A 137,846-nucleotide genomic window follows, 5' to 3' on the forward strand; every position below is an offset into this window, starting at 1 on the left:
GGTGGTTTTTCTATATATGAAGACTTAGCAAATGAATTTTCGATACTTTTCCAAAGGAGATTTCTTCCTTGCTCTTGCCACCTTTTCCAGCGGTGTTCTGCTGTCTGTGGAGCTCAGGTGGGGGGGGACACCTGTGTTTGTGGAACCGGCAGTCCACATCTCTGAGGCCACAGACTGTCCTCGGAAGCGCACGGGAGCCAGCAGAGTTTTGCCTCGGTGAGGTCATTGCAGTGCCACACGCTCTGCCCTTCTCTTCGTGCAGAGAACTTGGGAATGGGGATGTCACCCCTCTCCATCTCCGAGAGCTGCAGTTCTCCATCTGATCGTCCTCGTCCTCTCCTGTCTGGAGGAAGGGGGCCTGGCTTCTCAGGCACATTGTTGAATTCCCGTACTCCCCCCTCTTCGTCCCACCCTACCGTGATAGTAGGTTAGCCCGAACCCCAAGTAACTGTCTATATTAGACACCCCCAGCCAGTTTCTGGCTGCTTGTCTTTGCTGCGATGTTCTTTTTTACAAGAAGGAAAGAAACAATTCTTGCTATTTTTTTTCATAATTTACTATTTATGATGTATTTAAGTGTTTTATTCAGGACACAGTTCTGTACGGGGTGGGAGGGGATATTCGAGGGAGGCTGGGTCTTAGGGGAGGAAATGGGGAATCAACATTTTTATGAAATGTCACTATTTGCCTCTACTTTGTATTGTTCAGAAATGGCAAATGCAATATAAGTGATAAATGTCTGATTTTAATGTATTAAACTTTCATCCGTTGTTTAGACCTCTCGTTTCCTCCTGGTTCTTTTTCACATGCCATCTGCTCTGCCTTCCTACCCACCACCCGGGCTCAGTTTTGTTTTCATCGCTCTGAACAAAACGCTGCATCCTTTCCATTCCCCTTGCTCTGGCTCCAGCCTAACTCAGGCTGAGAGAAATGGTTTCATTCCCTTCCAGCCACCCCCTTCATCTGAACTGAAACACACAGGAAAAGCTGTGCATGAATATGAAAGGGATTGCTGTAGGCCTGTTGCCTTGGTTGCAAGCCACTGTAACAGGGATTTGGGGGCCCAAAGCTCCAGAGGAAAGGAGAGGAACTGTGGGAAATGCAAGCTGGAGATTGGTTGGCCCTCGGACTCTCTCCCTTCCTGCCTTGGCCCTGGGGTCTCCCTCTGAGAAAGGCAGAGAGACTGCTTCCCTCACCTGTTTCTTACGTGAGGTTACAGTTAGGCGCTTTTACTGTGATGGGAACTAGACTGAAGGGGATGGGGCAGGGCTCGGTCTAAGGCTTGTGGGTGGGGGAACTTTGGAGAGAAGGTAATACTGCTCCTTTGCATACCACTCTTTCTTGTTAAGGTCATTCTGCAAATATCTGTGCAGCAGCTAATGCGCAATGCACTGGGCAGTCAAAACAAGTGATTGACTTTCAAGAGTTCACAGTGTCCAGGAGGAGTGTGTGTGACACGTCTGCCAAACGACGTGTTAGATGTGATCCAGTTAAAGGTTTCAGTTCTCTGAAAGAGTGATGCAGAACATAAAGGCGGAGGAAAATTCAAGGTTGCCGTGGGTGGAGGTGTTGGGGAAAGTTGCACTTGAGCAGGAGAGGTTTGGATAGAGTGGTCTGTTTTAAAGAACAAGGCGGAGCCCACATGAGCACTATGGTGGGGGGAGACCTGCGTGCAAAGTTGATCAAAGTGGATAGAAAAGGCCGAGGGGTTAGGCTACAATAAACTCAGTGTATGGCGATGTGGGTCCAGGATGCTGGTGGCATCAATTAGAGGCTAGGAGAGAACAGACGGTAATAAGCAAACAACTTGATAGGATGTCACTGGAGTGGGAGGAATTGGGGCTCTTTGAGTGTTGACTTTGAGCCACAGGCTGAGCCCTGCCTTAGGCTGGAGAAGGAGAAAGCTTCTTCCCTAATAGGAATTGAATCTGAACATGTTTTAGGCATAAATGGCCTTTCTGCTATCCTTGCCTTGTCATTCCCTCTTCAGTGTACTCACTCGTGCAGGGGCTGAGTGCAGTCGACACCCTCATGGTCAGAGGGCGCCTCTAGTGGTGAGAAGCAGCTACTACTTGTTCTGCAGCTCCCCAGCAATCTGCCCATGCAAGCAGTGCCTGTAAATTAAAACTTACGTAACTGAAAGTTAGGGAAATCAAAATGATAGGATAAGAAAGCTGGAAATCCTGGCCTAATGTTTTAAGCATGTCCATCTCAGCTATTCTGAAAGTTCCTCACCACAGTTGGCGTCTCCATTCTTTAAGCGGAGATTTGCCGGTTAAAATAGTAGATTCCAGGTGAAGCTGTGTATTCTTTAGTTTTTCAAGGACACAAGCAGGCCAATATTGGCTGTAAAATTATTTTTTAAAAGTCCTTTGTCAAGCATCTGCTTGCTGTTCCTGAGCTGTCCCTCCCCCCCTTTTTTTCCACTTTTTACTATAGATATTTCCAAACTAAAAGTAAGGTAGTATCGTAAACGACCGTGTACCCATCACCCAGCTTCAATCATCACGAATAAGGCCAGTCTGTCTCATGTATACTTTCTACCCACCCCCCTTCTCTCTCTGCCTCCAAAGAACTAAGTTAAAATAAATCCCAGACATAATATCCTTTCATCCATAAATACTTCAACATATAACTCAAGAGATAACATTATAACACCTTAAAAAATTAATAATTCCTTAATACCAAATATCCAGTTAGTGGGCAAAGTTAGCCAGCTGCCTAATGAATTTTTACAAACACTACGCGCAACATAGCGACATCTCCGTCAAGGGCGAACTGCATATCCAACGATGGTCCCATAGGATTGTCAGGGAGCTGAAACAGTCCTGTCATCTACTGCATCAGAGCTGTCATTGTAGCGGGACGCATTACTCACGTGTTTGTGGTGAGTCCGGCATAAACACACCTGCACTGCCAACTGTATAAAAGGATAGCACATACAATTATGTCCAGTCCGTGATACTCGATAAGCAACTGTATTACTGGTTTATGTATTTACTACACCTTTGTTGTTTTAGAATGAACTCTGCTGACTGAAAATAAGTTGGCTATAAAACAGTATGCCAGGTTCTGTCATCAGTAGCCTCACATCTCATGTTTACTGCGCCTCTCGATCCCATTGTATTCTCTGGTGCCTGATTTCATCTCGTGTTGCTTTGTACGGTGACACACTGTACAGGCTTGTAGCCCAGGAGCGGTAGGCTGTCCCGTACAGCCTAGGTGTGCAGTAGGCAACACCATCTAGCTGTGTGTACGTGCCCTCTGACGTTCACACGGCGAAATCGCCTAAGGATGCAATTCTCAGAACGTATCCCCGTGACATAACTAGTGGTTTTGTTGTTGTTGTGTTTTACCCCATTCTTGCACTCCAAGTTTTTGCCCCAACCACCCGACCAAAGCATCTTTTATTAAGATCGCTGATGCCCTCCATGTTGCTAATTATATCGGTTCTCATCTTACTTGGCAGTGCCAGCAGCATCTGTCAGTATGTTACTCCCTCCTCTTTGAAACATTTTTTTCACTTCGCTTCTGGGGCGCTACTTTCTCGCTATTGTTCTTATCACGCTGTGCTGCTCCCTTTCCATCCTCTTTTCTGGTTAATCCTCTTCTCGCTAACATCTAAATACTGAAGTGGTCCAAGGCTCAGTCATACAACCCCTTCTTTTAGTCTACATTCACTAGGTAGTTTTTTAAAGTCCTTAGTGGCCTTAAGACCCTGTATAATTTGTCCAACTGCCCTGTCCCCTCAGGATCTAAATGCCATGTAAGTGTCACAAAATGTCTTATCTGCAGCCCAGACCTTGTTTTCTGAACTGCAAGCTCATATCCACCTGCTTACTTGACATCTCCATCCAGGTGTCTAACAGGCATCTTAAACCTACCATGTCCAAAGCTAAATGTCTGGTACCTGCCCCTTCAAACCCATCTTGGGAAAGAGTGACTCCATTCTTCCAGTTCCTTGGCACCAACTCTGATGTCTTAACATGCCTTTCCCTTACATCCTCCATCAAATCCATTGGCAAATTCTGTCAGTTCTATGCCTTATGATATACTCGAAATCCAACCACATGTCACCATTTTCAGCTCCTGTTACCACCCTAGAACAAGCCACCATCATTTCGTGCTGATTACGGAAGTAGTCTCCTACCTGATCTAGCTCCCTCCGCTCTTTTCCCCCCACAGTCTGTTCTCAATGCAGCAGCCAGAGCGACCCTGTTAAAACATTAAGTCAGATCCTGTCACTCTTCTTGAAAACTTTCCAGCAGCTCTTTATCTCACTCAGAGTCCTAGAAATGATGTATGAGGCTGTACATGATCCAACCTCTTTACTCCCTTTGCCTGTCTGGCCTCCTCTCGCTCGCCCTCTCCCTCTACTCCAGCCTTTACTGGTCTCCTTGTTCTTAAAGTACAGTCCTGCCTCAGGGCATTTGCACTTGTTCTTTCCCCCAGGTAACCTTCAGGTTTCTGCTCAGACGTAAGCTTTCCTTAATATCCTGTTGATATAAAAAAGGAACCACACTCACCCTGGTTTCTTTTTTCCACAGGGCTTACCATTACTTGACTTAGTGATTTATTGTCTGCCTTTTCCCAGAGAATGTAAACTCCATGAGGGCAGGACTTTGTTTTGTTCCCTTGCAAGTACCCAGGACAGTGCCTGACCCACAGATAAATGAATGGTTTTAGTTACTGCTTTTTTTAAATTTTTTATTAGAGAGCACTTGTTTTACTGAAATGTGACCCAATCAGATTTCATCTTTTGTGTGCATTGTTGCAACTCGCATATCTCCTAATTAAAAAGCTTCTGAGATAGTAGTTCTAACAAGACATCTTCTCTATTTAAAGACCTAGTTCTCCATTCTGTAGGTTGAATCAAATCAATCTTATAGGACTTAATTTTCACTATCTCATTTTTTTTTAACGTCCATTATATTTTGTATTCTTGGCAATATCTCCATGGACTTTTAAAAGTGTAGTAACTAAAAACTGGTCACAATCTATTAAATGACTAAAGCTGAGACAGTGACACCTCCCTGCATAGATATCATAGATCATGTTTTCCCAGAACAGTAATGATGGTTTTCATTCAGTTGGGTTGAATGTTTATCTTCATGTACTTATATATTTAGCATACTAGCTTGTAATTATCCCTGATGTTCAACTTATCTATGGAGTTGCTTTACCTGATTAACCTAGAGCATTTTTTTGTTGAATTTTGTATTTTACGAAATACTCTTCTCTTGACCTGAGTTTAGCTATTTGTGCTGATTTCTGTTTTATGCATTAATATAGCTACACATGCTTTCTTTTATTACTATTGCCCGATATATTGTTTTTTCCTATTTTTATCTTTTGTCTCTTAGTTTGGCATAGCTCTAGTTATATTGGGTAGCTGTTTTTTCTTTTATTAAAACATCGAATTCTTGTTTTAAAAATATTTTGGTTATGTTTGAACTTGGCACTATTTTTTCTGTGCTTTCTTATTTTGTTTCCACTTGCCTATATATAGTTATATTGATGGTTTTTCCCCCTTTAGTGATATGGATATTTTACTTACACAATCTCTAATGGTTACCAATAACTTTTGAACATATCCATTGAAACGTGACCAACATCTAGGTAATATCTACGATACTCCTTTCCCCTGTCTCCAAGTTTGGAGTTCTGTAGCCATGCTTCCCTCCAAGACAGACGCCTGGAATTTCCAGTTTTGCGCGTGCGTGTGTGTGTGTGTGTGTGTGTGTGTGTGTGTGTGTAGTAGAAGGTAATCGAAAGTATTTTTAAAGGTTATTCTCTTTTAACAAACCAAAATGGTTTACTAGTTTTGTCTCCCGTTCTTTGGGAGATTAGTTAAAATCATTGTTTTGTCAAACTTTTTCTGGGCTTCTACCGTATTTCAGTACAGATATTGCGCTCAGGAAGCGCAGCTATCGACACCTTTCCTGCCCTAATTAAATGGGACAGATACACAAGTAAATGCAATTCAGAGAACTAAGGGCTCAGTTAGATGAACAAAACGCTGTGGCAAAGAGAGGGAGCAGAGAAAAGTTATCCCACCACCTTTTGAAAATGACGGCGCTGGAGCCGATGCATCCACAACACTTTCAAAGGCTCCTCCCCAGCTTCTCTTAGATCCCGTCAGCTGAGAACTCCACCAGAGAACTTGAATGGCCTGCAAGGTGAAGAAGGGACCCTCCTTTCTTGGATTCCTTCGGTTCCCTCGCCCCCAACGTCCTTTTATTTCGGCTGCGCCTACAACTCCCAGAATGCAACGCAGAGGACGTAGGCGGAACCAGCTGGCAGAACCGAGGTCTGTGATTGGCGAAGAGCGCTGGGCCAATCGGGGTAGTTGTTGTTTGGCGGTCCCGGAGAACCTGTCCCGGAGAGTGGAGAGTGGCAAGATGGTGTTGGAAAGCACTATGGTTTGGTGAGTAACTATCTCGGGGCCCCGTGAGAGGCGGCAGTGGGTCGGGCGCGCGTGTCGCGCGGAGGCCGGGCGGGCCTGGGGTGGGAGTGGGGGTTGATGCGAGAAATGCGGCCTTGGGCCGGGGAGAAAGGAGCCCCAAGGACTCCCTGAGTCATCCCGGGGCCGGGAGAGGACAGGCCCGGGGTACCCAGGTTACCCTTCACCCCGCGGACAGTCACTGGCCGGCCGACCCCTGCTGCCTGTCTCTGTTCCAGCGCCGTCTTCTCTAGACCAGCCCCAGGTTTGTGTTTAACCCGAGTCCTGCTTCCCGGACTCAGCGTGGCAGTCTCTGCCCTCCTCGCCCCTTCTCACCATAATAGATGTTAAGCAGAGAGGTGATAAATCCCTTCCCGGCCCATTCACTCGTCTCTAACTCTGTGACCTTCCCCTGTGTCGTCTTCAAAGATACTATGTACAGAGTGCTTTCTGTTGTGAGGCACTAATTTGCTTTATCTCACTTAAACCTTACAACACTTGAAGGTAAACAGCGCTTCACTTTACAGACGAGAATACGTTTTCAGTGGCTTACCCAAAGTCACACAGCTACTTAAGCGGTGGGGCCTAGATTTAAACCCAGGACTCTGGCTTATCTGGTGAGCTGGCCTGACGTCCTCAGTCTCAGACTTGAGCTGAGTGTCTATTATGAGTTGGATTAGAAGCTGAGGACACAGACTTGCAAGGTTTCAAGAGTTTCTTCTAAGTGTGAGCATAGAATATAATACGGAATAGGACACAAACACACAAATCGCCAGTGGGAGGGAACAGGGTTTTCTTTTGGGGGAGGGTAGCATTGCCCGGGAAAATACAAGTATAGGCTGCCCAGCTAAATTTGAATTTCAGGTCAATGATACTTTTGAATATAAAGATGGTTATACCTATGCCCCAAATATTGCACAGGACGTACTTGTACGAAAATGTTATTTGTTATGTATCTGAAATTCAAATTTAACTGGGAGTGCTGTATTTTTGGTTGCTAAATCTGGCGATCTCTGGGAGACAGCATCTTAGTGGAGAAAGGGGGACAGGGTTTGGAATCCAAAAACCTGTTTTTAGGTACTTACCAGCTGCGTGTTCTTGAGAATGTGGAAAATCTACGTAGAAAATGGGAACAATAATAATATCCACTTACCTTATAGTACAGGTGGGTAAAATATATGTGATGGTTCTCTGTCAGCTGTATAGCACTGTGCATATGTTAGTCGCTGTGGTACGTGAGGAGTCCTCAAGAAGAATTTAGAGGGGGCTTGAAGGGACTTAGACAAATGTTGGGAAGGAGAAGCCTTTACAGTTAGGAGGAACGGGGTAAAGCTGCTGAGATGTAAATGCTCAGGGACTAGGAAATTGACTAGTGTGACTTCATTATAAGGTTGTTGGTTTAAGTTTAAGACGTTCCTATTTTTTGGAAACGTAGGTGGGACCAGGTAGAAGACCACAAATGTGAAGTTGAGGGTGGTTGGACTCTGCCCCGTACCCTTCAGCAGAACTTTTGAAAAACTTCTGAGAGTGATGGAGGCAGAGCTGCATACAAAATAGTGTTTAATAATATTGATCTGGTTTGGCATAGGAGGGAAGATTGGCCCAGAGGGATAGGTTGGTGGCCTACTGTGATAGCCTGGCACAGAATAATGATGACAGCCGCTCCTTTTTTCTGTGGGGCCTCATGCTTTGCTTTCCTCAGGATTCTCAGGAGTTGATTGAAAATTGCAACTATTTGACTATTGTTGGGCTGTTTGAGTCAGACTCCCAGCCAGAGAACTCCAGGCATCTGTATTCTTTTTTAAAATGAAGGCGTTATAGAATAGCTGGATAATATGCTAAGCCCTTATTTTGATATGAATTTTTGTTGGGAAAAAAATTACATACTGTTGTGCAAAAGTAGTCACCAGAAATACATATATTAGTCCGTTCATATAAAGTTCAAAATCGGGGAAATAAAACAATGTGTTGTAAGGATGCATCCATAGGTGTTACAGTGCCTGTGTTTTTAACACCATCCCCACTACCGTCTCCCTCCCAGTGGTTCTGACACAGGGCAGAGGGGGAGAACTACTGCCATGCTCTCCATTGTCGGTCTCCCCATCTCTCAAGCACCCTTTGTTATGACACATGATTTTGTCATATGTGCCTTTCCTCCAGCCCTCCCTCGTCCATCTGCTGGTCTTGCCCATGATCCACACTTTTTGGATCCTCAAAGCCTCCATTGTTTTTCATATTTGGACTCACCCAGGTATTTGAAGCTACAGAGGCAGTTACTTCCCTGCTGGGGGAATAATCTGAACAATGTGTCAGGGACAAAGGAATAATAGTGAATGGTCAGTAGAGCGAGCCCTAGATTGAGTGGCCACTGTTAGGACCAGCCTGTTTCATGCTTACCGTCAGGCATTGTGCTGGCTTTCCATGCGTTTAATCCTCACAGCAGTCCCATAGGGTACGTGCCGTAAAAGCCGTTTTAGGGATGACACAACTGCACCTTAGAGAAATGAAGTTGCTTCCTCAGGATCATAGAATGAGCACTTGAACCTGTGCCTGGACACTGCCCTTTCCTCCCTTTTCTGCTTTGCCTTCCAGAAGCTTCTTAATTAGCGCTCTTCATCATTTTAGGTTTGTAGTTACTGGCAGGCAAAGGATACTAAAGAAGAAAATTGCCGCCCGAGCCCATATTTTGCTTGCCCTATAAATGAGATGTCTTATCTAGGACACGGTTTCCTTCCAGCATCAGCTGGAATCGTTGCTTGTTAGAGTTCGGAGGGCCCTCAGGTCATCAGGAATTGATGCTGTCCCGGGCCCTGTGTGACTGCTTCCCTCACCTGCCTTCTTTTGGTCTCTGGGACGCCGGAGCTTGTATTTCGTATCATGTGGCTCCATGTAGACTGTGAAAAGTTGCAGGGAAAGAAGAGGTCAGACCTCAGATCCATGAAACCGTTTTTTGCAGTTCAGTCCAGCTGACGAAGCAGGTGCTTTCCTGCACTCGATGCTCCCAAGTGTGTGGTTTTATAAATAGTTTTAAGTTGCCTCCTTCTTCGTTTCCTACCTTTGGAATGCTCCCCTTTTAATCGCGGACATAGAACCCATGGCAATGTTTAATAACCCTTACATGCACCTTATAAAAGCTGATTGAGGTACCTCAGTAGATCGCAACCTTGGGTGCTTATCAGAATCACTGGTGGAGTGGAGATTTAAACTCTTTTGCCTTCTTTGGTCATTTTGGTCATCCAGTCTGAGGTAGGGCTTGGTCATCTGTATATTTAAAAAAGAAAAACAAAAGTCTCAGATGATTCTGAGTTCCACAGAGACTGAGAGCCGCTTACACCCACAGTGCCCCCTCAGGAGAGGTGTGGAAGGTGGTGGGGGTCGGTGGGGGTCCCCGGAACTGGAGAGAATGCCTCGGACCCTCCACAACGTGCCTTCTCTGTCCTTCACTCCTAATCTGACAGCGTGGACAACAGTGAGTACATGCGCAACGGGGACTTCTTACCCACACGGCTGCAGGCCCAGCAGGACGCCGTCAACATAGTGTGTCACTCCAAGACCCGCAGCAACCCGGAGAACAACGTGGGCCTGATCACACTGGCCAAGTACGGGTGCCGGGGGGCGGGGCCTGAGCGGGTGGGCGGGGCCTTGGCAGGTGGGCGGGGCTTCCCCACGTGACCCGCTCTGGCTTTTGTCCGTCACTTTCCTAGGCTGCCTTCTTCACTTTTCAGTGTAAATATAAAGTGTAACTGTTTTTAAGATTCAGCTGAAGTTAATACAGTTATGAAGCTAAATCTGGGGTAAAATTTCACGGTGTATTTTAAAGTCAATGAAAAAAGATTTGGGGTCAGAGCCCCAGAGCTTCTATCGCACATCCTTTGCCCCAAAAATGTTGCTTTAGGAATTGGTAATGCTCAAATGAGTAACCGCCCATCCTAGTGTGTTAGCTGGAAAACAGGGCTAGAAATGGGGAGGGTGGGCGAGTCGAGTCCCACTGTTGTGGACGATTTTTGGCCTTGTGAGCAAGACAGTGGGAGAGGAGTGAAGGGGACAGGGGAGGAAGAGGGCCTGTGTCGTACAAAATTAAGCACCCCTTAGTTCTGGGCCTCACGTCTGCTAAACACCAGATGGTTTTTTACAGGTTCCCTGAGAGATAATTGGATATGACACTGTATAAGGTGGACCACGTAATGATTCTGTCATATGTATATACATATGTACACCCCGGGTTGGAACTGCGCCGGTCCACTTATACGCAGGTTTTTTCCATAAATATATAGTCAGTCAGCCCTCCGTATCCCCGGGTTTCTCATCCACGGACTCAAACAGTCATGGGTCGAGAGTGGTATTTTCCATCCGTCTTCGGGAATCCCAGATCTGGAGGGCGGGCTATGTGCATTGTTCTAGGCCATTTGAGCATCCGAGGATTTTGGTGGGTGCGGGAGTCATGGAAGCCATCCCCCACAGACACTGAGGGGCTGCAGTTAAGGTTTTGAGGAGTCAAAGATTATACACGGACTTGGACTGCACTGGGGGGTCAGCGCCCCTAACCCGTGTTGTTCAAGGGTCAGCTGTATTGTGAAATGATGAGCACAGGACGTTTAGTTACGTCCACATCTCACATAGTTACTTGTTTCTCCTGTGATGAGAGGAATTGTAAGATCTCTCTAAACACTGACGTTTGGTTAAGAAAAACAGAGATTACAGTTATGCTCCAAGTCTCTAAAGAAAAGATGCATCCTGACCTGACGTCTCAGAAATGCTTTCCCCACATCGCAGTGATTGTGAGGTGCTGACCACACTCACCCCTGACACCGGCCGCATCCTGTCCAAGCTCCACACGGTGCAGCCCAAGGGCAAGATCACCTTCTGCACCGGCATCCGCGTGGCCCACGTGAGTCCTGGGTCCCTGGGATTGTTCCTTCAGGGCCTGAGGGTCCGCCTCCAGCACCTTTCGTTTCTCCTCTGGACTCCAGCTAGAACCAGAACCAGGGCAGAGAGGACAGAGAGAAAGGAGTGGAAAGGAGGTGGTGGGGTGAAGCCCAGGTTGGGTGAGGATTGTGAAGGGAGGCCCCTAGAATGCAGAGGGAGCCCCCCTTCCTCGCCCACAGCCAGCGGGAGGGCGGAGGAGGGTTAGGCAGTGTGTGAGCGTGGTGGTGGGCTGGAAGCTCATGGAAACCGGGGCAAAGCAGAGCGACGGCACAGAGTGTGGGGCCTCTGGCTGACGCCGGCCCGTCTTCCTCCTGCACAGCTGGCGCTGAAGCACCGACAGGGCAAGAACCACAAAATGCGCATCATCGCCTTTGTGGGGAGCCCCGTGGAGGACCACGAGAAGGATGTGAGTCCGGCGGCGCGCGTGGGGACGGGGCCCCCGAGCCATAGGATTGCCCGGTGGAGGCGGTGGGTTCCTGCCTTGGGGGAAAGGGGACCCGGGGAGGTCAGCTGACTTCTGTGAGGTGTGTCATCCCTGTGGGTTGGAAGAGCTTTCCTCAGCTTTCTCCCCTTCTTCCCAGCTGGTGAAACTGGCTAAACGCCTCAAGAAGGAGAAAGTAAATGTTGACATTATCAATTTTGGGGAAGAGGTGAGTAAGGATTGGGTGGGGGCACGGATTGGTTATGGGCAGAGAGCAGTCCTTACGCAGAGGGCAGCCTGCACCTCAGGGGAGGCTGCAGACGAGGACCGAGGGCAGAGAATGGGGAGCGCGCGGCAGGACAGCCCTGTGTTCCTCCCTCCCCCAGGAGGTGAACACAGAAAAGCTGACAGCCTTTGTGAACACCTTGAATGGCAAAGATGGAACCGGCTCCCATCTGGTGACAGTGCCTCCTGGGCCCAGCCTGGCTGATGCCCTCATCAGCTCTCCAATTCTGGCTGGTGAAGGTGGTGCCATGCTGGGTCTTGGTGCCAGTGACTTTGAATTTGGAGTGGATCCCAGTGCCGATCCTGAGCTGGCCCTGGTGAGCAAACGTTGACCTCAGGTGGGGCCCAAGGGACTTGCTTTGTCCTCTGCTGACATACGCACGCGCCACATAGCCTCTCAAGAGCTAGGCAGCCCTCAGCACCCTTGCCCACCTTCCCAGACCCCCTGTGGTCCCTCTGCCCCATAATTCTGTCTGATCTCTAGGGCACCAGTGCCAGACTCTTGTTCGCTTCTCCTGATCAATCCCCAGGCTTCTTGCAGGTCCTTCCTTTTGTCCTGCGTCACCTCCCGGGCCCCTGCCCCATATCCGTACAGCAGACGCTGTCCCCTGTGCTCCTTTGCTCCCCTCAGTGGACTTCCCCAGGACTGAGGGGGGGAGCATGGCCGACCTCGCCCTGCCCTTTGCCAGGCCCTTCGCGTTTCCATGGAAGAGCAGCGGCAGCGGCAGGAGGAGGAGGCACGACGCGCAGCTGCAGCCTCTGCCGCCGAGGCCGGCATTGCTGCGACTGGCACTGAAGGTGATGGGGTGGAGTCTGGGGTCCCAGGATTGCAGGGTGCTCGCTCAGTGGCAGTGGGGCATCTGCAGTGTGGGGATAGGGGCTGAGGGTATGGCTGGGGCGGAGGGGGGTCTGTGGAACATGGCAGCAGTTCTGCCCTGCCGCCCTCTCCCTTTCCCAGACTCAGATGACGCCCTGCTAAAGATGACGATCAGCCAGCAGGAGTTTGGCCGCCCCGGGCTCCCGGACCTCAGCAGTATGACTGAGGAAGAGCAGATTGCTTATGCCATGCAGATGTCCCTACAGGGTGCCGGTGAGTCGGGCCTGGGGGGCCGTGCTCGGGCCCGGGGCCTGGGCTGGGGAGTGGCTCTCAACAGCCTGACCTCTTCTCCTCAGAGTTCGGCCAGGCAGAGTCAGCCGACATTGACGCCAGCTCAGCCATGGACACGTCTGAGCCCGCCAAGGTGAGGGCCGCTTAACAGCCCCTGGTGTTCAGACCTCAGCCCTCGGCCTGGGACGTTCGTCTCCCAGGTCCATAGATGAGCTCGGAGGAGCAGAAGGAAACAGACACCGGGGTGTGTTTCTTGTATGTAAACCTTGCAAAGGCAGCAGAAAGCTCATGGTCAGAGTTGGGGAAGTGTCCTAGTTTCTGTCATCTTCCTCGCTGGTGGGAGCCGTCTGGACAGTCTGTAGGCTGTCATCCTCCCGGGAAAGTGGAAAGAGGGTCTAGGAAAAAGGAAACAGGAGCGGGTGTCTGGTAGAGGAAACCTGGATGTGATGGCATCTGTTTCTACCCTCTGAGCTCAGGAAGCAAAGCTCTCAGGCGTCTTCCTGCCTGGTCAGTAATCAGTGTTTGCGTTCGCACCGTACGTAGGCACTGGGTGTTTCCTGAGTCCTTCCTGCCCTTGGCTGGGGTGCCCCAAGCCTGGACAGTCAGGTGGAGAGGGCCTCAGGCAGCCGTACGCGCACGGCTCTCACGCTCGCTCGCCCGAGCTGACATTGCCCTTTTTCAGGAGGAGGATGATTATGATGTGATGCAGGACCCCGAATTCCTTCAGAGTGTCCTGGAGAACCTTCCAGGCGTGGATCCCAACAATGAAGCCATTCGAAATGCCATGGGCTCCCTGGCCTCCCAGGCCCCCAAGGATGGCAAGAAGGATAAGAAGGAGGAGGAGAAGAAATGAGACTGGAGGGGGAGGGGGAGGACAGCTGAGCCTGCTCGGGCCGCCTGGGCAGGCGGGACGTGGGGAGATATGGTGTCTGTAACCATTAGCGCTAAATAAAGCTTGGCAACTTTGGGTTTTTTGTTTTGTTTTGTTTTGTTTTTGTTTTTTGCTTTTTTGATTCAAATGGTGGCTTTGTGTGAGAGAGGAGTACATGGCGTGAAGGACAGAATCCCCCGTTGAGTTCTCTGTGTCTCCAGGACCTGGGCTCTGAATGCTGACTTGCTTACCTTCCCCTTCTCCATCGCCATCTCCATCACCACAGTCCCATCTCCATCACCGTCTCCATCACCACAGTCCCTCACATTTCTCCTGCCCGGGGGCTATTTTACTTTGGCCTTAAGAGGAGCTTTGCTGAGAGTCACTGTGTTAGGCACTAGGGCCATAGAGGTGACTAGAAAACGGCTGGCCTTTGGGGACTCAGAGGCCATGCCAGGGCCAGCACGTAAAGGAGCGATGGCACACGCCTGCTAAGTACCCAGAGGCGTGAGCAAGGGCCAAGGCTCACAGCCTCTGAGAAGCCTCCTGGAGGTGATATTTGAGCCCTCAAATGGCGAAAAGCTCATCAGCTGACAAGGAAGAGATGGGGGTCCTTCCAGCCAATAGGAACAGTATGTGCAGATGGTTTGGAGGAACTGAGTGGCAGGAGACATGAGCAGGCAGCAGTCACCACCGATCAGGGATCCTCCAGGCCCTACTGACAAAGTGGGGTATGGAGCCTCAGAATAAACATGGTGCTTCTCCTTGGAGCACCAAATTTAGAGGAAGATTTTTGTAGGTTGTGGAGTAAATATAATTCTCCCCTTACCATATTTAAAGAGGTAAATAACATTTGGCACTTAACCTATATGAAAATCATGAAGCACAAACAAAATGAACCTATTGAAATCACAAATGTAATGACAATGTTTTCCTGCCATATGCGGATACCTCCACTTCCTCCCCAGAGAACTCGCACCCTGAATTTTGTTTATGGTTTTGTTCCTTCCCAGTTTGCTCATACATGTACAGATTCCTGACAGAAATATGATGAGTTTTGCTTGTTTTTTGAGCTTTATAAAAAAATAGTTTTATTCTGTGAGACTTCTGGGACTTGCTTTTTTTTTTAAGAATTTATTGGCGAAGGGGAACAGGGCTTTATTGAGGAACAGTGTGTACTTCCAGGCCTTTTTCCAAGTCGTTGTCCTTTTAGTCTTAGTTGCAGGGGGCGCTGCCCACCATCCCTTGCGGGAGTTGAGGAATTGAACCGGCAACTTTGTGGTTGAGAGCCCACTGGCCCATGTGGGAATCGAACCAGCAGCCTTCGGAGTTAGGAGCACGGAGCTCCCAATGCCTGAGCCACCGGGCCGGCCCCAGGACTTGCTTTTTTTTAACAAACGTTTCATTTCTGAGCTTCATCAAAGTTGTGACATGTAGGTGTTCTGTGGTCGCGTAGCATTGCCCTCTGTGACTAGGCTACAATCCGCATTTCCCCATTGATGGCCATTTGCTTCGTGCCAGCTACTTTTCTATTATCAACAGGGTTGCAGTGGAGTTTTTTGTTTGTTTCTTTACATCTCTCTTGATACACCTGTGCAAGAGTTTCTTTAGCAGGCTTTACAGGATCATGCCACGTTGCTTTACAAAGTGGTCACACCCGTTTGCCCTCCTGCGGTATAAGAATTCCTACTACCACATCCTTTCCAACCCTCAGTATTAAGTAAGGCTCCTTATTCCTGCTCTTCTAGTGAGAATGAAAGGGTAACTGTGTGGTCTTGACCTGCATGTCCTTCCTGATTACTGATGAGAGTCATCTTCTTTTCATGTATTTTTAAGCAGGTCTTGGTATTTCCGTTTTTGTGAAATGTCTCTTCATGTCTTTTTGTCCGTATTTCTATTGGGTTGTCTCTTTATTGATATTCTGTACGAGTTCTTATTGTTGATACTACGTCCTTATTGGTTCTATATGCTGTAAACATGTTCTCCCCGTTTGTGACTTGTCTTTTCACCTTCTAAAAGGTGTCCTTTAGTGAATGAAATTCTTAAAGTCAAATTTCTCAATATTTCCTGTCAAGGTTAGTGATTCTTGTGTCCAGCAAATTCTTCCAGAGGTCAGAAAGATACTCTGTTTTCGTTTTAAAGTTTTATGGTTTTGTCTTTCTGTAATGGAAAAACTCAGACTTTTCCTTTGTGAGTAGGGAAAATCCCAGTTCTCCCCCCTGTTTCTCTCCCGTGGGTCCCTTGTACCACTCACACAGAACACTTCACTTCTGACACTTTTGGTCACCAAAAAGGATACAGGTGAGTATCCAGATGCAGAGATGCGTAGGGCAAGGTATGGGGGAAGGGGGCGGAGCTTCCATGAAATCTCGGGGCCCACTCGCCCCCACCTCCATGTGTTCACCAACCTGCAGCGCGTACTTTTGGGATTTTAGGGAGACTTCCTCACACAGGCATGATCAATTATTAACTCCATTTCCAGCCCTGCTCCCCTCTGGAGAATGGGGTGGGAGGAGCTGAATATTCCAAGCTTCCAATCATGGTCTTTCAGCCCCAGCCAGGAGCCCACCCAGAGTCACTTCATTAGGATAAAGATTCTTCTAGTGCTCTCATCATTTAGGAAATTACAAGGGTTTTGGGAGCTCTGTGCCAGGAACCGGGGGCAGACACCGATACGTATATTTTCTATTATCACACACTTTCACGTAGAAATTCCTTATTCTATCTAGAAGTGACTTTTACGTACACTGAGATACAGATTCAATCTCAACTTTTTAATACGGAAAACCATTTGTTAAAGCACTGTTTACTGAGAAAGGTGCCTTTTCTGCACTGTTACTTCTGCCTGGGCCAAGGTTCTGTGAATTTCATTTCAAATATCCCAAAGCCCGAATGTAAACAAGGTTCCCCAGAAGGAAGCTAGAAACCTACTTGGGGCTTCCATTATCTGGGTTGATGAATTTGTAGATCCTTGTGTCCAAATTTTTTAGGACACTAGTATATATTATTTTAATCAAATATTACTTGAAAGAAGTGGCCCATCCTTTGGGCTTGGGAATCTTTTGTAGGTGTTGGTTATAAAGAGAGTGGTCACTTTGGCTTTCCTGGGCCAGGATGTGGTTTCCCCAGCAAAATCAAGTTGTGGCAGAGCTTGTCCATCAAGTAATGACGGGACCTGTGTCCCAGTCTTCTGGTCCCCTGCATGCCAACTGGGTGACTTCAGTGTTCAGGAGGGTGACTCAGCCAGTGGCTTGGCCTCTTCCAGTTCAAGTCGTCACCACAGTTCACTCTGTCACACTCACAGCCACACCCTGGATCCCGTCCATCCTTAAATGCTCCCTGCTGAAGTCAAATACTTGGCTGTAGGCCCCTGTCTTCTCCGCTCTCCCCTTTGGATAGTCCCTGTACACTTTGCAAGAGTAACTGTGAAGAAATGTGTGTACAGTCAGGCGCTACCAATGTTTCGGGCAACAACAGACCACATTTACAGGGGTGGTGCCAGGAGGTCACCATGAAAAATTCCTGTTGCCTGTGACACTGTCGTCTTTGTGATGTCATAGTGCAACGAATTCCTTTCATGTGTGTGGTGACGCCAGTGTAAACAGACCTGCTGCGCTGCCCGTCATATAAAAGTACAGCACATACAATTATGTACAGTACCTACTACTTGAAAATGATAATAAACAACTCTTACTGGTTTACGTATTTACTATACATACTATACTGTTTATTGTTATTTTAGAATGAACTCTATCTACTTATACAAAAAAGTTGGCTATAAAACAGTATGCCACGCTATGTCATCAGTAGCCTCACATCTCATGTTTACTGTGCCTTTTGATCCCATTGTATTCTCTGGTGCCTGATTTCATCTCATGTTGCTTTGTACGGTGACATAATGTACAGGCTTGTAGCCCAGGAGCGGTAGGCTGTCCCACACAGCCTAGGTGTGCAGTAGGCGACACCATCTAGCTGTGTGTACGTGCACGCTGTGATGGTCGAACGACAAAATTGCCTACTGACGCATTTCTCAGAACGCACCCATGTCGTTAAGTAGCGAGTAACAGTGGTCTCAGGGCAATTCCAAATTAGGAACTTAAATAACCAGAGACGTGGTAAAGACTTATCTATAAGCATGTTGAAAAAAATGGGAAACAACCTAATATCAATTATGTTACATTACTAGGGAATAATACACTCTCGACAAATTTATTTTAGAAAACACTTCATGACGTTGGATATCTGATTGTAATATCAGCCAATGCTTACATACAATATGTGCCAGGGACCGTTCTAAATGCTTTCCATGTTTTAGATCATTTAGTTTTCACAACAACCCTGTGAGGTAGCTGGAACATTATTAATCCTATTTTATAAATAAGGGAACTGAAACCCAGAAATGCAAGGTAGCTTATTCTATGATGACTGTTCTGACAATGTGATCCGTGAACCCCTGGAGGGTTCAGGGGGGTTGTGAAGTTCAAACTATTTTTATAATAATACTGTGACGTTATTTGTCTCTTGCACTGTGTTGTCGCTTGGACTGACACAAAAGCCGTGGGGATAGAAGTGTTGGTGCCTTAGCACAAATCCGAGGCCGTGGCACCAAACCATACTAGTGGTCATTGTGTGCTCGAACCCTATGTGCACATGGTTTTAAAAAAAACTGGCCTTGACGAAGCAGTTAAACATTAATTTTATTAAATCTCAACCCTCGAGCATACATCTTTAACATTTTCTGAGCTGAAGTGGGAAATACACACAGAGCACTTTTGCTGCGTCCTGGGCCCAAGGATTGTCTTGAGGAAAAGCACTTGGGCAACTGAGTTGTGAGAGGAACTAGCTACTGTTCTCACAAAACATTTTTACTTAAAAGAACAACTGCCAGACAAACTATGGTTATCCAGATTTGGGTGTTTGGAATTTTTTCCTCAGATTTTATTTTATATTCCAATGTCATATTTTGACCAATACTTGTGAGGTCTTCTTCTGCTCTTCCTGAGAATCGAACAGAGTTAAAATAGGAATAAAATAATAAAGCCATTATCGGATAAGTAAGGAGAGACAAATGAATTAAGACTGTTACGATAATACAAAAGATGAGGTATTGTTTGAAGTATGCTCTTAATGCACCTCAGAGCAGTGAGAGAAAAGTTACGTCCTATCCTGAGAGAACAAATTTGACGCAAAATAAACTATTGTAATTGAAAACACTTGAGAGTAATCCAAGGTGCGTTTTTCTAATAGATTCCATTAGAACACCTAAAAATCACTGGGGATTCAGCCAGATGTCACTTCTGGTTCTAAGAGACATACTGATTCAGTGCTTCTTGGTCAGGGTAATTAATCTGCATTTTAAGTCATCATCTCAGGTAAAAGTGACATAAAATATTTCAATGATCACACTTCATTTTCATATTATATAAGAGAGGAATGGACAATTTATACACTTTTAACAGTTGCTTTTACTGAATATAGAGACCTCTATGAAATGTTATTATAGGTAAAGTAAATAATACTAACAATTAATAAATACAAAATTCCTACATTTAAAAAAAAAAGAAATTATAGCTCATCAGAAACAAAATAAATTTCATTTTGAAGGGTGTTTGTATTGGGTGTAGAATCTTAAATGGCAGTTACAGATGTCAGTTCACTGTCTTTTGGCTTCAAGACTTTTAACAAAGCTACAGTAATCAAGACGGTCTCGTGCTGGCATCAGGATAGACAAACAGATCAATAGAACAGAATAGAGAGCCCAGGTATACACCCACACATATTCAGTCAATTGACTTTTGAAAAGATGCTAAGGCAATTCAATGAGGAAAGAAAAGATTTGTCAACAAGTGGTGCTGGCACAGCTGGATAAACATCTGGAAAAAGTGAACCTCAACCACTACCTGATAGCATATACAAAAATTAATTAAAGATAGATCACAAGTTTGAACATAAATGCTAAAACTATAAAGACCTAAGAAAAAAACATACATTTCTTAGAAAACAAAAAGCACTAATCATAAAAGAAAAAAAAGATAAATTGTGCTTCATCAAAATTAAAACTTTCTGGTCATCAAAAGTGGGTAGAGAGTGAAAGTATGTCTCCCTCCCATTTCCACCAATCACTTCATTCCCCTCTTTAAAGATCATAGTTCCTTGTGTATCCTTCTCAAAATATTCTTTGCATTGGGGCGGCCAGAAGGCTCAGTTGGTTAGAGCACTAGTTCTTAACGACTAGGTTGCCGGTTCAATTCCCACCGTGGGATGGTGGGCTGTGCCCCCTGCAACTAAGATTGAAAACGGTGACTGGACTTGGAGCTGAGCTGTGCCCTCCACAACTAGATTGAAGGACAATGACTGATGGGTCTTGGAAAAACCCAATATTCCCCAATAAAAAATTTAAAAACTAATAAAATAATCCATTAATTAAAAAAAAACATGCCTTGCATTAAGAAGCACATTCATTCTTTTATAAACACACATGGTAATGTACCATGCCTATTGCTTTCATCTAGCTTGCTTTCTTAAATTTGATTTGTAAAATGCTTTGCCAAGTAATATATACTGTTTTAAAAGTGAAAGACTTTCTGCACTCTTGCTTCTACTTCTAGAAGCAATCAATGTTAATTGCTTTAGCGAATTCTTCCTGTATTTATTCTTTGTTGTGAAGTAATAAACTTTTATGGCTATTTCTTATTTTTTCAATTTTAGCCACCATCAATACTTTTTACAATAGGAGATTAGGATTTAGTGCTGTAAACACTCCACATGCAACACTTTTCCCTCTTCCAGGAGCAGACAGACCATCATTTTTGAATGAATGAGTATTTATTTGTGTTTATAATTATGACTATGTAAATTTTGTTCACAGTTAAAGCCGTATGAGTTTGAGGGTTAAATTTGCCTCTGCTGCACATTTTTGTTTTTCCTGGAATGTATAAGTGCCTTGGGGTTGTCTTGTGTTGTTTGTATTCCCTCTGCCTGAGGTGCAAGCCTCCTCTCAAATTGTTCCAACGCAGGAGGTAGCGTGCTGACCTCATGCAATGGGCCGATGCCAAGTTGTCTTGGTACCCTACACCTTCATCCAGGGGACCCCTTTGTTTCCTAGATACCATGTTTTGATTTTCCCTGGCTTCATGCTCTGTTTTAGCGGAATTCATCATCCAGCAACTTCCTGAGGAAGAGAGCACAGAAATGAAATTTCTTGTGTTTGCATGCCTAAAAACATCTTTGCAGACTATAGAATTCTAGGTTTAAAATAATGGTTTTTAGAGCTTCGAAGGCATTGCCCCTTTGTTTTCTAGTTTTCCAGGGTGTTAAGAGGAAATCCAGTGCCATTCTGAGTATGCTCCTGAGTACTCTTTGCATGCAACCTAGTTTTTTCTCTGGGAGCCTTTAGAAGTTCCGCTTAATAGTTACTCTGAAATTTCACGATAGACCTTCGAGGGTGTGATTTTCAAAAAATTTTTGTTTCTTTGTTGTTTTTAAATGTACTGTGTTGGGCATTTAATGGCCCCTATCATTCTGGAAACTCGTGTCCTTCAGTTCAGGAAAATGTTATTGAATTATTTCTTTAATAATTTTCCCACCAACTACTTTATTCTTTCTTTCCAGGACTCCTATTAGTTAGATATTCTATCTCCTAGATTGAACCTCTGAATTTCTTATATTTATTTCTTATTTTCCATTTCTTTGTAGTTTTATTCTACCCTGCAGGATATTTTCTCAACTTTATCTTAGAATCCTTTTATTAAATTAGTTACTTCTCTTTCCACACTTTAAATTTCCAAGAAGTCTGTTATTTTCTGAATGTTCCTTTAGAAAATAGCATCTTATTCTTGTATTGTGGGTACGATACCTTCTCTTATTTTTCTGGGGAAATTAATTGCAGTTTTTTGCGCATTTTCTTTTGTCTCTTTCATTATCTGTTACCGTCTATGTTCCTTTTCTTTGGCTTCTGTCTTTTATGTTTGGGTCTGATGCTCCTTGGCTGCTCTTCCTCCTTAAGTGTGAGATCCAAACGACTTTACTCGACAGACAAAAGAGCCCAACTCTCCAACAACGGTGGCCCCTATCGTCTTCATCAGCCCATATCCGATGAGAAATTGGACAAAGGGAATGAAGAGTTACAGACACAGAGGTGTTTGTTCTGAAATGCTTTCTTATTCCCCCTCCCTCATTCTTAGGAAGGCAAGTGAAGGCTATACCCCAAGTAAGAAGACTGGGGGTGCCTGCAAGGAACAGAGATGGGCGTCTCACTCCCATCTGCATGTTTCTTAGGAGGTAGAATTATTGTCCCAATGTTGCCAGAGAGCACCAGCAAAGCCCTGGGAGAGAGTTCCGGAAGAACTTAACCCCAGTTTCCCGGTGTTTGGGAGCTATATATGAACACAGGGGAGTGTATGTTGCTGGTTCGGTGAACGGGGCATGTTGCAGGTTGGCTGGAGCCAGGATGGCAGTGTCAAGCAATGGTAAGCATGTGGCAGTTTCCCATAGACCAAGAGGACATCGTGGAAAGTACTGGGCTTGACCCATCTGGATGGGACCCTGCCCAGGAGGCCCTGCAGGGAAAGAACACCCTACTGGTGAGATACCATGGGCTAGAAACTCAGGCTACTGTGCATGACGTCAGCATTGCAAACACCGGAGAACCGTGAGGTGTGGAGGGCCCTGTAAGTCTCCTCAGATATGACCCCTCCCAAGAAAAGCCATCAGTTAGGCACCTGTCCGACAGAAGGCACTCACAGCCCCAGTGGTATAAAACTTGACCCCTTTTTCGTTCTCCCACCATTTCAACCCTGGAAAACCAAGAGGCAGGGGGTGGGCCGGGGAGGAGGGTGAAAGAAGAATGAAGAAACAGGCCCTTTGCCACTGCCGGTCTCTGTGCTGTGGGTCTGGCATGAGCTTCTCGCCTGGGTTGGACTCGATTTCCCATATTCCTTGTAGGTTTGCTCTCTCGCTCTGGTTGACCAAAGCCTCCCGTTTTCTTTGAGAGCATTGTCCTGGTTCCATGGCTTATTGGCCTGTGGCAGTGAGGGAGACCACAGACCGAGGGGACGGCCAGGCATCTCCCCAAACAAAGGAAGAGATGTGTGTGCCTCTGGATTTGGGGCAAGGGCGAAGCTGCAGTGACCTTTAAATGAAGCAGTGTTCTCATAGGCTGAGAGTAAACAGGGATCTGTGTAAAGAGGTTCATATCACGTCTCGACGGTGAAGCAAACGTTGTGCAGAATGCTGTGTCCAGAAACATGTGATCTGAAGCTCCGCAGGTGGCCTGGAAATCAAGGTTTCTCTGTGTCAGTGAGACTTGGATCCTTTAGGCAAAAGGAGAACAATTCATTCTTATAGATGTGATTTCCAACAGCAACGCTTCTTACCGTCTGAGAACAAAATGTCTCAGTGTGTAAGAAAGCAGTAGCCACAGAAGAGGGTTGTCGCGAATGTTGCAGCTACAGGCCTTGGGAGAAACAGCGTTTCTTGTTAACGTTACTGGTTTTCCGTGTCTGTGATCCCAGCCTGATGAATGGCAAGGCAGAATTCTTCCTTAGTCAGAGCTCAGTTTCACTTTCTTGCGCTGTGCGGAAGACAGTATTTTTGAGCATTGGTGGGGAGCTGTGACCTGTAAGGATGACCTGGCCAGGCCATTTCCCCGCCATTCCCTAATGTCAGTATCTTTTGGTCAGATTCTCCAAAGCAAACATATTCCTGTCTCCCACCTGGAGAGTATTGTTCCGATGGCAAGTGTTCTGGGGATTGAGTTGGAGGGAAAGGGGGGGAGGGGCTTTCAGAAGTTAGCATGCAAATGTTATTTTAGTCTTCCTGTTTTTAGGATAATATTTCTGCCCTCTCTGAAGCATAAACCTCCAGTTGTCTGCGATGGTGGAGGAGGGGCAGTCACAGAGCTGCGTGGGGTGGAGCAGGGGACCTGAGACACAAGCCTTCTTAAACAGCTCTTCAAATAATTCTCCTGATTTTCACCGCACGCTCATCCTCCCTTTTGGAGGAACCTGGGGTAGTTGATCCCTGGACATCATGGGGGGTCTACAGTGTAAGTGGCTTGTTTCTCAGCTTTTCCAACTGACTAGAATAGTTAGGAAAACTGGTACCATCTATTACAGCTAAATATACATATCCCCTGTAACTTCGCTCTATACTTAAGAAAAATTAGTGCACCTGTCCATCGAAATACAGGTACAAGAATGTTTGAAGTAGTTTCATTCACAACAGCCGAACACTACATACAACCAAAATGTCCATCAACATTACAATGGGTAATTGTGGCTTATTCATAAAACGGAATTCTACATGGCAATAAAACAGAATAACCTATTGCTAGAACATGACTGGACTTCGCCAACAAAATGTAGAGAGAAAGAAGCTAGCTATAAAAAATTATACACAGCCAGACCTGGGAGACACTCTGGGTTTGTTTCCAGACCACCATAATCCAGCGAGTCCTCATCTTTTTGCTGGTGGAGGCTCTTGTCTTCAATTTGTAAAAAACGAAACATCTGTGAAGCAACAATAAAACAAAGCGCAATGATGAGGTGTGCCTGTATTGTACGCTTTCATTTATCTGACCTTTGAGAACCGGCAAAATGAATCAGCGGGGATAGAAGCAGAATAGCAGTAACTATTGCCTGGGAAAGGCTATGAGGGAGCTTGTGGCGAGCTAGAAATGTACACACACACACGCACACTCACACTCACACTCATGGAGCAGTACTTTCTGATTACACCACTCACCACCTCTCCTTGTTGCTGCCATCTACTGCCCCCACTCTGTCACGCTCTCCTACACTACTCCAATTATAATTCTTGACTTCAAAATCTTTGTCAATGAGCCCTCCAACCCCACGGCTTCTCAGCCCTTGATCTCCCCTAGTCGGCTCCTTTCCCCAGAATGCCTATATCCTGCCTTCTCTCTCCTCCAACCTCCAGCTCCTGGTCATCCTCACTCTTGTTTCTTACACTGCGACAAGAGAAGCAACTGGAGAGACCTTCCACTGCTCCAGTCCCGTGCACTTACTGCCTCTGCTCCTGCTAATATGGGGGCACTATCGCTGTCCTTCCCTTTGTGAACGAGACCTCATCCCTCACCTTCGGAAGCACTTGGCTCCAGGAACATTTCTCTACTTCTCTGTTGCAACATCCGTTTTTCCCTCTCTCCAGGACCTTTCCTACAAACACACTGCAATTTCTTCATCTTGAAATTGTCCTTTCCTGAGCCCTCTTGCCCCTCCAGTCCCACCCCCTTTTTCTCCTTGCCTCCTTTGAAAGTATTGTCTCTAGTCGGTTTCCTTCTGCGCCCTCCCACCCGCATTCTTTTGAATGTGCTACATGCAAGGTTTTGTCACTGCCAATCCACCAAATCTGTCCTCATCATGGCCTCCATTTTGCTTAATCCATTGATCAGCTCCCAGGCTTCATCTTAATTGATCTTTTAAGGGCATCTGACAGTCTGTCATCCTTTCCCCTCCTTGAAACATTTTTAGCTTCAAGGATACACCTGTACTCTCCTGGTTCCCTTCTTCCTCTCTGCTATTTATTCTCAATCTCCTTTCCTGGGTTCTCTCACCTCCCTGACTTTTCAGCTTTGGAGTTCCCCGTGGCTCAGTCCTTGGACTTTTCCTCTTTTCTATCCTCATACGTTCCCTTGGTGATCTCATCCATTCTCACCTGGATTTTATGTTCTGTCTGTAAGCTGATGACACCCGAATGTAAATATCCACTTAGATGTGTAACATGGCTGAACATGACTGAAACTGAGCTGCTGACCTGATGCCACAGGCTGCTTCTCCTGCAGTCTCCCGAGCTCAGGAAATGACAACATCATTCTCCGGCTTCCTCAGGCCCCAAGCTTTTGAGTTTCTTTCTTTTTCTCATACCCCACATCCAACCCCTTTAAAAGATTTGTCAGGCCACTGTGCTATTTGTCTCCTTCCCATCCCACTCTGAGAAAAAAGCCGAAGTCCTTCCAATAGCCCCCAAAGTATTTCAGGACCTGACCTGCTCCTCCACGCCCTTACCTCTGCAGAATACATCCTACCTCAATGCCTTATATTTGCTCTCTCTTCTTGGAACGCTCTCATCCCAGATAGTTGCATGGCTCACTCACCAGCTTTCAGCCTTTACTTAAATGCCACCTACTCAGAAAGGCTTTCACTGTCCACCCTACCTGAAATTGCAACCCTCACCACACTTCCTGGCCTCCTTTCCAGCTTTATGTTTTCACATTTTAAAAAAAAATTAATAGATTTTATTTCTTAGAGCAGTTTTAGGTTTGTAGGAAAATTGAGCAGAAATTACAAAGAATCCTCATATACTTCCCTCTATTATTAACATCTTGTATTAGTATGGTACTTATTACAATTAATCAACCAATATTGATACATTATTATTAACTGAAGTCCATAGTTTAAATTAGGGCTTTTGACAAATGCGTAATATTGTGTATCCACCATCAGAGTATCATCTGGAATAGTCTCACTGTCCTAAAAATCCCCTGTGCTCTACCTGTTCATTCCTCCCTCCAACTTGGCAACCACTTATCTTTTCACTCTCCATAGTTTTGCCTTCTCCAGAATCAGATACTTGGAACCGTACAGCATACAGCCCTTTCAGGTTGGCTTCTTTCACTTGACAACGTGAATGTCAAGTTCCTCCATCTTTCCGTGGCATCATAATCCTCCTTTATTTTTCTCCCCTTGGCAATGATCATTTCTAACATATTTCCATATATTTTACGCATTTCTCATGTGTATTGTTTGTCTTTTCCACAGGAACGTATGTTTGTGTGCTTTGTTCACTTGCTGTGTTCCCAGTGCCTACAATAGTGTTTCTCATAGATGGTACTCAAGAAATACTAGAATTATTTCTTAAATGAATGCAGACTGCATCTAACTGAAGAACAAATTTCTATCCAGACACTCCCTGGCAAGGGAATCTGTGCAAAACAGTGTTTAGCTTTCTGGATCCTTAGAATTTCAACTCCACTGCCTTTGACCTTGGATAAGTCACCTAACTTAACCTGTCTGTGCCGGCCGCAGTTTCCTGAGTAAAATGGAGACAGTAATAGCACCTCCCTCACAGGGTTGTGATAAGGCTGAAATGAGTTTATATACGTGAAGTTCTTATAAGAGGTCCTACACGTGTACGTGAGCAGTAATTATTATTCCGCACAGAAAGACTCAGAGGTGGGAATGGGATGCCGGTTAGCTGCTCGGAGATGGAAGAGCTGGACTGCAGGCGACCTGGAGAAAAAAGGAGGCGGAGTGTGTATGCGGGGTTACTGATCCCATTTGCCCATCACTTTACAAAGCACTTTTACATTCTAAACACTTTTAATCCTAAAAAAAAAAAAAAAAAAAAAAAAAAGATTATGTCGGGTGGATACTATAATCCCCACTTTCCCCACGAGAAAAGCGGTTCAGAGCGACTTGCCCGATAGAACCACATGGTAAGTGGTGGCTCCAAGATTCCCATCCAGAAACTCCGATTCACGACCTACGCAGACTCAGCGCGGGCGGGAGCGTCCTGGGTCCAGGGGTCCAGCGACCCTTGGCGCCGGATAACAGAACGATTCTTAATAACCACGCCCCGGCTGGGGGCGACTGTGCGTGCGGCCGGCCGCGGAAGCTCGCCCGCCGGCTGGAGTGTGCGCGAGGTGGCACCGCGGGCTCCCAGGCGGATTCTCCCAGTGCGTGCGGATCAGAGAATCGAGGAAACTCTTTTACGGAGCATCCCTCCCCTTCCCCCGCCTCTAGGGGGCGGGGCAACAAAGCGCGGGAAAACCGGCCTGGACTCCACCCCTACCCCGTGCTGGGGAAAGGGAAAGAGGGCTCGTCAATGGGAAGTGTGTGTGTGTGTGTGTGTGTGCGCGCGCGTTCCCTAGTCTCTCCCTCTCCCCACCCACTTCCCCGTGTTTAGGAAGCCTACCAACATGCCGCTTTAAGATCCTTTTGGAAATGGCCCAGGCCACGCCAGCACTCCAACGTCACCTCTCCCCCACTTCCGGCCTGCGAGCCCGTCCCGGGCTTCAGGTGCAGGTCCCTTCCACACTCCAAAACTCGCCCCGCTCCAAGCCCTCCCGCAGAGGGAGGAGCAATGGGTGACGCCATCGCCCGGGAGCTGGCCCGCGCAAGGACCCCATCCATCTAGATGATATGGTGATGTAGACAGTAGGAAAACCGCGAGGAAATGGTCAACCAAGTGACGTCATGTTTTGGGTGACGTCCCATTTTGTAATTTCTGCACGGCATGACTGACATTGGGGTTTAGTTTCAGAAAGCGCAACGGAGCTACACATCCGGGGTCCCTTCAGGGTCGAAGGGGTTCTCTTCAAAGTATTCACCAAACAGAAACTGAGCGTTCCTGAAATTTGCATAAGTGAACGGCAGGCTTCAAGGATCACGGCCAATAGGGAGTGGGGGGGCGGAGATGCACCTGGAAAGTCACCGCCTCCAATGGGAAAACAGGGAATCAGATTGGCTTCTTCCTAAACGACAGTAGCGGTAGCTAATCGCTTTTGAGATGCACAGATGGGCAGGTGGGCCCTGGCACAACCAATGGCGAAAGGCATCTTCAGAAGGACCAGGTTCCTTGCCCAATGAGGCTGGGGAGACTGTGAGGGGCTAGTTCCGAGCGGCAGTACTTAAGGCCAACCTAGTGCGGCGCTGGGAGGGGCGCAGTATTGAAAGACGGGGTGATTGGCCAATGGCGAGTACGAAAGCGGGCAGCCCAGACCGGGAACGCGGAGGGAGCTAAGGGAGGGGGAGGCTAAACGGGAGAGAAGCAGGAAGTAGCGGCGGCCGTGGGGAGGGCGGCGGCGGCGGCGGCGGCGGCAGCGGCTGGAGCAAGGGAGAGACCGCCAGGGCTCGGCCCGCACTAGGAGCCAAACAAGTAAGCGTGCCTGGGGTAAATACCCGCCCCTGGCCCCGCCCCCGGGGGGGCGGGTAAATACCCCCGCCCCTCCCCCACTTGGTCAACTACCCCCTTCTCCGCGCCGCCCCCCTGGGGCGGCTTCTAAGAAGGCCCGGACACCGCCTCCATTCCTTGGGGCGGATGGGCGAAACTCCCAGCCTGTTGAAAGCACAGCCCCTAGCCGGGTAAACGTGGAGGGAGGGTTGGGGTCTCCAAGTCCTGGCGCCCCTAGCCCAAGAGGCGTCCGAAGCGCGGCCTGGGGGCTAGAGGCTGCGGGATGTCGCGACCTAAAATGGTGTCGGTGTCCGGGGTGGGGGCGGGGGACCTGGGCAGGCCGGAGCAGAGCCTGCACCCCGAATGAGAGCGGGTCAGCGTCCGGGCCCCGGCAGGACTCTGGCTCGCGCCTCGCGCCTCTCCCGCTCACTCCACAGTCTCGAGGAAGCCCCGGGCGTCCCTGGGAGGAGGAGGCTGGGCTACGCAGGGAGGCGAGGGGAGGAGGTCGGAGTTGGGACGGACCCCGGCCGGAGAGCTGCGAGTCTCGTGAAGACCGTGCCCTCCCCACTGCTCGCTTTCCACGCGCCTCCCCCACTCTGTGTGGTCCTGGGCCCGGAGGTGCTGCGCGGTAGCTCCCCAAGGGCTTGGCCTGGCCGAGGCCTGTCCTTCTGTTCGCTCTCGGGTGTGACCGAGAGAAGCGCCCCAAGCCTCAGTTTCCCCTCTAGCTTCTCCTATGTACACCCCGCCCCTTCCCCGCAACCCCGGATGAGCTCCCGGCGCCGGCCCTCGGCAGATGGCAGGGACTTAATTCCGCCCGTTGCCCCGCTTGGCCGCAGTCTAATCGCCCCCAGCCGTCGGCCCTTCGCCCTCCTCTGCGCAGCAGGCCCCGGCCGAGAAAGGGCAGTGGAGCCCCCATCCAACCCGGGCCAGGTCACCCTCTTCCTGTTCAACCCCTTCCTTTGGCTTTTGGGGAAGAACAGAGGGAAAGGGGGGGCTGGAGCTGAAGAGACAGGGCGCAGCAGCCGCAGAAAGGCCTGGGCCAGGGGTGGGGGAAGCCTCTTGGCCTTGAGTTCCTCTGCTTGGACTACTGTCTGCCCCTGGCTATCGGATGACCTCTAAGTCACTTGGACGCCAAAGGGGGAGTTGCTCCAGTGCAGCGAGTTTGCAGATGTTTTCTCATCGTCTGCACTGATCTGTGCGCCACCAGCCCACTTTCCTGCGGCCCTGAGTGGAATGTAGCTCAGGCCTGTCCAGGTCGGGAGAGAGCCAGGCAGAGAAGGGCCTAGTGATCCATCCAGGCAGAGTCGAGAGGTGGAGGGCTTTGTTTAAACCCAGAGCCTGCAGAATTGGGGTGGGGGTGGGGGTTGAGAGGAGGACTGCCCTTTCTTCCTCTATTTGGTACCCTCTCCACCCCCCACCTTGGTCCCAGCAATGCCAGCTGCCACCTGCTGGGACTATCTCCAGTTACAGTTTAAGGCTGGAAATGGGTGAGAGAACTGGCCCTGGGAAATGGCTTGCAACCTGGGCAGGGAACGTGTAAAAGCAGAGACTTCTTCAGTTGCTTCTTCCTAGATATAGAAACACTTGTGGGGGAAACTGGTAGGGAACAGACCTGGGTCCCCCACAAACCTTAGGCTGGCCTTCTTGTTGGCTTAGGACACATAAGTCTTGTGGGAGGTTTTTTTCCCCCTTTTGTACTGGGCCAGGTTGGGGTTGGGTGAGACTTCCTGGGCTACTGTTGCCAAAGGAAAATTAAGAGGGTAAGAAGTGTGAGTTAGGGGAGAAAGGGGTAAGGGGCTTGGCTTTTCCCCATTGTAGCAGCTGTGCTGGATAAGCTTGTACCCTGGAGTTTTAGCCCTGAGAGAGCAAGGTGGGGAGGGAGGAGGGGCTGGCTTCTCCTGAAGGACGGGGGAGGGCCAGGCACTCTGGGGAAGGCAGGTGAGGGAGCACCAGGTGTTTGTGACAGGAGAGGCCGAGGCTGGGGCCCTTGTGACTGGACTGTCGGCACGGTTTTCCTCTCCGTCTCTTCTCTTTGTCTCTTTCTGTCCCTGTGTCTTATTCTATCTTGGTCTCTTGGCAGTTTCCCTGAGTCCACTTCTCTCTGTTAACCAAGCTGGATTTCCAGGTACCAAATGATGACCCCCAAGTACCCCAGACTTGACCTTACAATGACCACTGACTCGTGTCTCTGACGCCAACCCTCGATTTCCAGTGCTCGTTTCTTCCCAGCCCTTCCTCAAGCGTGTTTATCCTAGCTGTGATTAGTTGTATTCTGGGTTCTGACTCTCACGGTTACAATTTCATATTATGCTCAGAATAACCCTCTGATATATGGATTACTTGCCCCCTCTTTCATTCAGACAGCAAAAGTACGGCAATGGAGTAACTTGCTTATCCAGCAGGCCATTGGAAAAACGAACAAGAATCATTTCTTGTGTCTCGGCTTAAGTCACAGACCCTTTGTACACATGGTTTTCAGATCTGAGCTCCCCCCACCCCGAAGATCCATGAAGAATCTGAATGGATCCCGTGGGCCATGAATGAGCCCATCCTCCTCCGTAATTGGAGGATTGATTCATTGATTGATTGATTTTGTGCTGGGCACAGGAGGGGCTGAGGTGGCTTCACCCAAGATACTGAACTTCCTTTGCCTCTGTTCCCCTTATCGTGTCTGTTTCTGAGAAGTCTTCTTTCCTCTGCTCTCGCTGCATCTTGGGGTCTCCCCTGGAATGTGCTGTGCACGCTGCCTGGTTTGCAGTCTTAGGGTTTGGCAAACCAAGCGCCTTCACCACCTCTAGGATTGGTGCGATGGTGGAGGTGTACCCGAGTCGGGGTGTGCTTGGCTTCTGACGGGGTACATACGGAGACCCTGAGCAGGGCTCCCGCTCCCAGAGGTTTCAGTTTCTCCCTGTTGCTGTTTTCATCAGGTCTGGGACCTGCCGCCATGGGAGACATGAAGACCCCTGATTTTGACGACCTCCTTGCTGCCTTTGACATCCCCGACATTGATGCAAATGAAGCCATCCACTCTGGGCCAGAAGAAAACGAGGGGCCGGGAGGCTCAGGGAAGCCAGAGCCCAGTGTAGAGGGTGCCTCTGGAGAAGCTACAGCAGCAGCTGCCGTGGATGGCCCTGGGGTTCCAGGCCAGGCCTCTGACCATGGCCTGCCACCAGCGGACATTTCAGCGGTCAGTGTCATTGTCAAGAACACTGTGTGTCCTGAGCAGCCCGAGTCAGGAGGGGAAGGGGCCCGGGCCGGGGGGGTGACTAAGGAAGGACCTGTGGGGCCTCGGCTGATGCAAAATGGTTTTGGGGGCCCTGAGCCATCCCTTCCAGGAACGCCCCACTCTCCAGCTCCTCCCAGTGGGGGTACCTGGAAAGAAAAAGCCATGGAAGACAAAGGTCCCTTGGACCTGTTTGCTCATTTTGGGTCTGAGCCAGAGGAGCACCCCGACCCCCTGCCTCCCTCTGCGCCCTCCCCACCTCGGGAAGGGGCCATGACCCCACCTCCTTTCCCCTCCCCCTTTGATCTGGCCCGGGAGAATGGCGCAGCCCTGCTGCCGCCCGGCCCTCCTGCACCGCTGGGCGCCTTGAAGCAGGGCAGCTGCAGCCCCATTCACCCCCAGGGCCCCGTCCAGCCCTGCTCAGGCTCTAGCCCTGAGGCCGCGGGCATCCCTGCCAGCACCTCGCCTCCCCGGGTTGCTGGGGTGTCCTTCTTCAAACAGTCTCCAGGGCACCAGAGCCCTGTTGCCTCCCCAAAAGTGCCCAGCTGTCAGCCCCTAAAGGAAGAAGAGGACGAGGGCCCAGTGGACAAGTCTCCCCCCGGAAGTCCCCAGAGTCCCTCGAGTGGAGCCGAGGCTGCCGACGAGGACAGCAATGACTCCCCTGCCTCCTCCAGCTCCTCGCGGCCCCTCAAGGTGCGCATCAAGACCATTAAGACGTCCTGCGGGAACATTACAAGGACTGTGACCCGCGTCCCCTCAGACCCTGAGCCCCCTGCCCCCTTGGCCGAGGGGACCTTCCTGGCTGAGGCCAGCCTCCTAAAGCTGTCCCCTGCCACCCCAGCCCCTGAGGCTCCAAAGGTGGTGAGTGTCCAGCTGGGTGACGGCACGAGGCTGAAAGGCACCGTGCTCCCTGTGGCCACCATCCAGAACGCCAGCACTGCCATGCTGATGGCAGCCAGCGTGGCCCGCAAAGCCGTGGTTCTGCCCGGGGGCCCTGCTACCAGCCCAAAGACCATGGCTAAGAACGTGCTAGGTCTGGTGCCCCAAGCCCTGCCCAAGGCTGAGGGGCGGGCAGGGCTGGGGCCGGGGGGACAGAAGGTGAACGGCGCCTCGGTGGTGATGGTGCAGCCTTCCAAGCCGGCCACCGCGCCAGCCGCAGGGGCCGGCACCGTGATCTCGCGGACACAGTCCAGCCTGGTGGAGGCCTTCAACAAGATCCTCAACAGCAAGAACCTGCTGCCCGCCTACCGGCCCAACCTGAGCCCCCCGGCGGAGGCCGGCCTGGCCCTGCCTCCCACGGGCTACCGCTGCCTGGAGTGTGGGGACGCCTTCTCGCTGGAGAAGAGCCTGGCGCGGCACTACGACCGCAGGAGCATGCGCATCGAGGTCACCTGCAACCACTGCGCCCGCCGCCTGGTCTTCTTCAACAAGTGCAGCCTGTTGCTGCACGCCCGGGAGCACAAGGACAAGGGGCTCGTCATGCAGTGCTCGCACCTGGTCATGCGGCCCGTGGCCCTGGACCAGATGGTGGGCCAGCCGGACATCACGCCCCTGCTGGCTGTGCCCCCTGCCCTTGGACCTCCGGCCTTGCCCGCCTTGGGCAAGGGTGAGGGCGCCGTCACCTCCCCCGCCATCACTACAGTCGCTGCTGAGGCCCCTGTGCTGCCGCTGTCGGCCGAGCCGCCCGCTGCCCCTGCCACCTCCACTTACACATGCTTTCGCTGCCTGGAGTGCAAGGAGCAGTGCCGGGACAAGGCTGGCATGGCCGCCCACTTCCAGCAGCTTGGGGCCCCTGGCCCTGGGACCACTAGCAATGTGAGTTCCCTTTCAGCACCTTCCCTGGGGAGGGAACAGCCGGGTGCCATGGGGATAAGATCTAGGAAGGTGTGCGGGGCTTGGATCGGAGACGCAGTGGGGGACGGGCCACTCCATCGCCTCACCTGGTGTCAACCCCCTCCCTATAGGTGTGCCCGACCTGCCCCATGATGCTCCCCAACCGCTGCAGCTTCAGCGCCCACCAGCGCATGCACAGGAACCGGCCCCCCCACGTCTGCCCCGAGTGTGGGGGCAACTTCCTGCAAGCCAACTTCCAGACCCACCTCCGGGAAGCCTGCCTGCATTTCTCTCGCCGTGTGGGATACAGGTCCCCGCACCTCTCCTCCCATGTGTCCCCATACTCCCCCATGTGCTGGCTGGTGTCGTGCTTCCTGGCACCAGCCCCTTCGCTGGCCTCTCGAGAGCCCCGTCGCTCCTGCTCAGCCGCAGCCCGAGCTCGGCCTGTGTGTGCCCCATGCAGTGGGGAGAGGGCCCTGGAGCTGCAGCTCTGCCTCCGCAGGCCTCCTGGGACACGGGGTCTCCGCAGCCCCTCCTGTCTCCACTTTGCTGGGCTCTGCCCTGGGCCCGGGGAGGCGCGTGTGGTGGGGGGCGTGGAGGTGCCCTGGCTCATCACAGCGTCTCCCTGTCCTCTAGGTGTCCCAGCTGTGCGGTGGTATTTGGGGGTGTGAACTCCATCAAGTCCCACATCCAGACGTCTCACTGCGAGGTTTTCCACAAGTGCCCCATCTGCCCCATGGCCTTCAAATCTGCACCCAGCGCCCACGCCCACCTCTACACGCAGCACCCCAGCTTCCACACGCAGCAGGCCAAGTGAGCTGGGAGGGTACAGGAAGGTGCGGGCAGGGGGAGGGCCAGGCCGGCGGGGCGCCTGCACTGTCCTCTGCACCTGCAGGATGATTTACAAGTGTGCCATGTGTGACACGGTCTTCACGCACAAGCCCCTCCTCTCCTCACACTTCGACCAGCACTTGCTGCCCCAGCGCGTCAGCGTCTTCAAGTGCCCATCTTGTCCTCTGCTTTTTGCCCAAAAAAAGACGATGCTGGAACATCTCAAGGTACAGGAGGAAAGGGACAGATGTGGGCGCTCCGCGGCGCTGACCTGCTGCAGGGGTCACGGAACTTTCTGGAAGTGGGGGCGGGGGAGACGAGAACTTAGGCACAGCCAGAACCCCCCACAGCCGTCCCTGTCTCCCTTTCACAGAACACCCACCAGTCGGGGCGCTTGGGGGAAGAGACTGCTGCGAAAGGGGCCGGGGGTGCCCTTGTGACCCCCAAGACTGAGCCAGAGGAGCTGGCTGTGTCCCGGGGAGGAGCAGCACCCGCCACGGAGGAGTCGTCTTCCTCCTCAGAAGAGGAGGAGCCCCCCAGCTCCCCGGAGCCCCCTCGTCCAAGCAAGCGGCCCCGACGGGACCTGGGCAGCAAAGGCACCAAGGGTGGGGGTGGGGGCCCTGGGGGCTGGACCTGTGGCCTCTGTCACTCCTGGTTCCCCGAGCGTGACGAGTATGTGTCTCACATGAAGAAGGAGCATAGCAAGGTGAGCAAGGAGGGCTGGACGGCCACCCTTGGGTTGTCCTGTGGCAGTGGGGCCGGGTCCCGAGCTGGCTCTGAGTGTCCCCACCATGCTCTTCTAGTCAGTGAAAAAGTTCCCCTGTCGCCTGTGTGAGCGCTCCTTCTGCTCCGCGCCCAGCCTGAGACGCCACGTCAGGGTCAACCATGAGGGGATCAAGCGAGTTTACCCCTGCAGGTAACCCCTCTCCCTCACCCTTTCCTCTTTCTGCCCAGCAGGTGGCTGCCACCCCCTAAGTATCTTTCCACCTGCCTCTTGGCTGAGTGGACTGAAGGCTGAGCTCTCCCTGTGCCCTGATGGGCCCCTCCTCTCAGCCAGCGGTGTGGTCCTTGGGCTGTGCCCTTGGCGCCCACGTGCCCACTCTCTCCCTCTAGGTATTGCACAGAGGGAAAACGCACCTTCAGCAGCCGTCTGATCCTGGAGAAACACGTCCAGGTCCGGCACGGCCTGCCGCTCGGGGCCCAGTCCCCTGGCCGGGGGAGTATTGTGGTTCGGGGTCCCGGTGCCAGAGCCCAGGTAGGCAGAAACCCACCCTGCTGGGTTAGGGCCATAGGAGCGGGAGCTGTAGGGCTGCAGACTGGCCTCCAGACGCTGGGTGGGGTGCCAGGATCAGTAGGGGTGAGGGGGAGGCCCAGTTCGTCCCTCTATTCTCCAGGGACCAGGACGGAAGCGCCGCCAGTCCTCTGACTCTTGCAGTGAGGAGCCTGACAGCACAACACCTCCAGCCAAGCCCCCCAGGGCCGGATCCGGGTCGGGAGGCCCCCTGCGCCACCGGAGTGGCAGCTCGGTGGAGCAGAGCCTCATGGTGGGGTTGAGGGTGGATGGCGGGACCCAGCAGTGCCTAGACTGTGGCCTGTGCTTTGCCTCTCCTGGCTCCCTGAGCCGGCACCGCTTCATTAGCCACAAGAAAAAACGGGGTGTGGGCAGTGCCAGTGCCCTGGGCCTGGGGGATGGGGAGGAAGAGGCACCCCCTCCATTGAGATCTGACCCAGAGGGTGGAGATTCACCCTTGCCTGTTTCTGGAGGCCCGCTGACCTGTAAGGTCTGTGGCAAGAGCTGTGACAGCCCTCTCAACCTCAAGACCCATTTCCGCACACATGGCATGGCCTTCATCAGGGCTCGGCAAGGGGGCACTGGGGACAACTAGGCCCCAGGCTGGACTGCTCGGCCTTCTCCCTCTTTTCGGGGAGTCTGGGTCACTGCTGCTGCCTGGTCTCCAGGCTGGGAGTTTGTTCTAATTCACGTTTGTTCAACTCCTCTCCTCGTAACCCCAGACGACAGACTTGAGCATTATAGTTATTTGCAGTCCCCACTTTGGGTTTGGCCCTTGGGTCCTAGTAGAGTGGGCCCTCATTCCTTTCTTAACCCAACACTAATTATGCTCCTGCTGCAGACCCCCATGTGGGACCGGGGTGGGGGGACGGGTCCAGGGAAAGACCAGTGCTGGGGCAGTCGGGACACGCTCATCAACCCCCGCCGGCAGATTCGGGCCTGGCCCTGCACCCCCCCTCATTCCCTGGCACTCCAGCCTCCTGCCCCTGCAGTGCCTTTCATGTGTCCTTTTTTTCCACAGAAATCGGGGGGTGGGGGGGTTGGTAGGGATGAGTCCTGTCAAGGGGGACCCAGAGAGAGGAGGGACAGGCTCTCAGGAATCCTTTATTCTTGTAGTAATACTAACTGGGGGAAATGGGAGAGAGAAAACCAGACCATTAAAACTGCTCGTGGTTTAATCCCCATTCAGGCTCTTCTTTTTATGTGACTTGGACAGGTGGACTTGATGGAGGGGGTAAGAAGCAAAACTGGGGCAGCCCTTCTCTGGGAAGAGGTGGTTCTGACCGACGGCAGGGGAACAGCAACCTTCCATTTCCTTCTGTGGGGTGCCTTTTGTGTCCCGGACAGAAGTATCTGTTCACTCATCCCCTCCCCACCCCCAAACACAACTCAGAAATAACACAGATGGCTAACTAAGGACTTTATTTCAAACAAATTAAAAAATTGAGAGCTATTTCCCTGGGTGTGGGGAAGGGACCAGGGCGAGGAACTCCCCGTGGCTAGGCCAATACCCTCGCGTACTGCAGGGGCTGTGCCAGCTCCCTTCCTGGCCCGCGATGGGGACCCTAGGCCAGAGCCCACCACCAAGGGGAGCTCAGACTAGGGGTCAGTCCCTGGGAGGGGACACTGGGGCAGCAGCATGGCCAAGGTGAACCACAGGATCGAGTCTTAAGTACCAAGAACCACTCCCCCCTTCCTGGGACCCAGATGAATTAGTAAGAGGACGGCCCGTGGAGAGAACCTCTGGGACCCTGGCGAGGAGAAAGGCCCGTGTCCTCACGTGTATCCCGTGTTCTCTGGAGGGCGGTGAGCCTGGAGTCTGTCAGGTGGTAAGACTGACACGGGGGACAGGGAGGCCCCCTGAACCCCACGGCTGGCTCCCCCAACCCTTGGCAAGCTCGACAGTTACCACATGATCCTCTGTCCTTGCCTTCCATTTCCGATGGGTGGATGGGTAGGTGGGGGGTTTCCTGGTTTGGGCCTTCCCAGGGAGGGTCCCCAAATGTCCCACGGCTCTGGGGCCGAGGAGAGTCACATGATGCCGTTGGTGAGATACTGGAAGCCGTCATAGAGTTTGGTGGTGATAGAGCGCATGCTGCCGTCCACCATCTGCTCCACCAGCAGCTGCAGCTGCTCCTCAGTCATGCTCATGTGGAACCTCTCTTTGAGGTTGCGGATGGTGCTAGAGCCGTGGAAGCAAGGAAGCTGAGAACCTGGGGGCGGCAGTGAGGGCAGAGGGTCATGGGGGAAAGGAGGAGGGCAGTGGGGACAGCCACTGCAAATACAGCCAAGGGGTCCAAAGAACCCGGGCCCGCCCACCTGAGACCCGAGCAGTTCTGCTTGGCAGAGGAGGGAGAGCTGGCAGGACGCCCTGTCTTGAGCCCCTCTAGGTGAGGGCACGAGGGGAGTGGGCAGGGCCAACACCACTCCCCCAGGAAGGACTGAGGGCCCGGAGGGAAGGCCCAGAGGACGACGTAGGGAATGGGCCCTGAGCTGGCACTTATCTGGCTGCAGGCTCTGCCTATGCTAGGTCTGACACTCACAGATGACCTGGGCCACCGTCATCACGGGGCCAGACGCGGTTGCTGGGGATGCTCCTGAGCAACGGCGACAACCTGTGGGGTGGGGGCGAGGATGGGGGGAGGAGGAGACTGGCAGCTCCGATGGGTGTGCGCGACCTTAGGAGAGGGATAGGGACATGGGCCCAGAGGGCAGGAGAGGAGCGGCCTGGACAGGCGGCAGGCGGCAAGGCCGTGAGGAAACCGCAGTGAGTAGACACGGGGGAGAGAGACGCAGGAGATGCTGCTCAGCTCAGCAGGAGGGGCGGGTATGGGACAGGCACGGGGCCTGAGGACAGGGCCACTGAAGTTCAAAGCCCAGTGGGGGTGAACGTGGTGACGACACACCTGAGTTGGTAAAGAGCTGAGCAATGGGAGGAGACAGCAACTTAGAGTTGGACAACGGATGGGGGAGAGGAAGGGACCAGGTGGCTGGAGATGGGGCTGTTCTTTCGAGTGCGCCTAGGAAGTCGTTTGTGGGGCCTCTGCCCCCTGCTCCAGGACCTAGCTCAGTCGGGAGGAATGTCCCTGGATCAGAGCTGAAAACCGTCTGGGAACCTCCTCCCCCCCAAGTCTTGAGGTGGAAGGAGCTTCCTGGAAGTTCCATGCCCCAGGGCCCCATCCTAAGTGGGAATCCTGAGGCACTCGGCCACGCCCACCCCAGCCCCAGGCCACGCCCAGCCCCACCTTGCTGCATGATCTCCACGATCTGCACCACCTTGTCCATGTGTTTCCGGGCCGCGATCAGCCCCTGCAGCATCAGCATCTTGTAGTAGTTGAACATGTCGCCATCCAGGCCCCCCATGACCTGGGCGGGGAGGAGAGAGTGGGGGTGTGAGGGGCCCAGAGCTCCCTCCATCGGCCACTTCCCCCGACTCACCGCCCCCCTCCCGTGGCAGAGGGAACACAGGCGGCAGCTCTGGCCTGACTCACGTCCACAAACTCTGTGGTCAGCTTGAAGGCGGACGTCTCAAAGCCCAGGTTTCGGGGGGAGCTGGACAGGATGAAGCCGAAGTCGATGTGGATGATGTGGCCTTCTGCGTCCAGAAGGATATTCCCGTTGTGCCTGAGCAGGGGGCAGAGCACAGGGCGAGGCCCCAGTGAGTCTGACCGAGGCGCGGCCCACGACACCAGGCAGGGGAGCCCCCGCCACGGTCCTGCTGCCTACAACTCTGGGTCCAACCACCTAGGGCCTAACGCCAGCAGCAGAAAGGGAATCAAAGTAAATGCTAGCACAGGCTGTGGGGTCTGAAATCCCTACTATTAACAAAAAAATAGTTGAAGATTATCTCAATTTCCCCAAAATTGTCCTTCTGGCACCCAGACTGATCCCAACCTAGTAGAAAACCCGGACGCCAGGGAAGGAGGCCTCTGAGGTCACAGGCCGAGCAACTGGCTCAGCACCTCCTTACCAGGTTTGATCTGTGGCTTCTATCAGCCCGTGCAGATCAGGCCCCCGGGACCAGAGCAGCAGGCTGGGAGACGTTTCAATGTAAAACACTGTGGGGGCTTCCAGGTTTAAGTTTTAACTATTCGGTAAAGTCACGTCAGGCAACAACTGTCAGGCGCAGTTACCAGTTACCACGGGCCAGCTGCAGGGAGAATGAAGGGAGCCGGCCTTTGTGAGGCCGCATGAATGGCCAGTGGGAGGAGAACAATGACCGTGCTAGCAGCGAGCCTGGCCCATTCAGCACAACCACAGCCTCAGCTTCAACAGCGGCTTTGTTAGGCTCAGCGCTCTCGGTCTGCAGGCCACCTTCTCGGGGGTTGGTCTGACTGGCCAGAGACGGGGGGCAGGAGAAGCAGTGCCCCCGAGTCCTTCCACCTCTGCGAAAGCATTATGAAGTTAGCCCCAAAGGCGCAATCCTGAGAGTCAGGAAGGTTCTGGATGTCCCAATCTGAATTCTCCTTGTACAGGTGAGGGGATAGGCCCTGAGAGAAGAACTTACTTGTCCAAAGTCCCAAGGCCAGTGAGGGCAGTAGGTCTTTTTTCTTAACTGCTGGAGAAGGTTCGGGACTCCTTCCACTGGCTGATTCCATTCCTGTCTTGACTACACCTATCGTCTTTTGAGTTATTATGCAAGTTTTACCCGCTGCCTGTCAACCCTCTCCCCGCTCCCTTTAGAGGATGGACCCTGAGCTTCCAAACCTCTTCACTTCCTAAAGGAAAGCCCAGAGGCCAGACTAGCACCTGCCTCCTTGCCCCGTTTACTCAGTCCTGGGGCTCATCTCCAGGCTCTTTAGGCCCTGGATTCAAAACCCTGACTCTCCAGGGACAAAGTGCACAAGCAAATTCCTCATAAATAACGACCTTTCCCTTCCGCCCGCAAATGCTGAGCCTCCAGTGGCTTCACCTGTGGGGCTGACCAGGTGGGATGAGGGCAGGTTCTTAAAGCTCCCTGACCCTCGGCTGCGTCATGAGGACACAGCTGCCTGACAGGGTTTTCAGCTGGTTTCAGGGTAAGAATGCCAGGCCATGGCATGCACCTAACAGATGCTAGATTCCTGACAAGCTGCTGGTAGCCAGCTCTCACAGTGCCACCACATCACCGGGAGCCCTGGCCACCGCAGTTCTGCTTTCCCAGGGCAGAGGCGCAGCCCAGAGGCACGTCCGGGATAGTGAGCCTGAGGGGCTGTCTGGGTGTAATTATCTTTGTATCATATGCCGTTCACCTGTATGCGAAGCTGGGCCTCCAAGGTCATGTGATTTTGGAAATGACAGCTCTGGGCAAAGCAACAGATACTTAAAAGTTCTGCAAATTGTATGTTGGAATAAACGCCCATTTCAGGGCTGGGAGTTCCCACTTGATGCGCACCTGTCCCTCACACCTGCCTTCTCCTTTCTGCTCTGTCACTCAGGCCAGGCCAGCTTCCCCAGGTCACCCGCAGTGCCACAGGGGGCGCTCATTGAACAGACTGGGTCATGTCATTGCTCCACCTACAGCCTCACTGGGAAGGCCCTTCTGATGTCACTGCCCATGGTCCTCCCGCCAGGCGGCAGAGCCCAAGCTGCCATCACACTGAGCTGCCCCTCTGCCCGGAGCACGCGCCCCCACAGCTCGCTCAGTCCTCATTCTCCTTCGGCCTTCACGACCCTGCGCCGCCCACACATCCTCCCTGTCTCTGCCCCTTCCCCCCAGTGCTTGTCAGTCTGTCCCCTTGGCTCAGTCCATGGAACACGCCCGTCTCTGCTGCAAACGTGTTGCCTGTTCCCTCTTTTCCGTCTGGGCCATGGAAGGCGGGAGGAGTAAATGAGAATGACATGTGGAGGGACAGAGGGAGCCCTGGAGGGAAGGTTTCGACGAGGGGCATGAAGCCACCTACCTGTCCTTGACCTGCAGCAGGTAGCAGACCAAGCAGTAGCCAGCGCAACTCTGCACGAAATTGCGCTGGGCACTGAGGAAGGCCTCAGTGGTGTAGCTGCCATGCTCCTGCAGGAAGTAATCGAGCAAGGAGAGCTGCGACTGTTTCTTCACCTGGTGGATGGACACGGCGTTGACCACCGGCTCAATCATGCCGCTGTCGGCGGAAATCACGAGAATCTTGTATGGCTTGATCCACAGGGGCACTCGCTCCTGTTCCCAAATGGACTGTGAGGAGACACAGAAGCACTGGGGCTGTCGCCTGCCTCCAGACAGGGGGCGCCAGAGGCCCCAACCTCGGCCATTCCCAGCCTCGGCGGCCTTGGATTCTAGGCCATCAAGTGAGTAAAACCCGACCAGGGAGTTTGGAAAGGAAGTCCAGGGCCTGACAAGACACAAGGAGGTATGTGGGAAAAGGCATCTTATAGGCAGAAAGCCCCCAAAAGTCATGGAGAACGGGAAACCACACTGTCACCTCACAAGCAGCAAGAATGGAGCTATTAACCCAATTTCAAAGAATAAGGAAAAAAGGGAAACGGATTTAGGGCCAGAGGAAGCTTCTCTAGAACATGCAAACATTTATATAAAGAACTGGATCAAACAGGTGAGGCTGCTGACCGCGACCGACCCAGCGCCTCAGGGAACTGACATCTCAGCACATTGCAGTCGCCAGTTTTGACTCAAGGACAGAGCTAACAGCCTTAAGTTCGTTCGGGGACCAGAACAGGTGCAAGTCACAAAAGGGCCACAAGAGGTCACTGTGGAGCCGTTCCTGCGGCTGTACTTCTGGGTAAGTACACGGGGAAGGAGCCAGCTTTCATTTACCCGGCATCCAGTTTAGACCTGGCAGGAAGCCAGTGGTCAGCAGCGCTCCTGCCTGCGAGCGACCTGTGCGGTCGCCTCAGGTGCGCTGCCCTCGGGCTGCGTTCCCCTCTTTCTCCTCCCCCTCTCTTACCTGCAGTTGCTTCAACACCTGGAAGGCCAGCAGCTCCTGCCGAAGATCATCCCCACACTTGACAATGACTGACAGGAGCCGCCAATTGGGGAGATGGCCATAGGGGGAGCCCTCTCTGATCCGCCTGTGAAGAGAGAAGCAAAAGGTGTCAAAGGGTGGTGCCAGGGTGAGGACAGACACAGCTTCCACTGAAAATCCCAATCAAACTCCCCGCAGGGCAGGGATTGGACCGCCTGGGAGCCTGCTGGATTTGGGGGGGCCTGACGGACAGTGCGGATGTTGCCTCCAAACTTTGACAGGGGCACAGAGACCACTCACCGCACTTTCTCCTGCCAGGGCTCTTTGAGAGCAACTGCAGAAGGGTCTTCCGGGTCTCGTTTGAAGGCTGTGGGGGTGTGAGCCAGCTGCTCCGAAAGGCGCCGTCTAGCAGGAAGAAACTGTATCATTTGCTTGGAGGAGTTACCCCAGGGCCTCACGTCCCTGTCTATGGCGGCATTCCCTGCACTGTTTCCTTGGTTCTGGGCGCACACGGATAGAAACCTGGGCTGAGAGACTCATGGAAGAAAACACACCACTGACACCTTTTTGCTAAACTGGCATGTTAAAATGCATATCACCAGGCCCCCCCAGTCAGAACTCCAGCGCCTGCGTTTTCAACAAGCTCTCCTCCCACTGCCCTGGTTCTGCCACTCCTCGTCCTCAGACCCACTCTGTGCAACGCTGCTCTAACTCCTCCCTCTGGTGCTTCCCTCCTTTGGAGTCCCTTTAACATTTAATTTCCTTCTGCAGTAGCCCAGTAATTTCTCCCCCTGCACCATCACTGCCTCAAGTTTGGTGGCCTCAGGACAAGAACAGGGTAAGGAGAGAGGAAAGGGAAAGACAAAGGCTGATGGAGAGGAAGGGGCTAAAGACAGGCAGTGCCTGAAGCAGGGCTGAAAACTGAGGGCAACGTGCGGCCATACCGGATGTCCCCGGCGGCAATGAACACGGGCTCCTTGCTCTCCTGACTGGTGATGCTGTCCACGGAAAACTGCGAGATGTTGTCGCAGCTGTTGGTGTGCATTTCCGGGAGCTGGGGAGCAGGGACGGCAGGTCAGAGTGGAGGCATGGCGCTCGCTCCTCAGACCCCTGCATGGGTGCCGTCTCCACGTCCAGATCGGCCCTCCCTTCCTATCTGCTCCAAAAGTCTCCCCTGGTTACCCTCCATCCTGACCACTTGGACCCCGGCCTGCCTCGGCCCCAGCGTGGTGTTTCTGTGTGAACACCTGCCGCAGAAACACCTGGAATGGCGCTAAGACGCAGATTCCCGTACCGCGCTCTCGGCCTGCAGTGCAATTACTGGGAATGGATCTGGAAGTCTGCCTTTTCACTAAGTTCTCTAGAAGGCTCCTAGTGCACTGAAGTCTGCAAAGCACTGCCGTGAGCACCTCAGAAAGAGGAACTTCCGCCTTCCACTCAGCTCCCCACTGGGGATGCATTCTCCCTTAGGGTCCAGAGCAGACCCCCTCCAGACCAGGTTCCACGACCACTTCTTCAGTCCAAGCCATTCAGTCTTACCTCCCCATCCCTCTCGCACTATAAAATATTCTACCAGCCCCGAGGGCCATAGCAAGTCTTTGCTTTCTCCTTCCCTCACAACGCCACTCGTCACTTCGTATACATGTTTCTTACATGTCTGTGTCCAATCCCCCCAACTGGACTGTAAACTCAAGGGCAGAGTCTGTCTGTTCATAAAGTGAGGTCTGGTGGTATCACAGCCCCACATAAAGGCTCCCTCCAACCCCAGAACGACGCCCAAGCTTCTTCGCGCAGCTTATGGGCTGCTGCCTGCAATCGGGCCACGCTGGCCTCTCCAGCTCATCCCTGACTTCTCCTCTGGCACCCACACGTCACAGCCACACAAAGCTTCTCTCAGGTCCTAAAACAAGCCAAACTCTCTCTCGTCTTCCAGTCTCTGCATGCCACGCCCTCTGCCTGGAATACTCTGTCCAGCTAATTCGTACCCATCTTGGGCCTCAGCTGAGGTAGTACTTGCTCCAAGCAATCTTTTGGAGTCTAAGCCCGAGTGTGGAGTAAGTGCTCCCCCACCAGCAGGTGTCCCATCAGGCCGCACCCTCGCCAGCACAAGCTCATTCGCAGCACATTCCCACCACACGCTGTGAGGCCACACACTCCTCGCAGGCAGGGGCCAGGGCTGCTCACTCACGCAGCACTCAGGGCTGGCACAGAGAAGACCCTCCACAAACATTTCCTGGATGAATGAACATACGACTTTCATCCTCTGCTTTCCTGGGACCACCTGAGACGGCAGGTGCTCAAGAAACATTCTGATTCAATTTCTCTCACTCCCTGTAGAAGTTCCGCCTGACATTTAACCTAAATTCCTCCTGCAGGAAAGCAGGCTCCTCCTGAAGCTGCTCCCGATGGGAGCTGCCAGAGCTTCCCCCCTCCTCCTGGAGAAGAGGTGTTGTGCCTGCGGGACGTCCTCGGCACTTTCTCACCTCCACCTGCAGCTCGCCGATGTCATCCACTGACCAGGCCTCGTCGTCATTGTCGTAGTTGGGCACAGTGCTGAAGCTGCCTGCCCGCTGCTCGTGGCTGATGCCACAATCGGGCAGGTTCTCCACGGACCGTGTGCTCCGGATCCGGTTCTCGGGGATCCGGGCAGGGACACTGGTGGTGTCGAAGTTTTCACATTCAAGGACTTCCACATAGATCAGGTAGGGAGCCTGGGGGGACAGCAAGAAGCGCATCTGCCACTCACTGCCACCCGTTCCCTAAATCTCACCTGTTAGCACAGCGCCCCCTGCTGCTCACTGCCAGCTCCGATCCTCAACCCTCAGGCCCGACACTGAGAACGCCCTAGTTCGGGCAGGAACTTGTCCTCTCATCACCTATATAAAGAATTTGGGCAGGAGCGTGCACAAGTCTTCAAAATGTTTCAGCTGAGCTTCCAAATGTATAGATGATACACTTTGGGCAAAAGCACTGCAAACTATCAGGCCTAGCAGAGAGGCCTGGAAGCCCACGGGGGCTTGTCCTACCAACACACAAAAACACCAGGGAAAAGCGGGGCACTGTTGCCCAGCAGGGCTCTCATCTTCAGTATTTCGGAAAGTAAAATCTGAACCGTCAGTACTCATTCCAACCAGCACATTTCACTAGTTTGCTCCAGTGTGAATGGGGGGCATCGTTTTCTCCTCCCTGCTCACCCTGCTTGGAAAAGGCCTTGGAAACAAGATGTGTCTCTACGCTCTTGGTGCTGTCCCTGGCAAGCCCACGAGCTGTAGAAGAGCCACCAGCAGGACTGTAAGGAGGGCTGGAAGAGGCTCCCTCCTGAGACATGGCAAGAGGTGAGCTGGAAAGACCAGGCCTCTTTGGTCCAGGAAAGCAAAGCCCAAGACAGGGCACGGGAGGGTCTCTGAATCACCACAGCACCGAGGCAGAGCCCAGGTGGATGCGGGCCCGTGATGCTGGTGGGCATCTCCGGGCCCAGCACAGAGCCCAGACGAGTGTGGAGCAGCCCCGCCTACCTTGTCCTTGGAGTTGAGGACGACAGCCTGGGTGTGGGGCACGCGGACCACGTGGTGGTCGAAGCCGGCAGTGGGCAGCCAGACGCGGGCGGGGAGCTTATGGTTGAGCAGGGAGAGCTCTGAGATGAGCCGCTGTGTCTTCTGCTCCTTGGTGGGGAGCGTGGCCAGCCGCTTGCCGATCGCCATCAGGGACTTGATGAATTCTCGCTCAGGAGCCAGTCTGACAGGCTGTGGGGGGGGGGGGGGGCGAAGCAGACAACGGTGAAGAAACCACAGAAAAAGTGGCCTGCCACTCAGTCACCCCCGGCCACTCAGGCCAGGGAGCCCCAGGGCTTGCAGATCCACGGAAGGGCTGTGTCAGGTCTAGCAGGAGACCCCACCCCGCCTGTCAACCTGAATGGGGAAGAGGTGAGAGCCAGCACGTCCCTTCTCCATGTGCTGTTTCTTAAGGGTAAGGGGGGGTGTGACTCCAGGTCACTGGGTTGCACTCCTCTTCTCTTGGACTTGAGCTCCTCGGGAACCATCCCAAGGCTTCAAGATGGGCAGGGGGACAACACCCAGAGAGGTGACCCAGGGCCCCCAGAGAGGAGAGCTGCTCACACCTGAAGTGCTTCATCCAGCTCCAGGACAGGCTCCCCTGTCCCCACCCGATCTGGGCTGGGGCGCTGCCAGGGCCCACAGCTGAGCAGGGGCGCTCTGAGCCAGTATTTCCCTTTCCAGAGGACTCACTCCATTCCAATGACTTGTGTTGATTCTGTGGCATCCCCCCACCCCTGCCTCCCGTGATCTCTTAGAAGGGCTCAGCGTGCATGCAGCGGACCACAGGGCGATGAGAAGAGGACGCACAGACTTGGCATCCATGAGGAATAATCAACAGGGAAGGAAACGGCAGAGGCAGGCAGGCAGGGGTGGGCCCTGGGTGGGGAAGGCCAGCTCCTTTCAGCCCTGGACGGAGGACCCTGAGGCCTGTCTTTCTGTGACTCCTTCCTGGGTCCTCGTGCCCCACCTCTCAGGACTAGGGTCCCCACATGTGCTCCCTGTTGTGAGCTTGCACTTCAGTCATTCCCAGAAAGGGGGTGGGGAAAAGATGGCCGCAGGCAGCTGGACACGAAGAGAGGTTCTTTCCCCAGTCGAAGTCCTTCTACCAGGAGGGGTATTTTATCAAGATGGCCACCAGCTGCCCGTCGGCCTCCCACCCGCTAGATAAGGACACCATCTCCTCTTCTCATAGAAACCGTGCTTCACTCACCAGGTTTTTCTCTCCCTCTCAGTGTCTTCCTTAGTTTCCTGATTGAGAATTTCTATCTCACTCCCTCAAACTGCAAAAAGGAGCTTCTTTTGAAAGCTGGGCAGCACCAGGCAGAGCCAGGCTCACCTGTCGGCCCGGCCCCACAGGGGCTGCCCAGCCCCACGATAATAGTCGCGTGTCTGGGTCAGTCACCCTACTTTGGGAGGCAGGGCTGAGGAGAGATACAGGAAGACAACAGAACTAGGCTTCTGTGGTCCCTGGAACTATCCCAGGGGCCTAACGGAGAAAGACAAAGACAGGAAGGACTCTCCTTCATTCATCCTGATCCCCTAATCCATCCACTCAGGTGGCAAATGCTCACTGTCCCGAGGACCCTCACCCCGACCAATTCATAGTCATCTCAGATTAGAAAAGGCTGCGTTCCTTCCCATCCTCAAATCAGCGTATGCGTCGGGGCCCCTCATTACGTGAGCATGTGGGAAATGTGACCCCGGGCTCCAGAGACAGGTTCTGCCACGTGGGACGAGATAGGAATCATGATTGAAAGGGAATCAGCAGAGAACGGAGAAAACGGATTGGGCAGACAAATCAAAAATAAAATGTAAAAGAAAGTCATCCAAACTCCCAGAGGGTCCAGCATTTCCTCTCACGTCTCTACCCAGCAACAAGGTCCAAGACTCTGTGGGACCAGAAGGTCAGGGGTTAGTCCAGAGGGGATAAGAAGGAGAATGATGATTCGGGAACATCTTGGGCAGGGAGCTGGGAAAGGGGAGAACTCAGACCTGGAAGAAATGTGGTTGAAGTTAAAAAGGAAACCGGCTGTGGGGAGGCACATCGGTCCTCCAGGACAAATGCTGCTTGCTTTTGGCATCAGCTCACCCAGCACAGGACCCGGCATTTAGAAGATACTGAATAAATATTTGATGGTCTGATGGCAGAAGCCATGGGGAAAGGGTTCTGCATGGGAGAAACAGACCCTGGGGGTTTCTGCCAGGCAGTGCTTGGCTCTAATCCAGGGGTAAATTCTACCTCTCTCCCAGCTGTTTGTTCTAGCGACCCAGGAGCCGGGGGCTGCATCCCAGCTGTCTCTGGGAAAAGGATCAACTGAGCCCCCTGAGTCTGGGCTTGGGGCTTTGGCAACAGGGCAGGGACTCCTCCAGGTCTGGGAGGCCTGGGAGAGAGGTGCTGACCTCCCAGGAAGAAATGGCACCTTTGAACTCCAGCCTGGGCCTAGGGACTCAGAAGACCTGGGGACGGAGAGGAAATGCGGCCATGGGGGGAGCCTGCCACCCAGTCCCAGCCTGGCCCCACTTACGGAACTGAATGAATTATCAATACTCTCGGTGCTGGATGAGAGCTCCTGGGAAAGGGCCAGAGGGTAAGGGGAGGAGGAGGAGGCAGGGAGGGAGGAGAGAGAGACAAAGGCAAAGAATTTAGCTCCAACTTGGACCCTGTGCTTCTCTTGTGTAGCTCTGCTTTCACCTCCGTGCTTTAATGAAATACAGTCAACCCAGAGAAGCCCCTGGCCTAGTCTTGACACCGAGGGAGACGCTGGAGGGTTAGTGCAGACACGCTCAGAAGGGCCTCTGCCTGCACTCTCCCGCTGTTCCTGCCTGCCCGAACCTTCCTTCTAGGACCAAACCCTCAAGCTGGGTCACTAGGGCGGTCACCACACTGCCAAGCCTCGCTGCCTGCCCTTTACCCCCTCACATCCTCTCAACCAAACCCTTCTCCAGGGAGACCTCACGGGATTGGATTGAACCATACGGGAGCACGTGTTCTCCCAGCTCCTTGGAAACGCCAGGGAGGAAGCAGAAGAGCGGAACGTTCAATGCCAGGCCTGTCTCCCAACCTAGAATCGTGACCAGGGCACCGCAGACTCCTGAGTGGGCAACCCCTGGGCCAGGTGGGGCTGGGAGTGAAGGATGAACACCCCTCCCCACCCCCTGCAGCTTTCCTACCAGGCTATTGCACAGTTTTTCAACACAGTTGGGAGCTAGGTCCTGGCTGACCCGTGAGAAACTGGGTACCCGTGCAGCAGCTGTCCTCGCCCCAGCCCAGGGGTTTATCTGAACCTCCCCCAGTCCTGCGTCTTTCTGGGATCCGAGAGCCAAACGGGAAGGGCCTCTAGTCAGACTCATTGAGCGGCTGTGTGGCAGCTGGAGCACAGGCCCAGCCCAGGTTCTGGGCCACAGCTGTGTGTGTGTGTGTGTGTGTGGGGGGGTATCTGTGTACCAGCCTGCCGGAGGGGAGGGGCCTGGACCTAAGGGACAAAGTCCCAGGGCAGGAGGGCAGTGGTCACTGAGCTGCTACTGTGCAATTAATTCAGCTCCACGGCTTACGTACTGTTCTGGTGGGAGGTCCTGTAGTCAGGCCTTCATCACAGAACCTGGGGAGGCGCTTTGGGGGAGACTCTTGCGCGTTGGGAGGCGGTGGGAGGGAGAACTGAGGCAGCGAGGGTGCCAGAGTCTAGTGTGACTTAGAGGCTCAATTTCTACCATGAGCTGGTGGGGGGTGGGGGGAACACCAGGCAACACGCCAACTGATTCTCCCCGAGACAGGTCCTGTCTGGCTCAGTACCAGCCGTGGGGGAGGGGAGGTACAGCACCATGTGCTCGTCTGTCTCCTCCGTAGGCTGGACTCACTGCTACTGAGTCAGCTCCAAGGAGAACGGCGGAGCCAAGAAGCTGCTATCACACCACAGCGGGCTCCAGTGCGACTCGCAGATTTCTCTGCACAAAGGCTACAGCCCTGAGACAGCTGATCCGCACGAGTGCATTCTGTGCTGCAGGCTGTGGGGTGGTGCTGGGATCTCTGCTCTCTGCACCCCCAGCCATGCCAAACGTTTACCATTTGCTTACAAATGGGAGGGGAAGCTGCCTGAGCAGAGTTCTCCACGAGGCTGATAAAAACGGCTTGGAAGGAGGGAAATGGGGACGGGAGAAAGCAGTGCGAGAGCCCTCCAACTGCAGGGAGGGTGCAAAGGATTCCTCCTTGAAAGACAACTGGGGCCTCGGTGAGATCTGGGCGGAGAAGCCTGGGGGAGACCGCAGCCTCACACGCAGCTGGGCCTCTTGTCCAGGCCTCGGCCCCCCGCGCCTCCACTGGTGGCAGGAGCAGGGGATTACGCTCAGAACCCACAGGGGAGAGGCATGGGGAGAAGCGCCAGGGCCCAGCCACAGCCTCCCGTGGGGACTCTGCTCAGCCCTGAGATAACGGTGTCCTTGGTTTTAGCGAGCTGTACATGTCCTCCTTCTACGCAGGAAACAACTTTCCAAGAGAGCCAACAAGTCCACCAACAAACTGCTGGAACTGATAAATTCAGTGACGTTTCAGAATACAGAATCAAGTCACGAAGTGCACAGCTCCCTGGCTCACGGGGCCTCCATCCTGCCTTCTAGGTTCCCGCAGGGATGGAGAGCAGTTACGGCCCGTCCCCCAGGGCCTCGAGCACAGGCTTTGCTCCGTGCAAGCTCAGCAACTACTTGAGTGAATGAATGCTGCATGACAAGAGGAGTAGAGGAAGGAAAACCAATTCCCTTGGGGTTTGGGGGACAATGGCCTTGACAGATGGACCCTCAAAATGCCCAAGGGGTTTGGAGACGCCTCTGTGCGAGGACTCCAGCGCGTGCGCTCCTAGGGGCACCTGTATTCGTTCTCTCTCACTCTCACTCTCACGTTTCCCGAGGAGCCACAGTGGGTTCAGGTGTCTCGTTCTGCCAGCATCAGATAACCCAGGAGTGGCCGGGGATGCAGTGTCGCCTTCTTCTCCCGGATCCAGTGTCCCACGATAAAGGAACCAGGTTGGGAAGAATGGCAGCTGGAGGAGCCACCCTAGGGGGCTGGGGCACCCACAGAATGCCTGCATCTCAGTGTGTCACCCATCACCCCACCGGGGCAAGAGTCAGGTGCAAGGAAGAGCGACCAAGGAACAGCACAGAGTGAGACACCCCCTGGGCCTCAGCCTTTCTGGTCCTACGATGAGGATGACAGAATACACACGGAGAAAAGCCCAGCCTGACAGAGGCGCCGGGTGCACCTCCAGCTGTGCACTCTTCCTGACCGGAGTCCCACATCTGGATGATGCTTTCTGCTCGCCAACAACCTCCCTTCATGACCCTGGGCTTCCCTGCCAAGGGCAACCAGAAATGGAAATGGGCCTTTCTGGTTCTGAGAACAGCTGGGCTCTGCCTGTGCGGGATGTGGAAACCTAGGTCAAGGCCACGTTGTTCTTCCGCAATGGGCGGACAGCTGAGACCCTGGGAAAGCAGCTGCTGAGAAATGCCCGGCACAGGTCAGCTGCACGGTTAGGAGCACCAGCTGTGACGTGAGCCCTGGTCCGACGTTCACCAGGCGAAACTGCAGGCAAACATCTAACCTGTTGGCTCAACAGTAAATACCAGCCGTCTCTTAGGGGTGTTGTGAGGATTCAACGTAAAGTACTGGACATGATACACACATGTAATACGTGCTCAATACACGTTGGCTCTTTTAGCTCCGCTGATTAAAGACTGAATTTCCAGAGCAAACAGGCTCTGGAGTCTCTCTCCCTCCTAGTCACTCGGACCTCCCTCTTGTTGAAAGAAGTCCCACTGTATCAAAAACGTGGGTGGGTTATGTGCCCCACAGAGGCAGAGGCCAGTATGCATTTTCCAAGCAATGCAAATTCCTCCTGCTGTTCTCCTCCTGTCCTGGGCTGGGCTGGCAGCCAGGATGGGAGCTGGGCTGGTGGTGAGTTGGGGGGGGGGGGACTGGGGCCCCGCTGTCTGGGTGGGACACCAGGCCACCGACACTTCCCTGCTCTCTGTCCCCATGTGGGCATGACCTCCTGAGGTGCTGCTCTCCTCCCTGCTCTGTACCCGAAGTGGACACCCCCACTGCTGCTGCAGCTCTCTCCTTTCCAGATACTAGAGTAAATGCCTGCGATTTACTCTACACTCGAAGGTTGCTTCCCTCCTTTTGTGCTTCTCCCAAATGATGTGAGAAAGACCGATATCCCTGCCCCCCAGGAAAAGGCTGGCAGGCAAGATTCTGCAGCTGCCTGGGTGATAGGGAACGAACCTTACCCTGATGAAAACAAAAAGCAGGATCTTCAGGGAGGGGGGTGTGGGGGAGGGACCGTGGGAGGCAGGGTCAGGAGGAGGAAGCTGCACCCACAGAACTCACACACACAGGCCCTTCTCCTGGCCTGGCCTGCCCATGGCTGCTGGTGGACACCCCAGGTCTCAGGTCAGGGTCGGGGGGGCCTCGGCCTGTTCTCAGTAAGCGGGGAGTCACTGGACTGGCAGTGCAGGTTAGGGGAAGCAGCGTGGGGCAGTTAGTACCAGCCCCGCTTCTGCTATATGACCTGAGACGAGTCACGTTACCTGCCTGGGTCTCCGAGCTGTTCCTCTGTAAAACGAGGCAGTTGGAATACATGAATTCTAAGGCCTGTTTCCGTTCTAACATTCCACGCTTTGATCAGTGAAAGGACACAGAAGGAAGGAGAGGAAAGGACAGCGGGGCCCTTTCCCAGACATCCCGTCTGCATGCCCCCTCGCCCCTCTGCCCCCCCTGGAATGTTACCTCGTCCTCACTCTCCACTTTGGGGTTGCTGGCTGTCCGTTTCAGGCTGCTGCTGAGACTTATGCTGGCGGTGGCGTCGGACTTAGAGCGCTGGTGAGTCCTTTTGGAGGGGGACAGCCCCGTGTCGGGGGCCGGGCTGAGGGAGGGCAGCTCCCTCTTGCGGTGAGCGGGCTTCAGCTCGTCGGACAGGATGAGCCTCCGCAGCTTGGTCCCGCGGGAGTGCCGCTGGGTGGAAATGTGCATGTCTGAGGAGTAGGCCCCGAGCAGCAGGGCGCACTGCAGGGAGAAGTCCACGCTCTGGCGGCAGCGGTGCACGATGTAGGGCTTGATGGCGTCGCCCACGTCCTCGTCCATGTGCACGTACATGTTGAGCAGCTGCGGCAGGTAGAAGTCCACGTCCTCGTTGCGGAAGCAGAAGAGCCGGTTGCCGATGTAGGCTTGCACGCCAGGCTCCTTGGAGTTGTACAGGTACGAGATGGCCATGGAAATGTCAAAGAGCTTGGACTCGAACAGCCTCAGCAGCCACGACTGCTTGGCCGAGTTGTTCTGCCGCCGCCGCCTGGCTCCCTTGGCGGTGCCCGAGGCCACCGTGGCCTCCAGCTCGTCTTCCTCCTCCCTTATCCGGGCGGGTGGGTCGTCCAGGCAGCGGATCTCACCGTCCACGCCATCCCCGTTGACCAGCTCCAGGGGGGCGCCCCCGTCAGAGCTGGCGACGCCTCCGTGCGAAAGCTTCACCTTCTGCAGCACCTCCTGGCAGGCCTTCTGGGCCACCTCGGGGTCAATCACTGACAGTTCCCCGACCCCCTCCGTGATGACGCTCAGCAAGGAGCCCCCATTATTCCCTGGTGGGCCAGGGGTAGACTCAGAAGCTGGCTTCAGGGGGGCAGGCGCCACCACCGTGTCTCCCATGGCCACAGCCAGACTTCGAGCTTCCAAGCTACAGGAGGAAGGAGGGAGAGGGGAACAGAGGGAGACACAGACACACACGGGTTAGTGGCACCAACCTCAGGTCTGCCCTTCGCCATGAAACCTGCCCCGGGCCTCCTTTCTTTCTGTCTTCCTGGACTCCTTCAAAAACAGAAGAAAAGTCATTTCTCGCCAGGAAGCTTTCCCTGACTCCCTCCGCTTCTGGTCACAATGCCTCTTCATTCCTTCAGCACTTAGTCACTCAGCTTAGCCTCTGTTCCGAACTTGGACTTGCAAAATGTTGCTTTATGAGCTTTATGTTTACACGCTTTACAAATTCTGGTCTTATTCCCCTGTCCCTACCACTTCAGACGCTTCTCTGTCTTTGTGCTCTCCCCAGGTCTCCCTTTAAATTCTTTTCCTCTTTATTTTTTCAAGGACGGTGCAGCTCCCGGTGGCCCCTGCAGGGATCGAACCGGCAACCTTGGTGCTACTAGCACCACGCTCTACCCCACTGAGCTTACCGGCCACCCCTTTCTTTCCTCTTCAAACTGCATTTCCTTACTCATATAACACTCCACACGCAGGGGCTGAGCACGGCACCTTTACTTGGTATTAAAGTTGTGCTGCTTTCTTCTAGTTACAGGTACTTTCTTACCTTCCCTTTCAGATGCAAAACTTCCAAGGAACAAGGGCCAGCAAACACCAGGCCGGGCTTCCCTTAGAAATACACAGCTCTGAAACAGCCAGCATCCGGCCTGCTGAGGCAGCTACAGTCTAGTGGGAAGACTAGTGGACTTGGGAGACAGATAGGCTGGTATTCAAAATCCTGGCTCTGCCACGCGAGTTGTAAATGTATGCAAGCCGTCTCGCAACTGCAAAATGGGACAAACACACCTACTTCTCACTGTTGCCACATGGAATCAACAACTTAATGTGTGTAAAAAGGTCTAGCACACAGCAGCCCCTGGCACACAGCAGTACTCAGTAAATGCTGGCTGAATGCTAGTTACCTAAAAGGTTACTGAACAGTGTGCTGCGTGCACACGTACGGGACGGAAGTACAGTTACTTTGCTGTTTGAAAATCTTCCAAAACGTACATGACAGCCCTTGGCTATCCCAACACTACTTTCCCCATTCTCATACACACTCCAAGAACGGCAGGGGCTGTGAGAAGGCAGAAAGAAATCAGGCTGGAACTCACGGGTCTGGAACGTCCCAAAGAACGGGGGGAAAGCAAATCCCATACCTCAGACGGACCCGCAGAAGGAAATTCCGTGAGAACACTGCTAACCAAAGCCACCGCCCTCCTAGAACAGTTCTGCGGGGCCTCAGTAAACGCAGATTGGGAGACTCAGAGCAGAACAGGAGGAAATGTCAAGGTACAGGCTGGGAGAGGCACGCTGTTCATGTCGGATCACCCCAGCTCCAGAGTCGGGCTGGAGTCAGCAATGGGCTCAGAGGCCTCTTCACAAAAAACACAAATGGAGCGAGTCTAAGACACACTCAGCTGTGGACAAGCTGGGGGCAGGGGCTACTGCAGAGCGGGCATGACGTCACCCCAACTACTGGTGACGTCACCTTTGACGCCGGTGAACCTGGGTGCATATACTTTGGGCAGGTGGAAGGAGGCCCGGACCCAGGTTCTCCAGTCTCTCTGGAAAGCCCTGGTTTCCACTGCCACCCTTCCAGGGCCTCTTGCACCTCTGAAATGTTGAGCGTCATGTCCCCACTTATTACGTAGTGTAGCTGCCTGCCTCCCAGCGGTCTGCATTAAAGTCTTGCGGGAAGACAGATGGGGAACTATTCTGTGCTCTGAGATCGCCAAAAAAGGCTGCTTCAGTTGCTCTCTCTCCCAACTCTGTCAAGCAAGAAGTTCATCCCCAAATTGAATTTCCCTGACGCAGTTGGAGCTTGGTGTTGGCAAAAAAGGTGGCAACCCTTTCTCTGTGCTCTCTCCCCCAAATTACTCAGTGCCCTCTGAGCGGCAGAACCAGCACGGCTGCCTGCGTGGATCCGCTCCTGCTCGCGGCTATGGGCTGCACCGGAATGAGGAGGAAGTTTCCTCATCCCTGCCACGCCTCTGCGGGGTTCTCTGCATCAGACGGTCACTCCAATCCCACTGCGACCCCTACTCCTTAGGGCTACCTAGAAACTTAGAAGATAGACAGCCTCAATCATTTTATGCGAACATTTTCCCCCCTCCATCTCTCTGTGCTCGGCGTCTTTCCCTTTTTCTCTACTCCAGAGACTTCCAAGTCACCCAAAGCTCCTAAAACTCCACTTTTCAAAACTTCCAAGGGAAATGAAATTCAAGCATGCTCCCACACACAGCATTGGTGGCAGACAGCTGCTGCATTTCCTCGTGAGGAAGGGAGGTCAGGGTACCACCGTTTCTCTCATCTCAGGGCTCACTTAGGAATCCCACGTCACAGTACTCGGGGGACGTCCCCACTGAACAGAACCCCCGTTTGGCAGTCTTTACTCCTCAGGGAACCAGATGATGTCAAGAGGTGCAGGAACCAGACACCTGTCCTACAGGGGTAGCTGTGCCACCAGAAACTGCCCCACTGGAGCTGGGCGTCCCTCCGGGCCTCTGAGCCTCAGGGCCGGCCTGCATATGAAGCAAGACATGGGGGGCAGGGGGACATATGGAAGGGAATTTAGGTTGTTCTGGCAATTTAGACAATAAAAAATAAAAAAGGGACTCTCTAAAACCTAAAACCAAGATCAATTCATTCACTTTCAAACGCAAAGAACATACAGCTTTGATAAGTAACCATTCTAAAGAAAGTGAAAGACCTAGAAAGTGAAAGGAAAAAAGAAAGATCAGATTCTGTAGTCACCACCCTTTCCCTTGTAAGTCAGAGCATAAGAAAAAAAGTGAAAGAAGAAAACCCAAACCTTTACTATCAAATGGCTCTCAATGACATTCAGACAACGGAGGCCCCACATTTCACAAGAGGAGCCTCATGTGCCCTTCCAGGGAGACTGGCAGGGACCCCAGAAGGCGTCCCCTGCCGGCCTAGCAGCTGGCTTCTAGGAAAGGGTTGGGAGTGCTGACAACTGCCGGGGCTCCACAGCTATGTGTGGGCCACGCAGGGCGTCCACATCTGAGCATCAGGGGCTTGTTCAGAGCAGAGTGGCAGCTGTGGGGGGCAGAGAGGGTTCCTAGGCGCATGTTCTGTGTGACTGAGCATTTACACAAACGTCTGCAGAGGACTCTGCGGGAAGGGGATGCTGTCATTTAACCTGGCTTCCAGCTTCTCGTCACCTCGGAGATTCTAGGCAAACAACCCCCACTGGCCTCCTTATGGACCGGTCTCTTCTAGGACAGAATGGTAAAGAGGCGGAATCAATCCCCTCACCCGGTTCATTACCATTCCCTTCTTTGAATCTTTTCCCATGGACTAGATAAATGTGGACTGGGTCAGACCCATCCTCATGTTTTCATGTGTTCCTGTATTTCCACAGAATTGCCTTTAAGAGATCATTTGATTTCGTGCTCTGCCTCCAAGGAGATAGGCGAGCTCAATTTTCCTCCTCTGAAAAGATCCCTTTGAGATGGAGCATATGAGTTGGAAAAAGGGTAATGGAGCCAGTATCTTCATCCTTCAAGGTGGGAAGTTAAGAGAGACTATAAAAAGTTAATGGAAAAGAAAGGGGGTTCCAATGTTATTTAAGACCTGCAACAGAAGTAAAAATGACGTAATCATATAAATAAGTGGTATAAATCCCCTCAAGCTAAATCTTCTTTGGTAAAATTAATAAATCAAGAAATAGAGGCCCAAGCATTTTATGGCAATAAGCTTCAGAAGTAAACACTGAGCTAATTAAGAGGTTAACTCTAAAAGAGTAGGAGGAGGGACGCATGGAAAGGGACAGTTGATTTTCATCATAAACTGACGTACCATTGGATTTGTTACCAAGAACGCAGATACCTTTAAAAATGGTTTTTAAAAAGAAGGTGCTCTTCAGAAGAGACCCCCCCCCCATCACCCTGGGCTGCCTGTTCTGTTGTTGAGGAGGTCCCTTTTCATATCTCAAAGTCTAACTCCAACCTCGCTCATCTTTCCCCCTCGACCTCAGTGGTGACGATGGAGACTGAGTACTACTTTTTTCTCGGAGACACACAGGGCCAAGCAGTGAAGCAGGCTCAGGCCCTGCCGGGAACCAGGTAAATGTGTACCCAAAGCTCCAAGGGGAGTTGACATCAGGAGAGAGGGCATTCTCAAGCTACCAGCAGGAGGGTAGGGAGGGCAGTGGTCTCAGGATAGTTAAGTCAATATTGAATCAGGCTGAGAATTCTCTGTGCAAGGCCATCGAGCTGGTATAAGCAGATTCCAGACAGACAGCCCAAGCCAGCTCTGGGAGCCTCTGCTGAAACAGACAGATGACAAAGCAACCTGTCGGCTCACCTCTCTCTGAACTGTTCCTCCCTGCTGCAAGCCCCAAATGCACTTGGACTAGGCCCTCTCTCGTCCCAGGCCAGATACGGAAAGATTCCTTCCAGACTTCCTCCCCAAATCAAAGAATCTCAATTTGCTGCTTTGGATAGTGTTCAGCAAACATGTTCTCCTGTGGTGTGGACCCAGCTCTGAGAAGGCAGCGGGGGAACTAGGGAAATATGATTTCTCTTTGGGGGTGCTTCCAAGGAGCAAAGCTGCTCCGAAAAAGGGGGGTTCTGAGTAGACTACGCTCTGGCCAACTAGGAAGGGCAAGTGAGATGAGGCAGTGGGATTACTTTCAAACAGGCCGAGAGTCAGATGAGGAATGGAACTTCACATGCCCTCTTCGCCACCGCAGGCCAAGACACAGACATGGCGTACAAGGGAGCAACTCGTTTCCTAAGTCCCGTCTCACTCCAAAGTTCTCTTTTCCAGCCAGCTTCCTCAAAGGGCTTGCCCACAAACATACTTCCACCTATGGAATCTGGAGTTATGGGTCAAGTGCAAGAGGAACAGCACAGCACCTTAAGGCAGTGGGAAGAAAGAAGCAGGCCTGGAGCTTGTCTTTCAAATGGACTTACGCCCATGGCTATAGACTAGAAAGACCCAACAGAGGGACCAGGACGAAGGAGAGTTCTCGGGATAACTAAACCACTACTAGTAAATACTTTTCGTCTGAGAAACCCAGAGTGTGTTGTAAACAAGTAAACAGAGTCTAATTTTACCCCCACCCCACACCCTGCTATTAGCCAATTATTGCACTGATGCCTATAGAGTGGACCATTTTCCCAAAAAGGTCACTGTAGAGGTCAAGCGTGGAGGTCACACGTTGGACCCAGGAGTCCTGATTCTGAACGTACAAGCTCTTTCCCTTGTTTCCTGATCCTTTTTCCAGTGAGCCACCCCCCAACCCCACCCCAGCCCTAAGCTCTTAGGGAATCAACCAAAACCATTCTAGAAGCTGATTCCTCTTGGATCTGGCCAGAGGTGGGAGGACCCTCTATTCTGTGATCCCTTTAGGACAAGCCTAACATTACATAATCCAAAAGGAAATTTCTCACAACCTCACTTAGTTTCCATGCAGGACATTCCCCCCCCACTAGTGACTGATGCTGAGTAGACAACAAAGTGTAATCGGATCCGGGACTTGTTCAAAACCCGCTCCATCCTTCAGAAACACCCTTCTGTCCAGGAAAGCCTCAATGACACAGCTAGGCTCCCCCTCCTCCCAACACATCTTCTTCTTAGTTCAAGGTTTAGCTGATCCTGAAATGAGTTGTATATGGAGATAAAGCGTGTGACAGGATACAGACAGACCACGGGGAAAACAGAACCAAGTGCCACATGGATCAGCCAAGTTCTCGAAACTCGACGGAGAAGGCGTCCAAGTTGGAAGTCCTGAATGGGAAGGGGTGCTGTGATATCTCCTCACTTCTATAGGGACAAACCCCCAGAGGTTGGGGGACTAAGGAGGGGTAGAGGGAAGCCAAAGAAAGTGCCAGGGCTCATAAAGAACTCCAGAGAAGAAGAGGGAGGACGACAGCCAAAGTGGAATGCGAAGGATACTTTGGGAATGACGATGAGATCCTTGAAGAGGGGAAGAGGCAATTCTGGGAAGTGAGGAGCTTGGTGGGGGGCGGTGAGGTAATGGAATCCGAAGAAGCAGAGGAAGAGAGGGCCACAGTCTTTAGCTCAGGGCAATGGGAACTCCGCGCGGAGGCTGCAGAGACGCTGGAAGGAAGGGGCAAAGTAGGAAAAGCGGTACAGGCGGAGGTCACGGGAGAGGTTTGGGGCAGGAGTACAGACGACGAGGAAGGACGACCAAGAATGGACATTCTAAGAGGGGTCCCGATGTGCAAAGAGTTCGTGACTTAAGGAAAAATAATTCGGGACGGAGGCAGCAGGGATCAGAGTGAGGGAGGGGGGAACCCCCGGGGCAGAGGGAGGAGCTAACCAGAAGAGGAAGCCAAAAGGCACAGGAGGACCCCGGACCTGAATGGACACGGTGGGGAAGGAACCCGGGGTGCAGCTGCCACCGGGAGGGCAGTTTTGTAGTCGAGTCCAGGTGTGGGGGCGGGGGGAGCTGTGCCGGACACGGTGGGACAGGGACCCACACGAGGGGGACTCCGGGGTAGGACTCGCTTACCTCCGGGGGACCTCCGCGGAGGGGGTGCGGGCGGTCGGGGTCGGGCTGCCGACACCGCCGCCTCAGCAGCAGCGGCCGCTCCCGGGTTCCATTGGCCGCCTGCGCTTCCCTGACAGCGGCCGCGGCGGCTGCACCAGGCCCCGGCTGCGGGGGTGCCCTCGGCAGCGCCTGAAGGGGCCTTCGCGCTGTCTCAAGTTCGACCGGGCCGCACAGCCTTCTCTTCCTCTCTCCGCACAACCAAGACCGAAAAAAAAAAAAAGAGAAAGAAAGAAGGAAAAAAAATCCCCAGCAGGGCTCGATTCTTCTGAGTCCAAGCCCTTCTTCTTGGGATACGCTTTCGTGCTCCTCCGACGCTCAGGACCCCGCCGATCCCATAGTAATCTAAGGAGGCGGGTGAGCTGCCCGGAACATGCCTGTTCAGAAATAGAAAAGGGGGCGGGGAAGATGGTTGGAAACGGGAGGGAGTGGCGTACGAGGGGAGGATCCTACGTGTGAGAGGCGGGGCCAATGTTTGGGGGGCGGACCTAAGAGAGAGTTTGCGAGGCTAAGGAAGCCGAAAGGGAAGTAAAATTTGCTGGCTAAAGGGCTAGGGCTCCCGTCCTCGAACAGAGAGCGGCAGGTGGGCGTGGGTGCCCTGTTAGAAGAGAAGCACAGATATATAGGGTACCTCTATAACTACATGCAAATTATATGTAAATAAGCCCATTTGAGTTACCAACAGAGTTACCGTAATTGCAGTCAGTGGCTGTCCCCCCCATCCCTATTCCACACGGCCCAGCGGGGAGAGGAGGAACAGAGAGGGTGGGCGGGGAAGATAGTCACCCTCACTACCCTTTTCCTATTCACTTAAAGGACGATGCCGAGATTACGTCCCTTATCGCTTCGGGAATGGCGCGGTCCAACCACGTCAATCTTTCGCCGTTAGCGGTGCGACTCGAGGCCGCGGTTCTGCCTCAGAGGTCACCACCTGTCTGTGCAGCCTTTGGCCTCCAGCCTCCGGATTTCGATCCCTCCAGGGAGGGGCAGGACCGGGTCAGGTAAGGAGAAGTGAGTGAAATGACAAAGGCCTCGAGGCCACAACTCTTGCTTCCAAACGAAACCATGTACAATTAAACAAATAAAAACACACCCTGCAAATGGACCTCTGGTGCTGGTTTGTGTATTTGTCAATTCGCAGTATTGATTGGGAGCTCTCTCAGTCAGGACCTCTGTCCTAATGTAACCTCTGTACGGGCTTTATTTAATATTTCGTAGGGCTTTATTTAATATTTTACATGAGGTTAGTTATTTGAGCCCAGATCTTGGATGCCATCTTCCCTGAGGCTGATTTGGGGTGACTGATTTCACTTCTTTGCACCTAAGTTTCTATGTCTGAAAAGTAGGCCTAGGAATCTTAACACTTTACAGGGTTTTGGGAGGATTAAAAGAGTACAGATTAGTACTATGTATAGTACTATATTATTATTATTGGGACAATAATATAGATGATGAAGAGGGTAACTGCTTCAGTTTCATTGGGAGGCAGAATAAAGGTAATAGCATGAAAATACCTGTGTAAAACACGTGATACGTGCAAAAGTAAAACAAATAGGGTACCTAATTACTGAAGGAACATAGAGGAGTATGGTTATTTAATCCAGAAGGCCCAGCCACTCAGTATATGGCGAATGAGTGAACGAAAGCCTTCTCAAAAATATTGTGAGCTAGGTCTTAGGAGATTTATTGGATATGATCCAGCAGAACAAAAAAAAAAAAGGAGAGACTTAAAAACTGTATGCTGAAGAATAGAAATGGGAATTTGCTCAAATCAAGAGGAGGGGGCAAGCTGATAAGCTAGGTTAAAGCAGGAGTACAGTAATGAAAGATGAGCTGAGAAAGAGGCCAAGAGTGCCAAAGATAGTTTAAATTTGTCACCACCCATCTGGAGTGGGGAGTCACCAGTCCACCTGTCAGGACCAGCAGCTCTTGGCCACCTCCCAATCAGCTGTCAGGCAAGTAGCAAGAGGTGATGGCCCTGCTTTAGCCTAGTTTAAAAATGTCACTCATACATCCTCTCCAGGGGTAGGATTCCAAAGGCCCTAAGACCAGCTTTTTGAAACATTGTAAAAAGGGATGTAACAGCCCTGCTTTTTATAGTAGGAAGTTTATTTTCCAATGACAAAGAAAGAAAAAAAACCATTTCAGGAACATCTCTGTTCAAACTTTAAATTGCGACTTCTTTTAGCTATAGGCAGTTATAAGTCCTTTGTTAACAGAGACCCCCCTCCCATACACACACAGAGTATTAAGAAGAGTTTCTCTCAAGTGCTGTGTTTCTAGCTCTAAGAGTTCCTATGTGTGAATTTCTTTGTATATCTTTATGACTTTTGTCTTTCTGACTTAACTTCTGTTTTGGTTACCCTCTGTTTCTACGAGTTTCCCAAGCCCTCTATTCTGATCTCAAGGCAACAAAGGATTCATCTTTGTATTCTAACTGTACCTTTAGTTTCTGCCACAGGTCAAAGTTTATTTTGTTGCTATAGCACCAGGAAAGTACCAACAGGGTCAGGTAATGTCGTTTATCTTATTTACATTTCATCAAATTGGAGAAAGAAGTTGACTTATGCATCAAAAGCTGGTAAAACTAGAGGACCCAAGTCAGAGTACAGCTCTAGTTATATTTTAAACATCCCTGTGGTTAAAGAAATTATAAAAAGTGATTTTTTTCCCCATGGGTTTTCTTTTTATTAGAGAAAAAGAAGCTAGCAGTTATTACTCAAGCTCCTACTGTGTATGAATATGAGGTGTGATCAAAAAATACAGTGAGTGTTTAAATTTTAAAAAATTTTATAGTAAAAGACACATTGCCATTAATGCCCCTCAAAATACTCCTTGCTTCAAACACACATGTCCCATCATTCTTGCCACTTTCTGAAGCAGTTCTGGAAGTGTTTTTTCATGAGTGTCTTTAGTTGCACTGTCATGGCTGCCTCGATGTCCTGAATCGATTCAAAACGTTTACTTTTCATGGTCATTTTAACTTTGGGGAAGAGCCAGAAGTCACATGGTGCCAGATCTGGTGAATAAGGTGGATGAGGACACACCGCAATGTTTTTATTTGACAGGAATTGCTGTACCAGAAGCAATGTGTGACATGGAGCCTTTCTGTTGTGATCACAAAATACAGTGAATGCTGCTGCCAAGTGCCATCCAACGGAAAGGCAGGGATCTTCAATACGGGAAGCGGCGTGTGGAACCTTAGTGACAGTGTGTGACAAGTTTCAACTTGTTCGGTGCAGTCAGTCGGATGTGAGCTACAGTTGAGAGAAGCGTGCCATAAATCATCCTCCATCATGACAATGCTCTGTGTCACACATCACTTCCAGTTTGGCAATTTCTGTCAAAAACATTACGGTGTGTCCTCATCCACCTTATTCACCAGCTCTAGCACCGTGAGACTTCTGGCTCTTCCCCAAAGTCAAAATGATTCAGGACATTGAGGCAGCCACGACAGCGCAACTAAAGATACTCATGAAAAAGGACTTCCAGAACTGCTTCAGAAAGTGGCAAGAATGATGCGATAAGTGTGTTTGAGACGAGGGGGAATATTTTGAGGAGAATTAATGGCAATGTGTCTTTTACTATAATGAATTTTTTTTTAAATTTAAACATTCACTAGATTGTTTGATCACACCTCGTACAAACATTACTTCATTTAACCCTGTGAAAGAAATTTTATCCCATTTTATGGAAACTGAGCTCAGAATAGTTAAGACATTGTCTTTCAAAATTGTTTTACTTCAACCCATAAGAAATACCATTTATATCATGACCACTGCAGAACACATAGACATGTCTTCACTGAGATAAGTTTCATGAAACAATACTTACCCTTACTATATGGAATGCACTAGTATTTTCTATTCCATCTCACTTTTTAAAAACAGTTTTCCATCTTGCTAAATCAGTTTCACAACCTACTAATGGGTTGCAATCTACAGTTTGAAAAAAAACCTGGACTAAATAAATGTTCAAAATCATATGGAAAGTGGTCAAGCTAAGATTGAAGCCAAATTCATGCTCTTTCCAGTAAACAAATGCCTCCTTGTGAACATTTAAGAAATACTGCATTACATGTATGTTATACTTAGCTTTATCTCATTGGATGGAGCCAGCAGGAATATCCTAGGCAAAGGAGTAGACCTACTGGGAACTGTAACGTGAGACAAAACACTTAGACAAATATATAGTGACATTAATTTGCCCATTTAATGTGAGTGAATGTGGCATTTGCTTTGATTTCTAAAGAAAGTTGATTGTTATCCACAAAAATAAGCCATAAATTCATTTATTTGGGACCACAGACTAGACATATAGAGTTTGTCTTGGTTTAATAGCAAAATATTATTTCAAATTTTAGTAAATTATAAATTATCTTTAACTTCATTTATGATAGGGCTAAAATAAAAGATGACATGGGGTGGGGAGGTAATGGAAGTGGGGAACAGGGTATTGGGGAGAGAAAAAGGAATGGTAGAGGAGCAGTAGACAGTCCCCAAAATCTTAGTTTAGCCCTTCATCTAATGAGCTAAAGATTGCCTGAATTACAGCATAACTTGTTTCATGTTAGATTTTAAAAATAGAGTAAGTTTTTAAATAGGCTATAACATTCACGTAAACGCCATACATTCACCATAACATTCATGTAAATCTCAAAGTTATCCAGTGCCCTGTTCTCCCAAAGTGAAAGGAAACATCCCCAAACCCAATCACAGTGAGGACAGTATTTCCTTGGGTGCTTCTATCTATTCTATCACCAGTGGTTTATTTTCCCACATGCCCATCACCTCTGATGTGTTAGCAGTCTGGTCTAGTCCCTCATCTCTTCTTACCGTGTTTCCCCAAAAATAAGGGTCTTGTATATATTAATTTTTGCTCCAAAAGACGCATTAGGCTTATGTTCAGAGGCTGTCATCCTGAAAAATCATGCTAGGGCTTATTTTCCGGTTAGGTCTTATTTTCGGGGAAACACGGTACATGAATAATGGCAACAGCTGCCTGGCTGGTTCCTCTTTACTCCAGTTCCTTCATCCTCTGATGCAACCTTTATACCTTTCACACATTCATTCAGTCAACAGATAATTATAATGGTGTGTGTTCTTCTTCTAGTGTATTTCTCACTAGTAGTCAAACACATCCTTTCTGTCGGACAGGATTCTCTACGGGGTTGTACAGCCAAACCGATACATCCCACATCCTCAAACCCCTGCTTTTCCTGGAATGCCCTCCTCTTGCTGCCCAAATTGAGCTCTCTGAATTTACACCCAGCTCCTATGCAGTAGAATGAGTATCAAGATTGAACTGTTACGTTGTTCTGTTCTTGCTGTGTGAGTTAGACTTATCCAGCTAAAGCCTCCTTATCTCTGCTGGGAAGTCATCCGTCATTCCTGTCTGACCTATGTGCTACTCTTCTGGGCTCCCACAGCTCTGTGCTTACTGCTAACGTAACTCACATTGTGCTGCGATCGTCACTGACTGAAAGGCAGAGCCTAAGCCAACGAGCTTCTAACAAGTGCCTAGCACTTAAAAAGCAAGAAGGGAAATATCCAAACCACAGTAATGGACTCCTACTTCAGGTGGCATGGATATGAGAAAGGACTGTCCCATTAAAATATAACTAGATCCTGGACCAATTACAGCAGGCATGACGTTTAGCACGTTGCTGGGCTTGCAAGAAAGTAAGGCAAATCACAAAAGGAAGAAAATAATAATATAAAGCTGAAACTTACATGAAGGATGAGCAACATGCAGTAGGAAAAGCAGGTTTGCCCTGGGGACAAATGCCAATATCAGTATTGTGATCAGAGGCTACACTTCGGGCCTAGCCAAGGAATGGGAGAAAACCGGGGCCTCCTGAATTAAACCAGGACTTTTAAAGGGTTAGGAGCACCCTTTGGCTGCGGGCAGAAGCAAGGTACCACCGACTTAGGCCCTCTGGGTTCCCATAGATTAAATTTAACAAAATATGAGCTCAAAACCCCAAAATACAAAACATACAAGCAAACAAGCTACCACAGGCAACAACAAAACAGATCTGGACATCCACGGTAAGTTACAGAATATAAAATAACAACCCCAACAAATTTCAAAGAACTGGTAGCAGAGAGACCACATTCTCTGAGCACAAATGATTAAGCTGAAAATCAACATCAAAAAGATAAATTTTTAAACATCTAGACATTTGGAAATTTATAAAACTTTTCTAAATCATGAATCAAAAAAAAAATCACAAGGGTAGTTTAAATATTCTTAGAACTAAATAATTGAAATGCTTTACAACAGAAAAACTTGGGGAATGTAGAGAAGCAGGTCCTTAAAAGCTTACAATAGAAAAGACAGCTTGAAAACTAAGTAGATAGGTGTCAAAATTGAGATGTTGTAAAAGAACATAAAATGAAATCTAAAGCAACCAGAAGAAAAGAAATACCATAGAGAAGATCCACAATTAATGAAATGGAAAACAAATACATAAGGGAGAGAATCAACAAAGCCCAAAGTAGTACCTGAAGATAGACAAGTAAAATAACAAATTTCTGGTGCCAGTAATCGGGGGGGGGGGGGGGGCAAGTAAACAGTAGAAATGAAAAGGAGGAAGTAAATACCCAGAGCAGAGGTAAAAAAAAATAGAAAAAATTTCATTAAGGAAAAAAAAGACATAAAATACACGAAATTCTAGAAAAACACTTTACCTAAATTGACTTACGAAGAAATAGAAAGCCCAAATAGCCATGACTGAAGAAACAGAATCAATAGTTAAAAATTGTTACCACAAAGAAAAGCCAGGCTCAGATGGCTTTACAGGTGAGCTTTACCAAACTTTCAAGGGACGGTTCCTTTCAATCTGAGGTAAACAATTCCAGAGAATAAGATGGAGGGAACAGTCCCCAACTCAGAGGGTGTACAGACCAAAAGGACCATCTTAGAAAACCTTCCAGAAATCTTACTAAAAACAAAGGCACTAACATGTACAAGAATGGTCATAGCAGCATTGTTTGTAATAGCGAAAAATTGGAAACAACCCAAAGTCCTTTGACAGGTGAATGGATAAATAACTTGTGGTTTACACACTTGATGAGATATTACGCAGATGAAAATGAATGAATCATAACTATCTACAACAATGTGGATGAACCTTAGAAATGTTATATGAAAAAAGCAAACTACAGGGAATTATTAGAGTATAAAATGTGTGCAATGCTAAAAAAGCAAAACTGAATAGATTTCTAAAGGATATATACACATATGGTTATATATGTATAGTTAAATATATATGTAGTAGGTAATTAATAAACACAAAACTAAGGACAGTAGTTACCTCTATGGAGAGGCAGGGAATAGGACAGGGGAGGAACACAAGAAAGTCAATGGTATTTCTAATGTGTTAATGCGTAAGTTGGATGATGGATCATAGGTAGTCATTTAATTATTAGGCTTCATAATTTATTCATGTTAAATACATTCTTTATAGATATCAAACATTACACATTATAATTTTTAAAAATCTGCTGTAGCACAACTAAACGAACAAGTCTCCCTGAAAGAAAATCTGTCTTTCTTGGGAAGAACCAAGATTCCCTGACAGAAGCTACCCTACGGCGGCAGAAGACCAAGTGTCTTCGGCAAACGCCCGCTGGTTTACTGCTTTTCCCAGGATGCACCTGGACCGTCCGGATTGCCTTTCCATGTGTGCTCCCCAATGCACAGAGCCACCCCCTCCCATACAGCTAGCCTAAACCCCACAATCCTGGCTAGTCCTGACACATGTATGACAAGAGACTGACACCTGGTGGGTGCAGAATGAATTTAATAACATGACTAGAAGGAAATCTTTCCCTCTATTTGGTGAGAGTGGCAGTAGGGTGGGAGACAGGGAAGCAGAAATGAGGAAAACAGGAAACAGAAAAAGGAAGGAGCCCCAGCTCTGAGACACAGGTGCAAAAAAGAGACTGTCATCTAAATGAGACTAAAGGGATAGTCCCGAAAGGAGGGTGACTTCCCTCTCATTCCTTCTGAGACCACAGGAAGAGGAAAGAGGTTACAGCTGCAGTAAGGAAAATGCCCAGGCTGTGAGGGAGAAAAGCAGGTATGGCTGATTTCCACCTAGAAAGCTAAAACCACAAGTACTTCCTAGCAGTGGCTGGGTGTCAGCTGCCTCCCCAGGGACTTCCCCCTTCCAGTTTCCATTTGGGGATCTGTGTGATTCTGAGGAGGCTGATCCCACCTTTTCCACAGGTGCAGTCCAAGACACAGAGTAAGCAAATTAGCATGTACCAGCCCTTGGCCACAGAGATGGGCTAGGGGTAAATACATGACTCGAGCTGGCCTAATCAGAGTGGATCATAGGGTTTTTGCTAGGATTCCTGGTACAGAAATGCCACGTTTCTGGCTGGACGTAAGAGAGCAGACAAGTAATTCCAGGAGTGCTGGCAGCCCCAAGGCAGCCCAGGCTGAAGGTAATCCTACGGACGGAAGGTAGAGCAGGGAGCAGCGGTGGCGGAAAAGTCACTCGGGCATTTAGACACAGAGACACTGGATCAGCTGTACCTGGAGCCAGCACTACCTCTGGACTTTCCAGTTACATGAGCCAATAGATCTTTATTTGTAAGCCAGCTTGAGTTAGGCTTTCTACGGTTTAAAACCCAGAGATTCCTAACCTAACTATTCATCACACTCCATCCATCCCTATCTCCCCCCAGGATAGCACAGGGATCCAAGTAAGGAGGTCACTAGATTTATTAGTGACTCTGAAGCCAAGGGGACCGAGCTGAAAAGGTCAGAGGCAGGAAGCAGGCACTGTGTTAAGACAGAGAAGCCGCAGCTGTCTGTACAGAAGAGCGTGAATTCCCTTCGGAAAAGAGCCAGAGAAGCGAGTGTGGACGAGGGCCTGGATAGGCAGTCAGGTAGAGATCACATCTGAATATAAACACGCTTCCCCACACACCTATCACGGGGGTGTCGCTTTGGGGTCTTTCTGCTCCTGGGACGAGGCACTTTGAAGCACGTGCCCCTTTGAGTCTTTATTACCCTGTGCTGCAGTGTCTGCCTCTCCCCGGACCAGGTGAAGACCCTCCTTTTGGCTTCTACTGCCCCTGATGACACTCACTTTTGGGGTGACAAGAGGAATTTTATCTTCTCCTCTGGCATGGCGGGAGCTGGGGCCCCTTCCTCCTTTGGACACAGCACCATCTTCCTGACCTTGGGCAAACACCACCCCCTTCTCAGCCTCTCCCACTGGTCCTGGCCTCTCTGACCCCCCAGAGGCCCATGTCTCCCGTGGTAACCTTGAGGCCTGGGAAGAGTCCACGGCAGCTGCTGCCTTGTCAGGGGTACAATGCCTTTCCCTACTTCCACCTGATTTTTTTCGAGGGCGTCCCCGTTTTCTTTTGGCATCACTTCCTGTATCCTCTATATCCTGCTTTGCTGCTTTAGCCGGTGGGTCTTGCCCATTGGCCTCACTCACAGGTACTTCAGCTGTCCTCTTGACACCCTTGTCATGGGGTCCTGGGTCACCGCCTATGCCTACCTCCCTATTCTCTGTGCCCAGCAGCTGAGTGAGCCCCGCAGGTGGAGCTTGCCCAGGTCCAGGTCCAGGCAAAGCAGGAACAGTTGGTAAGATCATATTAATGAAGGGCACAGCTGCCTGGGGTCCCCCAGCCCTGGTGGGCAGAGGCAGCGTGGCCAATTTCAGAGTGCCTGGAGGAAGCTTGGGGGCCAGGATGGATGGAGAGACATGGATTGGTTGAATAAGCGAGCGAGGGGCCCGGGGCAGGAGCAGAGGCAGCCGGGCCACCAGGGCGTTAACCTGCGGGTTACTGGCTGCAGGGGCCGGGCTCTCGACTACACTCTTCTTCCGCTCTGCACGTGCTGGGGGGCCAGCCCCAGCCCGGGCTTCCAGCTCCTGAGGAGGCTGAGAGGTAAACAGAGGACACAGTGAATGGGAAGACTGGACACTGGAGGTGAAAAAGTACGGCACCCGCGGGCGAAGGGTACGTTGAGCCCGCAGCCCAGGGCTGCAAGGTCAGGGGCACTGACTTCCTTACCTGGGTTGGTCTCTCTGGTTTCTTATGGGCTCCACCCTCTAGGTTCTCTACACCATTCTTGGATTTAGATGACCGTTCCCGAGGAACATGTTCATCCTCTTCTGCAGAAGTGTCAGAAAAGGTAATAAGGTGAGGAGGAAACAGGATGGAGAAATGGGGTGATTCTGACTGACTGACTGGTAGAGGCAGGGAAAGGTGGTCTAGGAACAGAAGGCAAATCCAAACTCCTCTCTCCTCCTATGTGTGGAGGCCTTTGAAGTTGAAGCCTGAGGGTTTCTCGGACAGAAGAGAGGGTCCACCCACCAGCAAGCCCCATGGCCTTGAGCACGTGGGCATGTGAAGATCGGGCAGAGATGAGATGCTGCTGGAGCAGGAAGCGGGCGACCTCAACGATGGAACTGAAGGACCGTTTCAGGATTCGCTCTGCCCAGTCACAGGTCAGGGCACAGGCTGCCTCGACCAGTTCATCCCGAGGTGCTGGGGTTACTTCTGGGCCCATTTCTGGCTGCAGTGAGGAAGGACGTGCCCCATCACACTCCAAACTAAAGGACCCCTGACCCCTCTCAAACACCCATGTTGACCATAGGAAGACCAGACTGGGGGTGGGAGGGGCCTGTACCATCCCATCCCAGAAACCCACCAATTCCCTTCGTCCTCTGCCCCAGCCGTAGGGTGGGCAGAGGGCATATCCTACATACCCAGAAGGTATGTGCAGAATGACCTAGGCTGTGTCAGCCCTCAAAACATGTCCCAAAGACCTGTGACTTCTACCTTGGAGAGAAGAGTGCAATCAGAGGGTTGTCTTATTACTTACACTCTCAGAGCCCTTCAGGTCAAGGCCAGGCAAGGGTGGCATAGATACCAAGGTCTTTCTTCGTATGCCACTGTAGCAATATCTGATGCAAGTTAAGGAGCAGCCCACACTTGGGGTTTCCAAGCCTCTTAGGAAGGTTAGGCAGTTTCTCGTCCTGGCTCTCCACATCCACAAATTTTCCTCCCCATGTCCTCCAGCCCCAACCTCTCCAGTCAAGGATACTTGGACTGGCCCCGGCCACCCAGCCTTCGGGCCTTGATGTCAGGGAAGATCTCTCGGATGATTTTGCCAAAGTTGGCTGTGCTGAGTGGGCGGCAACAGGCAAGGCTCTCACAGTACTTCCTGAGTGAGTGGGGGCAGAGTGGGAAGATACACAGAGGAGGTCATGGGTGGGTTCAGAGGGCCCCTGGGATCACGCTGGGGAAAGTCTTTACGAACTCAGGCTCTGTCATGGCAGGGAGCTCTCCAGGGGCAAGGGGGTAGTCCTATGCCCACCAACCCACCCTCTCACCACCCCCCGTGCACCCACCGATAGGCATCGTAAACACTTTGCTTTGGCAGACAGGTGTCAGTATGCTCTTCTAGGTGGTTACGGATCCACCTGTAGGCGTACATGTACTCCTCATTGCTGAGTGTACTGGGCTCTGAGCTGCAAGGGAAGTAAGAAAAGCAGCACTGAGATCCCAACCGTGGTCCTGCTTCTATCCAGACCACCACTTCAGTACTGCTGGCTCCGCTGACAACTGCAAGTCCAGCGCCAAACCTACCTTTTGTCTCCAGTACTGGGCCCTGAGGGGAGCTGAAGGTAGAGATACAGCTTGTCATTGTCTGAGAATTTCTGTACATCTTGCTGAGGAAGGAAGAACAGAGGCAGGAGAAACAATAAAGCCAAGAAAGATGCATGGTAGGACCTGCAGACCTTTACCAAAAAGTCTTAGCTGACTTAGAGACGTCAGACTGAAAAAGGACCTTAGAAGGATTTGAAGTTGGGTGCTCACTGTGCTCTCAGGGGCCCTTAGGGGCTGCCATGGTGACAGGGGGAGCAGAGGGGATCAGAGGTCACAGAGACACGGAGATGCTCAAGGTCATATTGGCAGCAAGTTGCAAAGCCAACTGTCTTCTGACAGGGTAGACAACAGTGCCTCTCCCAGAAAACCTTTCAATTATCCATATCCTCACCATCCTCATCCCCCACCAACTCCATCTCTCTGTTGCCCTCTTCCCCAAAATACTCACCAGGATTCCCTCTACTTTGTTCTGCACGGCCTTACTGTGGAGGAGAGAAGAAAGCTGGAGGTCAGACACAAGATTTGCCCCCTCCTGGTCTGATGACTCAGGGCTGAGATGCCGACCAGGTGCTCCAGAACTGCTACCGGGGCAAGAATCTCCCCCTGGTTAGATGCACTTGCCGGGGGAGAGGCAGTCCATCTACAGAGGAAGTGAGGGGCTACAGGGATCGACGCCCACGTCTGGAACAAGACTTGGAGGTGGTGGTGAGTACTTACGAAATGGTACCTCGGAGCCTCTGGAGAAGGGTGGTAGGCTCCCCGGCCTCAGCACTCCCTGAGGGGGCCCTCCCCCCAGTCTTTGGACTCTTAGCACCAGGTTCATCTTCTGCCATCCCGGCATGAGGGCTAGGGTTGACAGGAAACAGGGTAAGATTTAACTTTCCTTCCTCCAGAGACCCCAGGGCACTCTTCATCTCTCTACCCAGAAAGATGGAGAAACAGAAAGAAAGCCTCCGAATTTCTCCAGTGGTCTTTCTCTCACCAACTGCCTTGTCCAAAAATTAGAAATTATTTCTCTCTCTCTCTCTCTCTCTCTCTCTCTCTCTCTCTCTCTCTCTATATATATATATATATATATATATATATATATATATATCCCAAAAGATCTTTGCCATCTTCACTCTATCTGCCCCACCTTTCTGCAGTCTGTCTCCTAAATGTGGAAAACTGTAAAGGAAGAGCTAGAGGGATCGGGGATCCATGTTCGAAAGACATTTTCCTTTCTGCTTCTGACCCCCATACTGCCCTCTTCTCCCTCAAAAACAACAACCACCACCACAAAACAAAGTTCCCTAATTCTCTCATACACTCCTCACCACTGAATCTGCCTGGGAGGTCAGGAAGGATACGAACACATTCTGCCCTCCCAGGCTTGGAAAACACTGGGCCCAAGTTCTCATTGCTTAATCTCGCCACGGCTTCCCCCGCCGCCCCCCTCCCCACGTCGCCGGCCCCTACGTCATCGCCCTCAACATCCCATCCTGATGCGCGCCCCCACCTCCCGCCCTTCCCCCTCCATTCAATCCCCGGTTGCTGCAGAGTAGGGGGTTCAGGGTAGCGGAACTCCAGGGCTGGGCGTAGGAAACCCGGTGGGGGGAACGAGGTCCCAGATTCGGGGCACGTGCACATGGGTGTAGAAGCTGTTGAAAATACAGCTGAAATCTTTTTCTGCTCTCCTCCCAACTCATATTGCCCCCTCCCTACCTTTGAACAGTCGCCTTCCCACACAAGCAACAATCAAGGTAAGGGAGAAAGAGAAACTACCTCGTAGCCACCTTCACTCCAGCCCAGCCCCACGGTCCTGGCCCAGCGGGCTCATGCGTTGCTTTATTTTCTTTTTCCTGAATGGCTGGAACAGCCCCGATCTGCCTAGATACTCGCACGGCCTGCTCTATCATTGGTCGTTGATGCCACCCGGAGACCGAAGGAGCGGGGCTCACACCAGCGGCAGCTGAAGTCTGCCTGGTAACAGAATCTGATTGGTCAATAGGGGAGGGAAAATCCAAAGTTGGTCTTATTTGAGTCAAGAGGGGGAAGTCCGGGTTAGGTTTCGGTTAAAACTGGGGTCGGTTGGGACTGCCGGTCCCAAGAGGTTCTTCTCTTAAAGGGACCGCAGGACGAAAGACCCGGAGCTTGACTCCCTCTGGTGCTTTCTTTTCTTTTGCTCTCTCGTTTCGTGTTTCAGTTTTGCTTTCGGTCGTCAGAGCTTCTGGAAGCACAGAATCAATGGATGATAAAATAACTAGAAAATTATGGATAGTAGTGATGGAAGTTCGCTGGAAGCTCATATAACCCTTTTTTGATGAAAAACAAGTTGAACCATTCCTCTTCCCACCCGCATATGCATACAGGCACTCAAACCTGCAAACGGACTCTCTGTCCTCATTAATGGAGGCCTGGAAACCTCAACAAGCTGTAATAAATAAGATGAATTATAAGCCAAAATGCTGTTAGTGTTCCCTAGTTTGCTGTGCGTAGTTTATTTCCTTCCAAAGAGTTGCTAATGCATTTGCACCCCCATAGTTCTGCACTCAGTGAACACTAGAATTTTTGGTTGCCTCCCCCAGAGGGTGCTGGATGCCCACACCGAATTTTTCACTCTCAGAGCACTTTGTACTGAATAGGTCATAGGTTCTAAACCCTCTTACCGGTAATTAAGGCTTCTTAAGGTCATGAATCAGATGAAAGCCAATGAATTGTGAAAATTAATAAAGGAAATCTCAACTAAAATTGGAGTCAGGAAGGTCTCTAGAGGGAGCTCTCACACCCTGTCACTCTTCTCAGTCACCTCAACCTGGAAGAGACTACCTTGTCATCTACAGAAAGGTGTTTCTACTTTACTACCCGGCAGGAGGAAGGGAGGTTTTCTTCTTGCCCACCAACAAGCCCAGCCAGTGGAAAAAAAGAGCAGCTCAGCCAATGAGAACCTGTTGTTACCCTCAACTCTTACTTTCCTCCAATGAACTTCCACTTGTATTTTCTAATGAGTCCTCGCCCCATCCTCTTTCCTATAAAAGACTTCCATTTTTTATAACTCCTCTGCATATCTTTTTTTTTTCTAGGTGATTTTCTAGGTGAGATGCTGCTGATTCAGGAATTGTTTCATAAAGCCAAGTAGATTTACTCAGCTGAATTTTGTTTTTTAACAGAACCCTCTGCCATGAACATGCACATACAGACCAAGTTTTGCATCTAATTTCAGAGGTCGTGGACTAACAGCATTTTGAATGGGTACATTTTGTTTGCCCAGCGGCTATGTTGTGCCCACAACTATATTTGCAGCCCTGACTTCTAGTGTGTTCTCCAGTCTCATCAATGTGCTTTTGTAAAGACAACGGCAGTGCTCCCTGATCGATCTCATCACCTTCACCATTTGTAGCCTTCACTTCCCTTCTACCAGCAGTTTCTGTGGGTTCTGGCAGAATTGCAGAGTTGGGGGAATAAGGATATACTGGCAAGAAGGTTTTCTTTTTTCTTTATTTTCTTTTTTATTTTTTTAAATTAAAGTGTATTGGGGTGACAATTGTTAGTCGAGTTACGGAGATTTCAAGAAGGTTTTCTAATAACAGCTAACATCTATTCAGTGTTTACTGTGTGTCAGACACCATACTAAATGCTAAACACCTCATTTAATGCTCCCACCAGCTCTGGGAAGTAAATACTATTCTCCTCTCCATTCTGCGGATGAGGAAACACATATGGAGAGGCGAAAGGACTTGTTCACAGTTACATACGTAGTAAGTGTTGGAATCAGGATCTGGAGGAAGGCAGTCTGCCTTCAGAGCCCATTCTTTTGAACACTGTTCCAGGTATACATATTTGTAGATGCTAATGTTACGAGAGAACAGACCCTTCTCAGCGCGGTGTCCAGGTTCTTGGCGTCTCGGGCAAAGAATTGAACGAGACACAGAAATACAGTGGTGAAAGTGCAATTTATTAGGAGCGAAAGTAGACTCCAAAGGGATAGGAGCAGCGCCAAAAAACACCGTGGCTCAAGAGGCATCTACTGATGAGGACTTGGAGTTTTTATTTCCTTCTCTTCTAAAATGGGCTACTCCTCTCTGGGTGTGGGGGTCTCTTGATTGACACTTATGATTGACAGGAGACTATTACCTCATCTTTTTATTTATTATTTTATTGGACCCTAGAGAAAGACCACATTTTTTTTTTTTTTTTTAAGATTTTTATTGGGGAAGGGGAACAGGACGTTTGTTTTTTTTTTTTTTTTTAAGATTTTATTGGGGAAGGGGAACAGGACTTTACTGGGGAACAGTGTGTACTTCCAGGACTTTTTTCCAAGTCAAGTTGTTGTCCTTTCAGTCTTAGTTGTGGAGGGCGCAGCTCAGCTCCAGGTCCAGTTGCCATTGCTAGTTGCAGGGGGCTCAGCCCATCATCCCTTGCAGGAGTCAACCTTGTGGTTGAAAGCCCTGGCTCCAACCAACTGAGCCATCTGGCCACCCGGGAGCTCAGCGGCAGCTCATTGACTTCATTCTAGTTGCGGAGGGTGCAGCTCGCTGGCCCATGTGGGAATCGAACGGACATCCCCGTTGCCGAGGGCTCGTGCTCTAACCAACTGAGCCACCGGTCAGCCCTACCTCATCTTTTCAGATTGTGCATGTTCCCTCCCAGAATTCAGTCTGTTATAATGATAGTAATGAACTTCCGGGCATGTGCATGATATTCTAATGATGGTATAATGAGGCTAAGGTGAGATGAAGGTTGTTGTAGCCTTTACTGTGCAAGTGTGAGTGACCAGTCTAACCTAGTTAAGTAGTTTGTGTCTTCCAGTGTCTTCACAGCGGTTAATGGTTATGGTAGATAAGGGGAAAATGTGGTCATAGAGGGGAGGTTTCTGGGTGGTCACTCTTCGTAGGCCGTTTTGAAAGTGTAGGAATATTTGGAGACCCCATTCCTGTCTCTATCTGCCTCCCTTATTTCCCCCCGAGAGGCGTGATCCCCGTAAATCTCCATGGGAAGTTGAGGGACAGGAGGTCTCTTCTTCTGTATCTGCTTCCTGCTGAATGTGGTCATTGTCCCTACCTATAGGGGATTCACGGAACTCTCGCCCCATCTGATCTTAGATAAGAGGGAGGGGTCTCAAGATCTGCCTGGAAGACCGCGTTGACCTCTTTGGTCGGGATGTACCGGAAGCCTTTCTTGGGCATCAGTTGTATTCTGATGGCCCCTAGATGAGGAGGTAGATTTTAGTTAATAGATTAAAAGCTCTGGCCCAAGGAGCAGGACTCAAAGCTACTGACGCAGGGCAACTACGTGATGGAAAGTCCATTCAGCTGCATGGAGTCCGTAGCTTTTTCCTCTGGTTTAACTAGTTATTCAGGTGTTGTTGTTCACCCAGGAGCTGGGCCCAGAACAGCCTGGAAAGAATGCTGGGCCACAATGATTGTAATCAACACGCATAAATCACAAGCTTCTGGGTAATTATCTGAAGCAGGGGGTAGGAGACATCCTATGATTCAGGCTAGGAGCAATCTTTTGTTTATGATTAAGAATTTGATTTAAAAGTGATTAGGACCAAGGATTAGGGAGCTAAGAAACTAGGGAAAAGGAGACTTAAAATTCCTATAGGGAGGGGGCTCTCCTGTATCACTAATATACAAGGATGGGTATAAACTGATGGAAAGGTACTCCAAACATCACTGTTGGGCCCGAAGGGGAATATAGAGCACTTTGACTAGAAAAGGAGTTTGGGGTAAATTATGTTAACTTAGGAATTTGCAGGTGGCAGGACATAATTAGAAGCTTTAGCAAACGGACAAAAAGTATGATAGTTATGAAAAGGAGATTATTTTGACAGCATTAAAGAAAGGCGAGGTTGAGTGGGTGAAAAGGCTGGAGATGGGAAAAACAGACAACTGTTCATTTATGCCAGGTATTGTGCTAAGAGCTGGGTATACAGTGCTGAGCCAGGTGTGGTAGTCCTTGCCCGGAAGGTAATAATAAAAAAGGCCTGATAAGCATCATTAAAATAACAGCAAATATTTATATAGAGCTTTATATGTGCTGAGGATTGTTCAAAGGGTCTCATAGATGTTACCTTTTATCTCATAGCAACTCTATCAGATAAGTATTATGGTTTTCCCCATTTTACAGATGAGGAGATGGAGGCATTGAAAGGTTAATAATTTGCCCAACATTAAATAATGAGCGATGGAGCCAGGAGCTAAACCCAGGCTTTCAGGATTCAGAATTTGCTCTCAGAAACCATTATATGATAAAGCATTATATGATGGTATATATGACTCCTGAATCCTCGCAAGCACCTCCTTTATAATCTTTTATTCATTCACGCATACTCTGTGCTGATGTCCCAGCTGGGTGCTATGAGTAAGCTGGGAGTTTCAATTCCATGACATATGTTCGCGCTGAGTTAAGAGCAGGAGGCCCCTAACCTGGAGAGGACAGGGAAGGAGGCTTTGCAAAAGGCTGTGACAACCTGGTCCAGATGGCAGGTAAGGCAGGAGGAGGGCATTAGGGTTCAAGTTGAGGAAGAGGGTTCAGGAGCATGATCAAAAGACCTCAAAGGGAAAGAAAGTGTGATTAGTTCTTGGGGGGGGGGGCTGGCAACCTTGGGGATCTGGGCGGCTCCAATGTTTAAAACAAAGAGACCTTTGAGGAAAACAGGTAAGAAGGGTGGTTAATGCCTGTATGCTGCCTGGTCTTACCTTCGGTAGAGAATAAAGGAGTCAATAGAATTACCACTTGGTTGCTGTCTCAGGTTCCTGAACCTTCCATCTCATACCTTTTATGAAGAATTAAAGAGTAGCAGAGGGAAAGGAGACATTTCTGACTTGGGCCAAGTTCTGAAACACTGTCCAGGAGAGGAGACAAGTGTGCCAGGGCCTGGTCTGTTGACTGGGTTCACGTTGATGTCAGCCCTCCTGCATGGTGACGATCCGGTCGCCCAGGTAGGAGGTGAAACACCTAACGTCCCACAACTGTGTGTCTCACTGGCAGTGGAAATAGATTACACTGTCTGCTTCAGGGGTGTAGGGTGTCTCCTGTGTGTGAGGGGCCATGACACCGTCCTGGGGTGGTGGGATTTTCGGTTCGTTAAAAGAAAGCGCGGAATAAAAAAAAAAAAGTTTAGAAACAGCAATTGATGTTCTCTGTCCCCAGTTGTCCTTGTGACACCGCATGGAAAATCTTTAGGTTCTGTCTGGCCATAAAAGTGAGATTTCAGCCCCATTAGCATCGTGTTGGAATCACTGGTATGAACTAGGCTCCGTAACCCCGAGTCCTCTTTAGGACTTTCCCGTGCAAGACACAAAGGGTCAGCAGAAGAGGGGTCACAGGCCCCATCCCCCAAAGACAAGGCGACCTAAGGAACAGGTCCACCAGTTTATTTCATGATGCAATATTTCCCAAGAGCTCACGTAAAACAGAACAGTGAACAACACGTGACAGTTGTCAGTAAATGGAGCCCCCTCTCACTATATTTCAGCAGCCTCAGCTTGGCTCTGGTAGGATGGTGGCAGAGAAACAGGGAGAGAGAGAGAGACAGAGAGAGAGAGAGAGAGAGAGAGAGAGAGAGAGAGAGAGAGAGAGAGCAGTGGAGCCAGGTCTCTGCGGAAGTGAGGGCGCTTCAGAGCCAGATGTCAGAGCTGCAGTCGCCCCCAGGGTAGCGGAGCTCATGGGCCAGGGCTGGGCCGAGGGGCTCCTTGCCAAAGTCCACCAGGAAGTTGGGGTTCAAGGTCAGCCCTCCCTTTACTGTGTCTACATCAATCTGCAGCATAACGGAGCCTTCCCTGGGGGTAGACACAAGGGGAGAAGAGCGAGGTCAGAGGGGTGTCCCTTTCCCCAGGACTGTGTGGGCACAGACGTGGGGGGCTCCTGTGGACTGGGCAGGGGCTGTGTGTTGGGGCAGGTGGGGTGCCCGAGGAGTCTTCAGAAAGCCGATGCCCGCCAGGAGAGGAGGGCCCGGGAGGGGAGGGCTGTGTGCTCCTCACCTGATGAGATCAGGGTAAAACTGCTTGTCCCAGGCACTGTACAGCGATGTGGTGACGTAGAGACGCTTGCCGTCCAGGCTAAGCTGGATCATCTGAGGGCCTCCGGCCACCTGTTTCCCCTTGGGAAAGCCAGGGGTCAGTCCCCAGGGCAACACACGGACCCCAGGAGGGGCTCAGGGGACCATGGGAGCCCGAAGAGCATGCTCAGACGCTGCCCTCCCCCTCTACCCTTCTCCAGCCTGGACTGAGGGCACCCAGGACCTGGGGGAGATCCTCACCTTGACCACCAGGGGCTCTGGCTGGGAACTTAGCTCCTGGTCGTCCAGCACTTGCACGGGGCCATCCTTGACGATGCTGCCCCCCAGGAAAAGCTGAGTGGGAAAGGGCAGAGAATGAAGGAGAACAAGGGTGGGAGGGGAGGCCAGGGCAGGAAGAGCAGCCTGCATTGGCCAGGACCCTCACCCTCCCTCCCGTTCCCACGTGTTCCCAGGGCAGGAGAAGGCTCCCCACCATTCTGGCCTACACCATCCCTCAGCCCCCCCCCCCCCCCGTTTTTGCCTTTTCTGCACCTCCCTGATTCTCCCCCAGCCCCTTCACACCCTCTCCCTCATGCAGCCTCTCATCTTTGCCTCCCTCCCTCCCTGGCTCCATCCTGTTAGGGGGCTCACCTGTCCCGTGAGGCGGGGCCTCTGCGGGTCAGAGACGTCATACTGCCGAATGTCCCCATGCAGCCAGTTGCTGAAGTAGAGGAAGTGGTCGTCCAGGGACAGCAGGATGTCAGTGATCAGGCCTGGGGTGGAGGTGGGGGGCAGTTCAGAGGCTTTAAGCACCCCTGAGCCCAGGCGAATAGCAACCTTCTGATCCCCACCCTCCCCTGGGCACGCACCTGGCATTTCAGGCAGCATCCAGCCCTTCACTTTCTTGGGGGGCACCTGGATCACCTTCTCTGCTGACCAAGTGCCATCCTGCATGGGGTCAGGAGGCAGAGAGGTGAGCCTGTCAGAGCTGAGGGTGGTGGCGGGTCTGGGTCCGCCAGGGCCTACTGTCTACAGGGAGACTGGATACAGGGCCTCCGTGCCACTAGGGTGTAGTTCTGATGCAGGCCCCCAAAGGCAGGGACACGTCCGCTTTAGCTTTGCCTTCCCAGCACCTACACAGCCCCTCACACAAAGCATCCACAGTATCTTCCGAATGAATGAATAAGGCCAGTTAGAGTTACGGCGGAAGTAGCTGAGCACGGACAGCAGAGAGGCAGGCGTGTGGCCCTGGGGAATCTGGGCTGAGGGAGCCCAGCAGAGGCACCGGGTCACCCCAGGGAGAGGGGAGTGTCATGACCACAGAGGCCTGGCCTGGCATGCTGACAGGACTGCTGGGGGTCAGAGCCAGAGGCTGCATGTCACCTCATTCTTGAAGAAGCGCTGGATGGTGGAGCTGAGGGCACAGCCCACAAACCCCTGGGCAGCATCTGGGTTGTGCAGGAAGCGGATCTCCAGGGGAATGAGTCCATCCTGTAATGGCAGGGTCTGCACGATCTCATGGCGTTGCCAGTCCCACACGTATAAGTGGCTTCCATACAGTCCTGTGTGGCGCGGGGGGCAGTGGAAGAGCTCAGGATTGGAGGCAGGAGGCCATGGGCAATGGCTGGGGCCCAGGACAGGGCGGAGGTTGGAAATGGGTTGGAGGGACCAGAAGGATGCTGGAGGAAGTGAGAGCACTCAACACATCCTCAACCCTCACTCAAGTGTCTGGGTCCACACAAGGGAGGGGAGAGGGCCGCAGAGTGCATTTGGGAGCAGAGAGGGGTGTGTGTGCCCAGGCTCCCGCCCGCCCATGGGGATGTTCTCACCTGCCTCTACATCAGCGGGGTTGAAGCCATCTCTTAAAACATTGGGTGCTGCCCATTCAGTGCTGATCATGACATTGTGTCGAGGCTGGTACCAGAAGTCATAGCCCAAAGGCGCAGCTCCCCCAGGCTGCTCCCACGTGCCCTTCACCTCAAACGTCTCTCCATCCAGCAGCACGAAACCCCCTGAGAAGGGTAGGAAGTAGGGTGGCAGTAGAGTGTCTCACCCCCGGCCATGCCCAGGAGGCCCCAAGTCCATTGCTGGTGCCCCTCCTACCATTGGGTTTGTTAGCTCCTTAAATGCAAGTGTCCAATGGGCCCCATCCAGACCGTCAGGTAGGAAGTGGGGACTTTTTCTGGTTCCCCTGCCTCCCATCAACTTCCTTCCCCTCTCTGACCTCAAGGGAAAATTTCTCCCATGGAGCCAAGAGGTCTCCATTGAGCCAAGAGTTCTGGGACCCAGCATCCTGTGCGTCTCTCACTTCCGGTGTGGGATTGCTGCCAGAGCCTAAGCTCCATTCTGCTCACTGCATTTTTTTATTTATAGAGCTGACAGGTTATATTTATTCATAATTCAACATGGATGCCCATTATGTTTTTCCCTCATGCTGAGTATGACACCTTGACACTTCTTTGCAAATACAAGTCAATGTCTACTCCTATGTGTTATGAAATCTAGGAATGCCACACTCCTCCAATCTCCTAGAAAAAGCAGTTAAATACCGTATTTCCTGAAAATAAGACCTAGTCAGACAATCAGCTCTAAAGCGTCTTTTGGAGGAAAAATTAATATAAGACCCAGTCTTATTTTACTATAATATAAGACCAGGTCTATAATATGATATGATATGATATGATATGATATGATATGATATGATATGATATGATACAATATAATAAATATAATATATTACAATACTGGGTCTTATATACCATAATATGGTATAATATAAGTCGGGTCTTATATTAATTTTTGCTTCAAAAGACTCATTCAAGGGGCGGCTGGATGGCTCAGTTGGTTAGAGAGTAAGCTCTGAACAACAGGGTTGCAGGTTCAATTCCCACATGGGCCAGTGAGCTGTTTCCCCTGCAACTAGATTGAAGACAATGAGCTGTCCCTCAGCTGCTGGAGGGGTGGCCAGATGGCTCGATTGGTTAGAGCGCGAGCTCTCAACCACAATGTTGCCGGTTAAATTCCCGCATGGGATGGTGGGCTGCGCCCCCTGCAACTAAAGATTGAAAATGACGACTGGACTTGGAACAGAGCTGCACCCTCCACTACTAGATTGAAGGACGACTTGGAACTGATGGGTTCTGGAGAAAAGCACTGTCCTCAATATTTCCCAATAAAAAATTAAAAAAAAGAAAAAAAGAAAAAAAAGGGTAGGCCCAGTGGCTCAGGCAGTTGGAGCTCCGTGCGCCTAACTCCGAAGGCTGCTGGTTGGATTCCCACATGGGCCAGTGGGCTCTCAACCACAAGGTTGCCGGTTCAATTCCTCGAGTCCCACAAGGGATGGTGGGCTGCGCTCTCTGCAACTAACAATGGCAACTGGACCTGGAACTGAGCTGCGCCTTCCACAACTAAGATTGAAAGGACAACTTGACTTGGAAAAAAGTGCTGGAAGTACCCACTGTTCCCCAATAAAGTCCTGTTCCCCTTCCCCAATAAAATCTTTAAAGAAAAAAAAAGAAAAGACGCATTAGAGCTGATTATCTGGTTAGGTCTTATTTTAGGGGAAACACGGTACAATCTACGGCAGTTACGTTAACTGGATGACCTTGTCTGATATCTCATCCCAACATTGGACGACGGGTTCCGATGAGATAAGTAAAACTTGGAGAGAAGCCGCAGAGCGTGGTGATAGGACATGGATTCTGGGGTCAGACTGCTGGGTTTGAATTCCATTTCTGTGACTCACTAGCTGTACAAGTTTAGGTAAGTTATTTAACCAACCTGTGCCCCGCTTTCTAATCAGAATAGCACCCATCTCCTAGGTTAGGTCTGTCATGTAATAGACACTTTATAAGTGTCAGCTCTGGTCATCCCATAAAAGAAATAGCAAATGTGTAGAGTAAGGACCCCAAGGATTGTGAGATTTGCTCATGAATTCACAAAGGCTGATACTAAATGTGTGTGTTTCCTGGGGCCCTATCTGTGCTCACATGGCCCACAGCTGCCTATAACTTTTAAGGGATTTCATCAGTGAAATCTTCATAGAAACAACTGAGACAACTAGAGTCAAGTAAAGAATTGACTCGACTCTAGTTTAAATACTGGATGAGACCCAACCCCTTGGTTTTCCCTGGAAGGTCATTCCCTCCCTTCTGCTGCTTGGGACCAGCTCCCCCACAGATGTGCCTACAGAGCAGGCAGGTACCTTTGCCATTGCCCTTGGGGTCTCCCAGGCTGCTGATCATCACCTCCCCACTGGGCAGGCAGTGGCTGGTGTGAAGGTAGCCCAGGTTACACTTGGTGTGGATGTTCTTGGGATCAATGACCTGGAGAAGGGTAAGGAATGGCATCAGGTCTTCCAGGGCTGGGACCCCCACTCCCTACTCCTCCACTTCCCCACTTCCATCTGCTAACCCTGTCCCCTTTCCCCTCAAACATGGACACAATTATCCCTGTGGGAATTGGGCAAGATGCAAGCTGGTCACTGCTGCAGAGCAGTTTGGGAGAGTCAGAGTCACGGCTGCCGCCCCAGGCAGAAAGCACTGACTACTCTCTGCCACGGTCTGTCCCCTATGTGACCATAAGCTCCTCCTGGGCTGGGCTGATGCTAGTGTCAACTTTGTCTCCCAGCAGCCAGCGGTGAGTGCTGGCCGAAGAGGGTGCTCGGTGAAGTGATGAAAGGAAGGTGGGGGTCCCGCGTAAGGGGAGCCCTGGGCTCCTAACTGGCTGGGAAAAATGGCCCCTTCCCCACTCAGAGTGAAAACAAGAACAGCCCCCTCCACCCCCCCACCTCCAGTACCCAGCCCAGGTGCTGGATGGTGACTACCCAGAATGCCACCTGGTGGTGACTACCCAGAATGCCACCTGGATGATGACCACCCAATATGCCTCCCTGGTAACTGTCCTCTAGTCCCTGCTTCGGAGCCCAGACCCTGCCCAACAGCTGGAGGCAGCTGACCTAGGCATGGCTTCCTGCCCATTGGCTGCCCAGGGTGCTGGGTCCACGAGGGCAAAGAACATACCTTGTGCAACTTGGGGGCGCGGGGCTCAGTGCCCACGTCTACCACATAGATGCGGGAGGAGATGAGCGCGGGCAGCACGAGCTTGGTGCGGGCCTTGGTGATGTCCCCGTAGCAGCTACTGCATGTGTTCCAGCCTGAGTGATGCAGCTCGTCCTTCAGGTGGGGCATGGGCAGACGGTGGATGACCTGAAATGGGAAAGGAGCATCATGGGAAAGGTCCATGGTGCTCACCCAGACCACTTGTGAGAAAGCTGCCCACGGGACCCACTCTGGCTTTCAGCAGCCTCCTACAACCGGCACCTCCACACCCAGGAAGGGTGCAGAAGGATGGAGCTGGGGAAGGGCAGCCCCAGGGCCAGTGCCAGAGGGCAGGTTGCAGGCCACTCAGCTGCCCGAGTGTCACCTCACCTGGCTATACTGGGGAGACTTGGGGTCCACGTCCACTGTGGCTAGATAATCCGGGGCCTCAATGCCGGTGTTTCGGTAAATACAGGGCAGGTAGATAATCTCCTCCCTGGGTCCTGGGGGTAGAAAGCAGGCAGTGGGCAAGGCGGGGTGGAGAGGAATGGCAGGGTCAGCGCTGGGTTTGCCTGAGGGTGGAGTCAGAATTTGAGGTTCCCCCCAGCTGTGCCACCAGTAGAGGGCGCCTGGTCTCAGAGGCCCTTCCCAGGGTGCTGGGTCTCAGACATCAAGCACTTACCTTTCATGGCCTCAAGAGGGGTGGAGTACCCGGGTCCACACTCCCCACATTTCATAGCTGTGGAAATAATGAGGCCTGTTAGCTGGTTCCGCTCGTGAGGGTGAAGGTGGCTTTGCTGCAGGCTGCAGACACCCCCGCCCGGGGCCAAGGCAGGTGCGCTGTCCCAGGTCCCTCCCACCATCCTCCCTGCCCCTCAAAGCCCTGACAGAGTGTGCTTGTGGCGGGAAGCACTGTGGAGATGTGACCCGAAGGCGGATGGACACTCAACAGGACGCAGGGGAAGGCAGGAGAAGGGCCCCTACACCAGAGGTGGGTGGTGCAGTGGTTGTGACACACGTGGGTCCCCATCCCAGCTGGTCACTGATGAACCATGGGGGCTGGGCACATCACTTAACCTGCCCGGTCCCAGTTTCCACATCACCTGTGAAAGGGGGGTAATAAGAATGCCACTGTGGGCTTTTATGAGAAGGAACCAAGAAGGTGCCGGCACGTGTGCAGCTCAGTGCTTGCTGCGGCAGCCAGGAAACCCTGCTGTGTGTGTGTGGGGAGCGGCCAAGTGCAGAGCCAGACAGCTCCCTTCACTGAGAGCTGTCTATCCAGGGACTGGGGCACTTCCTGCTTTTCTCCCTCTGGGTCCTGACCCAGGCTGCTGGCCAGAGCCGAGGGTCTGGTAGGAGATAGGAGGCTGAAGTTCAAGGCTGCAGGGCTGACAGCCCCTGGATGTCCTTAGACCAGTTCCCACCCCTGGGTGGGCTCCACTTCCATTATCTGTAAAGCAGGGTGTTTGGCCCAACTCTGGAGAGCGCAGAGGCCCACCCACCAGAGCTGTAGTAGTGGCTGGCTCTCCTGTTCCCTGAAGGCTCAGAAGAGCAGCCTGACTGCACTGGGAAGTCAGCTGCTGAGGAGGGCGGCCAGGAGCAGGAATCTGGGTTTGGGGCCTGACCAGGAGGGAGGGGTGAGGAAAGACACGGAGGGAGCTGCAGGGGAAGGAAATCCCGGACTGGAAGTCACAGGACTGGGCACTCCAACTGGTCCAGTTCCAGGCCAGTCTAGCCAGTTTTCTGACAGGCGGGGGGAGGGGGGGCGCACGTGGGGAGCCAGGAGTAGCCAGGGTGCAGCCTGCACTGCTGCCTGGGCCCAGGCCCTCAGACAGGGAGCAGGCCCCCTACTCTCTGCAGCCAAGGACTTCAGAGGCTGCACGCAGCATCAGCATTTTAGAATCCAAAGATCTGCTTTCAAGCTCCAGGTTTGAGATCTACTCTCCATTTTCTCTCTTTCACTTGACCTTCTCTAGGTGGCTAGAAGATCAAATAAGACAATGTGTGCAGGAGTACTTTTGCAAAGGAGGAGGAAGTGTATAAATACAGGTAGGGCCCTGCCAGAAAGGAAGGATCCCAGGCAGTACTGGAGGCCCAGAATGGGGGTGAGGGCCGAGACTGGGTGAGAGGAAGGTCCACCATAGGAATTCAGGAGCCTTGCTCTGCTGCACAAGCTGTGGCAGGGCTTTGCAGGGGCGGTGAGGGGGCAGGGAAGGAGGGGCTGCACACTGACTGGCAAGGAGAGTCAGCACTCCAGACGGGAACACAGGGGCAAAACTGTGCAAAGCCAACGGGCCCCGAGAGAAGTGGGGTGTGAAGGAGGTGGCTCCCCCTGTACCATCTTGCCCCCACCCCCAGCCTCCCACCCCTGTGCTGTGAGCATCAGTCCTCTTTCTGGAGAAGAACCTCCTCTCAAGCATCTAGGCAAGGTCTCTGAGCCTCTGGTTTGAGGTGAATCCAGGGAAAATGTTCCCAGCGCCAGGCTGGCTGCTGGGCATTCGTCCTGCCCATCCAAGGGGACAGGAACCTCAACATTCCAACCAGACCCAGACTCCTCAGATATCCATTCCCACCAATGGGATAACAGCAGGACTTTGGGACTGAGAGGGTGGGAGGCATTGCAACAGGCCGCAGCGAAAGTGTGGGCTCCCTGATTCCCCCCACAGAGTGACTGGTGATTGGGGCATCACATGGAAGGCCTGAGTTTCCTACTCTCTGCCAGGGGCTGAGGCAGGGTTGTGACAGCCAGCGACATAGAGGTTCTACCCAAGTATCCCGTACCTGATTTTCTGAGCTGCAGAAAAGCACAGTGACCCCAGGCTGCAGCTGGGGAGCTGGCAGGAGCCCAGGGTCATCCTTGCCAGCAGACTCTCTAGCTTCCTTCCCAGGAACCTTCAGAACTCGGGCTAAGCTGAGAAATATATAGGTGGTGGCAGCGCTTCATGCCCTAACCAGCTCCCACCTCCATCCCCACCCAGATTTCTTCACTTTCTGTAGGGGGCGGCAAAAGGCGGCAGTGTGAGGTTGTGGGGGTCTGAAGCCCCCTCCTTACCCATGTTGCTCGCTGGTACACTTTGGTCCTGCCGGTCTGCCAGGGGAGGTGAGAAGGGAAGCTGAGCTGGTGGCAGAGGCAGGCAGAGCCTGGGAGGCTGTGCCAGGGAGGGGCAAAGGGAAGGAATTTATATGACCAGTGGGGGTGGGCGGGGCTGGAGGAGGGCCAGGGCTGCAGCCCAGGGTGAATGAGGAAGGGCAGCTGGCCAGGAAACTCACATGGCCTGGGCGGCTGCTGTTTGAGCTCTGGGGGGTATGTGTACGCATGCAAGTGTGTGTGTGCAGGCGTGTGTGTGCCATGCACGTGCAGGCCTGTGCTGTGCATGTTCACGCATGTCTTTCGTGGGTTCCTGGGCATGTGTGAGTGTGTCTGTGCTGCTCCCGTTGGTCCACCTCTGTTGCCCGTGTGCTGCTTCTGTGTATGAGGCCACACAAGTATGCATTTATGTCTGTGTGTGAAAACCTGGGCTGTGTGTGTGTGAGGGTACCTGTGTGTGTCCTGTGTGCCTTTGTGAAGTGTGCCCACCAGGATATGTAGCCTGTGTGGGTGTGTGCATACGTGCCAGTGTGGGTTTCTGTGAGTGTGTGAGCGTCACGCACATGTTCCTGGCCATCCACACGCTCATCTGTGTACTTGGAGCTGTCTCGTGGCATTTAGGGGGACCCAGGGCGGTGGGCCTGTTTGCTCCTATGGCCACAGCCAGCTAGGCTCTCCCTGATGTTATCCCAGACCTGCTCCAACAGGCACCGCCCTACCCTGCCAAACCCTGCAAACCCATGTGTTCCTGCCACAGCTGCCCGACAGGAAGCAGGACTGGCTAGAATGTCCAGATTCCACTTTCTCAGGCCCATTCATTTCCCCTGAGCTTTGACATGGAAGGAAATTCCTCAGTGTCCAATTGTTACCCCCTCATCCTCAGGGGGCACGGGGACGGAGCCTCCCCATCATGTCCCAGCCTGGTTTGTCCCCAGGGTTGAGGAGCCCAGCAGATGCCACCGTCCTTAGCTGACCTATGACAAGTCACAAAACTCTCAGGGTCTTCTCCTATCCAGGAGGGAGTCCTCCAGCTGGAGGATTCATGACGGCCAGAAGGCTGGGCCTGTTAGCATAGTGTCCCAGGGACATGAAATGGCCCCCAGGCAAACGACAACTGCTTGCTAAGAACCCAAGCAGGGTTGAGGCTCCATCTGTGAGCTGTCTCTGGGGCTGCCCTCCTCCAGAGAAGCTGGGGTTTGAAGGGCTGGACAAGGGAACCCCCCTAAATTGGTCTCCATCCTGACGCCTAGGTTCCTTTTTCCCTCAAAGGTGGCTGCCTGACAGGGTAACTCCTGCCCCACTCTTCTAGAAAACCGCTGACTCTGTGTCTACAAAGCCATTTTCATCTCCTTGGCGTGACATTTTTATTGGATAGTGAAAGGGATAAAGTGTGGGCTTGAGATTTCCAGGAGAAACAGCCAGGGGGTTTCCAAAGCAGGTGGAGGGGAGGAGAGTAGAATTGGTCCTCGGTGTGAAGGGGGTCTGTCCTGCTGGGTCCCGTGGTGAGGGGTCATGTGCCCCAAAGGAAGATCCTCAGAGGCTGCCCAAGGCAGGGTGCTCCCTTATCCCCACGTCGCTCACCGCCCTTGGCCCTTTCCCATGTCTGCACCCTCCCCATTGCATGTCAGCCTGGCATGGTGTGTGTGTGTGTGTGTGGGGGACTGCCCCCCATGGCCGCCTGTGAAGGCTGCTTCTTCCCCTTTACCTGCTTCCTGTCTCCTGGCTGCCCCCACCTACCCTGCCCTCACCCTGTCCCCCACCCCAACACCACCCCACCCCCATTCCTCTTCTCCTGAGAGCTCCACCCCCTACCTGCCCTCCATGCTCCTGCTTCCTGGGTACAACAGCCCAACAGCCAAGGTCTGAAAGAAGAAGAAACATCATCCCCACCCTCTTAGCAGAAGCTCTTGAGTGTTTCACTCCAACAATGTGGTTATTTGGCTTGTTCTAGAGTCTGTCACGGACGGCAGCTTCTTTCCTGCCCCGTGTGTGTCCTGGCTCGTCTCTGGCTGCTCCATGGCACCCTGACCTCAGGATCTGACTGCAGAGCTCCGTTTTCTGGTCGCCCTATGCTCTCTTCTATTTGTTTTGCTCCTGTTTGTTTTGGTGGGGAGGGAGTGGGGTGGCCCCAAATCAGAAAGAGGGTGTCATGTCTTGTTTGTGGAAGTCTCGGGACAGACTTGCTGTGAAATGGGGACAGGAGTGAAGAAGCAGACTGAGCGGTGAAGTCTTCATGGGGGACATGGGAGGAGGGGTGGAGCCCCCCGTGCGGTAGAAAAGACTGGAAGGCTATTCAGCCGGGTGCTACCCCTGGTTACCTGTGCAGAGGCTCTGGAAGAAGGGATTGACTTTCCATTTCTACCTCATATACTTCTGTATTAAAAAAGAAGAAAAAGGTAATTGTGTATTACTTTTGTTTTCAAAACCTGAAATAAAAGTATATTTGTAGGCTGGCCCGGTGGCTCAGGTGGTTGGAGATCCATGCTCCTAACTCCGAAGGCTGCCGGTTCAATTCCCACATGGGCCAGTGGGCTCTCAACTACAAGGTTGCCGGTTGGACTCCTCAACTCCCGCAAAGGATCGTGGGCAGCCCTGCAACTAAGATTGAACACAGCACCTTGAGCTGAGCTGCCACTGAGCTCCCAGATGGCTCAGTTGGTTGGAGCATGTCCTCTCAACCACAAGGCTGCCGTTTAGAGCCCTGCAACTAACAACGCTAACTGGACCTGGAACTGAGCTGCACGCTCCACAGCTACGATTGAAAGGACAACAACTTGACTTGAAAAAAATCCTGGAAGTACACACTGTTCCCCAATAAAGTCCTGTTCCCCTTCCCCAATAATGAAAAAAAAGGATATTTGTATACATATATAGAAAAGAAGGATGAATGGTCATATGTGCTGCAGGTGAGGGCCAGTGGGGGAGCCGTGCTGGGGAGGACTGGCCCTGGTCCCTGTCACCTGCAGCTGTCCCACTAGCCTGCCTGCCGCGTCCTTTATATGCTACATGACCATTCATTCATTCATTCATTCATGCATTCATTCATTCAATCTTGCACTCCACAAACGTTTCAGGAGCACCTGTTTTGGTACAGAACGTGGTGAACGAGGCAAAATTTCTGCCTTCTCAGAGATGACATTCTAAGGGGGACAGCCCATCATCAATTGAACTTATAAACAAATAAGGTGATTTCAGGTAAGTGCAATGGAAGGGTGACCGAACGAGCACCGTTAGACGGGGGTCTGGTCTATGCAGGTGCGGAATTGTATGCAGACGAAGAGCGCATACCAACCAGAACCCCGCAGCACACAGATACATACACGACACCAGGCAGCAGCCCGTGGAGGCCTGAGCAGGACCGGCCAGGCAGGGCGAGGTTTTCACCAGCTCAGCAGAGTTTCTGGGCCTTGTCTTGCTCATTTCTTCTGGTTTTAAGAGATCAGCTCCACGCCCTCAGAAGAAGAAAGTAGCATTTACTGCGAACCTGTTACAGGTGTCACTGGCGCCAGGCTGAGCTCTGCACCCAGCACTTACTTAGCTGCAGTCCTGCCCACCGCCAACCTGGAGAGGTAAATAGCTTTTCCTGCATTGCACATCAAGGACACCGTTTTCCTAGTGTATCCAGCTCCTGGCGCTCGTCTCTCAGCATCTCCCTGTCTCTACCAATGCTGAGATCAACATACTGCTCAGGGCAACGACAAGACTCAGAGAAGAGAAATAAAAGAAAACACAGTGCCGTCTGCCAGTGCTTCCAACAAAGGGCTTGTCCTGAGTGGGCACCTGGAGGGCTTCCTCCCACCTCCAATCCACCCAGAAATGTCCTCCCCTTGGCCTGCCGTTGATGCTTGAAACTGTGTCAGGGGACGGCCTCCTCCAACTCGGGGCTGCAGGGCTGAGCCCTGCAGTTAGACTCCTAGTCCCCTAGCAGGGCCGGTGTGAGCAGCTGTGTGCCTCCCAATGGGCAGCGCGGAGTGGCTAGTGGCCTGAGGACCAGAGCAAGGCAGACACTACAAAGAGCAACAGAAGTGTTTAAAAGCAGCTGTTCCCTTCTTACCTGTTTATCCCCATCTCTTGAGAGAAAAGACTAGAGAGAGTAAGTGAGGGAGATCTAGTTCTCCCTCTCCACGGAAAATTTCAATATACATGAAAGTCGACAGAATAGTATAAGGAACCCGCAGGTATACCTCCTGCCTTCAATAACAATCAGCTTATAACCCACCTTGTCACAGTTATGCCTGCTATCCTCATTCCACTTTGGATTTTTTGAAGCAAACCCTAGGTATTATATTACTTCTTGCATGAGTATTTCAGTACGCACCCCTTTGAGATAAGAATTGTTTTTTTAAACTACAATATCATAATCACACCTATACAAATCAATGTCTTTCCTATTATCAAACATTCATTCAGTGTTTAAATATTCCCTCCTGTCTCAAATTCCTGGTTTCCAGTTTGTTTATTTGAGTCAAGATCTAAAGAGGTTCCATAGGTTTCTATTATCTTTTCTGATAAATCTCTTAAATCTATAGGTGAGAAAAGGAGGTGCCCTCAACACTGATTTGTTTCAGTGAAGAAAGTTCTGACCAGAACACAGATTATGTATCTTGCTACACATCTAATCTACGCAAAGAAAGGTGAAGTGGGTTTGAAAACGCCTTATGTGGTCTGGAAGACATACCAGCAACATTGATTAAGCAACACAGGTGAAAGTTTGCAATCACCTCAACCCTCCCTCCCGTGCCAAGCCTGGCTCCAGAAATGCTGACGCAAGAGCCGTACAATGACTTTTATGCAACCACCTCACCTTTACAGAGGCCTACTTAACTTGCACATTCTAAGAGCCCTGGGAAGAAAGAATTGCACCTTTGGTTAATGGCCCCAATTAACCCAAAACCCTTAGTAAAGCCTCAATTTTGGCCTCCTGACAATACTGTAAATAAAACATCCCAAGGAAAATAAAAGCCATTCTATTTGAGGCTGGGAGGACCTTTGGTCCCTGGAGTCATATCCCTGAGTCAGTTTCTCTACTAAGGCTCAGGACAGACAGGAACAAATCCCCCCCTTCCCTGCAGAACCCAGGGCCTCCGTTTTGTCACCCCAGCATGCTCCCTGGGAAGAATACAGGGTCTACTTCTCCCAGATTCCCAGAAAGACCTGAGTCCCGAGGCTTTGGGAGACATCTTCAGTTCTACAGGGAGTCAGAGGGAGGCCTGGGAAAGAGCCCAGCAGCAGTCAAAGCACACCTGCCACCGGGGTCTTATGACTAAGGGGATCCAACGGTGCTTGACAAATTGGGGTGATCCAAGATGCTGTGGCAAGCAAGACCCAGGAGCGCCCCCAGTGTGGCCCAAAGGGGCATTCAGGCCCAGCCCACTTCAGCAAGTAACAGTTCTTCTCTTGATAAGTAGCCTCCTGGGAGTTGCTGGGTCCCAGTAGAAAACGAACATGGGACCATGGGACACCAGGTGACTTTGTGACCCAAGACCAGCTAGACGGCCCGGGGTCTCACAAGCCCTGGAGTCCTCATGCTCAAGTAGAGCTGGGTGGAGCCTGAATATCCAGAAAGTAGAAAGAAGCCACAAGATGCCCTGCGTGCCCTCTAGCTTGCCCTGTCCTGAAAAATGGCGTCTGCTTCCTCGGTCCACGCCAATGGCTTCGGGAGAAGTTATGCAAGAAGGATATTGAGAAGGAAAACCATTCTACTTTGTATTATAAGGGGCTGGCTTTCCACCACACACCATCACCAGCCAGAAGTGTCCTATTACGAAGAGTTTACAGCCAGGATTCTAGAACCAGACTGCTTGTGTTTGAATTACAGTTCCACCAGTTCCTAGCTGGATGAATTTGGGCAAGTTACGTACCCTATCTGTACCTCAGTTTCCTCTTCTCTAAAAGACGGATAATAAAAATATCTACCCTCATAGGTTGTTTTGAAAATTCAATGACTTAATATATGTCAAGCCCTTAGAAAAGCAGTTAGCATGCACTAAATGTTAGTGTAATTACTACAGCGGTAAAGTCGACCTGAGAAAAAGTCCGGGAAATCTGTGGCACAAGCCACAACAATTTAATTGTGGCTTTTACCACAATAATAAAAAAATAAAAAAAACTAAAACTTAGGAAGTTTTTAAACATGGAATTTTATAATTAAGATATTCACTTTCTAATCTAGAGAATCAGTGGTCCTTTTCTTAAAATGCAGATACTTAATTAATGCTTCTTTATTCAAAAATAAATAATGCCCTCTGAAAGGTGGTCCTGGAAGTTAGTGGAGAAGGAAAACCCTCCGATGGGTAAAATTTCAGGTAGAACATGTCATTGGCTCTGCTGGAAGGAGACAGTCTAAGGGTCTATACTGATTTAGGTGCGAGGCCAGTGGTTTGGCTGGGTGGACCGACTTGGGTAGAACACAATCAGAGGGTGAGGACAGAAGGCTTGTGAATGGACCTCACAGGAGGGCTGCAGAATACAAGAATATTTGGGTCTCGTATGGCCACTCACCACCATACGGCCCTCTTCCTGGAGGCTGCTCCTGGTGGTCAGGTAGGTGAGGTGAACCTGCTTTGTGGATGTCATTCGGTTTCCTTCCTAGGCGTTCCATGAACAAAGCAGCCATGGTGGCAAGAACACAAGCTGCCCGTGGCCTTCACAGGATGGACCGCCCCTTCCCATGTCTGACCCAGCGGGGCCCATTGTTGAAGGGCCATTTGGCCTGCAAAAGCTACCAAACCAGTCCCACTACCTGGTGAAGGGTGCGTCTGTTAGCTCCCGTTCAACAAGGAGGGGGCAGACATTTGTTCTCTCTAGAAGGCAGTTACATGTTTGGATTTATTCTCTCTGCTCCCATACATCAGCTGCCACCAACGTCTGTGGACATCCCGGATGCCCCGTACACCATCACGGTGCCCTGTACACCATCACGGTGCCCTGTACACCATCACGGTGCCCCGTACACCATCATGATGCCCCATACACAACACGGCTTCTGACCAAAGCTCTCACCATGCTGTGAGAAAGTATTGTCAATGTCTAGCATGTGAAGTGCTCTCCAAATATGAATTCGTCTAATCTTCACAGCAACCATACTGAGCTAAATACTATTATTATCTCTATTTCACACACAGGAAACTGAGTTATGGAGAAGTCTTGCAAATTGCTTAAAGTCAACACTAAGAAGGTCAGTGGCGAGGCCTGCATTTGAATCCAGACAGTTTGGCTCTAGAGTCTATGCTCTTAGCCAAGAGTCGTGGATCTTACCACCTACCCCATTCCTCAGAAGCAGTGGCCTTATAGAGACTCAGTTATGGCGAAACCTTCTGAGGCTGGAGTACTGACCACAGAGCGCAATTTATGCTCTGAACCAGCCACCACTCTATGGCACCATTTCTCTCTCAGCCAGATTCCATAACGGACCCAGAAAGAGAGAGAGAGAGAGAGAGAGAGAGAGAGAGAGAGAGAGAGAGAGAGGAGTGGGGCCTCTCACTATGACCCCTAAAAACCCATTCGCAACACTTTTGCTTGCAGTCCCACGAATCTGGACTCTGCTGGTTTCGAGGCTGGTATCCTCCACAAAGAAGAGTTGCCAATAGTCCCACTGAACTGGAACCTGAGACAGTTACCTGGCTATTCTGGGCTTTTTATGCCGTCGAGTGAACAGGCAGAAAAGAGGGACAAGATGTTAGCTGAGATGAGTGACCCTGATGATTTAGAGGCAAGGTTGCTGTTCCATAGCAGGGTGAGGAGGGGGACGCCCCAGGGACACCTAGTACCTGTCCAAGGGTTAAAGTTAACAGAAGACGAAAACAGCAGAAGCAAGATAACCGAGAGTTCAGATCCCCCAGGAGTGAAGGTTCAGGTCACTCCATAAGAACCCTGACCATCTTAAGTCCTGGCTGTACAAATTAGTGCTTTAGCAGCTGCATTCTGGTACCAGACTTCCTGGGCTCAAATCTGGGCGCTAACACTTGCTGGCAGTGTATCTCTCTCTATTTTAGTTTCCATACCTGTAAAATGGGGATAAAGACAGTTCATACCTTAAGCGGTTGTTTAAAATTGAGTGAGTAATAGGGGTGGCCGGATGACTGAGTTGGTTCAGAGCGTGAGCTCTGAACAACAGGGTTGCCGGTTCGACTCCCACATGGGCCAGTGAGCTGCCCCTTCCACAACTAGATTGAAGGACAACGACTTGGAGCTGATGGGCCCTGGAGAAACACACTGCTCCCCAATAAAAAAATTTAAAAAAATAAATTAAGTGAGTAACACTTGTAAAGCATTTAGGACAAGGTCTGGCATGTAGCGAACACTCTTTAAATGTTAGTTATTATTAAGGCAAAGGAATGAGAGGAAAGCCATATATACCAGTCCCGGCCTGAGGACCAGCTGCCAAAATGAGAATGGTACATACAACAACCTGTATGGGAATGTTTACACCAGTTTTATTTGTAATAGCCAAAACCCACACAGAAACAATCCAGATGTGCTTCAATGTATGGACGATTAAACAAACTGGTACCCCCACACCATGGAACGTTACCCAACAACAAACAGACACGAACTACTGTGCAGCAAAGGGAAACCATGAACAAAAAGAGAAGGCAACCTAACGAATGGGGGAAAATATTTGCAAATCTTATGTCTATTAAGGGGTTAATACCCAAAATATATAAAGAACTCATACAACTCAGTAGCAGGAAAAAAAAAATCCAATTAAAATTGGGCAGAGGACCTGAATAGACATTTCTCCAAAGAAGACACACAGATGGCCAACGGGTACATGAAAACGTGTTCAGTGTCACTAATCATCACGGAAATGCCAAACAACCACGTCACACCTGTTAGAATGGCTATTATCAAAAAGACGAGAGACCCCAACATGTTGGTGGGGCTGTGGAGAAAAGGGAAACTTGTAACAGTGGGCTTCCCTGTCTAGTTCCTGATTTGAATACTTCCCCAGTTAATGTTTGTTGTTGGTTTGGGGCAAATAGGCATTGTTATGTTTATGTCTTCTATTTATATTCATATTTGGCATAGAGTTTATTAGGAATGACTGCTGATTTTCATTAAATGCTTTTTTGGGGGTATCTATTAATACAATCCCCTGGGCTCTCTCCTTTACTTTATTGATGCAATGAATTATGTTCACAAAATTATTAAAAAATAAAAAATTTAATGTCCATGATCTATATAAGGAAAAAGATGAACTCTTATTTTAAAGATCAAGAAATGACTCTATGAAAAGGTGAATCATATTTCTAGATGGGAAAATTTAATATAAAAATGTCAATCCTTCTCAAATTAATTAGTTATTATTTTCCATTAGGCATCTCCATGTATTTGAAAGAATAGAAGAAATTATTTTAAAGTTCATATGGAAGAATCAATGGATGGAAATTGTAATGAAAGTTCGAAAAGCTACCTTGAGGGGCTCTTTCTTCCTTCCTTCCTTCCTCCCTTCCTTCCTTCTTTCCTTTCTTTCTTCTTAGTGTTAAAACTTATTACAAAGTAACTGTAATACATCACTAAAACAGAACCTACAAAGAGATTTTAAGTGTATGTAAGGACTTATTATTTTTCCAGGATAGACAAAGGGAAAGGATGTTTAGTTGTACATGGTATTGGAATAACTGTGTATCTGGAAGAAAATGAATGTAGGTCTACTATCTCATACCATCTACAAAAACCAAAACCAGAGAATAAAGATTCAAATTTTAAAAAGTAAAACATATAAATAAAATAAAGTATAAATACTACAAAGAAGCAATTCATAGTGGAAGAGATTGAATATAGCACTCTTCATTAGGATAATGGAAATTAAAAGAACAAAGATCTATTTTTCACTATCAGATTGGCAAAAATTAACTGATTATCCAAGTGTCTTTGAGGGTGTGGGGAAATTGGACACGTTCTAATTACACAGTCATATACCATTTATGAGAGTTTGATACAAATCTGTATTATTTGGTTTGGGCTGCCACAACAAAATAGGACAGACTGGGTGGTTTAACCAATAGAAATTTATTTTCTCACGTGTCTTGAACCTGGACGTCCAAGGTCAAGGTCCCGGCAAAGTTGGTTTCTGGTGACACCTTTATTCCTGGCTTAGAGATGGCTGTCTTATTGCTGTGCCTGTGGAGAAAGAAAGCGATCTCTGGTGTTTCTTCCTCTTCTTATAAGGGACACCAGTCCTATAGGATTAGGGCCTCACCCTTATGACCTGATTTAACCTTAATCTCAGAGAACAAGAGGCCATGTTTTCTGAACTATGACACAAAAACAACAGCAGAGGGAACTCTGTAGTCAGAAAAGCTATCCTGAATCATGCATCCTAAAAGTTCAGGAACACAAATATCTCCAAAAGAAATGAGCAACAGAACAGAATCAAGGGCAAATCCTACCCAGAGTTATAACAAGAAAATGGAGAATAAGGAGCAGAATAACATCCCTACTGACAACGAAAGCATGCCAGATAGATCTGCCCACAAGCAGAACCAACTGTAATCCACTAGTTCAAAATGAGCTGAAAGATATTGAGAAAATTATACAAGAAATAAAAGAACAACATAAGTCAGAATTTGAAAAAAGCAGTGATGAGGTGACCAAACTCAGGAATGAACTGGAAATAGAAGAAAAAAAATATTTTAAGAAATGAAGACTAAACTAGATGGAATATAAAACTGAATAAATAGTGTCTTAAGAGAAGTAGAAGGTAAAAAAAATTAAATTAAAAATAAATGAAAAGTTATTAAGGATTCAATAGATAGTGGCAAATAGTAAAGATAGGTAAAGAATATCAGAAACTGTAACATACAGATAGTATGTAGCCCAAAAGAAGAAAACCAAAGCAGGGGGTGAGAATACACACTAAAATCTATAAATTGAGGAAAATTATTTTTTAAAACTACATATTAAAATAATACATCACATACATAAGAACATTGACTCAGAATGACTAAAACAGTCATGTTCTAGTAAAATTATTGGACTTTAAGGACACAATTTATTTCATCATCTAGGCAAAAAGAGCAAGTGACCTATAAAAAGAGGAAATTTCATTGTCATTAGACTGTTTGAAAGGAATGACTTATGTCAGAAGAAAACAGAGTAACATAACTAAGATGTACTCAAGGGAAAAAATGTGGGCCAAGGATTTTATATCCAGCAAAAATAACTCAGAAGTTTGAAGGGCACAGACAACTGCTACCAGCACTTACTAACCTAGAGAATATAGATTCCATGAGCCCTCCCTGAAGGATCTAGAAAAAAAGCTTTAGATAAGCAAAATGACTAGAACAACATCAACATAAGGACTGGTGGTAAGCTATATACATGTATAAACTTGTAGAACTAAGAGTAAGGGGGGGGTTCAAAGGAAAAGGCTACAGTATAATGGCTGTATGACCTGACAGTATGGGTTTAGTACATCTATTAAAACAAGGGGAGAATAGGAAGAAGAAATACAAAAAGAAAGAGTTTTAACTGTTTTTAGAATGATGTTCTTGGTGGCAGTATGCATCCTGTTATCCTGAGACTATACCATACAACCTAGGGAGTGGTAGGCTGTACCACTTAGGTCTGTGTAAGTGCACTCAATGACATCCACACAACAACAACTTGCCTAATGATGCACTTCTTAGAATGTATGGCCTTTGTTAAGTGTATATACATTGAGAATATTGGGAGTCAGTTTTCTCACTTTCAGAAAAGGGAATTACAAATATGGAAAGGGAGAAATTAGAATATAACCAGTTGTGTTGGACTGAAATTGGACACTGGTGTAAACTCATAGTTCTCAATGTATATAGCTAGGTATAGAAATAAACATTGATCTCAATGTACGTGTATGTGCATAGTATGAGAACTCTTGGAAATAGCAACATCTCAATAGTAATGAGCTCACCTAGGAACCAAACCTTGGTTTCTAACTACCAGCCTCCATTAAAAGGAATGGAGGCTCCTTGAAGAATGACTGATTCCAGGACTAGTGTAAAGAAAGTACAAGATGAGACTGGAATAGTCTGTTGTGCCAGAAAGTAAGGATGTGCTCAAATAATGATGAGGGCATGTTAAAAGGACACAGGAGCCAGCTTAAAAGGGCTCTCACTGGCCAAATCTGGAATATTATGAGCATCAAAATGAATGTTTAAATCCATGAGTTCATAAAAATATAAAAGAGGCTTAACTGGCCACATGTAGATAATAATAGGGGCAAAGTCATCTTAAAAGCCATTAAAGAGAAAGAATCAAGCATTTATTCTGCCTTTCTTATATGAGCTTAACACTTAGTAACCAAAAGGTAAATAGGGTAAGTGTCTCTTTATGAAAATATTCAATCTAATGAATGCAAATAAAATAATAGAATCAGAATATCATCATTTTGTAACACCAAATGAATTAACCGAACAGCGGCAATTGCTAACATCACAAAAAAGAGAGACGACAAGGCACAATGGGCCTCCCGATGGAAGAACACACCACCACCTATAGTCTTGCCAAAGGCATCAAACCTCAGTCTGATCAGACCTCTGGATTGAATTGCTGTGCCCACATGCAGGAAATGCAGAGGACAGAAACACATGTTGAGTCACACCCTTAGTATGTAATCAGCAAACCCCACAGTACAGGCAGAAAGTAGGGTACACGGGTCAAACATCCTGGGGTCTTTAACAGATAAACTGATACAAAAAGAAAGGGATGGAGGAGGGAATCAGTAGATTAAGAAACTCAAAATACATATCAAATCAAAGAAATGAGAAAGACTTAAGTATAGTGTCCAGAGAAGCATACTTGGATGATAAAACTATAAAGAAATACAAGAGAGTGTTTATCATAAGTCAGAATAGTGGCTAATCTTTGGAGGGGGAGACAATTGTGATTGGGCCTGGGGTAGCTGAAGAAGTTCCAGTTCTTGGGTTGGGTGGTACTTTCAAGAGTGTTTGCCTTATCATTCATTAAGTCATACATTTGTTCTGTGTGGTTTTCTGCATGTGTTTTGGTTTTCAATTATACAGGTATAAAAAATCAAATCAGGGACTTCTAATTCCAGATGTGATAGGCTGATAATGGCTTACAAAGATATATCCACACCCAGATCTCGGGGACCTGTGAATGCTACCTTATTTGAAAAAGGTGGGTTTTTTGTTGTTGTTTTATTGTTGTTGTTTTTAAAGATTTTATTGGGGAAGGGGAACAGGACTTTATTGGGGAACAGTGTGTACTCCCAGGACTTTTTTCCAAGTCAAGTTTGTTGTCCTTTCAGTCTTAGTTGTGGAGGGCGCAGCTCAGCTCCAGGTCCAGTTGCCGTTGCTAGTTGTGGGGGGGGGGGGCGCAGTCCACCATCCCTTGTGGGACTCGAAGAATCAAACTGGTAACCTTGTGTTTGATAGCCCATGCTCCAACCAACTGAGCCATCCAGGAGGCAGCTCAGCTCAAGGTGGTGACATGTTCAATCTTAGTTGCAGGGGGCGCTGCCCACCATCCCTTGTGGGACTGGAGGAGTTGAACCGGCAACCTTGTGGTTGAGAGCCCACTGGCCCATGTGGGAATCCAACCCGCAGCCTTCGGAGTTAGGAGCATGGAGCTCTAACCGCCTGAGCCACCGGGCCGGCCCCTCATGGGGCGCTTTTTGACGAGGATCCAAAGAGGACAGAAGAAATGCGGCCTCCTCCCTAGGGGTCAGTGTCTTGAAGTGGACCCCCACACATACCTCCCACACCACTCTCTTCTTCCTTGAATTTGTGCGTCATAACCCTCTGACCTAGTCCACACGCTACTGCGGTGTGATATCATGTCACGCAACTCCCACTCTGGTTCCCGGTGGCTGCCCAGGGTGACGGGAGGCGCCCTCGTGACCTCACCAATGTGGCGGCTCGAAGCGGCTGGCAGGAAGGAGAGGTGTGGCACTCAAGGATCACTTCCGCTTCCGTTGGCGCAAGCGCTCTCATTTCTTCTGCTACCGTGACTAAGATGGAATCGTTTTGCGAGTCGCGGTCCGGACTGTGGGCTGGGGGCCCGGCCCCCGGGCAGTTTTACCGCATTCCGCCCACTCCCGGTGCCTTGGTGGACCCGGCGTCCGCGCTCCACGGCGGCCCGATTACGCGCACTCAGTAAGTTGTGGGAGGGCCCGGTGCGGCTGCCGGCGGCCTCCGAGACCCGGGATGGCGAGGGGGAAGCTCGCGGCGCAGAGGCCGGGGAGTGAAAGGAGCCGCGGAGAGGCCGGAGCGGAGCCCGCTGCGCGGGGAGCGCGCTCAGGCCCTTCCCCGCGCCGCCCCTCCAGGCCTCCCTCTCTCTGTCCAGGAACCCCATGGTGACCGGCACCTCGGTGCTGGGCGTGAAGTTTGACGGCGGAGTGGTGATTGCAGCAGACATGCTGGGCTCCTACGGTTCCCTGGCTCGTTTCCGCAACATCTCTCGCATTATGAGAGTCAACAACACCACCATGCTGGGGGCTTCCGGAGACTACGCTGATTTCCAGTATTTGAAGCAAGTTCTCGGCCAGATGGTGTAAGTCAAATGGAGAACAGGCCTAGCTCCCAAGTGGGGAGGGGGAGCCGCTGGTTTTTTCATCCCCGTCAGAAGTGCTAAGGTGGGGGCACTTGAGGCTGCAGCAGAGGACAGGGAGAGTGGTTGGGGGTCGCACAGTGAGCGTGCAGTGAATAGCTTTCCACATCAGGGAGTGTAAAAATGGGGAAGACTGTGTTGACGTCTTTTTTTGGGGGGGGATGGAAATCCCGACTTTCATGCTGTCCCTTTTCTGACCATTTCTTTCTAAGGATTGATGAGGAGTTGTTGGGAGATGGGCACAGCTACAGCCCTAGAGCTATTCACTCCTGGCTGACCAGGGCCATGTACAGCCGCCGGTCCAAGATGAACCCTCTGTGGAACACCATGGTCATCGGAGGCTATTCTGATGGAGAGAGGTTGATTTGAACATAGATCACTTATTTCCTTGACAACCTAACCTCTGGTGCCTGTGTAGGGTCTGTTTCTTACCCCTGAGTAAATCCCGCATCTAACTCCGATCCCATGAAATCCCGCTTCTAACTCAGACCCATGGCCCCCATCCTTCAGCTAAGATACAGGAACCTAAGGTGACATCAGTTCTTTGACCTGTTGTGTCCTGTTAGCTTCCTGGGTTACGTGGACATGCTCGGAGTCGCCTATGAGGCCCCTTCGCTGGCCACTGGTTATGGTGCATACTTGGCCCAGGTAAGCAGTCATTTGAGAGATGCGGGAGGGGGAAAGACAGAAGGTAGCGGGGCTTAGTGGGTTGTGTGATTGTTCTTCCCTTGAAATTCTGCCGTGAAGAACAGGTTAGGATCCCTACTGCTGGGCAGATGGTTCTCTTTGTGGTCCACTTACGTTCCGATGCCAATGTGGTACGTTCGGGAGTCAGTGGATATGTGGAAAGAGGACACCCTAGAACTTTCTTTTTAGGTAGGTCTTAGCACAAGTAAAGAGAGTTCCTTCTGGTGAGGCAACAGGTGGAATGTCACCTTTCCACTGATTTGTGCATGTTGCACCATGGATTTGAGACAAATAGTTTGGTATTCAGCCCGAGATCTCCCATGTTTTTTCCCCTTAATCTCTAGCCTCTGCTGCGAGAAACTCTGGAGAAGCAACCCGTGCTGAACCAGACTGAGGCCCGAGAGCTAGTGGAACGCTGCATGCGAGTGCTGTACTATCGAGATGCCCGTTCTTATAACCGGGTGAGGAGGGGTGTGAATAAAGGTGATGGGGCTCTAGTTGGCAGGTTCTGGATACTTGCAAATGCCTGGGGTCTCTGTGGTTTGAAGAACAGATTGCCCCATGTTACTGTCTCCTGTTTTCATACTAGGGCAAGACCCTCTACTTGACCTTTGACCAGGCCCGAGACCCCTTTCATGTGGGGGTGGGCATTTTCATTGAGAGCTCTGCTTTCTTTCCAGTTTCAAATCGCTACTGTAACCGAAAAAGGTGTTGAAATAGAGGGGCCACTGTCTGCAGAGACCAACTGGGATATTGCCCACATGATCAGGTGACTGAAATTAAAATTACAGTAGAAAAAAACAGGTGGTAGAGGAGCTGGGAGGCTCCTTGGCTTGCACTGAGCTGTGTTCTTATGGAATCTTGGGTGGCATGCGTTTTGGTTGGAGGATAGCGCTGCTTCTGGGAATTGATTCCTCTCCCTATGGCGTCACAATTTTATTATGTTCTCTTCCTTTTTAGCGGCTTTGAATGAAATACTGGAGGATTATCCAGAACCGAAATTGTACCCTTCTTCCAACTTTGAACTTGGCTGGTTCAAAGATAGACTTTTCTTTTTGTAAAATAAAACTCTCTTAAAATGCTTGCTGACTAGTTGTATTCTGTCTGACTAGGTCACACCAAGAGTGAAACCACTAAGTACTGCCATATGCCATTTCCCTCCCTGGTCAGAGAACCCTTTGGCTCTTGGTTTTTACAGCAAATAGTTCTCTGCATGACAATACAGAAGACCCACTACCAGCTTCATTTGGGTCTACTGAAGAAGGCAGCTTTGTGTAGAAGCCAGGCGTAATCCTTGTGTGATAACATAATTGGCTTTTGTGTTTAGTATTTTTCCACCCTTGCGCTAGATTCTAATATAGTTTCTGGTTAATGTTGGCTGCAAATGTGGTTTTAGTTAAAACACCATTTCAAAGAGCAATGTAGCGTCTATTAGAGCTGCTCTGTATAAGGTTACCCCCCCAGCTGAAGCCTACAGCCTCAATCCCTTCCCCATCCGACCTCCGTATGGGGAATACTAAGTAATTTCAACATTTAACCTAAACGTGTCTAAATCTAATTTCTAGTGCTGTCACAAAACCTCACACAAGTTGTTCATTAAAAAGTCCTAGTTGCAGCTGTGAGACGGTTGGGGGCATTAGCGAAATTCCACCCCTGGAATGGTGTTAAACCCAATTTAAAAAATACACCATAGGTAATTCTGATGCATATTCTCTAAACCTTTTTTAGAAAGTAGTGTAGTTAGCAAACCCAAAACTTACAGAAATTCAGTGACGTGAGAGCTGAGAAAACAAAACATCCCTCCATTTCTGTCATCCGTGATCACAAGTACATGTAAGCAAAACCATGAGCTTTCAATTCAAATATTCTACACATTCAGTCTCAACACAGAAAGTAGTCAATAAATACTTGTTTATTGATTAAACTGAATTATAAAAAAAAACCAAAAAAACTTCCTTCTACTACTAAGCCATGCAGGCGGAATCCACAAAGGTAACTCCCTGGCCAAAACCCAGCTGACCCACTGTTGGTATTATGGTCTTAAAAAAATTACCCAATGAGAAGTCCTAATGTGCAGAGGCCAGGAACCCAGCCCTAATGCTGGGGCTGCTGCAGCGACTACCAGAGGGGAGGATTAGGTCGCTGTAGACGTTGACCATAGTTCTTGATCTTTGTGAAAGGCAAAGGGTTGACTTGAAAGTCCATATTCTGTCAGTGGCATCAGGCGAAAAGCTGGGGAAGGGAAACCCAGAAAGATCCTCAGTTCAGTTTTCAGATGTACAGAGCTGGCCAAGCTGTTTATAGGAGGGGTCAGTCCAGTTCACTATATTATAGTGTTCTGGGGGTTAAAAAACAAAAAAATGGGGGTGAGGAGAACAGGTGGTAACAAACATCACACCTGTACCACCAGGCCCATCACATTTTGAACATTTGCCAGTCTGAAAGCCTATTAAAATAGGGTTACCTAGAAAATAAAAAAAAAAAACAAAACACATTGTTTATAAACCCATATCCCCTCATTTTATTAAATGTTCCACTTATGTACATTCTAAAGACGAACCATTTACAAGCCTGCAGGTTGCCTCCTCGGCTCACAGGAGGCAATGCTGCCGAAAGCCTCAGGATGGACAGAAGAATGGTGTAGCTGTGGGTAAAGTGGACTTGGATTTTTGTTCCTTTTCTCTGTATGTTATAGTACATTTTAGTTTATAACCATGAGTACATACAATTTTTTAAAAAATCTCTCATGCAAACTGTAGAAAAAATTTTCTCCTTGAAGCTGGCAGTGAAAAATAAAATTCCTGTCTTTTTCTTTGTGCACACCCCGTATGTTTCTTCTTCAGGTCAGATTCTTCTCTAAGCATTAAGAGAAACGGGAAAGCCACAGGGTAAAAGCAGGATTTCAACAAGTGGTCTGTCTTTCAAGTTCAACACTTAAGTTCTTGCACAATGAGCTCCTGGCTGTACATGTGGTCTCTTGAACAGGCACACTGTCCACTCAACAGATGAAGTTCAACAAGGCGGGGACTGCCCCTGGGGGGCCTGCAGGATGAAGACCCCACACTGGGAACAGTTCCCACCCTAACACTCGTGTGGTCACCTCAGTACCTCTTGCTTGCTAATGACTCGTGTATGAGGCTTTGTCCAGGGTGATGGTGTGAGAATGGGCGAAGGGGCCAAGGATGGCAAGTGCAAAGGATACTGATTTTGTCGTGTTTTTGTTGGAGGGTGGGAGGTGAGGGAACAAAATCTATTCATCATTCTGGATGACTCAAGGTGGTTTCATGCATTTTTAAAGCCACAATTTTATATCTAGAGTTGCTGTAGAAACCAACATCTCTGGAGAGGGAAGGTAAGAAAGGAGAAGGAAGAGAGAGTTCAGTGGGATTTTTTTTTTCCATTTTCGTTTTTATATAAAAGTGTTAAGACCACAATGAAAAAAGTTTTTTATCCATATATAATAAAGCAGTTTGTGAGCTACATAATTTTATCTTTCCCATCTTCAGAAATGTTCTCACATTGACAATGGTTGGATAGCATCATGCCGCCGTTGGCCACACAGTAAAACAAACTAACAAACTCAGATGTACTATGATACAATTGAGGTAAAAGGGGAAACAAAAAATTTAACATTCACCCACAAAGTATTTTTTGTCCTTTTCTTGATTTTGTCAGAAAAATACCAAACACAGTGATTTCAATTTTTAAAAAAAGTCACAAAAACCTGTTTTTAGCATAAGTGAATGACCAATGGGCCAGCTCCTCGGCTCAGACGTGATCACTATTGGTTTTCCTAATAATCCACAAATCCACAGGGAAGTATAAGTCAACATCAGGGGCAGCGGTGGCATAAAATTAAAAAATATAAACCAAATACCCCACCTGGTATACCCCGTTTTCCCTAAACCCCTCACCCCTCCCTCACACTTTCCCACCCCCACTCCACACCCCCTCTTGACCCCCACACTCAAATCTCCATCAGATCTAGGTCAGCTTCTTCAAAGCCGTAGAAAGACTCGGTCTCGCTTTCACCCTCAAAGAGCTGGTGAAGGCTCTCAGGCTCAACTGTCTCTTCAGGAGATGACCTGGGCCGGGGAGTGGAGGCCGAGGGCTCCTCAGACTGGTCCCCACTCAGCTTCAGCTGCTCCTCCAGGGAGGCGATTAGCTCCTCCTGCATGTCAGCATTTCTCGTGGGGGAGTTCATGTTGCCATCGGGGCCAGGCAGCACGCTGGCCACCAGGAAGGACCGCTGCACCAGCTCGGGACAGTCCCCAATGACGGCCAGCACCTCGGCCAGCCAGGCCAGCACCAGCTGCAGCAGGACAGCAGAATCACACGCCCTATCCGCCATTTCCCGGGCCTGCTCCTTCCACTTTTTGTGCAGGAAGTTCTTGACCGTTCGTTTGATGCACACATCTAACGGCTGGATTTTGGAGCTGCAGCCGGCTGGGACCACCGCGGGGAGAGTGCTGGAGGCACTGAGCAAAGCCAGCACCTCCTCTGACAGGTGGCTGCGGTGGCAGTCCATGACCAGCATGCCTTTGCTGCGCTGGCAGGCCGTGTGCTTCCGCCACACGCGGGTGGCCCACAGCTCCATGATCTCGTCGTCACTGTAGCCGCTCTCCTTGGCCTCCAGCAAGATGGAGTCCGGCATGTCAGCGGGCCGGTCCACGTGTCCTCGGTGGCAAACCAGGGTGGGGAGGACCGTGCCGTCGGCCAGAATGGCCAGCACCACGTCACACCACGGCTCCCCCGTGCCCACCGTCTGCAGGGCGTTCTCCTTGCGGTCGTCGCTGCTCAGCACCTCTGTATCCAGGAACAAGGAGATCTCATCAATGGCCACGATCATAGCCAAGGGGAGGTCCTGGTTGTGGATCTGCCGCTGGACGAACTCAATGAAGAGTCCCGCGCTCTCCGCCACATCCTTCGGCAGCGTGTGCGCCACGGCGCGCCGTGCGTGGGGCGTCAGGTGGTGCCGCAGCATGAAGCGCACGGCCCACTCGTAGGAGATCTTAAACCCCCCCTCCAGAGAACGTCCTATTTTGGTGGCCTTCTGGAACAAGGTCTCCTCATTCACGGGCAGCTGCTGCTCTCGCTGGGTCAGCACCCACTCAGCCAGTTTCTCTTCTGCCTCGAAGCTCAGGTATTTGCCCTCTAGGTTCTCCCCCTGCGAGGCCTGGAAGCGCCGGAGCCAACGGCGGATGCGCCGCTGCGGGTTCCGGAAATGTTCGGCCGCCTGCTCGGTGTTACAGCACAGGGCGAACAGGACCGCGCGGAGCTTCTTCACGGACAGCTGCTCCTTCTTGCCGATCCCACCGCTGTTCCCGCCCCCCGAGATGGGCTCAGGATCCTGGGTGGCTGGGCTCCCTTCGTCCTGCTCATCCACATTCAGACATTCGGCCCCCTCTGCAGCCAAGGGCGGCAGGGCTGAGGGCTGGGGGTGGGTGGAGGTTGGCGGAGGGGTGGTGGTGGCAGCTGGTGACGGGAGTGCCTGGGCCACAGGAGGCGGCAGCTCTGCAGGATCAGCTGGGGCGGCCCCCGCAGACTTCACAGTGGCAGCTTTGTTAGAGGGGAGGGAAGGGGGAGGGTACATATTCTTCAAGTTCCGGTCATGCACTCGGTCACGCGTCTGGCCATGCCTAAGGGTCAGCAAAGAGAGGAAGACTCAGTTAAACCAGGAAAATGAAACGATAACAGTAACAGTAATTAATAATAGTCAAGACCAAACACACTGCGAAATAGAAGTGAAACCATGAAGGGAGTCTGTTACCTTGAGTGAGATATCCAGGTCAGTCCTGTGAAAAAATGAGACAATAGAAAAAGTTAGCTCCGTGGAGAAACGAGCCTTCCAAAGACAGTGTCTGGGATTTCAACCAGAAAAGCAAAGCGACTACCTGCTCAGTCTTATACACACTTCAGCTTGGAACGCTCCCACTGGGTGGAGTATGTGGAAAGAGTGGATGGTTAGGCCCCGCAGGGATGCTTCTGGCGCACTGTCACCTGTCTCCTCCTCGTTTTTTCTTGCCCTCCCAGCCCCCTCTCCTACTCACCTCGCGGCAGGATGCTGCTGGATCTGTGCGAGGGGTTGAATACCAAATGCTTGGCCATGGCGTCTCCCACAGAGGTGACAAAGGTACAGGAAGTGCAGGCCAGCTTGATGCCACTACGAGAGAGAGCCACGAGAACCTAAGACACACGCAGCAGGAACGGGACGCTAGAGAGTGAAGCTATGAGGCTTACTTAATAAAGGGGCGTCCCTCCTTATCTATTCACATGCCCACCCTCCCCAAACAGGTACAAGGATCCAATGTAAAAACTTGAAAAATTAAGAGACCGTCAGTTTTCCTTACCTCACAGAATTTTTAAACAAAGCCAAATACTTGGGGCTCTTCCGTGGAACATGATTGCTGAGAAACAAAGAAACAGTGGTGTGAGTCCCAGGGTTCTGTGGGCTGGACTAGACATCGGCACCACCGACAGAGCCCCAGCAACGAGATCCCCTTCTATGCATCCTAGCTCAGCTCAAGCCCGCTTTCCTATCGTATTACTATTTTCACCAACACACATGTGAACCCTGGGGGCCTGTGGAAATGCACACTGGACCGAGCAGGCTGGGGCAGGGCCCAGCGGCTGCGCTCCTAACGTGCTTCCGGGAGCGGGGCCGGTCCTTGGACCACACCTGGAGAAGGTCCCGCCAGAGCAGAGCAAGAGCAGCCAGCCATGTGAACACTGCTGGCTGCTTCCCCTGCTCGGAGAGGGACAACAGCTCTAAGAGTTGGAGGAGAAAACCTGCTGTGCGAACAGGGGAGGGTCCTGAGGGAAACTCCCCGAGGGAAACCCTGGTTACCCGTGACTTACTTGATCATGTGGTTGGCATACGCTCGAGAGCAGCACGTGCTATAGCGACAGAGAGAGCAGTGAACATAAGTTGGGAAATGATTCGGGAAATCCGGGATCTCAAAGCTGCACTCCAGACACGTCTGCCGGCCCATGACACTCCTGTCAAGCAACAGGGAAGATGCTCATCACTGCCTCTGGAGCCCCCACCTGCAGGGACTTCAGGCGACAGACGGTGCGGTGTGCACAGGCCACCACACCGCACAGGCCACAGGCACCCAACCCCCCCAGCCTCTAGCAGGAGGCACTGACATTTTCCGGACGGCTCTCTTCTGGATGCTGCGCTGGACGGGGGGGTAGAGGAAGACGGGCAGAGGGTCTGTTGAGCTCAGCGGTCCTGCCTCCTGCAAGGCGCTGGCAGGTGCATCACTGGAGGAGACGGGGACAGTTCGTGGCTGCCCTCGGGAAGCCCGGATTGTCACCTGTGGGTCAAGCAAAGGGACGATGAGACATGCGCAAGCGCAGACTGGAAAGCCCTCCTCCTCCCGGGTCCGTACGGGAAACGGTGCCAAAGCCTCTACCTTGGTGCCTGGTTTCAAACCTTCCAGCTGTTTGGGTTTACGGAAGGTTTTATGGTGCTGAAGCTTGTGTTCAATTTTGTCCTTGGCGAAGAGAAACTGCAGCCGGCATTTGTTGCAGTGATAAACGTTCCTCTTCTGAATGGGGGGAAAAGAGCGAGAGTCTTTTAATGGTTCCCAGTGAATTTTCTTTCCTGAGAAGGAGGCCAACCACAGCATTCCTCCCACCTTTCTGTTGGTGACTTAAGAATAAGAAAGTAATACGCGACCCCACAGCCAAACACTAGAATCCCCACCTCCCACGCTCCCAAAAAAAGGTGGGCTCAAAGCCAGGAAGACTAGCTCCCCAAACCATGTCTCCCTAAGTCACTGTGGTCACCTGGATGCGTGGTTAGGCTTCACCTGCCCCTGCTTTATCTTTACAATAAGGACATGCCACCTACTTCTGGACAGTGTTCGTTCTCATTTTTTTAAAATGCAAGAAAATGTCCATGGTGAAAAGAAATCATACTTCTTATTCTATGCTCCTTCATATTGTAAGTTTGCCTTCAACTCTGGCCCTCGATCCCTTTGCACAGAAACAACGTGCTCCTCATTTCTGTGATGGACAGTCTGCGTCTAATGATGTAACAGACACTTGTCTCTTTCCCTTTCTTTTCCTTTTACAACGTAAATGGCCGTGCTCTTCCACACCTTGCTGGTTTTCCTGTTAACACACCAGCCGACACAGATGCCTCCCTGTAGGATTCCGATGGCTGAGCAGTGAGGTTCTCTCCCCTAGGAGGCCATAGCCTCCGAGCTACAAGTGACAATCTCCATGCCGCTACCTGGACATCCAGAGGACGATCAGCATCACTACTGTGCAGCTGAGTGCGTGCACGTGCGGTGTGTGCTCGTGCACCCACGGGCACCCATCTTGTTCTCCATGTTGTGCCCTCTCTGCTCCTTCGCTCTCCTCTAGCAGCTCCTTTCTTGTAGCATTTTACAAGGCCATGTCTATCCCATCTTAAAAACAGCGACGACAAATTCTCCCTGGCCGCCCCTTTCCCAGGATCTATCACCCTCAGGCCCCACCTTCCGAGACAAACTGCTTTAAGGAAGTGGCCTCCATTTCCTTCCCTCTCATCATTTGTCCTGCTGAACCCCGAATTCCACCCCACCAACAAAACGCTCCGGTTAAAGGTCAACTTATAGGCTGAAACTAAAGGTCAGCCTCTAAGTTTTTACCTTCCTGACACCTTCCGGTAACATCTTGATCACACCCTTTTCTTCAAAACACTTTCTCCTTCCCTCAGCTTCCATGACACCAAAAGTCTGCTTTTCCTGCTGGGACTATGGCCCCGGCTTTGTGGATGGAGACTTAGGGCCCTAAGCATCTTACTCTCAGTGGTGGGGATGAGTGGTGGGTGGCGGCATGGCACTTACACGTTTCAAATCCACTGCATTCATGTAACGATGGCTCCTAAGCACCTTTCTACAACCCAGGCTCTTCTTCCAGGCCGACACGCCAGCGACCTGCTCGATAAGCAGCCACAGAGCATCGCAGACTCTGCCACCTCAGGACACTCGTGTTTCTCTCACTACATCGTCCCACCACTCACCCACATGCTCATGCAGCATCTCAGGCACCAGGTTTTAACTCCTCCCTTGCGACCTTCACCTAATCCGCCCAAGGCATAAATACCACTGCACTTGTCAGCATCTCGCAACTCTCCCCTTCTTCTTCATTTCAAATGCCAAAAGCCACTATCATCTCTCACCTAAACTGAACAGGCCGTTGGCTGGATGGTCTCCCTGACTCTAGTCTTAATCTCCTTCAATTCACTGTCCTCAGCGCAGCCCGTGGCATCATAACTAAAAGCGAATTTGAACACATCACTCCAGGACTTAAACACCCCTCTCATGGCTTCCCAATGACTTAATGAAAGTTGAAACTCCTTTTCACGGTTACAAAATTCTCCACGGTGTTCCCTACCTTCCACCCTACTCCGTACCCTACACTCCAACTATTCTGAGTTGTTTTCAGTTCCCGGAAGCACCACTCTCTCGCCTGTGCCTCTGAGCACACTCTGAGCGCACGGTTCTGTTCCACCTCTCTGGCCCATCTTTGCTCGCCCTTCCCGTCTTCAACACCCTTCCTCGCTCGGCTCCCAGAACAGGTATGTGCATTTCTGCATCCTCTATTTCCGCTAACACAACATTCGTCATGCTTTATTGTACTGTTTAGTTTCTCGCTTGCCACGTAGCCCAATGCAATGCGTATAACCAAAATTCAATAAACTTTTGCCAACATATCTATCTTCTTCTGTACGAAAATGACTTGCCTAGATTAGTAGCTGTAAATTTAAAAAATGCTTGTATGGGAACCGCTCGGTGCCTGGTACCTGGTGCCTCATGTAATGCTGCTGGAAGGCATTGCCGTTTTTGAAGACCTTCAGGCAATAGGGGCAGAGCAGGTGCCGCGTGTCCTCGTGGATCATCCGGAAATGGACGTCTACCTCAGAGTAGAGTGACGAGCGGTACTGACACACCTGAGGCACAGGACAGGGGACGTCAGCTAAGAGGAAGCCAACCACCGAGGCCCCAACAAAGAGGAAGCAACAAAAACGTTAAAACATGAAAGAATTTTCCTGAATGTACAGGAATCAAATTCTTATTCTGACTTTGTAATACAGGCCTCTGTTTGGGATGAATTCAGCCGTGAATTGAGGTAAAAATGGGGAAGGACAGGGAAGTCTGAGAACAATCCACGTTCTGTGACTAGAGGAGCAGAGTTTTCTCTGTCCAGCTCCAAAGGGCACGTTCAGGAGACAGACTCTCCCTTACTACACACATATGCTCCTTCATGTTTTCTCCTCCTCCTGCGTCTCCTCAACGTGCCTGAAACTGAGTGTGTGCGGTAACATTCAGCAATGGTCACGAGTGGATTCTTTATATTCAGCCTGAGAGCAGGAGGGCCAACGCTCCCTGGAGAGATGGGCCATACCTGGCAAACGTAAGGCATCTCTCCAGGCTTATGAGTGTCCTTCATATGCTGGAGAAACAGCGGCTCACTCTCGAACGCCCACTCACAGATCTTGCACTTGGCTGTAAGAAGAAAAGCAATCGATAACTCGCCCTGAAAGTAAGAGCACAGTCCTCCCGGCTCACTGGGTTTTCTTGGACTTGTCCATCTTCATTCCCAGTAGTCAGGAAAACCACTGAGTCTCTGCTATTCTTGCTTTAAAATGGTTCCGTCTTAACATGGGTGTTGCTGGTAACAACTGACCTTGCCTCGAGCTGCGACTTCTTACCAAAGCTCCATTCTAGATCGTGAACTGTCTGCCACACCTTTCTAATGGGACATTCGACCATCAACCCTCTCCTGCTTCCCACTGTTTCCCTCTTCACTCCCTCACCTCCTCCTGGGCTCAAACCTTGGGCACTATCTGACTCCAAACCCCTGTGTTCTGTCACCATTATTTCAAAATGCATTTAGGAATTGTCACTTCTCCATTCCCCCAGACAAAAACTCGGTAGAAGTCCGTATGATTGCCTACTGCTAATTGGCTTACTTCCAATACCTCCTGCTTCTCCAATGAATACAGTATCTAGTTTTTCATACCATTGCCAAATGAATTCCTTCAAAATACATTACTTACTCCTCTGCTTAAGGACAATGATTACCTCTCATGAATAATTCAACAAACATTTATTGAACATCTACTGAGTACTAATAAGAATTTGTCCTCAAAAAACTGACAGTCATGAACAGAAGTTCTTGCCTTGTTTATGAGTTATTGTTGTTCCAGTATTAACAAATTTGAGATAACTGTGAATTTGGCCATTTTGTCAAGCTTTATAAGGCAGCAATTCTGAATTTTTGGGAAACATTTCAATTGCTACACATTTTGAATTACATAAGCAAAATAAAGATAGGTATTTGTATTTTTCTTACTGTCACTGGAATTACTGTCACTTTTTTGTAACTATGGAAATTGTAAATTTGAAGCTTTGAGCACTTATGGACAACGTCCAACCCGTCCCCCCAAAACGTGAATGAAATCTAGGTAAGTCCTTAAAGTAAAATAAACAAAAAAACCCCAGGTTTTCAATCTGGGGTCCAGGGAAGAGGTCTCAGGAAATGTAGGGTATCCTCTGAAATTAATTTGCAAAAGAGGAAAATGTCTATTTTTCTGGGAAGAGAATTGACAAGTTTTGTGTTCATTCTCTTAAGGGTCTACAACTCACTTCGAACCACTGCCGAAAGGTACATTAGGCGTTAGGAGGACACAGATACAGAAATAGGAATGAGAAAAGCTGTACGATACGTAAGCTGCACCTTGAAAGGAGAATGGGGCTTTGCAGACAGAGGAGCCGCGAGACGACCAAGAGCAAAGGCATGGCGGTACGTAAGAGCCTGCCATGTTTGGGGAACAGCAACCAGTGGCATGATGGTACTTTCTCTCATTCTGTCTCCCTTAGCTCTTAATTCCATTCGCTCACCCACCTGCTTTATTTTTTTCCCTTTTCTAGAACACCTGTGAGCATTGGTTTTTCCAACCTTCTGTCCAAGCCTTTCTTATTCCATGTTTTCCCTGGGCATCTCGTTCAACCTCAAAGGTTTCCTACAACCTACACATCAGCTCTAGTGTTATCCCTGTCACACATCATCAATAATGACGTTTACTAAGCAATTTCTAATGCAAAAATACCGTGCTAACAGTTATGTGTATTCTCTCACACCCAGAAAATCAGTGGGACAGGAACCTAAGACATCGTGGGTTTAAGAGATTCCGGTAACCTTTCTCATCCGTTCTGCAGGAAGAAGCTGGTGAGGAACCAGATGCAGGAGGGAGAAGAGCTGCCTTTCCCGAGTGGCTGCCCCGACACGGGCCCGGCCGGCACCCTCACCTCACCTCACCTCACCGCCTAGCAGTCTCCCACTTTGAGAAAACAGGTGTGAGCACTACAGCTCCTGCTTCCTGTTCTCCAAATAATGGGAGGATGGAGTCCTTACGCCTTCCTAGGCTCGTCCAACCGCATCACTCCATGCAGTCCAAGATTTCATCAAGCAGGTCGTTTTCCCTCTCGAGCCTTTTCCACACAGGACCCGCCCAACCTGGACACGGTGAAGCCCCTTGAAGCATCTGCTGCTCAGTCCTACCCACCTCTCCCTCCGTTTACTGCCCTTAAACGGGAATGAAGAGAAACCTAATGCCGCTGTGACTCTGCTGTTACCGTAATTAAATATAATGACCCACTGACGCTTGCAGACAATTCAGGGAATGTGACAATGGACTAGGTATTAGCTAATACTAAGGTTTTATGATTAATTCTCTTAAGTCTTGAAGGTACTCTGGCTATATTGAGAAAATTATACTTATGTTTTTAGATACATACTGAAGTATTTAGGACAAAATATCACTGTGTCTATAATTTTAAAACACCAGAAAGTGAAAAAAAAAAAAAAATTTCAAAGTTAAAGGAAAGCAGTGGGTCCCAGAACATTAACATTAAAAACCATACTACTCGCATGCAGCATCCGCTATGGGTGCAGGAAAAGGATCCAAGAACAAAATTGATACGTAAGCTAAAAGTCGGGGATGACAGACAGCAGTAAGCCACGAGAGAAGGATTGATGAACTTCTGCATTGCCTTTTTCTTTTCCACAAGGAAAAACTTATCTTTCCTATGTATAGTCCGTATGTCCTCACAAATGGACTAACAAAACCCACCGACCAGATTCTGTATTAACTGCGTTAGACGTTGTCACCGGGAAGAGCAGGTAAGTTATCTGGGCTGCCTGTCACTGACGGTGAAGAATTCTGGGTCTTAACCAGACCGAGCTGGCGCCTCTGCTGCTACACTGCGGTGCCGTTATGGCTGATTTCAATACCCACTCTCCCCGCAAACGAGTCGCCCTGTGTCCCACTGTGCAATGTGGTAACTGCCGGGGACGTATGCTCAGGGAACACCTGAAATGTGTGAGCCCAGACCGAGATCTGCTCTGAGAGCACTACTACATATACCAGGTTTCAAAAAAAATGGTTTTAAAATTCGTTTATTTTTAAAATTTTACGTATAGTTGGTACCCAATATTATATTAGTTTCAGGTGTATACACAGTGACTCGACATTTCTATACCTTATGATGTCATCACCACACTGAGTCTAGCAATCATCTGTCACTGTGCAAATATATGAAAAATCTGTTTTCTTAATGGAAAAAAGTCATTTTAAAATCTTGCTTCACCTTTATTTAAAATGGCTACGAAAAGCCCTAAAATTAGAAGCGTGGCTCACACTATACTTCCACTGAGCGGCATGAGCCTCAGCCACCCATGGCAGCCCCAGCCCCTTGCCGCTGTGACCAAGGCCAAGGAGGGAGGAAGGGGAAGCGTTTGCCTTGGAAGAAACAGATTCTGGAAACACACAGGAGGGTACGGCCCGTTCTTCGTCTGCACAATAGTGTGTGTGAGTGCAATGCCTGGGACTCACACCGCCACTCTGGGGGCCGGAGACAGGATAAAGAAAGGGCGGGAAGCAGAGCCCTCAAGTTCTGGGCATGAAGCCCTCTGTGACAGGATACAACACATGTCCTTGCTGTTTAATGGCTTTCTAGGCAAGGTTTTTAATTTGCAGCAGAAGCATCCAGAACACACGCGTATTTCTGGTCCCTCTGTGCTTGCTCATGCCGTTTCCCATCACCTAAGAGCTTTTCTTCTCTCTATCCATTAAAACCTTTCTTGTATTTAAAGACTAAAAATTTAAGCATGACTTTCTGGGAAACCCAGCCACAGGGATCGTTCCTCTTCTCTGAACTATTGGACTATTGAGAGCACACAACGCCTATGTGTATAATAAATATACTGTGCTGTTCTCACATTTCCCCACATGTACGTAAGTTTTGTTCCTGCGACAAAACTAGAAGTCCCTTGCAGGACACAGGAAGTATTCTAGAGGACTGGGGTCAAATCCTCACAATGTCCCCTTACTGTGACTTGAGTTTTCTGAGCTCGTGGCTAGCCCATGTTCCCTCATCTGTGCAGTGTAGGTAACACTCCGACTTGCACTTCACTGAAAGCACTGTCTCAACGGTAAAGTACTTCGTAACATGATCTTTTCTCTTACATAAAACCTGCCAGGGACTAGCTAAAATGGAGGTCCCAATGTAGACGCTCCTTCTATAAAAGGACTTAGGTAACAAACCCATTACATGTATCTCTCTCCAGTCCCCGACTAACTCAGGATCTAGCCCTGAACTCAAGTCGTGCTGAACAGAACAGAAGTCAGGCTTGTAAGGAAACAGTGTACATGAAGTAAGGCATTGATGACAAATCTACAAACAACTTCCTCTATCGTGTTACCCACGTGAATACAAGTAAATATAACCGGCTCCCCCTAGTGCCAATTACTGATAAAGAGCTAAGTGGAGCCCTTGAGTTGAAGAGTTTCCAGACTTACTAGTTGATTCATAGGGACTATGGACATTTTCCAAGTGGCACTGGAGCTGGAAGGGAGTGGAAAACTGGCGATAACAGTGCTGGCAGATAGTGTGGCCATCCACCTCCCCGTTCTGCTGATCGAGCTCTACGTGGTGTTTCATATGGTTCATGAACCTGCAGAAGCACAAGGTACAGACAACATGTAAAAGTCAGTAGCCTTGGAGACATGACAGACTCACAGAAGAGACATTACCTGCCCCCTCGCCCCCACATTCCCGTTAGGGAACGAAGAGTTCTGTGGAAGGAGATACACTGGTCTCCCTTCCTCTACCCAAGGGTGTCTTTTATTTATTAAAAGATACCTATAGTAATAGCTAAGGTACTCGCTATGGATTTTGTAATAATGATAATCCTTAGCAAGACTGGACAATAGAACCATTCCCCAAAGGGAAAGACTTATTAAACAGGTAAGAAAATGTCAGTCCTCTCTTCTCCACAGTAACGTCCAAGGCTCTCAGACACTCACCGAATGTTGTTCTTTAGCCTTTTGGTACAATGTGGGCATCGGAAAGACGTGGCGACCTTAGGGAAGTTTGTGAGTTGGGCTACTTTGCCACCGTCCCGTCCATAGTAGAAGTCATCCACTAGCATGATGAGCTTGGTCTGGACAGCGTCACCCACATTCTCATTTGGCTCTGGGACTTTTGTAGGTGGTGACAGCGCAGGAATTGGTGTAGAAGAGGGTGTGGAAGCAACAGGAGCTGTTTTCTCAGGGGACGGGGGCTTTGCTGCTGACGGGACACTGGGTTCGGAATCCAGAGACTTTCCTTTCTTCTGGTATTCGACCATTTCCGGGCAACAGTACTATCAAGAAAGAAGACATCGATCATTCTGGCTCTCCTGGGGTCTAGGGTGTGCTACTCCCCCAAGTCCAGAACATTCCTTGGTAAGTTTGGCTCTAGGTGTCCTCATCCAGCTTTCGCTCTCCAGTTTTCTACAGCATTTCCAAGATTCACTCTTTTTCTAGTGTATATGTATTTACAGCCACGTGCCACTCCAAACACCGTATCTTGTACTTCTCTTTCCTGCCTGAGCTCCTGTAACCACTCACTAGCTTAACTTGGTTCTGAGCCCCCTGGCAGGAGGAAGTTCCGACCTCTGCATGTGGACTAATGTCAAAGCACAAAGGCTAGAAACGCAACTGGTTAGCAGCTCCCGACTCATCTGACAATACAGCCAACTTGGTTTGGGTTCTGATTCTAACACACCTGTTCTCCTGGGCAGTTTCAAGACCTACCACCACTAAGGAGCCAAGGTTGCATATGTTCTGATCTATCTGAGGGTCTTTAAGTGTATCCTACCACAAGCACAGCTCTTCCAACCCAGTCCCAAAGAGAAAGTAACCCTTAAAAAGCCCCCATCATTGTAGAGCCCCTGCTTCACAAGTTCCCAATATGACAGGAGGTACGCAGCAGTAGCCCTTTAAGTTGGATGCCCATCACAGGCCATATCACTTACACACATGTGACCTCTCAAAGCTTCGGTTACACGGAATTGAGCGTTACACCGTGGACATATTTTCCGTCCACCATCTTGGAGGTCAAACACGGGGACAGAAGAGGTCACTGGAAGAAGTGAGAAGCATTGATGAGATTAAGAAGGTGATACTGGAAACAGATTACTGGCCTTTTGAAAAAAGGTTCCACACTCCCTGAAGGGCCTATCGAGGTTGGTCAGCAAGCACGAGCTCATTAGTAGGCACGCTGCTTTCATCCTTTCTCCTACCTCTAGGCCAAGGGTCAGCAAACCATAGCTCATAGACCAAATCCAGCCAGCGGCCAGTTTCTGTTTGGACCATGAGCATGTTTAGCACCTTTTCATGGACTCAATGACTATAATGTATCTTCTCTGGAGAAATGTCTAGTCAACTCCTTTGCCCATTTTTAAATTGGGTTGTTTGTTCTTTTGTTGTTGACTTGTAGAAATTCTTTATACATTCTAGATATTAACCCTTTACCAGAAATACGATTTGCAAATATTTTCTCCCATTCAGTGGGTTGCCTTTTCACTGCTGATAGTATCCTTTGATACGGTCTTACTTTTTTTTTTTTTTTTTTTGTTACCTGTGTTTTTGGTGTCATATGTAAGAAATCACTGCCAAACCTAACGTCATGAAGCTTTTCCCCTGTGTTTTCTTCTAAGAGTTTTACAGTTTTAGCTCTGCTGTTTAGTAGGTCTTCGATTCACTGAGTTCATTTTTGTATCCAGTAAGGGTCTACCCTTCATATTTTTGGATGTGGATATTTGGTTTTTCCAACACCATTTTTACATTTTTAAATGGTTGAAATAAAAGCAAGAGTAAGATCTTCTGCCATGTGAAAATTATAGGACATTCAGAGTCCCTAAGTACTTCCGGTGAAGCTCCGCCACGCTCATTCAGTTACACACTGCCTGTGGCTGCTTTGCATACAATGCAGAGTTGAATACCTGTGACACAGACCATGTCGTCCATACAGCCTAACCTACTTACTATCTGGTCCTTTACAGAAAAAGCGTGCCGACCCCTGATCTAGACCGCTGAAAACCCTCACGTTCATATCCTTCTACACCTGAAAACCTCTCGACCAAATCCCGACTTTCAAACCTTGTTTGGAAATCCAGCTCCTCGATGGAGCCATCCTTTGATGGTCCCACCCATGCCTGCTCAGTCAATCCATTTCACCCACCTACAAAGCACGTCCACAGAATTCCTTGTAGCTGATTCGCAAGGTTACTGTACCTTTCACTGAGGACTCAGGTCCGCTGGTTCTCTGAGAGCCATGGGCAGAGCTGTTGTTGGATACCACCATCGGCCCGGGACTCTGGCCCAGGGAAGGGATGGTGTTAAGGGTATTCACCAGTTTGGCCACTTCATTGCTATTTTCACCTGTAACCCCAGGTCGCTTCACAGTGACAAAGCTGGTAATGCTCACTGCAGGTGGAGAGGGAAAGGAGGGAGCTATGTTGGCCAAGTGAGAATCATCTGTTCTCCACCCACCACCCCGTCCCAGCTCTGCTGTCTCCTCTCCCCGAGCCTCACCTAGCTTGGGATTCGGGGTCTGGTTGGACTGGCCTGGAGGCTGAACGGCTAGCTGCCCCAAGGAGGTCGGCTGTGTGGCGGTGGGAGTGGTGGAAGTACTGGGAGTGGACTTGGTCTGCTGGGACTGGGACTGTGGGACGGTGCTTCGAATGGTGAGAGTGGCTGGGATGACGGTGGTGAAGGTGTTGGTGGTGGGCCTCACGGGCATGGTGGAGCCTGGCCTCACTGGGGTCATCTGAGAGAACACCTGGGGGACTCCAACTGTCGGCTTAACAAACTGGGTACCTGGGGCTTCAAAAGAGAGACAAAGAAAAGTGCCACATCTTGGTCAATAAGCTCACCTAGAATACATCCCCCCTGTCTCTATTGGAAATACTGGGATAGGAAGAGGTTATTTCCCCAAAATGATTGGTGACCATCAGAGGTTACCAAGAGTAGCACAGAGTCTCATATCTGAGAAAGTACTAGGCATTCAAGCCTACTACTAAAAGAAATTAGCCTACATAACCAGCCTTAAGAACATTTAACTGAAGAAAGAAGATTCCCATCAACTCTTCCCCAAAACCCCTTACACGCTCGCTGCCTTTTCTAGTCTAAGAATACAACCAGGAGTAGCTTGACTTTGGTACTGGAAGAGAAAGAACGGGCATAGCATAGGAGGCTATATGGGTATGTACAGGCCCAAAGGGCAGACTTGGTCCTGGAAAAAGCAATCTTGCTTTCTCAGAATACTAAAGGAGTCTTCCATTCTTTTATAATAAACAAACTCAAATAGAAGACCAACTATTCAACTAGGATGTCCCAAAGATGAGAGTCTCCTGGCTCAGCTATAGACAATTCCACTGACATATGAGTATATTTAAGAAACATCAGAACTACATAGGATCAACTCAAAGACTGAAGGCAAAACAAAAACAAAAAATAACCCCCAAAAAACTACCTCTATGGGCGCTGAGAACAATAAAACTTAGGAAGACAAACTATAAAGACACCCTTACAACAACTCAACTATTCTTTTTTGGGCCTGAATTATAGTAAATTTAGACACTAAATAAAGAACTGGGGGAAAATTACAAGATTTTTAAAAATTATCTTTCACTTCAGTTTCTTAAAAAAAAAAACAAAAACTAACTAGACAATATTTATCCTCAAAGGGTATGTCATTTGTTTAACTTATATCTAAAATCTATGCTATAAAATTAAAGCAAAATAGAGTTTATAATCCCACCACGTATATGAGTAGAATTATAAGGAATACAAAATTTGGGAGTTTGCATTAATAATATTCCTCCGGGACAACAAACTTACTAGCTGACTCAATGATGAGAAATAGAAAACTGACTATATAAATAAACCCAGTTTTACTACCTCCTATAGGGTGGTAAAAAGTAAAAAGGGAAATAAATAAAACCACCACCCTGGCCAAAGGTTAGAAACAGTATTCAAAAAAACAGGTTTAAATTAATATGAGGTTTATAGTTTTAGATTTTCCTTAAATACACTTTGTAAATGACCTAGAGTGTGTTGAGACAATAAAAACAAATCTTCTGGATGTGAGTGGATTCCACATGGACAGACATTTTTCCTTACCTGGGACTAGTGTAATTGGTCTAACCGTTTGGCCTTGCTGTACGTTCAGCACAATCCCAACCTGATTCATTGCATTTTGTACAGGCCGGACATTTCTTACAGGAAATCCCTGCGTTAAAAAGCAAAGTGATCTTTAACATAGAGACCCGCTAATGCCAGCAGAGACTGCAGTCAGGCCTACATCCAAAAAACTTCCCCCACTCTTACCTAGTAGTACCCTCTCTGGAGCTTTTAAATGACTGAGATGGAGCAATTTAGGGATTCTGGCAAACTTTTGAGTAACAAAATATGGAAACTGGAGAACAGGCTTGGGTGCATATGAGCAAAAATGAAAATCTACTTCCTGTCTTAAAAAAAAACTTCAGCTTAAAAAAAACTCATCCAAAGACTGGACCCTAACGTGCTAAAGACACAGAAGGGAAAAATAAAATAACTAGCAGTTATTCACCAGAGTGATTCAACATACACATAATTGTAAGGAATTGTTCCAAGTCCACTTCAAAGGCCATGAACCTCGGACAAATTTCTAAGAGAAGACTTTGTAACTGAGGAAGCCACAGGCAAAGAGGCGAATCTGCCTTTGCACCCCACGTCCAGCATTAGGTTTTCCACTTCAATGCACATGATGTAGCAAATAAGTCATCTTCCTTCTCTTCAAAGATCTGCCCACACCTCACCAATTTCACCTGGATTTCCAGAAGCCAACAAACTCACCCCATTTTAACAAAGACGGTTCAAGCAAAGGGCGAGAAGCCCTGAGGGCCAAGTGATAAGGCTTCTGAACCCAAGCTTTCCCATTAATTTCTGCCCAAACCTCCATCAAATCACTTAATAGCCCACTAAGGGGGATGAAGAGGAAATCAGCTAGCTGTAAGCTATGTTAGGCTTTCCACAAAAGTCAGCATCAATTTACAAAACAGCCAATGAGAAAGCGAGCTCAAAAGACAGGATGCAGGACCGTTTCTCATGATGTCACAGACTCTAAGGCAGATACTCTCCTCTGCACCAAGTCCCAGGATCCCGAGTCCTACTCACCTGTGTGGTGATGAATATGGGCTGTGAGGCCACAGGGGCACTAGTCACATGATTGGCATTCTGCATGACCTGGACAGGCCTCAGTACTGGCTGACTAACCATTGTGCCCAGACCCGGGGCTGGATTCTGGGTGAGGATGAGCGGCTGGCCGCCTTGTTGGACCAAAGAATTGCCAGCTAAAGGGTGAAAGGGAGAAAAAACAGGAACATAAGAAAACAAACCCACATTTTGTGAGAAACATTATGATCTTAGATAAGAAATGGTGTCCCAGATATCAAAATATCCAAGACTATCACTCACCTCAGGTTTAACGTCACCAAATTCACCAAAAATTTAAGCTTCACCCAAATCTACAACTAACAGAAAAACAGGTAGGTAGGGGAGGTTCACTAACATCTCCCCTATGTATCTTAACTACGGATGTCTTAAAATATTAAGACCTCTACATGACTATTACTTTGACTAATTATTTAGGTGACCACACATAATCTCCCCATACCAAATCAGCCAAACAAAATAACATATAAGTTTTTTTTTCCTAAAAAAACAAACAAATTTTCCTTGAAAAAAAATTAAAAAAACCAAAAGCACCACATTTAACCTATTTTGTCAGAATGTAGTTTGCTGCTAACCCATCTTAATCCTTTTACAAGAGGAATACTCATCAACAAACATTAATTCAGCGAGTATACAGAATTTAAAGAGTGGCATCTCTTCCTAGTGAGTCAAATCTCAGAAATGCAAAACTCTAAACAAGCCCTACCTTTTACAGGTGTGGGAACACAGAGAGTGGCAGGCTACCTTCTCTCCATGTTAAGACTGATAAGGAAAAGACCTGGTCAAAAACTAACCCACATCAAGTAAAGATATCACTTCAGAAGATAATAATTCATTCATGAATAAGTATTAATGGATATTATAAATACTAATAAGGTGGGCAATTATTGAAATATTCTAAATTCTTTTTCATTTGTGAGAAAAGCAATTTTTAAAATGTTTTTAAGTCCTCCATTTACTACATAGGGCTGAAAAATCCTTATTACAAAGAATACAGTTTCCTAATTACAAAGAATACTTCAAAACCAGACAAAATTTCAGGGAGCCCATATACCTATATCAAAGACGAAAGCAACACACTGCCCCGCCTTTTTACCTCCAATCACCAGAATGGGATGGAGTCCTCTGAACTGTATGTTCTACTTGACAATGAGTCTCTGCCGTTAGCTACAAAGTTAGGCCAGGAGAGGAGGTTTACAGGTGGCTATTAATGGGCCAACGGTGGCTTGTCCCACATTCTCCCAGAAACTGAGAGCCCATCAGTGGACTAGACCCTCACAGTTACTGGGCCAGCAGACTAGTGATTACAGAGGTTGACAGATAAACAAAAAATTCAACAAGTTCTATCTAAACTAACTATGCTGGCAATTTATTGAATATATAGATTTTAAATCTAAATGTTTTATTATGGAGAAGTTAAATACACACACACACACACACACACACACACACACACACACACACTATAATAAATCTGCATGTACCCATCACTGAGTTTCAACAATTATCAACTTAATGACCCATCTTGTTTCATCTATACCTTCCACCCACTTACCAGCTCCCATATTATTTTGAAACATGTTCCAGATCATAGCATTTCATCTGTAAATATTTCAATATATACCTCTAAAAGAACTTAAAGAGCGAGTATCAATACCATTATCATTCCTTAAAAAATGTAATAATAATTCTGTGACTATAGTTGATAACACTGTATAATAAATTGAAATTTGCTGAGAGTACAACTTAAATGTTCTCACTCCTCCCCCCCAAAGATAAATATATGAGGTGACGGAGGTGTTCATTAACTAGATACTGGGAATCCTTTCACAACATACGCGTGTATCAAATCACTACCATGGACACTTCAATTGTATCTTGCAATTGTATTTGTCAGTTATACTCTATAAAGTTAAATATATAGTAAGTCTTTTTTTTTAATTTATTTGGGTGACAATTGTTAGTAAAATTACATAGATTTCAGGTGTACAATTCTGTAATACATCATCTATAAATCCCATTGTGTGTTCACCACCCAGAGTCAGTTCTCCTTCCATCACCATATATTTGATCCCCTTTACCCTCATCTCCCACCCCCCTTACCCTCTGGTAACCACTGAACTATTGTATAGTAATTCTTTAATATCAAATACCAAGTCGGAATTCAAACAGACGATTGTCTGTAATTTTTAAAGAGTTTGTTTGAATCAGGTTACAAAAGGGTTCCCAACAGATATTCAACTGATAGACATATCTCTTAAGTCTCTTTTCATCTATATACGTAGGTTCCCCACCCATCTTGTTTACTCCTGTACAATTTATGGCGGAAAAATATTGACTAAACAAAAACATATATTTTCTATTCATTATTTCAACTGCTATGGTAAAAAAAGAAATTCTGTTACTTATCTAAGCCTAAAAATTCTTAAGATAATCACTGACTCAATATCCCAACTAAATACAGGAGGGGAATGATGGAAATATTTTGCATTATGTGAAATCAACCAGTATTAGCAAGTCTTGAAAGAGACCCTGTTCCCGTGAAATCTGCACCAACTCTACTATTATAAAGAATGTCAACATGGGCATTTTCTGCAAATATTCTCTATGACACCAGGGTCATGTTTAAATTTTGGTGGGTCGTTAGGACTTTTCCAAAAATATAGTGCAAACAAAAAAGTGGGTTTCTAAGCTCAGATTAGGTTCATGATGCAATTGAAAGTAAAATCCAGCCTATGGCAAGTCACACTAAGTAAATTATACTTATTTATCATTTTTAATGAATTATTTGAATTTGAATGAATTCTAATATTCTAATGAATTTTTTAAATGATTTCTGAATTCTTATTAATTCTTTTCTCAAAGAAATTCTAACAATTTGAAGGTCGTACAAAGTTCTAGTTCTGGAGAATGAAAGTGGCAGTGAGAATCGTGAGGCTTAAAAAGCCTTTCACAGAATTATCCAGCCAATCAATCTCCTGCCTCTAAGTTTACTCTCAGCGCCCAAACCAGGCACCACAGCCATAAACTGATTAAATAAGGGAGGGAGATCACAGCAGCTTCTCTCACAGTATGTTCTGTTCGTTGGACAAATCTGAACGTCTTCATTTTTTCCTTCATTCTTTTAAGCTCACTTACACAGTCTTAAAACCCTTAAGAGGGCTAAACTGGAGTTGAAATGAGCTAAAGAGGGATGAAAATCCTAACTTGTTCTGCATTAAGAAATTTATCAAATTAAATTCACATCTTTCACAGCTCAGAATTAAGTACTGGTTTATTTTCCTTCATAATGTTTCTTTCCAATGCAAACATATGATCAGTCAAAACTATAGGACTAATTTCCCAGGGCTGAGTGACAGATTATGGCAAAAAAAGAAAAAAAAAAATAAAAAAAAAAATATATATATATATATATATTCGAAATTTTATTCCTGACACTTTCTTACACAAACAATACCCCCTAAAGCCAAAAACAGCTTTACTGAGATATAATCCACATGCCATATATATCACCCATTCAAAATGTGCAATTCAGAGGTTTTCAGTATAGCCACAAGACTTGTGCAACGATCACTATTTAATTCCTGAATATTTGCATCACCCCAAAAAGAAACCTGCACCCATTATTAGTTATTCCCCACTCTCCTCTCTCCCAGCCCTGACAACCACTAATCTACTTTCTGTCACCATGGATTTGCCGATTCTGGACATTTCATATAAATGGAGTCATACAATACGTGGCCTTTTGTGTCTGATTTCTTTCACTCAGCACTATGTTTTCAAGTTTCATTCATGTTACAGCATATATCAGTATTTCATTCCTTTTTTAGGGCCTAACAATATTCCATGGTATGGCTATACCACATTTTGTTCACCCATTCAACAGCTTAGGTTGTTTCTACGTTTTGGCTATAAAAAAATAATACTGCTATGAACATTTGTGCGCAAGTACTTGTGTGAACATATTTTCAACTCTCTTGGGTATATAACTAAGAGTAGAACTGCTGGGTCACATGATCACTCTATGCTTAACTTTTTGAGAAACTGCCCAACTGTTTTCCATTTTACATTCCCCTCAGCAGTATGTGAGAGTTCCAATTTCTCCATATTCTCACCAACACTTGCTATTTTCCGTCTTTCTGATTATAGCTGTCCCAGCAGGTACAAAGTAGTTGTGGTTTTGATATGCATTTCCTTAACAACTAACAATGTTGGGCCCCCTTTTCATGTGTGTATCGGCCATTTATATACCTTCACTGGAGATGTGTCTATTCAGATCCATTGCCCCAAAAATTGGATTATTTGTCTTTTCATTACTGGATTGAACTAGTTCTTTGTATAGTCTAGATACAAGTCTCTTATCAGATATATTATTTGCAAAAATTTTCTCCCATTTTATGGGTTATATGTTTTCACTTTCTTGATTGTGCCCTCCCTTTGAAGCATAAAAGGCTTATTACATTTTTATGAAGTCCAATTTATCTAATTTTTCTATAGTTACTTATGCTTTTGGTGCCCTACCTAAGAAACCACTGCCTAAGTCAAGGTCATAAAGATTTACACGTTTGCCTTTATAGTTATAGTTTTAGCTTTTACATCTAGGTCTGTGATCATTTACAGTTAATGTTGGTACTGGTATGAGGTGGGGGTGGGAGGTACTTCATTTTCATCAATGTGGAAAAAAGCATTCAGTTGCCCCAGTATAATTTGTTAAAAACAAAACAAAACAGACAAACAAAAAAACTGTTCTTTCTCCATTGTATAGGAAAGGATTTTTTTTTTTTAAACTATCACTCTCCGTGGGACAACAGGTATTTTGGAGTACAGGTCAAAACTGTGTCCATCCCCACACCCTCGCCCCATTCATTGTTTGGAAATAGTTTTATCTTAATTATACTTTAACATGTGATTCACAGAGACTCTTATATAAAACTTAGGTTATGAAGTGTAATGAACAACAAACACCACCCAGTTTCAGACTAGACCATTTTAAATATACCCATGTGCTCCGCCTACTCTTTCCGTCCCACACACATAAAAACGTTCCTTAAAATCATGAGCCAAGTGAATGCCTTTTAATGTAGAGAGTGCAAGGAAAATAAGAGACCCAGATAAATGACAAAAGCCAATCAATGCCCCAAAAGGGACAGTCTTTTAAAATGTGATTACTGGAGGAGGTGGCTGTTGGGAATCAGGAGCCAGAATGGTTTTAAAATGGGTCTTACAGAAGGGTGGGGAGTAGGGGGGCGGGGGGAAAGACAGCTTTTTAGTTTCCAGAGAGCCTAGTGCGCTAGGTGAAATAATACTGAATTGCTGAAAAGGTATTCTCCCTTGCTATGTTAATAATGTAATAAGTAGACAATATATCAATACAATTAAACGAAAGGCTTATTATATAGGTGAACTGGGTTGTAAGAGGAACGTTTTGTATCCACTCTATTGTGAAGTCTTATCCCTCCATCTTATCCCTATGCTGGCATCCAAGAGTACCTGATAAAAAAGTTACAGACCATATATATACATATATATACATATATATATATATATGTATATATATGTATATATATGTGTATATATATATATATATATATATATATATATATATATATATATATATACTGGACCTATTAATGTGTGCTTATCTATGCATGCACAGTTTTTGGAAGAATATGCAGACATATGTAACTGTGGTTATACCCATTTTTTTTTAAACCATGAAGTTGGGTTAACATTTTATTTTGAATACTAGCAGTTTCTGAAATAAATGAAATCAATTTATATATACTGTATATTTAAAAATTAGTACACAGGCCTGAAGAGGGCTCGGGAATCGAGTCCATTCAGAGTCAAGGGGACTAGGTCATGTCAGTGTGTCATGAGATGCTCATCACGGCCTTGGAACCCTTGGATCAAAGAAAAGTTTAGCTAAACTGGCTGCTAATAGAGCTTAGACAGATTATTTTAAGAGAACCCAAGGACAGCAATAAAATACAGTGGAAAGGCCACAAGCTTCCAAGTCTACATAATTCAAGTCCAGTTTAGTCAGTAACCAATTATTTGACCTTAAGCAAATTGTTTAGACTTTCTAGGCCTCAGTTTCCACATCTGTAAAAATGAGAGAATTCTCTAGTGGTGCCTCATCTTTACATATATATGAAGGTCCTTATTTATAAGTTGAAAAAATTTCTAATTATAAGTTGAAAAAAATTCTAAGTGCTTTCCACATGATAAAAATCATACTTTCAGTGACCAGAGATTGAGAAAATATGGGGAAAGAGCTGCTGGCGGTCACTTCTTTAGAGCAACAGATTAGGACAATCTGACGCTGTCTTATCAAATCTTAAATGCCCGACCCAGCAATCTCACTTTGTACTGCAGATGTGCCTACATAGTGAGTGATATAATGCCCGAAAATGTCCACATAGCACTTTGTATTTTTAAAGGAAATAAAATAATAAAAAATAAAGTCCTTTTTAGCAGTGCAACAACTCTATGAAGGTGCTTCTTGCAGTTTTGAAGCTTGAGACATAACTTGCCAATAACTCACAGAGTGTAGAAACAGTCATCAGAAACAAAATTAAAAAAAAAAAAAAAAAAATCAACACTACACAGCCTCTCTAGTCAATAAACACACTAAAAACACTACTCTTTCACCATTTCCTTCATCTAGGCAACCACCCTACCCTATTTTCCATACCCAGGAACCACTAACCAAATGAACCTGCCAGAGAAAATACAGAACAAAGCTGCCCTGGGGGAATTCTTACCAAACTAGTGGCAATTAAAAAAAATAAATAAATAAAGCAGTCAAACAAAAAAACAAAAACCCCAGATCTCTTTAATAGTTACGAGTTTTGGGTTTACGTTTTCTCTCCTCGGAGTGACCAGCAGCCAGATCGGGCGGCACTGACTTGAAACAAGCCACATGAGTTCAGCACCAACTCAGAAGGGACAGCACCACCTACTGATGGCTTCCCGATGGGGACTGTTGCTAAATTCCCTCCCACTAACGGAACCACATCTGTGCCTGAGAACGAAACAGGCGCAGCTGCTCCTACGACCTCTGGTACGCTCGCGCCCCTCCCAATAATCCCACTTACCATTGTTGTTGGCAATTAGTGTGACAAGAGTCTTCTTTGTACTGTCGCTGTTCTGTGCCCCGCTGCTACTAACGGTGGTGGACGTAGAGAGGTGCCCGGCCACAGAGGCATGGGCAGCGATGGGTACTGGAGCCGAGACTGGCTGCTGGCTCACAGAAACTGCGGGGAAGGGGAGGCACAGTCACTTGGAGGCAGGGACAGAGGACACTAAAGGACACTGTTCTACTCTTCCCTTTGCATCTTGTTGTAGGTCTCCATAGCCAAAGTTGCCTGCTTTATTCGTAAATCCAACCGCTCCTGTGAATTCTCCTGCTTGTCCCTCACTCCACCAAGCAGACAGCATGGCTTCTTCTTTGTCTCACATTTCCTGGTCAGTGAACGCCCAAGCTGACCGATGGGGATTTTAGTGTGTTGCTTATACAGAAGCAAACCTTGAGGACTCAAAGGTTTCTGATCACCACTGCTGGTATTCAGAGCCATGCACAGTAAGCCGTCCACAATGCCCTGAGCCGTGTCCCGTCTCAGCCCAATCAATGGCCAGGAAGAGGAAAATACAGAGCAATGGGTCCAATGTGGGGGTCCGGTGGGGGGGGGGGGGAACTACCACCCACTTTCTGAATTCAGGGCAACCCAGAACTCGACCCTGCAATATCACCTTGCTGAAAGAGAAGCCAACAAGCCTAAGCTTGTAAACTGTCCGTGAAGGCAGACACAAAGCAAGTTCTGCTCGGCTCACAAATGAAACCAAGTTCAAGTAAAACACACAAAGGAAAAAAACCCCAAGACTATGTATGGGAACCTGTGATTTGACTGGGTACACAGATGAGCAATGACACAACCACCACTCTGCATTCTCGTCATGTATCAATCGGTAAGAGGATTGCTAGATGTTTGGCAAACACTGGTTAATACGAGGCTCAATGTTTTTAATGAATTAAATATTGTGCTTCCAGCTTTATGTATGAGGAAACCGAGGCACTTATAGATCAGAGCATGGAAAATAAAGGTGGTCCCAGCGCCACAATGAGGCATCCCCGGATTCTTACAGTCTTTCTCCACCTCACACTTTCTTAGCAAAAATGCCGTTCAACGGAGTCAATTTAAACAATGTAAGATCAAGCGCTTCCGTTACCTGTAGTAGTTTTATCCACGGAATTATAATCTTCTACTACAGAATCCTCAATGACATCACTGATCTTCTGCCATGGCTCCAGCTCCTCCTCCTCACATTCCATAAACAGGTCGGTGTCTGCCATGCTGCAAGAAAAATGATGAAATAAGATATTGGCCTCAGAATGGAAGAAACTGTTTTGTACAAAATATAGAATCAGATTCTTGAATCCATTGGTAACCATTTCCTCTAACCTCCTATTTTCAAGGGTCCAAATTCATAACTCTTATTCTTGAAAAAATTTATTGTGGAAGAATCCACAGCAAATTCTTCAATAATTAGGATTATAAAGATTTAACCTATAATACCCAGGGTGGGATTAGGGTAAAGTGAATCATGCAAGTGCATGGCTGGATCCTGTCTTTACTTAAAACGGATTATTTCATTATGAGATTTTTTGTATTAACATTGAGCTTTTAAAATGATACATTCAAATACTATTTCTCTTTATTACCGAGCCTTTCTGCAACTTCTGAAAGTCTGCACCCAAGATGAGAACCTCGTCACTTGTCACATCAAGTCCCAGCCCCACTGCTATTCTGTATGCCCCACCATGATTCTAGAGTCAGCCTTTAATTTGAAAACACTGCCAAGGTGATGCTTCTTTTAAAAATAAAGCCTACATCTCTTCAATGTAAAGACAGAGCTTTTGCTATTCTGCCCTCCATATTAGTTGACTAAAGGTCAATTTCTTTTCCTTGGAATGGGAGTAGCATTACAGCTCAATGTTCAAACAAAGCCTTTAATTTAATGCAAAGGGTCTCAGAGCCCTTAGTGTCAGCAGTAAAATTTTCACCATGCCCTAAGTCAAAAGCAAAACAAAACAAAAAAAAACAAAACAAAACGACCAACCTAAGTAATTAGGTCCATATGATGATGGACAGCATTCATTTGTGAGATGCCCAACAGATGATGGCATCAGTTTCCTTGAAAATTTAAAATACCCAGGCAATGCCTCAGTGAGTTAGCAAGCTATAGCCAAATACCCACAGTTTTAATGGCTCAAGTGCTTAACTTGATTAAGTGGTCTCTAACCCTCTTATTTTAATTATTTTGGTTTTCCCAAAACCACAAAGGGGAGAAGGAATGAGCATGGAAAGAAAAAGATTTAAAGTATCAACTTTAAATTTCTCAGTTTTGTATTTAATTTATGTACACAAAGGACAATGCAAGCCAGAAACTGAATTAAAAAGAAACTAAATCCATATCCCAGTCACTCTGAGCCAAAACTACAAAACACACACTTCTATATTTTTCAGTCTAATTCCACTTTCGAAAAAGATCACACTCAAAACTTATTTCCTAACTACTTAATTTTTACACATTGTTCTTTGCTGTATAACTTTCTGTGAGGCCGCAGCCAACAGACGACTAACAGTGATTAACGCATAAATATCAAACACTCAGCAGAATGAATATAAACTATGGATAACCTCTACAGATGGTTTTCAAGGATCTTCTTTCAGCTCTGACCAGCTGCAAGCAAACTCTCCATACATATGCTGAACAATCTGTAGAAAATTTCCTTTGGAATAGGACAGTTATCTAAATGCAAACTGTGGTTTTCAATGTCATGCCTGTGGATATTAAAATATTTGCATATCCAAAAGGCTGGTTTTTTATGTCAAGTATATAATATTTTAAGTTCACATTTTATTTCGTGAAAGAATTTTAATAAGAATATTGGAGTTTCTTCCATCTTACCAAAGTCAAATTATGTTATTCCTCCCACGAAAAAGGTACTCTAAGAAACAGAGTGGGAAGGGTAGATTTTGAAAAGATAGCAAAGAAGGATGTTTGTGTTCTAACTAGTTTTTAACAAGTGAGAAGGAAAAATAACTCCTCAGGTAAATGCTTTGCTAAGAAAACCAAGGTAAATTAAAAGATTCAAAACTGAAAGAAAACTCAACTTAGAAACTATTTTCAAGTGTTTTACAGCAAAGCAGAGGGAATTAACTAAGAAGGTTTCTCAATTCAGAAGACCATAAATCTGCGACTGAGCCTGTATCACGGACTTACACCCAAAACATCTTTGAAAGACACCAAAACCAAGTTTTCAGTTAGCCCTCAATTCTGACCTAGACTCTTTTCTCAGAACGTGATCATTCCTTTCATTCCAACATCAATAGCTCAGAATCCAAAAATTGAACTCTATCAAAATGATGGCCAGGCCACAATAGATCTCAACCTACTTTAAAACTTTAAAAATGAAAAATGAAAATTTAGCATCCTTCTTGTAATTTTCCAGTTATGAAAAAGAAATCATCATTAATATGATGAAATGCTGTATTTAATATCTCCACCAGATGTTCAAGAAAAACACACCATCATTCTCTGTGAGCCACAGCATACAGTCACTTTTTCACTATTTCTGTTCAAAGGAGACAGGAATTACTACGTAAGCAGTACTAAAACGTACAGATCTTCCCAAACTATTGTTCTACTCATGTCCAGCATCTTTCCACACCAAGCCTTTAACTTAATCTCTCACAAGAGGAAACAAACCACCTGAGATTTTTTTCTCTTTCCTATTATTTTGCTGTAAAGGACAAATGCACCCATAGACTTCTTCTCACTAAAAACCAAAATTATGTTGAAATGCAATCCTTACTCAATTGAGGGACATTTTTATTTCTTCTGAGAAACTGTAGGTAAAAGTGTGAATTTCAGAAATTAAAGCCCAGTAAATAGGGCACTGTGCTATTTATTATACATCAAGGGGAAAACTTGGATGGGCAGTGAATTTAAGATTTATTATGTAACCAAGCGAAGGGGCAAACTTTCATGATGTTACAACTACGAGTCTCTGTATCAAGATTGTAGTGATTCCATTTGTGTTGGTTTTTTTTTTTTGGTTTTTTTTTTAACTTTTATTTATTTAAATGTGTCTTTCCAGGACCCATCAGCTCCAAGTCAAGTAGTTGTTTCAAACTAGTTGTGGAGGGCGCAGCTCACAGTGGCCCATGCGGAGATAGAACCAGCAACCTTGTTGTAAGAACACTGCTCTAACCAACTGAGCTAGCCAGCCCCGTCTTGCTATTTTTAAGGTGAGATATACATTTTAATGAAATACAAAAGTAGTCAGACATGTATCCATCATCCAGCTTCAAAAATTATCAACTGAAAACTAATCTTGCTTCCTCTATGCCCCCTTCTCCTTCCTATTATTTTCAAGCCAATGCCTAATATTACATTCATAAATACAGAGGGTACCAAAAAAATGTACACATCTGAAGAAAGGAAAAAACTGCATTAAAATTGTCATACTCAATCCACACCGATAATAAAAGATGAATACAAGTCATATGTATACATCTTTTTGGCATCCACAGTATTTTTGGCATGTAGCTCTAAAAAATGAGGACTTGAAAATCACAGTACCATTACATGCCTAAAAAATGGAGAGTACCTTATCAAACATCTAGTCAACACTCAAATTTGAAATTCTCTCAAATACCAACTTTTAGTTTATTGGAATTAGGAGCCAAACAAGGCCCACATATTATGACTATTTGATAAGATTCATGAGTCTCTCATTTATAGGTCTTCCTTCATCTCGTTTCCCCTTGCAATTTATTTCCTGAAGGACCCAGTCACCTCCGGGCGTTTCTACAGTCTGGATATTGCTGCTCACACACACAGGGTATTAACATGTGCCTTTGTCCGCGGCACATCCCGAGTGATAGCTGGATCCAGAGGCATGACTGCACACAGGTCCAACTCCCTTCTCCCTCTAAGACCACTCTTAAGGGTGGTGTTTTCTTACAGCAGGAGGCATGCTCAATGTCTGGACACACTCATTCTAACTTTGCCATTCCTTTTTTTCTTAATTGGAATGCTTCTACAAAAAAAAATAAAAAAATAAATCTAGTATTTGGTCACCCTGTGATGCAATTCATATAGTAAGTCTTGATTCTTCCATCTTGCTCGATCCTTTCCCTCTATTTATCAGTTTTCAAAATAATGAGTCACTGCACTAGCATTACCACAAAGTGACCAATAAGCTTGTTCTTAAATTATTGTTATGCTATCACAGATTTAAACACCTTCTGATCCACTGCAGTTATCTTCACTGAGAACTCTAAGTGTCCTATTTTGGCCAGTGAAAGCGTTTTCAGTCGGCTCCTGAGTCCTGACACAAGCTTTTGTAGTGTTTGATAAAGTCCTTGCATCTGATAAGACGAGATGTTCCAGGCTCATCTCACACACGTACATTTCCTGCCCTAGACCAGGAATCAGCCACTTTTCCAAGGAGCTCTGATTCCTTTTGGTGGAATGATATTCCAAGGCCACAGTCCAGATGCCAGGGGCCTTTCTGCTCACTTTAAACATAAAATTATCTCTGTAACAACCCCAACTATTAGTTGGCTATCTTCAATTTCACTCCTCTGTCATTTGGCAGAAAAATTCCACATCCACAAATAATATTTGTCTTAGAAACTTTAAACAAAATTATATTTTCTTCTAAAATTCTTGAGATGTTTCAGTCTTATAACTTACATTTAAAAATTCTCATTACTTCCACTCTTACCCTTCCGTAACTGTATGTATTCCCTTTCCGTTCCTGTCACAAGATGCCTAGATCATTTTCATGATTACATATAGTTTTAAATTTTTAGGGGCAATCAAAGGTTAACAAAGAAGACACATTTAGTTTAATCAAGTCCTTTAGCAAGTAACTACTTTTTAAAAAACTGTCTTGGGCAGCCGAATGGCTCAGTTGGTTAGAGCGGGAGCTCTCAACAAGGTTGCCGGCTCAATTCCCGCATGGGATGGTGGGCTGCGCCCCCTGCAACTAAAGATTGAAAATGGTGACTGGACTTGGAGCTGAGCTGTGCCCTCCATAACTAGATTGAAGGACAACGACTTGGAGCTGATGGGCCCTGGAGAAGCACACTGTTCCCCAATATTCCCCAATGAAAAAAAATTAAAAAAACAAAACTGTCTTTTCTTGAACCCTCAGGATATAGACAGATCACCTCAAAGACACCAAACAAATTTCTCAATTACTCCTAACAAAAATTTTATCCATAACACATAGCTAATAAAGTTCTTTTCCAAGTAAACTAGG

At 48.9% G+C, this 137,846-nt stretch overlaps 8 protein-coding genes and 3 long non-coding RNA genes across 25 annotated transcripts in view; 5 read left to right on the forward strand and 6 right to left on the reverse strand.

The window, feature by feature from the left end:
• Positions 1-2,786: 2,786 nt before the first annotated feature.
• On the reverse strand, positions 2,787-6,198 carry LOC141568464 (uncharacterized). Its single transcript, XR_012491605.2, has 3 exons — positions 6,061-6,198; positions 4,151-4,215; positions 2,787-2,920 (listed from the first exon to the last, which is right to left on the reverse strand). It is a non-coding gene; the product is annotated as an uncharacterized LOC141568464 (long non-coding RNA).
• An 83-nt stretch (positions 6,199-6,281) lies between these two features.
• PSMD4 (proteasome 26S subunit ubiquitin receptor, non-ATPase 4) lies at positions 6,282-14,149 on the forward strand. The gene is made up of 10 exons (XM_019739956.3): positions 6,282-6,427; positions 9,901-10,041; positions 11,216-11,330; positions 11,688-11,774; positions 11,950-12,018; positions 12,176-12,391; positions 12,764-12,872; positions 13,033-13,164; positions 13,248-13,315; positions 13,865-14,149. The coding sequence occupies exons 1-10, from the start codon at positions 6,402-6,404 to the stop codon at positions 14,033-14,035; spliced, it is 1,134 nt and encodes a 377-aa protein (XP_019595515.1). The 5' UTR covers positions 6,282-6,401; the 3' UTR covers positions 14,036-14,149.
• A 4,672-nt stretch (positions 14,150-18,821) lies between these two features.
• On the reverse strand, positions 18,822-28,541 carry LOC141568568 (uncharacterized). Its single transcript, XR_012491722.2, has 3 exons — positions 27,989-28,541; positions 24,459-27,303; positions 18,822-21,224 (listed from the first exon to the last, which is right to left on the reverse strand). It is a non-coding gene; the product is annotated as an uncharacterized LOC141568568 (long non-coding RNA).
• Positions 28,542-28,797: 256 nt separating this feature from the next.
• On the forward strand, positions 28,798-37,328 carry ZNF687 (zinc finger protein 687). 3 transcript variants are annotated; one of them, XM_019739960.3, is made up of 10 exons: positions 28,798-28,951; positions 31,894-32,153; positions 32,691-34,004; positions 34,154-34,332; positions 34,659-34,835; positions 34,918-35,080; positions 35,227-35,559; positions 35,657-35,769; positions 35,967-36,108; positions 36,248-37,328. In XM_019739960.3, the coding sequence occupies exons 2-10, from the start codon at positions 31,911-31,913 to the stop codon at positions 36,737-36,739; spliced, it is 3,156 nt and encodes a 1,051-aa protein (XP_019595519.3). In that variant the 5' UTR covers positions 28,798-28,951; positions 31,894-31,910; the 3' UTR covers positions 36,740-37,328. The 3 variants fall into 3 exon arrangements, with proteins under 3 accessions (XP_019595519.3, XP_019595516.3, XP_019595517.3); XM_019739957.3 differs by having other exon boundaries at positions 31,894-34,004; XM_019739958.3 differs by lacking the exon at positions 28,798-28,951 and adding an exon at positions 29,035-29,157 and having other exon boundaries at positions 31,894-34,004.
• Positions 37,329-37,551: 223 nt separating this feature from the next.
• Positions 37,552-61,007, reverse strand: PI4KB (phosphatidylinositol 4-kinase beta). Of its 4 annotated transcripts, XM_074318819.2 has the most exons (13): positions 60,868-61,007; positions 53,367-54,303; positions 49,117-49,161; positions 46,553-46,780; positions 45,521-45,748; positions 43,982-44,091; positions 43,338-43,442; positions 43,020-43,143; positions 42,027-42,292; positions 39,636-39,768; positions 39,390-39,510; positions 38,688-38,759; positions 37,552-38,357 (listed from the first exon to the last, which is right to left on the reverse strand). In XM_074318819.2, the coding sequence occupies exons 2-13, from the start codon at positions 54,273-54,275 to the stop codon at positions 38,176-38,178; spliced, it is 2,523 nt and encodes an 840-aa protein (XP_074174920.1). In that variant the 5' UTR covers positions 54,276-54,303; positions 60,868-61,007; the 3' UTR covers positions 37,552-38,175. The 4 variants fall into 4 exon arrangements, with proteins under 4 accessions (XP_074174920.1, XP_019595520.2, XP_019595521.2 ...); XM_019739961.3 differs by lacking the exon at positions 38,688-38,759; XM_019739962.3 differs by lacking the exons at positions 38,688-38,759; positions 49,117-49,161.
• On the forward strand, positions 60,718-64,575 carry LOC148757805 (uncharacterized). The gene is made up of 3 exons (XM_088799319.1): positions 60,718-61,260; positions 61,720-61,904; positions 63,972-64,575. Exons 1-3 carry the CDS (start codon positions 60,718-60,720, stop codon positions 63,997-63,999), a joined length of 756 nt encoding a protein of 251 aa, XP_088655445.1. The 3' UTR covers positions 64,000-64,575.
• A 518-nt stretch (positions 64,576-65,093) lies between these two features.
• On the reverse strand, positions 65,094-74,470 carry RFX5 (regulatory factor X5). 3 transcript variants are annotated; one of them, XM_019740050.3, is made up of 10 exons: positions 74,313-74,470; positions 73,266-73,394; positions 72,997-73,030; positions 72,528-72,610; positions 72,290-72,409; positions 71,983-72,102; positions 71,761-71,842; positions 71,250-71,451; positions 70,947-71,047; positions 65,094-70,813 (listed from the first exon to the last, which is right to left on the reverse strand). In XM_019740050.3, exons 1-10 carry the CDS (start codon positions 74,444-74,446, stop codon positions 69,851-69,853), a joined length of 1,968 nt encoding a protein of 655 aa, XP_019595609.3. In that variant the 5' UTR covers positions 74,447-74,470; the 3' UTR covers positions 65,094-69,850. The 3 variants fall into 3 exon arrangements, with proteins under 3 accessions (XP_019595609.3, XP_019595610.3, XP_019595611.3); XM_019740051.3 differs by having other exon boundaries at positions 74,253-74,351; XM_019740052.3 differs by lacking the exon at positions 74,313-74,470 and adding an exon at positions 73,865-73,989.
• Positions 74,081-74,913, forward strand: LOC141568569 (uncharacterized). Its single transcript, XR_012491723.2, has 3 exons — positions 74,081-74,290; positions 74,407-74,513; positions 74,734-74,913. It is a non-coding gene; the product is annotated as an uncharacterized LOC141568569 (long non-coding RNA).
• Positions 74,914-79,892: 4,979 nt separating this feature from the next.
• On the reverse strand, positions 79,893-90,689 carry SELENBP1 (selenium binding protein 1). Of its 3 annotated transcripts, XM_074318683.2 has the most exons (13): positions 88,624-88,731; positions 88,353-88,482; positions 86,254-86,310; positions 85,962-86,074; positions 85,554-85,739; positions 84,737-84,857; positions 82,362-82,544; positions 81,916-82,094; positions 81,402-81,480; positions 81,184-81,305; positions 80,794-80,886; positions 80,516-80,634; positions 79,893-80,314 (listed from the first exon to the last, which is right to left on the reverse strand). In XM_074318683.2, the coding sequence occupies exons 3-13, from the start codon at positions 86,306-86,308 to the stop codon at positions 80,152-80,154; spliced, it is 1,413 nt and encodes a 470-aa protein (XP_074174784.1). In that variant the 5' UTR covers positions 86,309-86,310; positions 88,353-88,482; positions 88,624-88,731; the 3' UTR covers positions 79,893-80,151. The 3 variants fall into 3 exon arrangements, with proteins under 3 accessions (XP_074174784.1, XP_019595599.2, XP_019595598.2); XM_019740040.3 differs by lacking the exons at positions 88,353-88,482; positions 88,624-88,731 and adding an exon at positions 90,550-90,689; XM_019740039.3 differs by lacking the exon at positions 88,353-88,482 and having other exon boundaries at positions 88,624-88,742.
• Positions 90,690-102,588: 11,899 nt separating this feature from the next.
• PSMB4 (proteasome 20S subunit beta 4) lies at positions 102,589-104,984 on the forward strand. 2 transcript variants are annotated; one of them, XM_019740043.3, is made up of 7 exons: positions 102,589-102,761; positions 102,952-103,158; positions 103,428-103,574; positions 103,782-103,863; positions 104,247-104,363; positions 104,583-104,671; positions 104,863-104,984. In XM_019740043.3, exons 1-7 carry the CDS (start codon positions 102,622-102,624, stop codon positions 104,873-104,875), a joined length of 795 nt encoding a protein of 264 aa, XP_019595602.1. In that variant the 5' UTR covers positions 102,589-102,621; the 3' UTR covers positions 104,876-104,984. The 2 variants fall into 2 exon arrangements, with proteins under 2 accessions (XP_019595602.1, XP_088655735.1); XM_088799609.1 differs by lacking the exon at positions 104,863-104,984 and having other exon boundaries at positions 104,583-104,675.
• Positions 104,985-105,796: 812 nt separating this feature from the next.
• POGZ (pogo transposable element derived with ZNF domain) overlaps positions 105,797-137,846 on the reverse strand; it is a 40,314-nt gene continuing 8,264 nt past the window's right edge. For 2 of the 5 annotated variants that reach the window (XM_074319207.2, XM_019740008.3), the window contains exons 2-19: positions 132,737-132,861; positions 131,605-131,763; positions 124,448-124,623; positions 123,413-123,521; positions 121,823-122,113; positions 121,523-121,741; positions 120,262-120,368; positions 119,270-119,607; positions 118,763-118,917; positions 114,304-114,404; positions 113,702-113,848; positions 111,321-111,455; positions 111,052-111,221; positions 110,761-110,901; positions 110,253-110,309; positions 109,953-110,065; positions 109,673-109,697; positions 107,342-109,541 (exon numbers count right to left, since the gene is read on the reverse strand). In XM_074319207.2, the coding sequence (XP_074175308.1) occupies positions 107,870-109,541; positions 109,673-109,697; positions 109,953-110,065; positions 110,253-110,309; positions 110,761-110,901; positions 111,052-111,221; positions 111,321-111,455; positions 113,702-113,848; positions 114,304-114,404; positions 118,763-118,917; positions 119,270-119,607; positions 120,262-120,368; positions 121,523-121,741; positions 121,823-122,113; positions 123,413-123,521; positions 124,448-124,623; positions 131,605-131,763; positions 132,737-132,860 (4,239 nt within the window). In that variant the 5' untranslated portion in view covers position 132,861 and the 3' untranslated portion in view covers positions 107,342-107,869. Of the gene's footprint in view, positions 109,542-109,672; positions 109,698-109,952; positions 110,066-110,252; positions 110,310-110,760; positions 110,902-111,051; positions 111,222-111,320; positions 111,456-113,701; positions 113,849-114,303; positions 114,405-118,762; positions 118,918-119,269; positions 119,608-120,261; positions 120,369-121,522; positions 121,742-121,822; positions 122,114-123,412; positions 123,522-124,447; positions 124,624-131,604; positions 131,764-132,736; positions 132,862-137,846 lie in introns of all 5 variants that reach the window. The other 3 variants (XM_074319208.2, XM_074319209.2, XM_074319210.2) reach the window with 3 other exon arrangements.

Source organism: Rhinolophus sinicus, chromosome 7 (assembly GCF_057876585.1).
Source record: "Rhinolophus sinicus isolate RSI-liver-muscle chromosome 7, RSI-T2T, whole genome shotgun sequence".
NCBI classification, from domain to species: domain Eukaryota; kingdom Metazoa; phylum Chordata; class Mammalia; order Chiroptera; family Rhinolophidae; genus Rhinolophus; species Rhinolophus sinicus.

Excerpts from the sequence above, each read along its gene's own strand:
- RFX5 (XM_019740050.3), bottom strand. The coding sequence starts at position 74,446 with ATGATAGAGCAGGCCGTGCGAGTATCTAGGCAGATCGGGGCTGTTCCA. Across the intron at positions 72,611-72,996 it reads ACAAAGTAGAGGGAATCCTG|CAAGATGTACAGAAATTCTC; the intron begins GTGAGTATTTTG and ends TTCCTTCCTCAG. Across the intron at positions 71,843-71,982 it reads GGTGGCCGGGGCCAGTCCAA|ATATTGCTACAGTGGCATAC; the intron begins GTATCCTTGACT and ends AACTTGCATCAG.
- PSMD4 (XM_019739956.3), top strand. The coding sequence starts at position 6,402 with ATGGTGTTGGAAAGCACTATGGTTTG. Across the intron at positions 11,775-11,949 it reads TGGAGGACCACGAGAAGGAT|CTGGTGAAACTGGCTAAACG; the intron begins GTGAGTCCGGCG and ends CCTTCTTCCCAG. Across the intron at positions 12,392-12,763 it reads CCGATCCTGAGCTGGCCCTG|GCCCTTCGCGTTTCCATGGA; the intron begins GTGAGCAAACGT and ends GCCCTTTGCCAG.
- PI4KB (XM_074318819.2), bottom strand. The coding sequence starts at position 54,275 with ATGGGAGACACGGTGGTGGCGCCTGCCCCCCTGAAGCCAGCTTCTGAG. Across the intron at positions 46,781-49,116 it reads TTGATAATTCATTCAGTTCC|CCTGTCAGACTGGCTCCTGA; the intron begins GTAAGTGGGGCC and ends CCCCCCCCACAG. Across the intron at positions 43,144-43,337 it reads CCCTGGCAGGAGAAAGTGCG|GCGGATCAGAGAGGGCTCCC; the intron begins GTGAGTGGTCTC and ends CTCTCTTCACAG.
- PSMB4 (XM_019740043.3), top strand. The coding sequence starts at position 102,622 with ATGGAATCGTTTTGCGAGTCGCGGTCCGGACTGTGGGCTGGGGGCCCG. Across the intron at positions 102,762-102,951 it reads GGCCCGATTACGCGCACTCA|GAACCCCATGGTGACCGGCA; the intron begins GTAAGTTGTGGG and ends CTCTCTGTCCAG. Across the intron at positions 103,159-103,427 it reads CAAGTTCTCGGCCAGATGGT|GATTGATGAGGAGTTGTTGG; the intron begins GTAAGTCAAATG and ends TTTCTTTCTAAG.
- SELENBP1 (XM_019740039.3), bottom strand. Across the intron at positions 84,858-85,553 it reads GCGCCCCCAAGTTGCACAAG|GTCATTGATCCCAAGAACAT; the intron begins GTATGTTCTTTG and ends ACCCTTCTCCAG. Across the intron at positions 82,095-82,361 it reads CCCCGCTGATGTAGAGGCAG|GACTGTATGGAAGCCACTTA; the intron begins GTGAGAACATCC and ends CGCGCCACACAG.
- LOC148757805 (XM_088799319.1), top strand. The coding sequence starts at position 60,718 with ATGGACACGGTGGGGAAGGAACCCGGGGTGCAGCTGCCACCGGGAGGG. Across the intron at positions 61,261-61,719 it reads ATAGTAATCTAAGGAGGCGG|GACGATGCCGAGATTACGTC; the intron begins GTGAGCTGCCCG and ends ATTCACTTAAAG. Across the intron at positions 61,905-63,971 it reads GAGGGGCAGGACCGGGTCAG|GAATTGCTGTACCAGAAGCA; the intron begins GTAAGGAGAAGT and ends TTTATTTGACAG.
- ZNF687 (XM_019739957.3), top strand. The coding sequence starts at position 31,911 with ATGGGAGACATGAAGACCCCTGATTTTGACGACCTCCTTGCTGCCTTT. Across the intron at positions 34,836-34,917 it reads TTCCACACGCAGCAGGCCAA|GATGATTTACAAGTGTGCCA; the intron begins GTGAGCTGGGAG and ends CTGCACCTGCAG. Across the intron at positions 35,081-35,226 it reads CGATGCTGGAACATCTCAAG|AACACCCACCAGTCGGGGCG; the intron begins GTACAGGAGGAA and ends TCCCTTTCACAG.